This window comes from Oncorhynchus keta, chromosome 3, assembly GCF_023373465.1.
Source record: "Oncorhynchus keta strain PuntledgeMale-10-30-2019 chromosome 3, Oket_V2, whole genome shotgun sequence".
NCBI lineage: Eukaryota > Metazoa > Chordata > Actinopteri > Salmoniformes > Salmonidae > Oncorhynchus > Oncorhynchus keta.
This window is the reverse complement of record NC_068423.1, coordinates 35,035,791-35,172,482: the sequence shown is the minus strand read 5'-3', so window position 1 is coordinate 35,172,482 and position 136,692 is coordinate 35,035,791. Positions and strand designations below refer to the sequence as shown.

General features: G+C 45.6%; 4 protein-coding genes and 1 long non-coding RNA gene across 24 annotated transcripts; 1 reads left to right on the top strand and 4 right to left on the bottom strand.

The window, feature by feature from the left end:
- The first annotated feature begins 25,480 nt into the window (after positions 1 to 25,480).
- LOC118382165 (uncharacterized) lies at positions 25,481 to 56,449 on the top strand. 2 transcript variants are annotated; one of them, XM_052497030.1, is made up of 8 exons: positions 25,481 to 26,222; positions 29,465 to 29,602; positions 30,875 to 30,952; positions 38,053 to 38,139; positions 42,442 to 42,619; positions 43,223 to 43,447; positions 53,851 to 54,054; positions 56,061 to 56,449. In XM_052497030.1, exons 1-8 carry the CDS (start codon positions 25,518 to 25,520, stop codon positions 56,432 to 56,434), a joined length of 1,989 nt encoding a protein of 662 aa, XP_052352990.1. In that variant the 5' UTR covers positions 25,481 to 25,517; the 3' UTR covers positions 56,435 to 56,449. The 2 variants fall into 2 exon arrangements, with proteins under 2 accessions (XP_052352990.1, XP_052352982.1); XM_052497022.1 differs by having other exon boundaries at positions 53,848 to 54,054.
- On the bottom strand, positions 54,078 to 56,046 carry LOC127915966 (uncharacterized). Of its 7 annotated transcripts, XR_008093174.1 has the most exons (5): positions 55,735 to 56,046; positions 55,462 to 55,695; positions 55,175 to 55,399; positions 54,489 to 54,605; positions 54,078 to 54,224 (listed from the first exon to the last, which is right to left on the bottom strand). It is a non-coding gene; the product is annotated as an uncharacterized LOC127915966 (long non-coding RNA). The 7 variants fall into 7 exon arrangements; XR_008093168.1 differs by lacking the exon at positions 54,078 to 54,224 and having other exon boundaries at positions 54,589 to 54,605; positions 55,136 to 55,399; XR_008093161.1 differs by lacking the exons at positions 54,078 to 54,224; positions 54,489 to 54,605 and having other exon boundaries at positions 54,929 to 55,399.
- A 5,747-nt stretch (positions 56,450 to 62,196) lies between the features above and the next one.
- Positions 62,197 to 101,408, bottom strand: ntpcr (nucleoside-triphosphatase, cancer-related). 2 transcript variants are annotated; one of them, XM_052497007.1, is made up of 5 exons: positions 101,243 to 101,408; positions 99,439 to 99,601; positions 98,761 to 98,863; positions 70,552 to 70,761; positions 62,197 to 63,376 (listed from the first exon to the last, which is right to left on the bottom strand). In XM_052497007.1, the coding sequence occupies exons 1-5, from the start codon at positions 101,274 to 101,276 to the stop codon at positions 63,296 to 63,298; spliced, it is 591 nt and encodes a 196-aa protein (XP_052352967.1). In that variant the 5' UTR covers positions 101,277 to 101,408; the 3' UTR covers positions 62,197 to 63,295. The 2 variants fall into 2 exon arrangements, with proteins under 2 accessions (XP_052352967.1, XP_052352957.1); XM_052496997.1 differs by lacking the exon at positions 101,243 to 101,408 and adding an exon at positions 100,955 to 101,201.
- A 4,500-nt stretch (positions 101,409 to 105,908) lies between these two features.
- LOC127915963 (clumping factor A-like) lies at positions 105,909 to 111,163 on the bottom strand. 12 transcript variants are annotated; one of them, XM_052496944.1, is made up of 4 exons: positions 110,435 to 111,163; positions 109,669 to 109,728; positions 108,780 to 108,899; positions 105,909 to 108,614 (listed from the first exon to the last, which is right to left on the bottom strand). In XM_052496944.1, exons 1-4 carry the CDS (start codon positions 110,971 to 110,973, stop codon positions 108,299 to 108,301), a joined length of 1,035 nt encoding a protein of 344 aa, XP_052352904.1. In that variant the 5' UTR covers positions 110,974 to 111,163; the 3' UTR covers positions 105,909 to 108,298. The 12 variants fall into 12 exon arrangements, 7 of the variants coding, with proteins under 7 accessions (XP_052352904.1, XP_052352907.1, XP_052352920.1 ...); XM_052496947.1 differs by having other exon boundaries at positions 108,840 to 108,899; XR_008093157.1 differs by lacking the exons at positions 109,669 to 109,728; positions 110,435 to 111,163 and adding an exon at positions 109,610 to 109,654.
- On the bottom strand, positions 110,973 to 114,280 carry map10 (microtubule associated protein 10). Its single transcript, XM_035768622.2, has 2 exons — positions 112,664 to 114,280; positions 110,973 to 112,520 (listed from the first exon to the last, which is right to left on the bottom strand). The coding sequence occupies exons 1-2, from the start codon at positions 114,056 to 114,058 to the stop codon at positions 110,973 to 110,975; spliced, it is 2,943 nt and encodes a 980-aa protein (XP_035624515.2). The 5' UTR covers positions 114,059 to 114,280.
- Between the last annotated feature and the right edge of the window lie 22,412 nt (positions 114,281 to 136,692).

Below are 136,692 nucleotides of genomic sequence, written 5' to 3'. Positions count from 1 at the left end.
AGGATCAAGACACTTCAACGCTCTAACTACTTCCTGTTGTTCTGTCATTGAAGGAACAAAGTAGAGGCTTTCAGAAAACTCCAGGTCTTGAAACACGCTGTGGAATTGACCCAGTTCCTTTACCGTAACTTGATATTCCATTGGTGTTGGGTAATGGTCATTGTGTAATAGGATACAATGGCTGTTGTGGAACAAGGGAAGCCCTCCCTCCTCTCTCTTCCTCCCTTCATCTTGTTTCACAAGCTGTCTGTTTCCTGTTGTGTCGGAGTTTCTCACTCCACACCGACCCACAGAGACCATTGAGCCAATCAGCAAGCAAGAACCAACCCTGATTTCTGTTCCATTAAGGATGTGAATTACAACATGCCATTATACACAGAGTTTATTGTCCACCAAGGGTGTGTGTTTGTGTGTACGTGTGTGTGTTGGTGTGTGTTGGTGTGAGCGTGTGTGTGTTGGTGTGTGTTGGTGTGTGCGTGTGTGTGTTGGTGTGTCTGTCACAAGAGTAGGAGGTTTATTGGGTGGTGTGTGTGTGTCCAGCCCAGACAGCTGTATGTTTGACATAAGTCATACCGTACCCCCAGACTGAAAACACACACATCACTGTCTGGAATGTGGACCCAGTGAAAACAACATGATCAAATGGGATCTAACATACTGAAATAACTGTGCTGTCATTGATCAGCCATCCACCATGATTAACAGAAAACATTATGAAGTGTCAATCCCAATCGAGACTACACAGCTATTAACTACTGGTTCAGATTGAAACATCAGAACGGCTTGAATATGTCTAATATATGGTTCTTCATTCATACCGTACCCCCAGACTGAAAAGTCTATATAACACCTCTCACACATGGCTATCCATCCGTCCATCCATCTGTCCATCCATCTGTCCATCAGTCCATCCATCCATCTATCATCTTATCCTTCCTTCCTTTCCTTCCTTCCTTCTTCCTTCCTTCCCTTCCTTCCTTCCTTCCTTCCTTCCTTCCTTCCTTCCTTCCTTCCTTCCATCCTTCCTTCCATCCATCCTTCCTTCCTTCCCTTCTTCCTTCCATCCTTCGCTCCATCCATCCATCCATCCTTCCTTCCTTCCTTCCTTCCCTTCCTTCCTTCCTTCCATCCATCCATCCATCCTTCCATCCATCGCCCTTTCCTTCCATCCATCCATCCATCCATCCATCCATCCTTCCTTCCTTCCTTCCTTCCTTTCCTTCCCTTCCCTTCCTTCCTTCCTTCCTTCCTCTTCCCTTCCTTCCTTCCATCCATCCATCCATCCTTCCTTCCTTCCTTCCTTCCTTCCTTCCTTCCATCCATCCATCCTTCCCTTCCTTCCTTCCATCCATCCTCCATCCTCCTTCCTTCCTTCCTTCCATCCATCCATCCTTCCTTCCTTCCTTCCTTCCTTCGTCCATTCCATTCCTTCCATCCGTCCGTCCTTCCATCCTTTCATCCATCCATCCTTCCTTCCATCCATCCATCCATCCTCGTCCTTCCTTCCTTCCTTCTTCCATCCATCCTTCCTTCCTTCCTTCCTTCCTTCCTTCCTTCCTTCCTTCCTTCCATCCATCCATCCATCCATCCTTCCTTCCCTTCCTTCCATCCTTCCTTCCTTCCATCCATCCATCCTTCCTTCCTTCCTTCCTTCCTTCTTCCTTCCTTCCATCCATCCAAACCATCCTTCCTTCCATCCTTTCTTCCATCCATCCTTCCTTCCTTCCATCCATCCATCCTTCCTTCCTCTCCTTCCATCCATATAATAATTCAACTCTGTTGTCATTGTTCCCTGTAGAATTATGCTGTGCTGAAGGAAGAGGTGGAGGATCTCCAGAGACAGACTGGTTATCTGGAGGAGCTTATGCCTAGACAGGAGTGACCTTTCTTGGGGTGGGGCAGGAGCCCTGGGGGTATGGAGGGAATTAAGGAGGAACGAGAGGGGAACAGAGACAGATTATTTACAGTTTGTTCACCTGCAGGACTTCTTCAGGACCTACCTGGCCATGATGTAAGCAGATGATATAAATCCATACTGGCCCTTCTGGCTCGATCAGGGGGCTCTTTCTCCAATTCATCTTTCTTGGACTTCTTGCATCCTCTCTCCTCGCCTCATTTCTCACACCCCATTGGAGAAAAGGGTGTAGAGACTAGGACACACTCCTCCAATAGTTTTGAGAAGGAGGTGAGGAGATAGGAATGGAGAAAAAGTTGAATTTAGATTCTTTGATAATCCCACTGTAGCTGCCGAAAGTCACTGTGACTGGAGCCTGTTAGCTGTTTCAGATCATAACAGGATGTCCTAGTCTGTCAGGGCAGGCTTTGTCAGTAATGTAACACGTGTTGGGAGGTCGTATAGTTATCCTTATATCCATGGCTTCTATAGTTCTGTTAGTTCTGTGGTTCCGGGTTCCGTAGAGTATTTGTGGTCTGGGTTACCATCATCATCATGTCATGTCCTGTTCATGGCTTTCTTTACTCACCGCCTTCCTGTTCCCTCCGCCTTTTGAATGGACAGATCGTGGATGGAGGACACTCCGGGAGTGTATTTTCTCTGAGAGAGTGTTGCATTGTGGGAGGGACGACCAGGAGCCAATGGCTGCGGAGATGGAGATGGACGTCCAGATAGACAGGAAGTTGGGAGGAGTTGGAGGAGCTGGATGCTGCAGGGAGGAACCTGCTGAATGCTGAGCACCACCTGGTCAATATGGTAGGGCTCTACTTGATTGGTTGGTTGGGTTGATTTATTGGTTGATTGGTTGATTGGTTGAATGTTTTTTTGTTGTAGATTGCTGGTTGGTTGATTTATTGGTTGATTGGGTTGATTGGTTGAATGTTTTTTGTTGTAGATTGGTTGATTGGTTGATTGGTTGATTGGTTGAATGTTTTTTGTTGTAGATTGGTTGGTTCAGATGTTAGGGTTAACACTGAGTCGCACAAAACCCCTGGGAAAAATATAATACTATAGGTTTCTGTTTTTTTTTGTAACTATGGCTGCATTTTTATAGGCAGCCCAATTCTGATATTTTTACCGTAATGATCTTTTAGGACCAATAAGATCTGCTCTGAAAAGATCTTAGGTCTCTGTTGTCTCTGCTGTCTTAGGTCTCTATTTGTGTAGTGGTGAGTTAGGAACTCCTCCCACCTGGTTGTCTAGATCTTCATTGATGAGTTTTGAACTCCTCCCACCTGGTTGTCTAGGTCTTAATTGATGAGTTAGGAACTCCTCTCACCTGGTTGTCTAGGTCTTAATTGATGAGTTAGGAACTCTCCCACCTGGTTGTCTAGGTCTTAATTGATGAGTTTGGAACTCCTCCCACCTGGTTGTCTAGATCTTAATTGATGAGTTAGGAACTCCTCCCACCTGGTTGTCTAGGTCTTAATTGATGAGTTAGGAACTCCTCTCACCTGGTTGTCTAGGTCTTAATTGATGAGTTTGGAACTCCTCCCACCTGGTTGTCTAGATCTTAATTGATGAGTTAGGAACTCCTCCCACCTGGTTGTCTAGGTCTTAATTGATGAGTTAGGAACTCCTCTCACCTGGTTGTCTAGGTCTTAATTGATGAGTTAGGAACTCCTCCCACCTGGTTGTCTAGGTCTTAATTGATGAGTTAGGAACTCCTCTCACCTGGTTGTCTAGGTCTTAATTGATGAGTTTGGAACTCCTCCCACCTGGTTGTCTAGATCTTAATTGATGAGTTAGGAACTCCTCCCACCTGGTTGTCTAGGTCTTAATTGATGAGTTAGGAACTCCTCTCACCTGGTTGTCTAGGTCTTAATTGATGAGTTAGGGAACTCCTCCCACCTGGTTGTCTAGGTCTTAATTGATGAGTTGGAACTCCTCCCACCTGGTTGTCTATATCTTCATTGATGAGTTAGGAACTCCTCCCACCTGGTTGTCTAGGTCTTAATTGATGAGTTAGGAACTCCTCTCACCTGGTTGTCTAGGTCTTAATTGATGAGTTAGGAACTCCTCCCACCTGGTTGTCTAGGTCTTAATTGATGAGTTTGGAACTCCTCCCACCTGGTTGTCTAGATCTTAATTGATGAGTTAGGAACTCCTCCCACCTGGTTGTCTAGGTCTTAATTGATGAGTTAGGAACTCCTCCCACCTGGTTGTCTAGGTCTTAATTGATGAGTTTGGAACTCCTCCCACCTGGTTGTCTAGATCTTAATTGATGAGTTAGGAACTCCTCCCACCTGGTTGTCTAGGTCTTAATTGATGAGTTAGGAACTCCTCCCACCTGGTTGTCTAGGTCTTAATTGATGAGTTAGAACTCCTCTCACCTGGTTGTCTAGGTCTTAATTGATGAGTTTGGAACTCCTCCCACCTGGTTGTCTATATCTTCATTGATGAGTTTTGAACTCCTCTCACCTGGTTGTCTAGGTCTTAATTGATGAGTTAGGAACTCCTCCCACCCTGGTTGTCTAGGTCTTAATTGATGAGTTTGGAACTCCTCCCACCTGGTTGTCTAGGTCTTAATTGATGAGTTTGAACTGAGTTTGGAACTCCTCCCACCTGGTTGTCTAGATCTTAATTGATGAGTTTGGAACTCCTCCCACCTGGTTGGAACTCCTCCACCTGGTTGTCTAGATCTTAATTGATGAGTTAGAACTCCTCCCACCTGATCTTAATTGATGAGTTAGGAACTCCTCTCACCTGGTTGTCAGGTCTTAATTGATGAGTTTGGAACTCCTCCCACCTGGTTGTCTAGGTCTTAATTGATGAGTTAGGAACTCCTCCCACCTGGTTGTCTAGGTCTTAATTGATGAGTTTGGAACTCCTCCCACCTGGTTGTCTAGATCTTAATTGATGAGTTTGGAACTCCTCCCACCTGGTTGTCTAGATCTTAATTGATGAGTTTGGAACTCCTCTCACCTGGTTGTCTAGATCTTAATTGATGAGTTAGAACTCCTCTCACCTGGTTGTCTAGGTCTTAATTGATGAGTTAGGAACTCCTCTCACCTGGTTGGCTAGGTCTTAATTGATGAGTTAGGGAACTCCTCTCACCTGGTTGTCTAGATCTTAATTGATGAGTTAGGAACTCCTCTCACCTGGTTGTCTAGATCTTAATTGATGAGTTAGGAACTCCTCTCACCTGGTTGTCTAGGTCTTAATTGATGAGTTAGGAACTCCTCTCACCTGGTTGGCTAGGTCTTAATTGATGAGTTAGGAACTCCTCTCACCTGGTTGGCGAGGTCTTAATTGATGAGTTAGGAACTCCTCTCACCTGGTTGGCTAGGTCTTAATTGATGAGTTAGGAACTCCTCTCACCTGGTAGGCTAGGTCTTAATTGATGAGTTAGGAACTCCTCTCACCTGGTTGGCTAGGTCTTAATTGATGAGTTAGGAACTCCTCTCACCTGGTTGGCTAGGTCTTAATTGATGAGTTAGGAACTCCTCCCACCTGGTTGTCTAGGTCTTAATTGATGAGTTAGGAACTCCTCTCACCTGGTTGTCTTGGTCTTAATTGATGAGTTAGGAACTCCTCTCACCTGGTTGGCTAGGTCTTAATTGATGAGTTAGGAACTCCTCACACCTGGTTGTCTAGGTCTTAATTGATGAGTTAGGAACTCCTCTCACCTGGTTGGCTAGGTCTTAATTGATGAGTTAGGAACTCCTCTCACCTGGTTGTCTAGGTCTTAATTGATGAGTTAGGAACTCCTCTCACCTGGTTGTCTAGGTCTTAATTGATAAGTTAGGAACTCCTCTCACCTGGTTGGCTAGGTCTTAATTGATGAGTTAGGAACTCCTCTCACCTGGTTGGCTAGGTCTTAATTGATGAGTTAGGAACTCCTCTCACCTGGTTGGCTAGGTCTTAATTGATGAGTTAGGAACTCCTCTCACCTGGTTGTCTCGGTCTTAATTGATGAGTTAGAACTCCTCTCACCTGGTTGTCTAGGTCTTAATTGATGAGTTAGGAACTCTCTCACCTGGTTGTCTAGGTCTTAATTGATGAGTTAGGAACTCCTCTCACCTGGTTGTCTAGGTCTTAATTGATGAGTTAGGAACTCCTCTCACCTGGTTGGCTAGGTCTTAATTGGTCACTAATTGAAATAAAATAACTTTTTCAGCCCTGGTCTAAACGTTAGTCAGCCGATTGATTGACTTGTTGACTGGTTGACTGGTTGACTGGTTGACTGACTGATTGGTTGACTGGTTGACTGACTGATTGGTTGACTGGTTGACTGACTGATTGGTTGACTGGTTGACTGACTGATTGGTTGACTGATTCGTTGATTGAATGATTGATTATTCCTCTAGATCCATGAGCGTCTGGAGGAGTTGAGGTCCATGCTGGCATGGATGCTGGTCCACTGGAGAGACCAGAAACACCAGAGGAGTCAACGCAGGAATAACGAGACTGAACCTAATGAAGATCTTATCGACTCTGAGCCCCCAATAGAGCAGACTCCTGGAGATAACATCTACTCAGAGACCACAGTAGATTCCCGAGAGACAACTACTCAGAGACCACAGTAGAGTCCACGAGAGACAACATCTACTCAGAGACCACAGTAGAGTCCACTAGAGACAACATCTACTCAGAGACCACAGTAGAGTCACGAGAGACAACATCTACTCAGAGACCACAGTAAAGTCCACTAGAGACAACATCTACTCAGAGACCACAGTAGAGTCCACTAGAGACAACATCTACTCAGAGACCACAGTAGAGTCCACTAGAGACAACATCTACTCAGAGACCACAGTAGAGTCCACTAGAGACAACATCTACTCAGAGACCACAGTAGAGTCCACTAGAGACAACATCTACTCAGAGACCACAGTAAAGTCCACTAGAGACAACATCTACTCAGAGACCACAGTAGAGTCCACTAGAGACAACATCTACTCAGAGACCACAGTAGAGTCCACGAGAGACAACAGCTACTCAGAGACCACAGTAGAGTCCACTAGAGACAACATCTACTCAGAGACCACAGTAGAGTCCACTAGAGACAACAGCTACTCAGAGACCACAGTAAAGTCCACTAGAGACAACATCTACTCAGAGACCACAGTAAAGTCCACGAGAGACAACATCTACTCAGAGACCACAGGAGCAGATATCAACACCGATGATATAGCCTGCTCCACCCACAGTACCCCTGCTCAGCCAGAGACCCACAGTACACCTGCTCAGCCAGAGACCCACTTTACCCCTGCACTGAGTGTCTTTGAGGACAGACTGAGGAAAATAGACAGTCTGTACTGTCCCATAACAGACCAGCAAAGTTGGAAGGACCAAGAGGATGGCTATCAGGTGATGAACAGCAACACAGGGCCTCTAAGGGGCCTCACCTCTCCCCAGAGACCCACCAATCCTCCTGCCTGGTCTTAAAAGAGCCCAGCAGCCCAGCCCTCTGCCTGGGGGCACCATGAGCCTAGGGGGCACCTCATTCAACAGCAGCCCGAAGGTTGGGCTGGGGGCAGGGGTAAGCTTGTGAGCCAGGGGTTTGCCTGGGGAACCAGGGGGAATGGTCTACCGAGGGGCACCGTCAAGAACAGCCCTACCCTCAGCCTTGGAGGCAGTGTGGACCTGGGGGTACTGTCAACCTCATCCTCAGCTTGGGAACCAAGGAGACAGTCATGTGGAGGTGATGGAGGCTAATCCTAGGGTGGGTGAGGAGGAGAGCACAGAGCCTGTCCACAGGGTGAGAACCACAGACCCCTCTCATATATACCTACCTGACTGGACTGACCACTCTATACCTACCTGACTGTCCTGACCACTCTATACCTACCTGACTGGACTGACCACTCTATACCTACCTGACTGGACTGACCACTCTGTACCTACCTGACTGTCCTGACCACTCTATACCTACCTGACTGGACTGTCCACTCTATACCTACCTGACTGGACTGTCCACTCTATACCTACCTGACTGTCCTGACCACTCTATACCTACCTGACTGTCCTGACCACTCTATACCTACCTGACTGGACTGTCCACTCTATACCTACCTGACTGGACTGTCCACTCTATACCTACCTGACTGTCCTGACCACTCTATACCTACCTGACTGTCCTGACCACTCTGTACCTACCTGACTGTCCTGACCACTCTATACCTACCTGACTGGACTGACCACTCTGTACCTACCTGACTGGACTGTCCACTCTATACCTACCTGACTGTCCTGACCACTCTATACCTACCTGACTGTCCTGACCACTCTATACCTACCTGACTGTCCTGACCACTCTATACCTACCTGACTGGACTGACCACTCTGTACCTACCTGACTGTCCTGACCACTCTATACCTACCTGACTGTCCTGACCACTCTATACCTACCTGACTGTCCTGACCACTCTATACCTACCTGACTGGACTGACCACTCTATACCTACCTGACTGGACTGACCACTCTGTACCTACCTGACTGGACTGTCCACTCTATACCTACCTGACTGGACTGTCCACTCTATACCTACCTGACTGGACTGTTCACTCTATACCTACCTGACTGTCCTGACCACTCTATACCTACCTGACTGGACTGACCACTCTGTACCTACCTGACTGGACTGTCCACTCTATACCTACCTGACTGGACTGTCCACTCTATACCTACCTGACTGGACTGTCCACTCTGTACCTACCTGACTGGACTGACCACTCTATACCTACCTGACTGGACTGACCACTCTATACCTACCTGACTGTCCTGACCACTCTGTACCTACCTGACTGTCCTGACCACTCTGTACCTACCTGACTGGACTGACCACTCTGTACCTACCTGACTGGACTGTCCACTCTATACCTACCTGACTGGACTGTTCACTCTATACCTACCTGACTGGACTGTCCACTCTGTACCTACCTGACTGGACTGACCACTCTATACCTACCTGACTGGACTGACCACTCTGTACCTACCTGACTGGACTGTCCACTCTATACCTACCTGACTGGACTGTCCACTCTATACCTACCTGACTGGACTGACCACTCTGTACCTACCTGACTGGACTGTCCACTCTATACCTACCTGACTGGACTGTCCACTCTATACCTACCTGACTGGACTGTCCACTCTATACCTACCTGACTGGACTGACCACTCTATACCTACCTGACTGGACTGTCCACTCTATACCTACCTGACTGGACTGACCACTCTATACCTACCTGACTGGACTGACCACTCTATACCTACCTGACTGGACTGTCCACTCTATACCTACCTGACTGGACTGACCACTCTATACCTACCTGACTGGACTGTCCACTCTATACCTACCTGACTGGACTGTCCACTCTGTACCTACCTGACTGGACTGACCACTCTATACCTACCTGACTGGACTGACCACTCTGTACCTACCTGACTGGACTGTCCACTCTATACCTACCTGACTGGACTGTCCACTCTATACCTACCTGACTGGACTGACCACTCTGTACCTACCTGACTGGACTGTCCACTCTATACCTACCTGACTGGACTGTCCACTCTATACCTACCTGACTGGACTGTCCACTCTATACCTAACTGACTGGACTGACCACTCTGTACCTACCTGACTGGACTGTCCACTCTATACCTACCTGACTGGACTGTCCACTCTATACCTACCTGACTGGACTGTCCACTCTATACCTACCTGACTGGACTGACCACTCTATACCTACCTGACTGGACTGACCACTCTATACCTACCTGACTGGACTGTCCACTCTATACCTACCTGACTGGACTGTCCACTCTATACCTACCTGACTGGACTGACCACTCTAAACCTACCTGACTGAACTGTCCACTCTATACCTACCTGACTGGACTGTCCACTCTATACCTACCTGACTGGACTGACCACTCTATACCTACCTGACTGGACTGTCCACTCTATACCTACCTGACTGTCCACTCTATACCTACCTGACTGGACTGTCCACTCTATACCTACCTGACTGGACTGTCCACTCTATACCTACCTGACTGTCCACTCTATACCTACCTGACTGGACTGTCCACTCTATACCTACCTGACTGTCCATTGTCCTGAAACACTATTTCAACCCTCTGTATTTGTTTCTCCTATAGAATCATAGCACTGGGTGTCCACTTCCCACACGCCCTTCTCAGCTGTTTCCAGCTATCCTTTCTTGCCTTAATTTCCATACTTTCTCTTTTCTACCTCTCCCTCTCTCTTTCGTTCTCTCTCCCTCTCGCTCTCACTGTCTCTACCTCTGCCTCTCCCTCTCTTTTCTCCCCGTCTATCTCTCTCTCTCTCTATTCCTATTTCTCTACCCCTCTCTCGCTCTCCACCTATACTTTTCCTTTCTCTCTCTCCCCGTCTCTCTCTACCTCTCTCTCTACCTCTCTCTCTCTACCCCTCTATCTCTATCTTTCTCTCAACCTCGCTCTCTCTCTACCCCTCTCTCTCTCTTTCCTACCCCTCTCTCTCTCTCCCCTACCCCCTCTATCTCTCTACTTCTCTCTCACTCTCTACCCCTCTATCTCTATCTTTCTCTCAACCTCGGTCTCTCTCTACCCCTCTCTCTCTCTACCCCTCTCTCTCTCTCTCTCTACCCCTCTCTCTCTCTCTACCCCTCTTTTTCTCTCGCTATCTCTCTCTTTCTACACCTCTAACTATATATCTCTCTCTTTCTCTCTCTCTCTCTCTCTCTCTCTCTCTCTCTCTCTCTCTCTCTCTCTCTCTCTCTCTCTCTCTCTCTCTCTCTCTCTCTCTCTCTCTCCCCCCTCTCTCTCAGCCACCTAAAACCTTTTGGAGGTGCTGCCAGGGTCTGTGGGAAAATACTCTGTGTAGTTTAAAGAGAAAGATTTATCGCCAGAGTGCAGAACAGGTAAATGGGTTAGTGTGAGCTGATGCAGCATGCCAAGTCTCTACTACAGTATGTCTCTACTACAGTGTGTCTCTACTACAGTATGTCTCTACTACAGTGTGTCTCTACTACAGTATGTCTCTACTACAGTGTGTCTCTACTACAGTATGTCTCTACTACAGTGTGTCTCTACTACAGTGTGTCTCTACTACAGTATGTCTCTACTACAGTATGTCTCTACTACAGTATGTCTCTACTACAGTATGTCTCTACTACAGTGTGTCTCTACTACAGTATGTCTCTACTACAGTGTGTCTCTACTACAGTATGTGCGTGTGCAGATAACCGGAAGCATGCTCTAAAGTGTGTCACCGCAAGGCACCTGATTGGTTCTGTCATCTTAACCTTGATGATGTCATCTTTCATCTGTAACACATGCTGCTAAATGACCCAGTCTTTGGCTGTCCCAAACAACATCCTATTTCCTATATCCTGTACACTGACTATACATAACATTATGAACGCCTGATCTTTCCCTGACATAGACTGACCAGGTGACATCTCCCTTTTATATGTCACCTGTTAAAGATGCACTACGCAGAACGTACTCCACTGTTTCCTGGTTGCTACAATTCTAATGGTTTGACTAACTTCAGTTTATGTGACAAAACAAGCATGTAGAGTGTAGAAAATCATTATACCCTCTAAACCGCTGTGAAATGTATTTTCCATAACAGTTATGGTTGTCGTAAGAACAGGACCAAGGTGCAGCGGATGTTGAGTTCCACATATTTATTTCAAAGTGACATTTTTGAAAAAACAATAAATCAAATAAATTAAAAACCTTTTGGAACTCTATGGGCAGTATTTTCATTTTGGAAAAAAACGTTCCCGTTTTAAACGGGATATTTTGTCAGGAAAAGATGCTAGAATATGCATATAATTGACAGCTTTGGATAGAAAACACTCTAACGTTTCCAAAACTGTAAAGATATTGTCTGTGAGTATAACAGAACTGATGTTGCAGGCGAAAGCCTGAGAAAAATCCAATCAAGTGCCCCAGGTTTTGAAAGCACTGCGTTCCAATGACTCCCTTTTCAGCTGTGAATGTATCATCAACGAGCTTACGCTTTCTACGTATTCCCCAAGGTGTCTACAGCATTGTGACGTAGTTTTACGCATTTCTGTTGAAGAATAGCCGCAGGCAGCCACATTGCGTAAGTGGTCACATGGTGGCTCCGAGAGAGATTCTCACGTATAATACAGAGGTAGCCATTACTCCAATCGGTCCTAGTGAAAAACGAATTGTCCCGACGGATATATTATCAAATAGATATTAGAAAAACACCTTGAGGATGGATTCTAAACAACGTTTGCCATGTTTCTGTCGATATTATGGAGCTAATTTGGAATATTTTTCGGAGTTGTGGTGACCGCAATTTCCGGGAGATTTCTCAGCCAAACGTGAAGAACAAACGGAGCTGTTTCGCCTACAAAAATAATATTTTGGGAAAAAATTAACTTTGGCTATCTACCTGGGAGTCTCGTGAGTGAAAACATCCGAAGTTCATCAAAGGTAGACGATTGAATTTGATTGATTTTCTGATTTCCGTGACAAGGTTGCCTGCTGCTAGCAAGGCATAATGCTATGCTAGGCTATCGATAAACTTACACAAATGCTTGTCTAGCGTTGGCTGTAAAGCATATTTTGAAAATCTGAGATGACAGGGTGATTAACAAAAGGCTAAGCTGTGTCTCAATATATTTCATTTGTGATTTTCATGAATAGGAATATTTTCTAGGGATATTTATGTCCGCTGTGTTATGCTAATTAGTTTCAGGCGATGATTACGCTCCCTCATGCGGGTTTGGGAGTCACAAAAGGTCGTGACTAAGTGGAAAAGAGACACGAAACGAAAGAGACACAAAAACTAAACTTAAACACGGGAAGCATAGAAATGTGCCCATAGAACTGATCTACAGCTTCCCGTAGAGCTGATCTACAGCTTCCCGTAGCACTGATCTACAGCTTCCCGTAGAGCTGATCTACAGCTTCCCGTAGAGCTGATCTACAGCTTCCCGTAGAACTGATCTACAGCTTCCCGTAGCACTGATCTACAGCTTCCCGTAGAGCTGATCTACAGCTTCCCGTAGAGCTGATCTACAGCTTCCCGTAGCACTGATCTACAGCTTCCCGTAGAACTGATCTACAGCTTCCCGTAGAACTGATCTACAGCTTCCCGTAGAACTTATCTACAGCTTCCCGTAGAGCTGATCTACAGCTTCCCGTAGAGCTGATCTACAGCTTCCCGTAGAGCTGATCTACAGCTTCCCGTAGAGCTGATCTACAGCTTCCCGTAGAACTGATCTACAGCTTCCCGTAGAACTGATCTACAGCTTCCCGTAGAGCTGATCTACAGCTTCCCGTAGAGCTGATCTACAGCTTCCCGTAGAGCTGATCTACAGCTTCCCGTAGAACTGATCTACAGCTTCCCGTAGAACTGATCTACAGCTTCCCGTAGAACTGATCTACAGCTTCCCGTAGAACTGATCTACAGCTTCCCGTAGAACTGATCTACAGCTTCCCGTAGAACTGATCTACAGCTTCCCGTAGAACTGATCTACAGCTTCCCGTAGAACTGATCTACAGCTTCCGTAGAACTGATCGACAGCTTCTTAGACATGCTTCCAATGAGATTGACATATTTATAACCAATCACTTGGTCGGGTCACACAAAGGTTAATATTTCCGCTTTAAATCCACTTCGATCCATGTAGATGAAGGGGAGGAGACAGGTAATATAGGCCTGGAGACAATTGAGACATGGATTGTGTATGTGTGCCATTCAGAGGGTGAATGGGCAAGACTAAAAATGTAAGTGTCTCTGAACAGGGTTTGGTATGCTCCTGTTTTTTTTTTCACACTCAACAAATTCCCATATCTTTATCCAAGATGGCGTCTTTTGTCCTCGTCTTGTCGTGTCCCAACATTAAAACACTCTCCTGCAGCCCGCCTCACCCAATGTGGTCGTGGATCTTTTTTTTTCTAAAGTATTATTCACCTGAAATTCAGAATCCCCCAACAGAAGCTAGCCGGCTCACTTGCTACTAGTCAGCTAACCACTGCTAGAGGTCATCAGCTAACCTTTAGCTCGGAAAGCTCTCGCCAGTTTGTACAACGAGACTCAAACCAGAGCATACCGGACCTATTTCTCTCCATATCCCCGGATTCCTACCGCAAGCCCTGGACATGTTCTCCAGGATCTTCGCAGCAAGCTAGCTGATATCCGAGTACTGGCTAACGTCGGTCCAGGAGCAAGCACCAATTAGCCGGGAGCTAGCCCATGCTAGGCCCTTTCTCCTGGCTAGCTAAAAGAGGCCCATCAGCTCTCCATCCAACCTACATTTACATTTTACATTTAAGTCATTTAGCAGACGCTCTTATCCAGAGCGACTTACAAATTGGTGCATTCACCTTATGACATCCAGTAGAATAGTCACTTTACAATAGTGCATCTAAATCTTAAAGGGGGGGGTGAGAAGGATTACTTATCCTATCCTAGGTATTCCTTAAAGAGGTGGGGTTTCAGGAGTCTCCGGAAGGTGGTGATTGACTCCGCTGTCCTGGCGTCGTGAGGGAGTTTGTTCCACCATTGGGGGGCCAGAGCAGCGAACAGTTTTGACTGGGCTGAGCGGGAACTGTACTTCCTCAGTGGTAGGGAGGCGAGCAGGCCAGAGGTGGATGAACGCAGTGCCCTTGTTTGGGTGTAGGGCCTGATCAGAGCCTGGAGGTACTGAGGTGCCGTTCCCCTCACAGCTCCGTAGGCAAGCACCATGGTCTTGTAGCGGATGCGAGCTTCAACTGGAAGCCAGTGGAGAGAGCGGAGGAGCGGGGTGACGTGAGAGAACTTGGGAAGGTTGAACACCAGACGGGCTGCGGCGTTCTGGATGAGTTGTAGGGGTTTAATGGCACAGGCAGGGAGCCCAGCCAACAGCGAGTTGCAGTAGTCCAGACGGGAGATGACAAGTGCCTGGATTAGGACCTGCGCCGCTTCCTGTGTGAGGCAGGGTCGTACTCTGCGGATGTTGTAGAGCATGAACCTACAGGAACGGGCCACCGCCTTGATGTTAGTTGAGAACGACAGGGTGTTGTCCAGGATCACACCAAGGTTCTTAGCGCTCTGGGAGGAGGACACAATGGAGTTGTCAACCGTGATGGCGAGATCATGGAACGGGCAGTCCTTCCCGGGAGGAAGAGCAGCTCCGTCTTGCCGAGGTTCAGCTTGAGGTGGTGATCCGTCATCCACACTGATATGTCTGCCAGACATGCAGAGATGCGATCGCCACCTGGTCATCAGAAGGGGGAAAGGAGAAGATTAATTGTGTGTCGTCTGCATAGCAATGATAGGAGAGACCATGTGAGGTTATGACAGAGCCAAGTGACTTGGTGTATAGCGAGAATAGGAGAGGGCCTAGAACAGAGCCCTGGGGGACACCAGTGGTGAGAGCGCGTGGTGAGGAGACAGATTCTCGCCACGCCACCTGGTAGGAGCGACCTGTCAGGTAGGACGCAATCAAGCGTGGGCCGCGCCGAGAGATGCCCAACTCGGAGAGGGTGGAGAGGAGGATCTGATGGTTCACAGTACCGAAGGCAGCCGATAGGTCTAGAAGGATGAGAGCAGAGGAGAGAGTTAGCTTTAGCGGTGCGGAGCGCCTCCGTGATACAGAGAAGAGCAGTCTGAGTTGAATGACTAGTCTTGAAACCTGACTGATTTGGATCAAGAAGGTCATTCTGAGAGAGATAGCGGGAGAGCTGGCCAAGGATGGCACGTTCAAGAGTTTTGGAGAGAAAAGAAAGAAGGGATACTGGTCTGTAGTTGTTGACATCGGAGGGATCGAATGTAGGTTTTTTCAGAAGGGGTGCAACTCTCGCTCTCTTGAAGACGGAAGGGACGTAGCCAGCGGTCAGGGATGAGTTGATGAGCGAGGTGAGGTAAGGGAGAAGGTCTCCGGAAATGGTCTAGAGAAGAGAGGAGGGGATAGGGTCAAGCGGGCAGGTTGTTGGGCGGCCGGCCGTCACAAGACGCGAGATTTCATCTGGAGAGAGAGGGAGAAAGAGGTCAGAGCACAGGGTAGGGCAGTGTGAGCAGAACCAGCGGTGCCGTTTGACTTAGCAAACGAGGATCGGATGTCGTCGACCTTCTTTTCAAAATGGTTGACGAAGTCATCTGCAGAGAGGGAGGAGGGGGATTCAGGAGTGAGGAGAAGGTGCCAAAGAGCTTCCTAGGGTTAGAGGCAGATGCTTGGAATTTAGAGTGGTAGAAAATGGCTTTAGCAGCAGAGACAGAGGAGGAAAATGTAGAGAGGAGGGAGTGAAAGGATGCCAGGTCCGCAGGGAGGCGAGTTTTCCTCCATTTCCGCTCAGCTGCCCGGAGCCCTGTTCTGTGAGCTCGCAATGAGTCGTCGAGCCACGGAGCGGGAGGGAGGACCGAGCCGGCCTGGAGGATAGGGGACATAGAGAGTCAAAGGATGCAGAAAGGGAGGAGAGGAGGGTTGAGGAGGCAGAATCAGGAGATAGGTTGGAGAAGGTATGAGCAGAGGGGAAGAGATGATAGGATGCAAGAGGAGAGAGTAGCGGGGAGAGAGAGCGAAGGTTGGGACGGCGCGATACCATCCGAGTAGGGGCAGTGTGGGAGGTGTTAGATGAGAGCGAGAGGGAAAAGGATACAAGGTAGTGGTCGGAGACTTGGAGGGGAGTTGCAATGAGGTTAGTGGAAGAACAGCATCTAGTAAAGATGAGGTCGGCGTATTGCCTGCCTTGTGAGTAGGGGGAAGGTGAGAGGGTGAGGTCAAAAGAGGAGAGGAGTGGAAAGAAGGAGGCAGAGAGGAATGAGTCAAAGGTAGACGTGGGGAGGTTAAAGTCGCCCAGCACTGTGAGAGGTGAGCCGTCCTCAGGAAAGGAGCTTATCAAGGTATCAAGCTCATTGATGAACTCTCCGAGGGAACCTGGAGGGCGATAAATGATAAGGATGTTAAGCTTGAAAGGGCTGGTAACTGTGACAGCATGGAATTCAAAGGAGGCGATAGACAGATGGGTGAGGGGAGAAAGAGAGAATGACCACTTGGGAGAGATGAGGATCCCGGTGCCACCACCCCGCTGACCAGAAGCTCTCGGGGTGTGCGAGAACACGTGGGCGGACGAAGAGAGAGCTGTAGGAGTAGCAGTGTTGTCTGTGGTGATCCATGTTTCCGTCAGTGCCAAGAAGTCGAGGGACTGGAGGGAGGCATAGGCTGAGATGAACTCTGCCTTGTTGGCCGCAGATCGGCAGTTCCAGAGGCTACCGGAGACCTGGAACTCCACGTGGGTCGTGCGCGCTGGGACCACCAGATTAGGGTGGCGCGACCACGCGGTGTGGAGCATTTGTATGGTCTGTGCAGAGAGGAGAGAACAGGGATAGACAGACACATAGTTGACAGGCTACAGAAGAGGCTACGCTAATGCAAAGGAGATTGGAATGACAAGTGGACTACACGTCTCGAATGTTCAGAAAGTTAAGCTTACGTAGCAAGAATCTTATTGACTAAAATGATTAAAATGATACAGTACTGCTGAAGTAGGCTCGCTGGCAGTAGCTGCGTTGTTGACACTACACTAATCAAGTCGTTCCGTTGAGTGTAATAGTTTCTGCAGTGCTGCTATTCGGGGCTAGCTGGCTAGCTAGCAGTGTTGTTTACGTTACGTTGCGTTAAAGAACGACAATAGCTGGCTAGCTAACCTAGAAAATCGCTCTAGACTACACAATTATCTTTGATACAAAGACGGCTATGTAGCTAGCTATGTAGCTAGCTACGATCAAACAAATCAAACCGTTGTACTGTAATGAAATGAAATGAAAATGTGATACTACCTGTGAGTGCGACCGGGTTGTTGAGTTCAATTCAATAGACGTTGGCTAGCTGTTAGCTGTTAGCTGTTGGCTAGCTAGCAGAGTCTCCTACGTTAAGGACGACAAATAGCTGGCTAGCTAACCTCGGTAAATTAAGATAATCACTCCAAGACTACACACTCTAAACTACACAATTATCTTGGATACAAAGACAGCTATGTAGCTAGCTAACACTAAACTAATCAAGTCGTTCAGTAGAGTGTAATAGTACTACAGTGCTGCTAATCTGTGGGCGTCTGCTAGCGTTTGCTAGCTGGCTAGCTGCTGGGCGAATAGCAGTGAAGGCTACGTTAGGGCGACGAAATACGATAATTATGCAATTATCTCTGGTACAAGGACAGCTATGTAGCTAGCTAAGAAGAAATTGCTAAGATTAGACAAATCAACCGTTGTACTATAATGAAATGTAATGAAATGTAATGAAAAAGTTATACTACCTGCGGAGCGAAGTGCGATGCGACCGCTCGCTCCAATCCGGGAAGTACTTTTTCACTGAGCTCGAGCTGTTTTGCAAGGAGGAATGGGAAAAAAATTTCAGTCTCTCGATGTGCAAAACTGATAGAGACATACCCCAAGCGACTTACAGCTGTAATCACAGCAAAAGGTGGCGCTACAAAGTATTAACTTAAGGGGGCTGAATAATTTTGCACGCCCAATTTTTCAGTTTTTGATTTGTTAAAAAAGTTTGAAATATCCAATAAATGTCGTTCCACTTCATGATTGTGTCCCACTTGTTGTTGATTCTTCACAAAAAATACAGTTTTATATGTTTATGTTTGAAGCCTGAAATGTGGCAAAAGGTCGCAAAGTTCAAGGGGGCCGAATACTTTCGCAAGGCACTGTACTTGCTGTGTCTGAATCCTGGTTTAGGAAGGCCACCAAAAATCCTGAAATTTCCATCCCTAACAACAACATTTTCCGACAAGATAGAATGGCCAAGGGGGCGGTGTTGCAATCTACTGCAGAGATAGTCTGCAGAGTTCTGTCTTACTATCCAGGTCTGTACCCAAACAATTCACTTCTACTTTTAAAAATCCATCTTTCGAGAAACAAGTCTCTCACTGTTGCCGCTTGCTATAGATCACCTTCTGCCCCCAGCTGTGCCCTGGACACCATATGTGAATTGATTGTCCCCTGTCTATTTTCAGAGCTTAGGTGACCTAAACTGGGACATGCTTAACACTCCAGCCATCCTACAAACTAAGCTTGATGCCCTCAATCTCACACAAATTATCAATGAACCCACCAGGTACAACTCCAAATCCGTAAACACGGGCACCCTCATAGATGTCATCCTAACTAACTCACCCTCCAAATACACCTCTGCTGTTTTCAACCAAGATCTCAGCGATTACTGTCTCATTGTCTGCATCCGTAATGGATCTGCGGTCAAACGACCACTCCTCATCACTGTCAAACGCTCCCTAAAACACTTCTGAAAGCAGGCCTTTCTAATCGACCTGGCCGGGGTATCCTGGAAGGATATTGACCTCATCCCATCAGTAGATGATGCTATTCTTTAAAAGTGCCTTCCTCACCATCTTAAATAAGGATGCCCCGTTCAAAAAATGTAGAGCCAGGAACAGATATAGCCCTTGGTTCTCTCCAGACCTGACTGGACCAGCACAAAAACATCCTGTGGCGTCCTGTGTTAGCATCGAATAGCCCCAGTGATATGCAACTTTTCAGGGAAGTTCGGAACAAATATACACAGGCAGTTAGGAAAGCTAAGGCAAGCTTTTTCAGACAGAATTGTGCATCCTGTAGTACAAACTACAAAAAGTTCTGGGACACTGTAAAGTCCATGGAGAATAAGAACACCTCCTCCCAGCTGCCCACTGCACTGAGGCTAGGAAACACTGACACCACCGATAAATTCACTATAATCACTATAATTGAGAATTTCAATAAGCATTTTTCTACGGCTGGCCATGCTTTCCACCTGGCTACCCTGACCCTGCTCAACAGCCCTGGCTCCCAACAGCAACTTGCCCAAACCTCCCCCATTTCTCCTTCACGCAAATCCAGATAGCAGATGTTCCGAAAGCTGAGGTTCTGAAAGAGCTGCAAAACCTGGACCCCTATAAATCAGCCAGCTAGACAATCTGGACCCTCTAAAATTATCTGCCAACATTGTTGCAACCCCTATTACTAGCCTGTTCAACCTCTCTTTCGTGTCGTCTGAGATTCCCAAAGATTGGAAAGCTTCCGCAGTCATGAAAGGGGGAGACACTCTAGACCCAAACTGCTACAGACCTAAATCTATCCTACCCTGCCTTTCTAAGGTCTTCGAAAGCCAAGTTAACATACAGATCACCGACCATTTCGAAAAAAACACCGTACCTTCTCCGAAGGTGTCAAATCGGAGGGCCTGTTGTCCAGACCTCTGGCAGTCTCTATGGGGGTGCCACAGGATTCAATTCTCAGGCCGACTCTTTTCTCTGTATACATCAATGATGTTGCTCTTGCTGCTGGTGATTCCCTGATCCACCTCTACGCAGACGACACCATTCTGTATACTTCTGGCCCTTCTTTGGACACTGTGTTAACTAACCTCCAGACGAGCTTCAATGCCATACAACTCTCTTTCCGTGGCCTCCAACTGCTTTTAAATGCTAGTAAAACTAAGTGCATGCTCTTCAACCGACTGCCCACACCTGCCCGCCCGTCCAGCATCACTACTCTGGACGGCTCTGACTTAAAATATGTGGACAATTCCAAATACCTAGGTGTCTGGCTAGACTGTAAACTCTCCACATTAAGCATCTCCAATCGAAAATGAAATCTAGAATCAGCTTCCTATTTCGCAACAAAGCATCTTTCGCTCAAGCTGCCAAACATACCCTCGTAAAACTGACCATCCTACCGATCCTCGACTTCAGCGATGTCATTTACAAAATAGCCTACAACACTCTACTCAACAAATCCGTTTTGTCACCAAAGCCACATATACTACCCACCACTGTGACCTGTATGCTCTCGTTGGCTGGCCCTCGCTTCATACTCGTCGCCAAACCCACTGGCTTCAGGTCATCTTCAAGTCTCTGCTAGGTAAAGCCCTGCCGTATCTCAGCTCACTGGTCACCATAGCAGCACCCACCCTTGGCACGCGCTCCAGCAGGTATATCTCACTGGTCACCCCATAGCCAATTGTTCCTTTGGCCGCCTTTCCTTCCAGTTCTCTGCTGCCAATGACTATAACAAACTGCAAAAATCACTGAAGCTGGAGACTCATATCTCCCTCACTAGCTTTAAGCACCAGCTGTCAGAGCAGCTCACAGATCACTGCACCTGTACATAGCCCATCTGTAAACAGCCCATCTATCTACCTACCTCATCCCCATACTGTATTTATCTATTTATCTTGCTCCTTTGCACCCCGGTATCTCTACTTGCACATTCATCTTCTGCACATCTATCACTCCAGTGTTTAATTGCTATATTGTAATTACTTCGCCACCACGGCCTGTTTATTGCCTCACCTCTCTTATCTTACCTCATTTGCATATGCTGTAAAAAGACTTGTTTATACTGTATTATTGATTGTATGTTTGTTTACTCCATGTATAACTCTGTGTTGTTGTTTGTGTCGAACTGCTTTGCTTTATCTTGGCCAGGTCACAGTTGTAAATGAGAACTTGTTCTCAACTTGCCTACCTGGTTAAATAAAGGTGATCTGGCCTACCTGGCTAAGTAAAGGTGATCTGGCCTACCGGGCTAAATAAAGGTGATCTGGCCTACCTGGCTAAATAAAGGTGATCTGGCCTACCTGGCTAAGTAAAGGTGATCTGGCCTACCTGGCTAAATAAAGGTGATCTGGCCTACCTGGCTAAGTAAAGGTGATCTGGCCTACCTGGCTAAATAAAGGTGATCTGGCCTACCTGGCTAAATAAAGGTGATCTGGCCTACCTGGCTAAATAAAGGTGAAATAAAAACAAGTAAAAATGTGTATCATCACAATATTAGGAAGGTGTTCCTAATGTTTGGTATACTGACTGTATATTCCCCTACATTGTGCACTACTTTTTAACCAGGGTAGGGATAGGGTGCCATTAGGGACGCATGATCTGTTAGCAGAGGAATGCTGCTTGAGGCTCTCTGCCCTGATAACCATTTGCACTAACAATCTGAAACATAATTGTCCAATACTGTTAACTTTCTAACCCTGTCTCCTCTTCCTCTCTATCCCTGTCTCTTCTCCTCTCCCTCTCTATCCCTGTCTCTTCTCCTGTCCTCTCTAACCCTGTCTCTTCTCTTCTCCTCTTCCTCTAACCCTGTCTCTTCTCCTCTCCTCTCTCTCTCCCTCTCTATCCCTGTCTCCTCTCCTCTCCCTCTCTAACCCTGTCTCCTCTCCTCTTCCTCTATCCCTGTCTCTTCTCCTCTCCCTCTCTAACCCTGTCTCCTCCTCTCCCTCTCCTCTCCTCTCCTCTCCTCTCCTCTCCTCTCCTCTCCTCTCCTCTCCTCTCTCTCTCTCCTCTCCCTCTCTATCCCTGTCCCTTCTCCCTCTCCCTCTAACCCTGTCTCCTCTCCTCTCCTCTCCTCTCTATCCCTGTCCCTTCTCCTCTCCCTCTCTATCCCTGTCTCTTCTCCTCTCCCTCTCTCCTCTCCTCTCTATCCCTGTCCCTTCTCCTCTTCCTCTCTATCCCTGTCTCTTCTCCTCTCCCTCTCTAACCCTGTCTCCTCTCTTCTCCTCCTCTCCCTCTCTATCCCTGTCTCTTCTCCTCTCCCTCTCTAACCCTGTCTCCTCTCCTCTCCTCTCCCTCTCTAGCCCTGTCCCTTCTCCTCTCCCTCTCTAACCCTGTCTCCTCTCCTCTCTATCCCTGTCCCTTCTCCTCTCCCTCTCTATCCCTGTCTCTTCTCCTCTCCCTCTCTAACCCTGTCTCTTCTCCTCTCCTCTTCCTCTATCCCTGTCTCTTCTCCTCTCCCTCTCTAACCCTGTCTCCTCTCCTCTCCTCTCCCTCTCTATCCCTGTCCCCTCTCCTCTCCCTCTCTATCCCTGTCCCTTCTCCTCTCCCTCTCTAACCCTGTCTCCTCTCCTCTCCTCTCCCTCTCTATCCCTGTCCCTTCTCCTCTCCCTCTCTATCCCTGTCTCTTCTCCTCTCCCTCTCTAACCCTGTCTCCTCTCTTCTCCTCTCCCTCTCTAACCCTGTCTCCTCTCCTCTTCCTCTAACCCTGTCTCCTCTCCTCTCCCTCTCTATCCCTGTCTCCTCTCCTCGCCCTCTCTAACCCTGTCTCCTCTCCTCACCCTCTCTAACCCTGTCTCCTCTCCTCACCCTCTCTAACCCTGTCTCCTCTCCTCCCTGTGTCCTCTCTTATCTCCGCCCCTCCTCTCCTCTCCCCTCTATTCCTATCTAATATCCTCCTCTCTACTCCTCTCCTCTCCTCTCTTCCCCCTCTCCCTCTCCATCCCTGTCTTCTCTCTATCCCTGTCTCCTCTCTTATCTCCGCCCCTCCTCTCCTCTCCCTCTCTAACCCTGTCTCTTCTCCTCTCCCTCTCCATCCCTGTCTCTTCTCCTCCCTGTCTCCTCTCTTATCTCCGCCCCTCCTCCTCTCCCTCTCTTTTCCTGTCTAATATCCTCTCTCCAGTCCTCCTCTCTCCATCTCTAACCCCGTCTCTTTTCTTATCTCCTCCTCTCCTGTCTAAACCTGTGTTCTGTCCTCCTCTATTTAAAGGACAACAACATGACATCAGCTCCTACATACGAGAGTATTTTACTGCCCCGCCTCCACACCAAGACCTCCTCCTCTTCATCCCCCTCCTCCCTGCCCAAGAACACCTCCATCTTCTCTAGTCTGAAGATAAGAAGCAAGAAGAGGAGAAGGAAGAGAGACGCTGGCCGCCACACCATTCAGAAAATCATGGTTGTAGAGGGGAGGAGCAGACAGAGGTGGCATGTCCTGCTGAAGCTGCACCCCAGCAAATCACGCTGTACGACACCCAGACCTGGCCAATGAAGGAGGGCCGGAGGAAGAAGAAGAGCCTATTAAAGGCCGAGGGGTGGGGCCAGGGCAGGGGTGGAACTTGTGGACTACATGGATAACCCATTGGCCAGGGATATTGAAGATGAATGTTCTGGGGTCTCCACTGTCAGCCCCTATGCAGTGACAGAGGCAGTCTCTATAGCTCCACCCAGGGGCCAAGTGAGGAGCCACTGCAGGTTCCTGTCTCTGGGGTCTGTTTTGACATTCGACCTCTCCAAAGACATGAGGTTGATCCCCAGTATACAGGATGTCATCACTATAGGACTCCCAGAACACAGGGAACCCCAACCCAAACCTCAATCCCAACCCTCACACAGAGACACATGCAGCCCTCAGCTCTTTCAAACGTACCCGCTCCCCTCCATCAGACACGCACAGAGCACCAGACAATGAGGCCGTCACTACTTACAGACATGAAACAATGACACAGATACAGACACAGCCACTACTGACACTGACACTGACACAGCCACTACTGACACAGACACAGCCACTACTGACACAGACACAACCACTACCGACACAGACACAACCACTACTGACACAGATACAGACACAGCCACTACTGACACTGACACTGACACAGCCACTACTGACACAGACACAACCACTACTGACACAGACACAACCACTACTGACACAGATACAGACACAGACACAACCATTACTGACACAGGCCCAGCCCCAGACACCGACACAAATACTAAAACAGACAAAGCCACTGACACAGGCTGTTCAGCTGGAGCCTCTGTCTAATCTAGATACAGATTTTCCTCCTCCTCCTCCTCCTGCCCTGGATGAGGACTGGGATGAGAACGTATCAAGCAATGACATATCCCTATCACAGATCCAGACCGTGCTCCAGGAGCCTGAGCAGGAGTGGTCGGACCTCATCTTCAGCAAGCAACCACCAATCACAGCTTATTGCCCAAAGAGTCCCACTCCAATGAACCGAGACCATTACAATTACATGGAAACGACCATGGTTAGTAGAAGTCCCATTGTAAAGAGCAAGGACCCTGTCCCTCCTCAGCCTATCAGAACCATGAGAGCAAGGACCCTGTCCCTCCTCAGCCTATCAGAACCATGAGAGCAAGGACCCCTGTCCCTCCTCAGCCTATCAGAACCATGAGAGCAAGGACTCCTGTCCCTCCTCAGCCTATCAGAACCATGAGAGCAAGGACCCTGTCCCTCCTCAGCCTATAAGAACTATGAGAGCAAGGACCCTGTCCTCCTCAGCCTATCAGAACCATGAGCGCAAGGACCCCTGTCCCTCCTCAGCCTATCAGAACCATGAGAGCAAGGACCCTGTCTCTCCTCAGCCTATCAGAACCATGAGAGCAAGGACCCCTGTCCCTCCTCAGCCTATCAGAACCATGAGAGCAAGGACCCCTGTCCCTCCTCAGCCTATCAGAACCATGAGAGCAAGGACCCCTGTCCATCCTCAGCCTATAAGAACTATGAGAGCAAGGACCCCTGTCCCTCCTCAGCCTATCAGAACCATGAGTGCCTCATTCAGGACCTCAATGGACACCAGTACCATCATAGGTTGAAGACCCATAGAGAGAGTGTTGACCTCCAGGAGACCAGCCAAGCTTCTCAGATGGTTGTGAATCTGAAGGTCAGTGGGTTAGGGAGTATGATGCAAGACTCTATGGACTCTGGCATCTCTGGTGTCTCCAACTCTAGGAGCTTGAAGCTCAATGCACCTGATGTTCTCCAAGAGCCTCAGCCCATGAGGACTGTGGTGGGGGAGGCTAGTGTCTCTGGAGGAGGGGCGTATGGAGGCTGTGTCCACACCCAGGGGAAATCCCACAGCAACCCCAGCTCCTGCCCACCCAGAGACAAAAACAACACCCAGAAACAGACACCACCAGACAGAGACAGAACTCGACTCTGATCCGGTCGACCCCGACCTCACCATCCATCCAGACCACCAGCAGTTTGAGGAGGTAGAGGAGGAGCTGGAGGACATCTGGAACCATAGCAATGGCTACAGACAGAGTATCTCCTCTGACATCATGTACCAGCCACACCAAGAGGAGGAGGAGGGGGGAAGTAGCAACACCCCAGGACTGACCACAGACCCCCTCTCACCCCCCAAGGCCCAACCCCAGGCTACCCCCTACAGAAAGCTGATAACAACCTCTGCCCCTAACCTTCTGGTGGCAGAATTCACACTCCCCTCCTCCCTCCAAACCCTACTGGGGTACAACCAGGACCAGAACCAGGACCAGGGCTTTAGCCAAGACCCTAACTCCAGAGAAGAGCTCCCTATGCTGGCTAACAGAGACATGAGGTCCTGGGCAGCTTTCCCTATTCAGGACCAACCCTGGAGGACCACAGCACTGGTCAATGAAACGGCAGCAGAACCCGTCAAGCTACCGGAAATGGAGGACCAGAAGAGATACATCTACCAGTATAGAGAGGAGGAGGAGGAGGAAGAGGATGAGGAGGAGAAGATGGAGGACACAGGTTGTCCAAAGGTGAGGTCTACTTTTGACAGGCTCACTGACTTTGACCTCAGAGATCACTGAGCTACTGTTTTCTCTACTCTGCTGTCTCTACTCTACTGTCTCTACTCTACTGTCTCTACTCTGCTGTCTCTACTCTACTGTCTCTACTCTGCTGTCTCTACTCTACTGTCTCTACTCTACTGTCTCTACTCTGCAGTCTCTACTCTGCAGTCTCTACTCTGCTGTCTCTACTCTGCTGTCTCTACTCTGCTGTCTCTACTCTGCTGTCTCTACTCTGCTGTCTCTACTCTGCTGTCTCTACTCTGCTGTCTCTACTCTACTGTCTCTACTCTACTGTCTCTACTCTGTTGTCTCTACTCTGCTGTCTCTTCTCTACCTTCTCTAGTCTGCTGTCTCTACTCTACTGTCTCTACTTTGCTGTCACTACTCTACTGTCTCTACTCTGCTGTCTCTAGTCTGCTGTCTCTACTCTACTGTCTCTACTCTACTGTCTCTACTCTGCTGTCTCTACTCTACTGTCTCTACTCTACTGTCTCTACTCTGCTGTCTCTACTCTGCAGTCTCTACTCTGCTGTCTCTACTCTACTGTCTCTACTCTGCAGTCTCTACTCTGCAGTCTCTACTCTACTGTCTCTACTCTGCTGTCTCTACTCTGCTGTCTCTACTCTTATGTCTCTACTCTGTCTCTACTGTCTCTACTTTGCTGTCTCTACTCTACTGTCTCTACTCTACTGTCTCTACTCTGCTGTCTCTACTCTGCAGTCTCTACTCTACTGTCTCTACTCTACTGTCTCTACTCTGCTGTCTCTACTCTACTGTCTCTACTCTACTGTCTCTACTCTGCTGTCTCTACTCTGCAGTCTCTACTCTGCAGTCTCTAGTCTACTGTCTCTAGTCTACTGTCTCTACTCTGCTGTCTCTACTCTCCTGTCTCTACTCTGTCTCTGCTGTCTCTACTCTACTGTCTCTACTCTACTGTCTCTACTCTACTGTCTCTACTCTGCTGTCTCTACTCTGCAGTCTCTAGTCTACTGTCTCTACTCTGCTGTCTCTACTCTCCTGTCTCTACTCTCCTGTCTCTACTCTGTCTCTGCTGTCTCTACTCTGCAGTCTCTACTCTGCAGTCTCTACTCTACTGTCTCTACTTTGCTGTCTCTACTCTACTGTCTCTACTCTACTGTCTCTACTCTGCTGTCTCTACTCTGCTGTCTCTACTGTCTCTACTCTGCTGTCTCTACTCTACTGTCTCTACTGTCTCTACTCTGCTGTCTCTACTCTACTGTCCCTACTCTACTGTCTCTACTGTCTCTACTCTGCTGTCTCTACTCTGCTGTCTCTACTCTGCTGTCTCTACTGTCTCTACTCTACTGTCTCTACTCTACTGTCTCTACTCTACTGTCTCTACTCTGCTGTCTCTACTCTACTGTCTCTACTCTGCTGTCTCTACTGTCTCTACTCTACTGTGTCTACTCTACTGTCTCTACTTTGCTGTCTCTACTGTCTCAACTCTGCTGTCTCTACTGTCTTTACTCTACAGTCTCTGCTCTGCTTTCTATACTCTGCTGTCTCTACTGTCTCTACTCTGCTGTCTCTACTGTCTCTACTCTACTGTGTCTACTCTACTGTCTCTACTTTGCTGTCTCTACTGTCTCAACTCTGCTGTCTCTACTGTCTTTACTCTACAGTCTCTGCTCTGCTTTCTATACTCTGCTGTCTCTACTGTCTCTACTCTGCTGTCTCTACTGTCTCTACTCTGTTGTCTCTACTCTACTGTCTCTACTCTACTGTCTCTACTGTCTCTACTCTGCTGTCTCTAGTCTGCTGTCTCTACTCTACTGTCTCTGCTCTGCTGTCTCTACTCTACTGTCTCTACTCTGCTGTCTCTACTCTGCTGTCTCTACTCTACTGTCTCTACTCTACTGTCTCTACTCTACTGTCTCTACTCTACTGTCTCTACTCTGCTGTCTCTACTGTCTCTACTCTACTGTGTCTACTCTACTGTCTCTACTTTGCTGTCTCTATTGTCTCAACTCTGCTGTCTCTACTGTCTTTACTCTACAGTCTCTGCTCTGCTTTCTATACTCTGCTGTCTCTACTGTCTCTACTCTACTGTCTCTACTCTGCTGTCTCTACTGTCTCTACTCTACTGTCTCTACTCTGCTGTCTCTACTCTACTGTCTCTGCTCTGCTGTCTCTACTCTACTGTCTCCACTCTACTGTCTCTACTCTGCTGTCTCTACTGTCTCCACTCTACTGTCTCTAATCTACTGTCTCTACTCTGCTGTCTCTACTCAACTGTCTCTACTCTGCTGTCTCTACTCTACTGTCTCTACTCTACTGTCTCTACTCTGCTGTCTCTACTCTGCTGTCTCTACTCTACTGTCTCTACTCTGCTGTCTCTACTCTGCTGTCTCTTCTCTACCTTCTCTAGTCTGCTGTCTCTACTATGCTGTCTCTACTCTACTGTCTCTACTCTGCTGTCTCTACTCTGCTGTCTCTACTCTGCTTTCTCTAATCTACTGTCTCTACTCTGCTGTCTCTACTCTACTGTCTCTACTCTGCTGTCTCTACTGTCTCTACTCTGCTGTCTCTACTCAACTGTCTCTACTCTACTGTCTCTACTGTCTCTACTCTACTGTCTCTACTCTACTCTACTGTCTCTACTCTACTGTCTCTACTGTCTCTACTCTGCTGTCTCTACTGACTGTCTCTACTCTACTGTCTCTACTGTCTCTACTCTACTATTTCTTCTCTGCAGTCTCCACTCTACTGTCTCTACTCTGATGTCTCTATTCTGCTGTCTCTACTCTGCTGTCTCTACTCTGCTGTATGTACTCTGCAGTCTCTACTCTACTGTCTCTACTCTGCTGTCTCTACTCTACTGTCTCTACTCTACTGTCTCTACTCTGCTGTCTCTACTCTACTGTCTCTACTCTACTGTCTCTACTCTGCTGTCTCTATTCTGCTGTCTCTACTCTACTGTCTCTACTCTACTGTCTCTACTCTGCTGTCTCTACTCTGCTGTCTCTACTCTGCTGTCTCTACTCTGCTGTCTCTACTCTACTGTCTCTACTCTACTGTCTCTACTGCATCTCAGTTGTATCTCTTATCACTGTTTCACTCTTTTATGTACAACTGTTATCAATTTTCTCTTGACAGTAACAGACAAATGACTCCATTCAGCAAATACTTGTAAATAAACTCAGTGAATGTCAATCTTGACCCTGAGAGGATCTCTCCCCCCTCTCCAGGACCCATCAATGAGTCTGCTGTCTGTCCACATGGGTCTGCACGGAAACAATCAGCGAGCTACAAGTTGTGGCACTCTGGAAGGTGTAATGGAAAAGCATGGAGAGAGTCTGGCCACAGGGGGGCGATGTGGCACTATGGTGAGAGGCCTTGAGGAGCAGGGACAGAGACTGGCCACAGGGGGACAATGTGGCACTATGGAGGGTGACCTGGAGGAAAAGACAACACAGTCATACAGCTAGTTAGTCATCTAGTTAGTCATCTGGTTAGTCATCTAGTTAGTCTAGTTAGTCCTCTAGTTAGTCAAATAGTTAGTCTGCTAGTTAGTCATCTAGTTAGTCATCTAGTTAGCCATCTGGTTAGTCATCTAGTTAGTCTAGTTAGTCCTCTAGTTAGTCAACTAGTTAGTCATCTAGTTAGTCATCTAGTTAGTATAGTTAGTGTTCTAGTTAGTGAACTAGTTAGTCAGCTAGTTATTCATTGAGTTAGTAATATGGTAGGTAATCTAGTTAGTCATCTGGTTAGTCATCTAGTTAGTCATCTAGTTAGTATAGTTAGTGTTCTAGTTAGTGAACTAGTTAGTCAGCTAGTTATTCATTGAGTTAGTAATATGGTAGGTAATCGAGTTAGTCATCTGGTTAGTCAGCTAGTTAGCCATCTGGTTAGCCATCTGGTTAGTCATCTAGTTGGTCATCTGGTTAGTCATCTAGTTAGTCTAGTTAGTCATCTGGTTAGTCAACTAGTTAGTCAACTAGTTAGTCAGCTAGTTAGCCATCTGGTTAGTCATCTGGTTAGTCATCTAGTTAGTCTAGTTAGTCATCTGGTTAGTCAACTAGTTAGTCAACTAGTTAGTCAGCTAGTTTTTCATATGGTTAGTCATCTGGTTAGTCATATAGTTAGTCTAGTTAGTCATATGGTTAGTCAACTAGTTAGTCAGCAAGTTAGTATAGTTAGTCCTCTAGTTTGGCAACTAGTTAGTCAGCTAGTTAGTCATCTAGTTAGTCATATGGTTAGTCCTCTGGATAGTCAAGTAGTTAGTCAGCTAGTTAGTCATCTGGTTAGTCATCTAGTTAGTCAGTTAGTTAGTCAGCTAGTTAGGCATATATTTAGTCAGCTAGTTTATAAGCTAGTTAGGCACATGTTTAGTCAGCTAGTTAGGCATCTATTTAGTCAGATAGTTAGTCATCTGGTTAGTCCTCTAGTTATTATAGTTAGTCAGCTAGTTAGGCATCTTGTGCCTTTTCTATTGAGTGAATAAAAGTCACATTTTTGTGTCTGGTTGGGATGTGTTGATCTCTAGCTGATATTAGGATGTGTTGATCTCTGTCTGGTATTGGGATGTATTGATCTCTAGCTGATATTGGGATGTGTTGATCTCTTTGGTCATGTATTTCTTTCAAACCTGTCATCAGAATGGGAGTGGGTCTGAGCTGCAGACGATGGAGGGAACTCTGGAGAGGAAACACAAGCTGCAGCTGGGAGGGAAGAAGGTGAGAGGGGAACAATACAACAGATATTGCATTTATACTACATTTACAAGCGATACTACTACATTTATGCTTTATACTACATTTACACTCTATATTACATTTACACTCAATACTACATTTACACTCAATACTAGGTTTACACTCAATACTACATTTAAACTCAATACTACATTTACACTCTATATTACATTTACACTCAATACTAGGTTTACACTCAATACTACATTTACACTCAATACTACATTTACACTCAATACTAGGTTTACACTCAATACTACATTTACACTCAATACTACATTTACACTCAATACTAGGTTTACACTCAATACTAGATTTACACTCAATGCTATGTTTACACTCTATATTACATTTACACTCTATACTACATTTACACTCAATACTACATTTACACTATGTACAACATTTACAATCTATATTACATTTACACACTATACAAAATGTACACTCTGTGCTACATTTACACTCGTTACAGCATTTACACTCAATGCTACATTTACACTCTATACTCCAAAAGTTACACTCTGCACTCCAGCATTTAAACTCGATACTACATTTACACTACATACTACATTTACATTATATACTAAAACATTTAAACTATACACTGCAAGATTTACACTCTACAACACAAGTGCACTGTATAGTACAATGTTTACACTCTGTGCTAGACAGTACAACATGTATAGTCTGTACTACACAATACTACAGACACTACAACATTTATAGTCTGTATTACACAATACTACAGACACTACAACATGTATAGTCTGTACTACACAATACTGCAGACACTACAACATGTATAGTCTGTACTACACAATACTACAGACACTACAACATGTATAGTCTGTACTACACAATACTACAGACACTACAACATTTATAGTCTGTACTACACAATACTACAGACACTACAACATGTATAGTCTGTACTACACAATACTACAGACACTACAATATTTATAGTCTGTACTACACAATACTACAGACACTACAACATGTATAGTCTGTACTACACAATACTACAGACACTACAACATGTATAGTCTGTACTACACAATACTACAGACACTACAACATTTATAGTCTGTACTACACAATACTACAGACACTACAACATGTATAGTCTGTACTACACAATACTACAGACACTACAACATGTATAGTCTGTACTACACAATACTACAGACACTACAACATTTATAGTCTGTACTACACAATACTACAGACACTACAACATGTATAGTCTGTACTACACAATACTACAGACACTACAACATGTATAGTCTGTACTACACAATACTACAGACACTACAACATGTATAGTCTGTACTACACAATACTACAGACACTACAACATGTATAGTCTGTACTACACAATACTACAACATTTATAGTCTGTACTACACAATACTACAGACACTACAACATGTATAGTCTGTACTACACAATACTACAGACACTACAACATGTATAGTCTGTACTACACAATACTACAGACACTACAACATGTATAGTCTGTACTACACAATACTACAGACACTACAACATTTATAGTCTGTACTACACAATACTACAGACACTACAACATTTATAGTCTGTACTACACAATACTACAGACACTACAACATGTATAGTCTGTACTACACAATACTACAGGCACTACAACATGTATAGTCTGTACTACACAATACTACAGACACTACAACATGTATAGTCTGTACTACACAATACTACAGACACTACAACATGTATAGTCTGTACTACACAATACTACAGACACTACAACATGTATAGTCTGTACTACACAATACTACAGACACTACAACATGTATAGTCTGTACTACACAATACTACAGACACTACAACATTTACCCGCTGCACTATATTTATGCTCTATTCTATAGTTACACTCTATACTATAGTTACACTCTATACTGTAGTTACACTCTATACTATAGTTACACTCTATACTGTAGTTACACTCTATACTATAGTTACACTCTATACTGTAGTTACACTCTATACTGTAGTTACACTCTATACTATAGTTACTCTATTCTATAGTTACACTCTATACTGTAGTTACACTCTATACTGTAGTTACACTCTATTCTATAGTTACACTCTATTCTATAGTTACACTCTATTCTGTAGTTACACTCTATTCTATAGTTACACTCTATTCTATAGTTACACTCTATACTATAGTTACACTCTATACTATAGTTACGCTCTATACTATAGTTACACTCTATACTATAGTTACACTCTATACTATAGTTACTCTATTCTATAGTTACACTCTATACCGTAGTTACACTCTATACCGTAGTTACACTCTATACCGTAGTTACACTCTATACCGTAGTTACACTCTATACTATAGTTACTCTATTCTATAGTTACACTCTATACTATAGTTACGCTCTATACTGTAGTTACACTCTATACTATAGTTACACTCTATACTGTAGTTACACTCTATTCTATAGTTACACTCTATACTATAGTTACACTCTATACTATAGTTACGCTCTGTACTCTAGTTACACTCTATACTATAGTTACACTCTATACTATAGTTACACTCTATACTCTAGTTACGCTCTATACTCTAGTTACACTCTATACTACATGTACACTAAATACTACATTTACACTCTCTTCTATAGTTACACTCTATACTATAGTTACTCTATTCTATAGTTACACACTATTCTATAGTTACACTCTATACTATAGTTACTCTATTCTATAGTTAGAGCCACATTTACACTCTATACTACAGACACTACACCATTTAAACTCTATTCTACAGACACTACACCATTTACACTCTATACCATATTTACACTCTATACTACATTTACACTCGATACTACAGACACTACACCATTTACACTCTATACCACATTTACACTCTATACTACATTTACACTCGATACTACAGACACTACACCATTTACACTCTATACCACATTTACACTCTATACTACATTTACACTCTATACTACAGACACTACACCATTTACACTCTATACCACATTTAAACTCTATACTACAGACACCACACCATTTACACTCTATACTACAGACACTACACCATTTACACTCTATACCACATTTAAACTCTATACTACATTTACACTCTATACTACATTTACACTCTATACCACAGACACTACACCATTTACACTCTATACTACAGACACTACACCATTTACACTCTATACTACATTTACACTCTATACTACAGACACTACACCATTTACACTCTATACCACATTTACACTCTATACTACATTTACACTCTATACTACAGACACTACACCATTTACACTCTATACCACATTTACACTCTATACTACATTTACACTCTATACTACAGACACTACACCATTTACACTCTATACCACATTTACACTCTATACTACATTTACACTCTATACCACAGACACTACACCATTTACACTCTATACTACAGACACTACACCATTTACACTCTATACTACATTTACACTCCATACTACAGACACTACACCATTTACACTCTATACTACAGACACTACACCATTTACACTCTATACTACATTTACACTCTATACTACAGACACTACACCATTTACACTCTATACCACATTTACACTCTATACTACAGACACTACACCATTTACACTCTATACCACATTTACACTCTATACTACATTTACACTCTATACCACAGACACTACACCATTTACACTCTATACTACAGACACTACACCATTTACACTCTATACCACATTTACACTCTATACTACAGACACTACACCATTTACACTCTATACTACATTTACACTCCATACTACAGACACTACACCATTTACACTCTATACTACAGACACTACACCATTTACACTCTATACCACATTTACACTCTATACTACAGACACTACACCATTTACACTCTATACTACAGACACTACACAATTTACACTCTATACTACAGACACTACACCATTTACACTCTATACCACATTTACACTCTATACTACAGACACTACACCATTTACACTCTATACCACATTTACACTCTATACTACAGACACTACACCATTTACACTCTATACTACAGACACTACACCATTTACACTCTATACCACATTTAAACTCTATACCACATTTACACTCTATACTACATTTATACTCTATACTACAGACACTACACCATTTACACTCTATACCACATTTAAACTCTATACCACATTTACACTCTATACTACATTTACACTCTATACCACAGACACTTCACCATTTACACTCTATACTACAGACACTACACCATTTACACTCTATACCACATTTACACTCTATACTACAGACACTACTACATTTACACTCTATACCACAGACACTACACCATTTACACTCTATACTACAGACACTACACCATTTACACTCTATTCTACATTTCCACTCTATACTACAGACACTACTACATTTACACTCTATACTACAGACACTACTACATTTACACTCTATACTACAGACACTACACCATTTACACTCTATACCACAGACACTACACCATTTACACTCTATACTACAGACACTACACCATTTACACTCTATTCTACATTTACACTCTATACTACAGACACTACACCATTTACACTCTATACTACATTTACACTCTATACTACAGACACTACTACATTTACACTCTATACCACAGACACTTCACCATTTACACTCTATACTACAGACACTACACCATTTACACTCTATACCACATTTACACTCTATACTACAGACACTACTACATTTACACTCTATACCACAGACACTACACCATTTACACTCTATACTACAGACACTACACCATTTACACTCTATTCTACATTTCCACTCTATACTACAGACACTACACCATTTACACTCTATACTACAGACACTACACCATTTACACTCTATACTACATTTACACTCTATACTACAGACACTACACCATTTACACTCTATACCACAGACACTACACCATTTACACTCTATACTACAGACACTACACCATTTACACTCTATACTACATTTACACTCTATACTACAGACACTACACCATTTACACTCTATACTACAGACACTACACCATTTACACTCTATACCACAGACACTACATCATTTACACTCTATACTACAGACACTACTACATTTACACTCTATACCACAGACACTACACCATTTACACTCTATACCACAGACACTACACCATTTACACTCTATACCACAGACACTACACCATTTACACTCTATACCACATTTACACTCTATACTACAGACACTACACCATTTACACTCTATACTACAGACACTACTACATTTACACTCTATACCACAGACACTACACCATTTACACTCTATACTACAGACACTACACCATTTACACTCTATTCTACATTTCCACTCTATACTACAGACACTACACCATTTACACTCTATACCACAGACACTACACCATTTACACTCTATACTACATTTACACTCTATACTACAGACACTACACCATTTACACTCTATACTACAGACACTACACCATTTACACTCTATTCTACATTTCCACTCTATACTACAGACACTACACCATTTACACTCTATACTACAGACACTACACCATTTACACTCTATACCACAGACACTACACCATTTACACTCTATACTACAGACACTACACCATTTACACTCTATTCTACATTTACACTCTATACTACAGACACTACACCATTTACACTCTATACTACATTTACACTCTATACTACAGACACTACTACATTTACACTCTATACTACAGACACTACACCATTTACACTCTATACTACAGACACTACACCATTTACACTCTATACCACATTTACACTCTATACTACAGACACTACTACATTTACACTCTATACCACAGACACTACACCATTTACACTCTATACTACAGACACTACACCATTTACACTCTATTCTACATTTCCACTCTATACTACAGACACTACGCCATTTACACTCTATACTACATTTACACTCTATACTACATTTACACTCTATACTACAGACACTACACCATTTACACTCTATACTACAGACACTACAACATTTACACTCTATACCACAGACACTACACCATTTACACTCTATACCACAGACACTACACCATTTACACTCTATACTACAGACACTACACCATTTACACTCTATTCTACATTTACACTCTATACTACAGACACTACTACATTTACACTCTATACTACAGACACTACACCATTTACACTCTATACCACAGACACTACATCATTTACACTCTATACTACAGACACTACACCATTTACACTCTATTCTACATTTACACTCTATACTACAGACACTACTACATTTACACTCTATACTACAGACACTACACCATTTACACTCTATTCTACATTTACACTCTATACTACAGACACTACTACATTTACACTCTATACTACAGACACTACACCATTTACACTCTATACTACAGACACTACACCATTTACACTCTATACTACAGACACTACACCATTTACACTCTATACTACAGACACTACACCATTTACACTCTATACTACATTTACACTCTATACTACAGACACTACACCATTTACACTCTATACTACAGACACTACACCATTTACACTCTATACTACAGACACTACACCATTTACACTCTATACCACAGACACTACACCATTTACACTCTATACTACAGACACTACACCATTTACACTCTATTCTACATTTCCACTCTATACTACAGACACTACACCATTTACACTCTATACTACAGACACTACACCATTTACACTCTATACTACAGACACTACACCATTTACACTCTATACCACATTTACACTCTATACTACAGACAGTACACCATTTAAACTCTCTCATGTACACACTATTCTATATTGACACTGTATACTACAGCCATAAAATCTACTCTCTGCACTACAACATCTACAACATTTACAGAGAGTTAATGTGTCTGTCTTTTCTAGGCCATGTTTCCAGATAGATAATATGTCTGTCTATTCTAGGCCAGGTCTCGAGCATGGAGCTCCCATCATGCAGTGCTTTACAAACAGACACTCTGCTTCTACCAAGACAGAAGGGATACACTGAGGGTGAGACAAGGCAGGACGCTAGTTCAGACATAAAAGGTCAAATAGGGGTTGCTGGTACTTGTCGTCTTTCATACATGTTTCAGTGTGTTTCCTGTGGGTTATAACATACATGTTTCAGTGTGTTTCCTGTGGGTGATAACATACATGTGTCAATGTGTTTCCTGTGGGTGATAACATACATGTCAATGTGTTTCCTGTGGGTGATAACATACATGTCAATGTGTTTCCTGTGGGTTATAACATACATGTCAATGTGTTTCCTGTGGGTTATAACATACATGTCAATGTGTTTCCTGTGGGTGATAACATACATGTCAATGTGTTTCCTGTGGGTGATAACATACATGTCAATGTGTTTCCTGTGGGTGATAACATACATGGCAATGTGTTTCCTGTGGGTTATAACATACATGTCAATGTGTTTCCTGTGGGTGATAACATACATGTCTATGTGTTTCCTGTGGGTGATAACATACATGTCTATGTGTTTCCTGTGGGTTATAACATACATGTCAATGTGTTTCCTGTGGGTGATAACATACATGTCAATGTGTTTCCTGTGGGTGATAACATACATGTCAATGTGTTTCCTGTGGGTTATAACATACATGTCAATGTGTTTCCTGTGGGTTATAACATACATGTCAATGTGTTTCCTGTGGGTGATAACATACATGTCAATGTGTTTCCTGTGGGTGATAACATACATGTCAATGTGTTTCCTGTGGGTGATAACATACATGTCAGTGTGTTTCCTGTGGGTGATAACATACATGTCAATGTGTTTCCTGTGGGTGATAACATACATGTCAGTGTGTTTCCTGTGGGTGATAACATACATGTCAATGTGTTTCCTGTGGGTTATAACATACATGTGTCAATGTGTTTCCTGTGGGTTATAACATACATGTCAATGTGTTTCCTGTGGGTGATAACATACATGTCAATGTGTTTCCTGTGGGTTATAACATACATGTCAATGTGTTTCCTGTGGGTGATAACATACATGTCAATGTGTTTCCTGTGGGTGATAACATACATGTCAATGTGTTTCCTGTGGGTTATAACATACATGTCAATGTGTTTCCTGTGGGTTATAACATACATGTCAATGTGTTTCCTGTGGGTGATAACATACATGTCAATGTGTTTCCTGTGGGTGATAACATACATGTCAATGTGTTTCCTGTGGGTGATAACATACATGTCAATGTGTTTCCTGTGGGTTATAACATACATGTGTCAATGTGTTTCCTGTGGGTTATAACATACATGTGTCAATGTGTTTCCTGTGGGTGATAACATACATGTCAATGTGTTTCCTGTGGGTTATAACATACATGTGTCAATGTGTTTCCTGTGGGTTATAACATACATGTCAATGTGTTTCCTGTGGGTTATAACATACATGTGTCAATGTGTTTCCTGTGGGTTATAACATACATGTCAATGTGTTTCCTGTGGGTTATAACATACATGTGTCAATGTGTTTCCTGTGGGTGATAACATACATGTGTCAATGTGTTTCCTGTGGGTGATAACATACATGTCAATGTGTTTCCTGTGGGTTATAACATACATGTCAATGTGTTTCCTGTGGGTGATAACATACATGTCAATGTGTTTCCTGTGGGTGATAACATACATGTCAATGTGTTTCCTGTGGGTGATAACATACATGTCAATGTGTTTCCTGTGGGTGATAACATACATGTGTCAATGTGTTTCCTGTGGGTGATAACATACATGTCAATGTGTTTCCTGTGGGTTATAACATACATGTCAATGTGTTTCCTGTGGGTGATAACATACATGTGTCAATGTGTTTCCTGTGGGTGATAACATACATGTCAATGTGTTTCCTGTGGGTTATAACATACATGTCAATGTGTTTCCTGTGGGTTATAACATACATGTCAATGTGTTTCCTGTGGGTGATAACATACATGTCAATGTGTTTCCTGTGGGTGATAACATACATGTCAATGTGTTTCCTGTGGGTTATAACATACATGTCAATGTGTTTCCTGTGGGTGATAACATACATGTCAATGTGTTTCCTGTGGGTGATAACATACATGTCAATGTGTTTCCTGTGGGTGATAACATACATGTGTCAATGTGTTTCCTGTGGGTTATAACATACATGTCAATGTGTTTCCTGTGGGTTATAACATACATGTCAATGTGTTTCCTGTGGGTTATAACATACATGTCAATGTGTTTCCTGTGGGTTATAACATACATGTCAATGTGTTTCCTGTGGGTTATAACATACATGTCAATGTGTTTCCTGTGGGTTATAACATACATGTCAATGTGTTTCCTGTGGGTTATAACATACATGTCAATGTGTTTCCTGTGGGTGATAACATACATGTGTCAATGTGTTTCCTGTGGGTTATAACATACATGTCAATGTGTTTCCTGTGGGTGATAACATACATGTGTCAATGTGTTTCCTGTGGGTGATAACATACATGTCAATGTGTTTCCTGTGGGTTATAACATACATGTCAATGTGTTTCCTGTGGGTGATAACATACATGTGTCAATGTGTTTCCTGTGGGTGATAACATACATGTGTCAATGTGTTTCCTGTGGGTGATAACATACATGTCAATGTGTTTCCTGTGGGTTATAACATACATGTCAATGTGTTTCCTGTGGGTGATAACATACATGTCAATGTGTTTCCTGTGGGTTATAACATACATGTCAATGTGTTTCCTGTGGGTGATAACATACATGTCAATGTGTTTCCTGTGGGTGATAACATACATGTCAATGTGTTTCCTGTGGGTGATAACATACATGTCAATGTGTTTCCTGTGGGTTATAACATACATGTCAATGTGTTTCCTGTGGGTTATAACATACATGTGTCAATGTGTTTCCTGTGGGTTATAACATACATGTCAATGTGTTTCCTGTGGGTGATAACATACATGTCAATGTGTTTCCTGTGGGTTATAACATACATGTCAATGTGTTTCCTGTGGGTGATAACATACATGTCAATGTGTTTCCTGTGGGTGATAACATACATGTCAATGTGTTTCCTGTGGGTGATAACATACATGTCAATGTGTTTCCTGTGGGTGATAACATACATGTCAATGTGTTTCCTGTGGGTGATAACATACATGTCAATGTGTTTCCTGTGGGTTATAACATACATGTCAATGTGTTTCCTGTGGGTTATAACATACATGTGTCAATGTGTTTCCTGTGGGTGATAACATACATGTCAATGTGTTTCCTGTGGGTTATAACATACATGTCAATGTGTTTCCTGTGGGTTATAACATACATGTCAATGTGTTTCCTGTGGGTGATAACATACATGTCAATGTGTTTCCTGTGGGTTATAACATACATGTCAATGTTTCCTGTGGGTGATAACATACATGTCAATGTGTTTCCTGTGGGTGATAACATACATGTCAATGTGTTTCCTGTGGGTGATAACATACATGTCTATGTGTTTCCTGTGGGTGATAACATACATGTGTCAATGTGTTTCCTGTGGGTTATAACATACATGTCAATGTGTTTCCTGTGGTTATAACATACATGTGTCAATGTGTTTCCTGTGGGTTATAACATACATGTCTATGTGTTTCCTGTGGGTGATAACATACATGTGTCAATGTGTTTCCTGTGGGTTATAACATACATGTCAATGTGTTTCCTGTGGGTTATAACATACATGTCAATGTGTTTCCTGTGGGTTATAACATACATGTCAATGTGTTTCCTGTGGGTGATAACATACATGTGTCAATGTGTTTCCTGTGGGTTATAACATACATGTCAATGTGTTTCCTGTGGGTGATAACATACATGTTTCAATGTGTTTCCTGTGGGTTATAACATACATGTCAATGTGTTTCCTGTGGGTGATAACATACATGTCAATGTGTTTCCTGTGGGTGATAACATACATGTCAATGTGTTTCCTGTGGGTTATAACATACATGTCAGTGTGTTTCCTGTGGGTGATAACGTACTTGTTATCAACCCGGTTATGAGTCAACCTTGCTCATCACTAACACAGTCGCTTGTCTGATGGATAAGACATGTGTTTATGTCTGTCTTGTTCTCTCTTCATGGTTACATCCATATAAACCATGTGTTTATAAATGATTCCAGTAAGGTCCTTGTCCTTGTGTTGTGAGTTGGGACGCCAGTTGACAGTGATAAGAAATGTCATTTATTCTAGAATGTTTCAGAAGACACTTGTATTCTCAGTAGTCCCAAATGGACACAATTGTCCAGTAATGTCCCTGTGTCCTCCAGAATTGTGTGTGTGGCCTGTCTCTAACCCTGACGGGAGCAGAATGTGTCTCAGCCCCAGAGAACACTAAGAAACCACAGTGTTTCAGTCTGCGCTTAAGAGATGGCTCAGAGTACCTCCTCAACACAGCAAACCGATTCATGATGAAGAAATGGATGCTGAAAATACAAGCCAACAGTGGTAAACACAAAATATACAGCATCTCATTTCTATGGGTAAACACAAAATATACAGCATCTCATTTCTATGGGTAAACACAAAATATACAGCATCTCATTTCTATGGGTAAACACAAAATATACAGCATCTCATTTCTATGGGTAAACACAAAATATACAGCATCTCATTTCTATGGGTAAACACAAAATATACAGCATCTCATTTCTATGGGTAAACACAAAATATACAGCATCTCATTTCTATGGGTAAACACAAAATATACAGCATCTCATTTCTATGGGTAAACACAAAATATACAGCATCTCATTTCTATGGGTAAACACAAAATATACAGCATCTCATTTCTATGGGTAAACACAAAATATACAGCATCTCATTTCTATGGGTAAACACAAAATATACAGCATCTCATTTCTATGGGTAAACACAAAATATACAGCATCTCATTTCTATGGGTAAACACAAAATATACAGCATCTCATTTCTATGGGTAAACACAAAATATACAGCATCTCATTTCTATGGGTAAACACAACTATTGAGTTAAAGGTCTGCAATTTAAAAATGCATTGACTATAGCTCTTGTCTGTGTGTTTCCTATAGTGCCCAGTGAGCATGTCTCCTCCATGATGTCACCCAGCAACCTCTTGGTTCAGGACACCTCCGCCCCCTTCACCACCTCTTGCCTCTCACAAAGTACCAGCACAGGGACGGACAGAGCCAAGGAGATAGTTGTCCTGACCAGAGAGACCAGAGAGACTCAGATCCCTCAGTTGCACCCAGAGAAACAGCAGGAGCCAACATCCTCATCACATACAGGCCGTCGTGGTAAGAGTCTGGCTCTGGGAAATACAGAATCAACCCAAAGTAGGATGGATCCAAAGTACTATTTATTACTTGTAGATTATTTAAGGACACAACGGGTACTCTAATATACTATACTACTGGTATACTGGTACTCTAATACACTATACTACTGGTATTCTGGTACTCTAATACACTATACTACTGGTATATGGGTACTCTAATACACTATCACTATACTACTGGTATTCTGGTACTCCTATATACTATCACTATACTACTGGTATACTGGTACTCTAAAACACTATACTACTGGTATTCGGGTACTCTAATACACTATACCATTGGTATGTGGGTACTTTAATACACTATACTACTGGTATATGGGTACTCTAATACACTATACTATTGGTATATGGGTACTCTAATACACTATACTACTGGTATTCTGGTACTCTAATACACTATACCATTGGTATTCTGGTACTTTAATACACTATACCACTGGTATTCTGGTACTCTAATACACTATATCACTGGTATATGGGTACTCTAATACACTATACTACTGGTATATGGGTACTCTAATACACTATCACTATACTACTGGTATACTGGTACTCTAAAACACTATACTACTGGTATTCTGGTACTATAATACACTATACGATTGGTATGTGGGTACTCTAATACACTATACTACTGGTATACTGGTACTCTAATACACTATACTGCTGGTATACTGGTACTCTCATACACTATACTACTGGTATTCTGGTACTTATATACACTATACTACTGGTATTCTGGTACTCTAATACACTATACTACTGGTATATGGGTACTCTAATACACTATAAGACTGGTATTCTGGTACTCTAATACACTATACCACTGGTATTCTGGTACTCTAATACACTATACCACTGGTATATGGGTACTCTAATACACTATACTACTGGTATATGGGTACTCTAATACACTATACTACTGGTATTCTGGTACTCTAATACACTATACCACTGGTATATGGGTACTCTAATACACTATACTACTGGTATATGGGTACTCTAATACACTATACTACTGGTATTCTGGTACTCTAATACACTATACTACTGGTATTCTGGTACTCAAATACACTATACTATTGGTATTGTGGTACTCCTATATACTATCCCTATACTACTGGTATTCTGGGACTCTAAAACACCATACTGCTGATATTCTGGTACTCTAATACACTATCACTATACCACTGGTATTCTGGTACTCTAATACACTATACTACTGGTGTTCTGGTACTCTAATACACTATACTACTGGTATTCTAATACACTATACTACTGGTATTCTGGTACTCTAATACACTATATTACTGGTATTCTGGTACTCCTATATACTATCACTATACTACTGGTATTCTGGCACTCTAATACACTATACTACTGGTATTCTGGTACTCGAATACACTATATTACTGGTATTCTGGTACTCCTATATACTATCACTATACTACTGGTATTCTGGTACTCTAATACACTATATTACTGGTATTCTTGTACTCCTATATACTATCACTATACTACTGGTATTCTGGTACTCCAATACACTATATTACTGGTATTCTGGTACTCCTATATACTATCACTATACTACTGGTATTCTGGTACTCTAATACACTATACAACTGGTATTCTGGTACTCTAATACACTATACCACTGGTATTCTGGTACTCTAATACACTATACCACTGGTATTCTGGTACTCTAATACACTATACAACTGGTATTCTGGTACTCTAATACACTATACCACTGGTATTCTGGTACTCTAATACACTATACCACTGGTATTCTGGTACTCTAATACACTATACCACTGGTATTCTGGTACTCTAATACACTATACCACTGGTATTCTGGTACTCTAATACACTATACTACTGGTATTCTGGTACTCTAATACACTATACTACTGGTATTCTGGTACTCTAATACACTATACTACTGGTATTCTGGTACTTTAATACACTATACTACTGGTATTCTGGTACTCTAATACACTATACCACTGGTATTCTGGTACTGTAATACACTATGCCACTGGTATTCTGGTACTCTAATACACTATACTACTGGTATTCTGGTACTCTAATACACTATACTACTGGTATTCTGGTACTCTAATACACTATACTACTGGTATTCTGGTACTCTAATACACTATACTACTGGTATTCTGGTACTCTAATACACTATACTACTGGTATTCTGGTACTCTAATACACTATACTACTGGTATTCTGGTACTCTAATACACTATACTACATTCCTTTGGTGAATGTTGGAGAGGGCAGGCCTGGATCTTGTCCCCTGATTTACAACAGGACGTGAGTTGTTAATCCCCTCTCGTTCTTTCTTCCCCTCTACGGGTGAGAGGAGGTCTGATTGAAGTTATTCATTGCAAACCTGATCTGAACTATTTGGATTCTACTGGTGTCCTTTAGTAGTGGTTTCTCTTCTCATTGGTGTCCTTTAGTAGTGGTTTCTCTTCTCATTGGTGTCCTTTAGTAGTGGTTTCTCTTCTTATTGGTGTCCTTTAGTAGTGGTTTCTCTTCTCATTGGTGTCCTTTAGTGGTTTCTCTTCTCAGTGGTTTTCTTTTCTCTTCTCATTGGTGTCCTTTAGTAGTGGTTTCTCTTCTCATTGGTGTCCTTTAGTAGTGGTTTCTCTTCTTATTGGTGTCCTTTAGTAGTGGTTTCTCTTCTCATTGGTGTCCTTTAGTAGTGGTTTCTCTTCTCATTGGTGTCCTTTAGTAGTGGTTTCTCTTCTCATTGGTGTCCTTTAGTAGTGGTTTCTCTTCTCATTGGTGTCCTTTAGTAGTGGTTTCTCTTCTCATTGGTGTCCTTTAGTAGTGGTTTCTCTTCTCATTGGTGTCCTTTAGTAGTGGTTTCTCTTCTCATTGGTGTCCTTTAGTAGTGGTTTCTCTTCTCATTGGTGTCCTTTAGTAGTGGTTTCTCTTCTCATTGGTGTCCTTTAGTAGTGGTTTCTCTTCTCATTGGTGTCCTTTAGTAGTGGTTTCTCTTCTCATTGGTGTCCTTTAGTAGTGGTTTCTCTTCTTATTGGTGTCCTTTAGTAGTGGTTTCTCTTCTTATTGGTGTCCTTTAGTAGTGGTTTCTCTTCTTATTGGTGTCCTTTAGTAGTGGTTTCTCTTCTTATTGGTGTCCTTTAGTAGTGGTTTCTCTTCTCATTGGTGTCCTTTAGTAGTGGTTTCTCTTCTCATTGGTGTCCTTTAGTAGTGGTTTCTCTTCTCATTGGTGTGGTGTGGTTTCTCTTTAGTAGTGGTTTCTCTTCTCATTGGTGTCCTTTAGTAGTGGTTTCTCTTCTTATTGGTGTCCTTTAGTAGTGGTTTCTCTTCTCATTGGTGTCCTTTAGTAGTGGTTTCTCTTCTCATTGGTGTCCTTTAGTAGTGGTTTCTCTTCTCATTGGTGTCCTTTAGTAGTGGTTTCTCTTCTCATTGGTGTGCTTTAGTAGTGGTTTCTCTTCTCATTGGTGTCCTTTAGTAGTGGTTTCTCTTCTCATTGGTGTCCTTTAGTAGTGGTTTCTCTTCTCATTGGTGTGCTTTAGTAGTGGTTTCTCTTCTCATTGGTGTGCTTTAGTAGTGGTTTCTCTTCTCATTGTAGTGGTTTCTCTTTCAGTAGTGGTTTCTCTTCTCATTGGTGTCCTTTAGTAGTGGTTTCTCTTCTCATTGGTGTCCTTTAGTAGTGGTTTCTCTTCTCATTGGTGTCCTTTAGTAGTGGTTTCTCTTCTCATTGGTGTCCTTTAGTAGTGGTTTCTCTTCTCATTGGTGTCCTTTAGTAGTGGTTTCTCTTCTCATTGGTGTCCTTTAGTAGTGGTTTCTTGGTGTCCTTTAGTAGTGGTTTCCTTCTCATTGGTGTCCTTTAGTAGTGGTTTCTCTTCTCATTGGTGTCCTTTAGTAGTGGTTTCTCTTCTCATTGGTGTCCTTTAGTAGTGGTTTCTCTTCTCATTGGTGTCCTTTAGTAGTGGTTTCTCTTCTCATTGGTGTCCTTTAGTAGTGGTTTCTCTTCTCATTGGTGTCCTTTAGTAGTGGTTTCTCTTCTCATTGGTGTCCTTTAGTAGGTTTCTGGTGTCCTCTTAGTAGTGGTTTCTCTTCTTATTGGTGTCCTTTAGTAGTGGTTTCTCTTCTCATTGGTGTCCTTTAGTAGGTTTCTCTTCTCATTGGTGTCCTTTAGTAGTGGTTTCTCTTCTCATTGGTGTCCTTTAGTAGTGGTTTCTCTTCTCATTGGTGTCCTTTAGTAGTGGTTTCTCTTCTCATTGGTGTCCTTTAGTAGTGGTTTCTCTTCTCATTGGTGTCCTTTAGTAGTGGTTTCTCTTCTCATTGGTGTCCTTTAGTAGTGGTTTCTCTTCTCATTGGTGTCCTTTAGTAGTGGTTTCTCTTCTCATTGGTGTCCTTTAGTAGTGGTTTCTCTTCTCATTGGTGTCCTTTAGTAGTGGTTTCTCTTCTCATTGGTGTCCTTTAGTAGTGGTTTCTCTTCTCATTGGTGTCCTTTAGTAGTGGTTTCTCTTCTCATTGGTGTCCTTTAGTAGTGGTTTCTCTTCTCATTGGTGTCCTTTAGTAGTGGTTTCTCTTCTCATTGGTGTCCTTTAGTAGTGGTTTCTCTTCTCATTGGTGTCCTTTAGTAGTGGTTTCTCTTCTCATTGGTGTCCTTTAGTAGTGGTTTCTCTTCTCATTGGTGTCCTTTAGTAGTGGTTTCTCTTCTCATTGGTGTCCTTTAGTAGTGGTTTCTCTTCTCATTGGTGTCCTTTAGTAGTGGTTTCTCTTCTCATTGGTGTCCTTTAGTAGTGGTTTCTCTTCTCATTGGTGTCCTTTAGTAGTGGTTTCTTCTCATTGGTGTCCTTTAGTAGTGGTTTCTCTTCTCATTGGTGTCCTTTAGTAGTGGTTTCTCTTCTCATTGGTGTCCTTTAGTAGTGGTTTCTCTTCTCATTGGTGTCCTTTAGTAGTGGTTTCTCTTCTCATTGGTGTCCTTTAGTAGTGGTTTCTCTTCTCATTGGTGTCCTTTAGTAGTGGTTTCTCTTCTCATTGGTGTCCTTTAGTAGTGGTTTCTCTTCTCATTGGTGTCCTTTAGTAGTGGTTTCTCTTCTCATTGGTGTCCTTTAGTAGTGGTTTCTCTTCTCATTGGTGTCCTTTAGTAGTGGTTTCTCTTCTCATTGGTGTCCTTTAGTAGTGGTTTCTCTTCTCATTGGTGTCCTTTAGTAGTGGTTTCTCTTCTCATTGGTGTCCTTTAGTAGTGGTTTCTCTTCTCATTGGTGTCCTTTAGTAGTGGTTTCTCTTCTCATTGGTGTCCTTTAGTAGTGGTTTCTCTTCTCATTGGTGTCCTTTAGTAGTGGTTTCTCTTCTCATTGGTGTCCTTTAGTAGTGGTTTCTCTTCTCATTGGTGTCCTTTAGTGGTTTCTCTTCTCATGGTTTCTCTTCTCATTGGTGTCCTTTAGTAGTGGTTTCTCTTCTCATTGGTGTCCTTCAGCAGTGGTTTCTTTGCAGCAATTCAACCATGAAGGCCTGATTCACACAGTCTCCTCTGAACAGTTGATGTTGAGATGTGTCTGTTACTTGAACTCTGTGAAGCATTTATTTGGGCTGCAATTTCTGAGGATGGAACTCTAATGAACTCTAATGAACTCTAATGAACGTATTCTCTGCAGCAGAGGCAACTCTGGGTCCTTTCTGGTGGCGGTCCTCATAAGAGCCAGTTTCATCATAGCGCTTGATGGTTTTTTGCGACTGCACTTGAGTTCTTGAAATTTTGCAGATTGACTGACCTTCATGTTTTAAAGTAATGATGGACTGTCGTTCTTGCCATAATATGGACTTTTACCAAATAGGACTATCTTCTGTATAAGAAGGAAAGAAATTCCACAAATTAACTTTTAACAAGGCACACCTGTTAAATGAAATGCATTCCAGGTGATTACCTCATGAAGTTGGTTGAGTTACTTGGGTTACTACATGAGTCCATATGTGCTATTTCATAGTTTTGATGTCTTCACTATTATTCTACAAATAAAGTAAAACCCTGGAATGAGTAGGTGTGTCCAAACTTTTGACTGGTAGTGTTTACTGACCAAAAATATAAACGGAACATGTAAAGTGTTGGTCCCATGTTTCATGAGCTGAAATAAAAGATCCCAGAAATGTTCCACACAAAAAAGCTTATTTCTCTCTAATTTTGTGCACAAATTTGTTTACATCCCTTTTAGTGAGCATTTCTCCTTTGATAATCCATCCTCCTGACAGGTGTGAAGAATCTGATTAAGCAGCATGATCATTACACAGGTGCACCTTATGTTGGGGACAATAAAAGGCCACTCTAAAATGTGTAGTTTTGTCACACAAACACAATGCCACAGATGTCTCAAGTTTTGAGGTAGCATGCAATTGGCATGCTGACTGCACGTATATCCACCAGAGAATTGAATGTTAATTTCTCTACCATGAGCCGCCTCCAATGTCATTTTAGAGAATTTGGCAGCACGTAGAACCAACCTCACAAACGCAGACCACCTGTGACCACACAGAAACGTCATAAAAACAGCTCCAGGAATCTGAGGGCCCGGAAATAGGCTTGTTGATACAACGTTGGAAGTTCGCTAGCAACAGCTTCTGGGCAGATCCAGTCGATGATTTGATACAATGTTCCACTTCACTAGCAAGTGGTCAAGACCGTTAGAAAGGGAGACAGACAGGTGGAGAAGATAGATGAATATCTAACCCTAACCCAGAATTTTTATCAGGATATTTTTTACTGTTTTTGTATGTCGGCTTCAGGCCGATGTATTTTAGTTAACGATGGAAGTTAGACCTACTGCTACATTGGTCTATAGGTTATCTCTGAGTTCTAGACCTACTACTACATTGGTCTAGAGGTTATCTCTCATGTCTGTAGGCTCCAATGAATCATGGTGTATCAATGTGTCCATATGAGGCTGGGGCTCTCAGCTGAATTTTAACATTTAGTTTTAAAATGTGTAGCAGTGACCACAAAGATGCTCCTCTTTGGTTAGCCATGTCTTTCTGTGTCTCCCTTTTTCGCCAATTGGTGGTCGCTGAGCTTGGTCAGGATCTGTCTCTGTTTGATAGCTGACATGCAGGACTCTTTTCAGGGTTCAGCTCTTGGGTTTCCACTGCTTTGAATTGCAGGGATGTTTTGTGGCTTCATTACAAATGGTGACAACATTTGAATTTTCTCTCCTCCCCTTTCTCTCTCTCACCATCCATCGCTCCCCCTCCCTCTCCTCCCTCTGTCCCCTCCCACTTCTCTCCCCTCTTTGTCTCTCTCCTCTCTGTCTCGCTCCCTCCCCAAATCTCTTTCACCTGTTCCCCTCCCCTCCCCCTCTGTCTCGCACCCTCCCCTCCCTCTCCTGTCTCTCTCGCCTGTTCCCCCTCCCCCTCCTCCCTCTGTCTCGCACCCCCTCCCTCTCCTCTCCTGTCTCTCTCGCCTGTTCCCCCATCCCCTCTCTCCTCCTCTGTCTCGCACCCCCTCCTCTCTCCCTCTCCTGTCTCTCTCGCCTGTTCCCCCATCCCCTCCTCTCCTCCCTCTGTCTCGCACCCCTCCTCTCTCCCTCTCCTGTCTCTCTCTCGCCTGTTCCCCATCCCCTCTCCTCCCTCTGTCTCGCACCCCCTCCTCTCTCTCCTCTCCCGTCTCTATCCGATCACTCTCCTTTTCTCTCCCCTGTCTCTCTCTCTATCCCCCCCTGTCTCTCTCTCTCTCTATCCCCCTGTCTCTCTCTCTCTATCCCCCTGTCTCTCTCTCTCTCTATCCCCCTGTCTCTCTCTCTCTCTATCCCCCTGTCTCTCTCTCTCTCTATCCCCCTGTCTCTCTCTCTCTATCCCCCTGTCTCTCTCTCTCTATCCCCCGTCTCTCTCTCTCTATCCCCCCCTCTCTCTCTCTCTCCCCCTGTCTCTCTCTCTCTCTCTACCCCCCTCTCTCTCTCTCTCTCTATCCCCCCTGTCTCTCTCTCTCTCTATCCCCCCCTGTCTCTCTCTCTCTCTATCCCGCCCTGTCTCTCTCTCTCTCTATCCCCCCTGTCTCTCTCTATCCCCCCTGTCTCTCTCTCTCTATCCCCCTGTCTCTCTCTCTCTATCCCCCTGTCTCTCTCTCTCTATCCCCCTGTCTCTCTCTCTCTATCCCCCTGCCTCTCTCTCTCTCTATCCCCCTGTCTCTCTCTCTCTATCCCCCTGTCTCTCTCTCTCTATCCCCCTGTCTCTCTCTCTCTATCCCCCTGTCTCTCTCTCTCTATCCCCCCTGTCTCTCTCTCTCTCTATCCCCCTGTCTCTCTCTATCCCCCCTGTCTCTCTCTCTCTATCCCCCTGTCTCTCTCTCTCTATCCCCCTGTCTCTCTCTCTCTATCCCCCTGTCTCTCTCTCTCTCTATCCCCCTGTCTCTCTCTCTATCCCCCTGTCTCTCTCTCTATCCCCCTGTCTCTCTCTCTCTATCCCCCTGTCTCTCTCTCTCTATCCCCCTGTTCTCTCTCTCTCTCTCTCCCCCTGTCTCTCTCTCTCTATCCCCCTGTCTCTCTCTCTCTCTATCCCCCTGTCTCTCTCTCTCTCTATCCCCCTGTCTCTCTCTCTCTATCCCCCCTGTCTCTCTCTCTCTATCCCCCTGTCTCTCTCTCTATCCCCCCTGTCTCTCTCTCTCTATCCCCCTGTCTCTCTCTCTCTCTCTATCCCCCTGTCTCACTCTCTCTATCCCCCTGTCTCTCTCTCTCTCTATCCCCCTGTCTCTCTCTCTCTATCCCCCTGTCTCTCTCTCTCTCTATCCCCCTGTCTCTCTCTCTCTCTCTCTCTATCCCCCCCTGTCTCTCTCTCTCTATCCCCTCCTGTCTCTCTCTCCCCCCCCTCTGTCTCTCTATCCCCCTGTCTCTCTCTCTCTCTATCCCCCTGTCTCACTCTCTCTATCCCCCTGTCTCTCTCTCTCTATCCCCCCTGTCTCTCTCTCTCTATCCCCCTGTCTCTCTCTCTCTCTATCCCCCTGTCTCTCTCTCTCCCCCTGTCTCTCTCTCCCTATCCCCCTGTCACTCTCTCTCTATCCCCCTGTCTCTCTCTCCCCATCCCGCTGTCTCTCTCTCTCCCCCTGTCTCTCTCTCTCTCTCTCTATCCCCCCTCTCTCTCTCTCTCTATCCCCCTCTGTCTCTCTCTCTATCCCCCTCTGTCTCTCTCTCTATCCCCCCTGTCTCTCTCTCTCTCTCTCTATCCCCCTGTCTCTCTCTATCCCCCTGTCTCTCTCTCTCTCTCTATCCCCCTGTCTCTCTCGCTCTATCCCCCTGCCTCTCCCTCCCCCATCCCGCTGTCTCTCTCTCGCTGTTCCACTCTCTCTATCCCCCCTGTCTCTCTCTCTCTCTCTATCCCCCTCTGTCTCTCTCTCTCTCTCTCTATCTATCCCCCTGTCTCTCTCTCTCTCTCCCCTGTCTCTCTCTCTCTCTCTATCCCCCTGTCTCTCTCTCTCTCTCTATCCCCTCTCTCTCTCTATCCCCCTCTGTCTCTCTCTCTCTATCCCCCCGTCTCTCTCTCTCTCTCCCCCTGTCTCTCTCTATCCCCCTGTCTCTCTCTCTCTATCCCCCTGTCTCTCTCTCTCTCTATCCCCCTGTCTCTCTCTCTCTATCCCCCTGTCTCTCTCTCTCTATCCCCCCTGTCGCTCTCTCTCTATCCCCCTGTCTCTCTCTCTCTATCCCCCTGTCTCTCTCTCTCTATCCCCCCCTGCCTCTCTCTCTCTATCCCCCCTGTCTCTCTCTCTCTATCCCCCTGTCTCTCTCTCTCTATCCCCCTGTCTCACTCTCTATCCCCCTGTCTCACTCTCTATCCCCCTGTCTCACTCTCTCTATCCCCCTGTCTCACTCTCTATCCCCCTGTCTCTCTCTCTCTCTCTCTATCCCCCTCTCTCTCTCTATCCCCCTGTCTCTCTCTCTCTCTATCCCCCTGTCTCTCTCTCTCCCCCTCTGTGTCTCTATCCCCCTGTCTCTCTCTCTCTATCCCCCTGTCTCTCTCTCTCTATCCCCCTGTCTCTCTCTCTCTATCCCCCTGTCTCTCTCTCTCCCCCCTCTGTCTCTCTCTCTCTATCCCCCCTCTCTCTCTCTCCCCCTGTCTCTCTCTCCATATCCCCCTGTCTCTCTCTCTCTATCCCCCTGTCTCTCTCTCCCCCTCTGTCTCTCTCTCTATCCCCCTGTCTCTCTCTCTCTATCCCCCTGTCTCTCTCTCTCTCCCCCTCTGTCTCTCTCTCTCTCTCCCCCTCTGTCTCTCTCTCTCTCCTCTGTCTCTGTCTCTCTCTCTCTCTCTCCCCTCTGTCTCTCTCCCCCCTCTGTCTCTCTCTCTCTCCCCCCTCTGTCTCTCTCTATCTCCCACTCTCTCTAGAAGATAACTATGACTCCCTGAGACAGAAACTGTGTGGTAGATACAGGGAGAACAGTCCTTCCTCCATCTCTCCTTTCTGCCTCCACAACTCCTCCTCCATCCCTCCATTCTCCCTCCACTCCTCTGTCTCTCCTCCTTTCTCCTCTGTCTATAGAGGTGGTCAGGACTGGCTCAGTCAAGTGAACAAGAGTCACTCATTTACCTCAGGTAAGTAACACATCACAGACACTAATGCAAGTTCCCCTCACCTCACTAATACCTGCCACCTAATACCTGACCACCCCACTATCACTACCCACCTAGTTTAACACACTGACCACCCCACTATCACTACCCACCTAGTTTAACACACTGACCACCCCACTATCACTACCCACCTAGTTTAACACACTGACCACCCCACTATCACTACACTGACCACCCCACTATCACTACACTGACCTTCCCACTATCACTACCCACCTAGTTTAACACACTGACCACCCCACTATCACTACCCACCTAGTTTAACACACTGACCACCCCACTATCACTACCCTGACCACTCCACTATCACTACCCACCTAGTTTAACACACTGACCACCCCACTATCACAACCCACCTAGTTTAACACACTGACCACCCAACTATCACTACCCACCTAGTTTAACACACTGACCACCCCACTATCACTACCCACCTAGTTTAACACACTGACCACCCCACTATCACTACCCACCTAGTTTAACACACTGACCACCCCACTATCACTACCCGCCTAGTTTAACACACTGACCACCCCACTATCACTACCCGCCTAGTTTAACACACTGACCACCCCACTATCACTACCCACCTAGTTTAACACACTGACCACCCCACTATCACTACTCACCTAGTTTAACACACTGACCACCCCACTATCACTACCCACCTAGTTTAACACACTGACCACCCCACTATCACTACCCACCTAGTTTAACACACTGACCACCCCACTATCACTACCCACCTAGTTTAACACACTGACCACCCCACTATCACTACCCACCTAGTTTAACACACTAACCACCCCACTATCACTACACTGACCAATCCACTATCACTACCCACCTAGTTTAACACACTGACCACCCCACTATCACTACCCACCTAGTTTAACACACTGACCACCCCACTATCACTACCCACCTAGTTTAACACACTGACCACCCCACTATCACTACCCACCTAGTTTAACACACTGACCACCCCACTATCACTACCCACCTAGTTTAACACACTGACCACCCCACTATCACTACCCACCTAGTTTAACACACTGACCACCCCACTATCACTACCCACCTAGTTTAACACACTGACCACCCCACTATCACTACACTGACCACCCCACTATCACTACCCACCTAGTTTAACACACTGACCACCCCACTATCACTACACTGACCACCCCACTATCACTACCCACCTAGTTTAACACACTGACCACCCCACTATCACTACACTGACCACCCCACTATCACTACCCACCTAGTTTAACACACTGACCACCCCACTATCACTACCCACCTAGTTTAACACACTGACCACCCCACTATCACTACACTGACCACTCCACTATCACTACCCACCTAGTTTAACACACTGACCACCCCACTATCACTACCCACCTAGTTTAACACACTGACCACCCCACTATCACTACCCACCTAGTTTAACACACTGACCACCCCACTATCACTACCCACCTAGTTTAACACACTGACCACCCCACTATCACTACCCACCTAGTTTAACACACTGACCACCCCACTATCACTACCCACCTAGTTTAACACACTGACCACCCCACTATCACTACCCACCTAGTTTAACACACTGACCACCCCACTATCACTACTCACCTAGTTTAACACACTGACCACCCCACTATCACTACCCACCTAGTTTAACACACTGACCACCCCACTATCACTACCCACCTAGTTTAACACACTGACCACCCCACTATCACTACCCACCTAGTTTAACACACTGACCACCCCACTATCACTACCCACCTAGTTTAACACACTGACCACCCCACTATCACTACCCACCCAGTTCCCCTCAGCCTCACTCACTGCTCAGCCCAATAGCTCTCTCAGACCTGAGCACCTTTAACTATGCTAGGCCTTGAATGGAAAAAAATAATCTGTCTGGTATTCATGCACATGTTCTTCTCTCTCAGCAAGGTACCAGAATATTAAACCAGCGTTGCTCCCCCCTGGGGGCAGAGGCCGGGACTACGGATCAGTGGGTCTGGACTGTGGGTCAAACTACTCCGTGACTATGATTATAGGAGACAAGCAGTCTGCCGCTTCTCCCACTCTCAGTTGTGATGGTAGTGGTCCATCTATCACCAGTCACACTGACCCACAGCGCCCCCTCCTGGATGGATGGCAGCACCACTCATATCACCAGGACTCTACTACAAGAAGGCAGCTTCACCAGCACCAAGCAATGTACCACCACGACCAGGAACCATCTCTGAGGTCCTGCGCCAGTCTGCCTCCGCCACGCAAGAAGTCTGTCTTCAACAAGTTCTTTGGGAAGAAAGACTGAAGCTGTTATCAATCAATCACATATTTCTTACCTTTCTTTGGTATTTTCTTAAAACTGCATCATCGTTGGTTAAGGGCTTGTAAGAAAGCATTTCACTGTTGTATTCGCGCATGTGACAAATAAAATTTGATTTGATATTTTATGAAGTCCTTTTTTACTTTTACAGTCCTTTCTTGCCCGACAGCTGAGTTATAACGGACTGAAGTTAACATCATAGCAGCACATCTGAACTCTGACCTCTTGAGTTTGCTATGTGAGGGCTGCTGTACTCTGTATTTGTACTCAATAAGGATTGGAAACCAAGCAGGCTTTGTGTATTAATGTGTGGTGCTCATTAAATGACACCTGCTACATACATTTACATTTACATTTAAGTCATTTAGCAGACGCTCTTATCCAGAGCGACTTACAAATTGGTGCATTCACCTTATGACATCCAGTGGAACAGCCACTTTACAATAGTGCATCTAAATCTTTTTAGGGGGGGGTGAGAAGGATTACTTACCCTATCCTAGGTATTCCTTAAAGAGGTGGGGTTTCAGGTGTCTCCGGAAGGTGGTGATTGACTCCGCTGTCCTGGCGTCGTGAGGGAGTTTGTTCCACCATTGGGGGGCCAGAGCAGCGAACAGTTTTGACTGGGCTGAGCGGGAACTGTACTTCCTCAGTGGTAGGGAGGCGAGCAGGCCAGAGGTGGATGAACGCAGTGCCCTTGTTTGGGTGTAGGGCCTGATCAGAGCCTGGAGGTACTGAGGTGCCGTTCCCCTCACAGCTCCGTAGGCAAGCACCATGGTCTTGTAGCGGATGCGAGCTTCAACTGGAAGCCAGTGGAGAGAGCGGAGGAGCGGGGTGACGTGAGAGAACTTGGGAAGGTTGAACACCAGACGGGCTGCGGCGCTCTGGATGAGTTGTAGGGGTTTAATGGCACAGGCAGGGAGCCCAGCCAACAGCGAGTTGCAGTAATCCAGACGGGAGATGACAAGGGCCTGGATTAGGACCTGCGCCGCTTCCTGTGTGAGGCAGGGTCGTACTCTGCGGATGTTGTAGAGCATGAACCTACAGGAACGGGCCACCGCCTTGAAGTTAGTTGAGAACGACAGGGTGTTGTCCAGGATCACGCCAAGGTTCTTAGCGCTCTGGGAGGAGGACACAATGGAGTTGTCAACCGTGATGGCGAGATCATGGAACGGGCAGTCCTTCCCCGGGAGGAAGAGCAGCTCCGTCTTGCCGAGGTTCAGTTTGAGGTGGTGATCCGTCATCCACACAGATATGTCTGCCAGACATGCAGAGATGCGATTCGCCACCTGGTCATCAGAAGGGGGAAAGGAGAAGATTAATTGTGTGTCGTCTGCATAGCAATGATAGGAGAGACCATGTGAGGTTATGACAGAGCCAAGTGACTTGGTGTATAGCGAGAATAGGAGAGGGCCTAGAACAGAGCCCTGGGGACACCAGTGGTGAGAGCGCGTGGTGAGGAGACAGATTCTCGCCACGCCACCTGGTAGGAGCGACCTGTCAGGTAGGACGCAACTAAGCGTGGGCCGCGCCGGAGATGCCCAACTCGGAGAGGGTGGAGAGGAGGATCTGATGGTTCACAGTATCGAAGGCAGCCGATAGTAGCTAATCTATTTGTTTGAACCATGCGTGTGTGCTGGTAGTTTAGGATGTCTGTGTGAGACTTCTGCACTGCATGGTGATAGATTTGATATCTTATTAAGACAATCATCCTTCTGTTGGTTGACCTGTGTTTTGTATCATGTGGACTGCTGTGTTTTTACTGCCTTGTATATTATCTTGCAGTTTTAAAGTTGATTTCCTGCGATTCACCATTGCTTATATCCTGTTCATATTATTATTTATTTTTGGGTTGGGGCCCCTGGAGGTTAGGGCCCCCTGGAGGTTGGTGGCTCCCTGGAGGTTGGGGCTCCCTGGAGATTGGTGGCTCCCTGGAGGTTAGGGCCCCCTGGAGGTTGGTGGCTCCCTGGAGGTTGGGGCCCCCTGGATGTTGGGGCCCTCTGGAGGTTGGTGGCCCCCTGGATGTTGGGGGCCCCCTGGAGGTTGGTGGCCCCCTGGAGGTTGGTGGCCCCCTGGAGGTTGGTGGCCCCCTGGAGGTTGGTGGCCCCCTGGAGGTTGGTGGCCCCCTGGAGTTTGGTGGCCCCCTGGAGGTTGGGCCCTCTGGAGGTTGGTGGCCCCCTGGATGTTGGGGGCCCCCTGGAGGTTGGGGGCCCCCTGGAGGTTGGTTGCCCCCTGGAGGTTTACCTGTAAAAATACAGGTAAAACAAGCTGTATGTCCTGGATAATAGTGGGCCCTGACATGATTGACACCTTGATAAATGACTGACACATTGATAAATGATTGACACCTTGATAAATGATTGACACCTTGATAAATGATTGACACATTGATAAATGATTGACACATTGATAAATGATTGACACATTGATACATGATTGACACATTGATACATGATTGACACCTTGATAAATGATTGACACCTTGATACATGATTGACACATTGATAAATGATTGACACATTGATAAATTATTGACACCTTGATCCATGATTGACACATTGATAAATGATTGACATCCTTGATAAATGACACCTTTGATAAACTGCTCAGATAAAGAGATTTAGTTTAAAAACCTCTTAAGGACCTCTACAGAAGGGGCAGCTCCTTAAAGTCGTCAAAAAGGTCCACATGATTCAAACCTGTTCTCAGTACATTTCAATTCAATTCAAATTACTTTATTGGCATGACTTAACAATGTACATATTGCCAAAACGTACATATTGCCTTTCAATACCACACCTTGTGAGGATTACGGCAATGAGCCTTTTTCTAAAATCGTAGACCATTGCCCTCTTCTATTCAAACCACCAGTTTCCAATGGGTTTTCAGTCCGGAGACTGAGATGGCCATTGCCCTCTTCTATTCAAACCACCAGTTTCCAATGGGTTTTCAGTCCGGAGACTGAGATGACCATTGCCCTCTTCTATTCAAACCACCAGTTTCCAATGGGTTTTCAGTCCGGAGACTGAGATGGCCATTGCAAAATGTTGATTTTGTGGCCAAATAACCATTCATTTGTGGATTTTGATGTGTGCAGAGGCAACAATTTGTTTGGCTAAAATGTCCTGGTACTGGATAAAAGTTCATGATGCCGTTGACCAAGAGCCCCGGACCAGTGGAGCAAAGGAGCCCACAGCTACTGTAGAACATGCTGGTGGATCTGTAATGTTATGGGGCTATTGACCTTCCACTGGTCCGGGGCCCTTGGAGCAAAAGGAGCCCACAGCTACTGTAGAACATGCTGGTGGATCTGTAATGTTATGGGGCTATTGACCTTCCACTGGTCCGGGGCCCTTGGAGCAAAAGGAGCCCACAGCTACTGTAGAACATGCTGGTGGATCTGTAATGTTATGGGGCTATTGACCTTCCACTGGTCCGGGGCCCTTGGAGCAAAAGGAGCCCACAGCTACTGTAGAACATGCTGGTGGATCTGTAATGTTATGGGGCTATTGACCTTCCACTGGTCCGGGGCCCTTGGTAAGGTCAAGGTCATGAACTTTACCCAGTACCAGGACATTTTAGCCAAATACACATGATTCAATATGTGTTATATCATAGTTTTGATGTCTTCACTATTATTCTACAATGCAGAAAATAGTAAAAATAAAGAAAAACCCTGGAATGAGTAGGTGTGTCCAAACTGTTGACTGGTCCAGTAGAGTAGCCACTAATATATACACACACACACACACACACACACACACACACACACACACACACACACACACACACACACACACACACACACACACACACATACATACAGTGGGGAAAACAAGTATTTGATACACTGACGATTTTGCAGGTGTTCCTACTTACAAAGCATGTAGAGGTCTGTAATTTTTATCAAAGGTACACTTCAACTGTGAGAGAAAATCCAGAAAATCACTTTGTATGATTTTATAGACCTTGTAGACCTTCTCCAGATCCTTCAGGGTTCGGGCTGTCGCTGGCGGTGTGTCTACAGATACACTGTATTAGGCCCGATAAGAATCAATATGGACCATCTGTAGGCCTGATAACAATATGGACCATCAGTAGGTCTGATAACAATATGGACCATCAGTAGGTCTGATAAACATCAATATGGACCATCAGTAGGTCTGATAACAATATGGACCATCTGTAGGCCTGATAACAATATGGACCATCTGTAGGTCTGATAACAATATGGACCATCAGTAGGTCTGATAACAATATGGACCATCAGTAGGTCTGATAACAATATGGACCATCAGTAGGTCTGATAACAATATGGACCATCTGTAGGTCTGATAACAATATGGACCATCAGTAGGTCTGATAACAATATGGACCATCTGTAGGTCTGATAACAATATGGACCATCAGTAGGTCTGAACAACAATATGGACCATCAGTAGGTCTGATAACAATATGGACCATCAGTAGGCCTGATAACAATATGGACCATCAGTAGGTCTGATAACAATATGGACCATCAGTAGGTCTGATAACAATATGGACCATCAGTAGGTCTGATAACAATCAATATGGACCATCAGTAGGTCTGATAACAATATGGACCATCAGTAGGTCTGATATCAATATGGACCATCAGTAGGTCTGATAACAATATGGACCATCTGTAGGCCTGATAACAATATGGACCATCTGTAGGCCTGATAACAATCAATATGGACCATCAGTAGGTCTGATAACAATATGGACCATCTGTAGGCCTGATAACAATATGGACCATCTGTAGGTCTGATAACAATATGGACCATCAGTAGGTCTGATAACAATATGGACCATCTGTAGGCCTGATAACAATATGGACCATCTGTAGGCCTGATAAGAATCAATATGGACCATCTGTAGGTCTGATAACAATATGGGCCATCAGTAGGTCTGATAAGAATCAATATGGACCATCAGTAGGTCTGATAACAATATGGACCATCAGTAGGTCTGATAACAATATGGACCATCAGTAGGCCTGATAACAATATGGACCATCAGTAGGTCTGATAACAATCAATATGGACCATCAGTAGGTCTGATAACAATATGGACCATCAGTAGGTCTGATAACAATCAATATTGACCATCAGTAGGTCTGATAACAATATGGACCATCTGTAGGCCTGATAACAATATGGACCATCAGTAGGTCTAATAACAATATGGACCATCAGTAGGTCTGATAACAATATGGACCATCAGTAGGTCTGATAACAATATGGACCATCAGTAGGTCTGATAACAATATGGACCATCAGTAGGTCTAATAACAATCAATATGGACCATCAGTAGGTCTGATAACAATCAATATGGACCATCAGTAGGTCTGATAACAACACAACTGCCCATTTACTGTTAGTTCCCTTCAGTTGGTATAGTCCACATTATCATTCCAGTCATTTCACTGTTTGGTTTACCTTCATTTGCTTTCTTTGTAAACGCTGTCACGGCCGTGTGGTTGTCTTCTAATGAAGATCATTAGTAAAGTTGACACTATTAAGTAAGACATGCTAATAGCCATGGAGAGGAGAGCAGACCAAGCCCTAACACATGGCGATGTAATCACACAGTTCCACGGTTGGTGCAGGCAATTGACCAGGATATAGTCTATTATTGTACACTATTCTCCATATTATAATTATATTTATCACTAATCTTCCAACATTATCATTGGTTGAAGCACTGAATGTGGCAGTTTTCAGAATTAATTAAATCATTGTTTTATTACATTTTTATTGATTTCTTTGTTATTTTACCAGGTAAGTTGACCGAGAAAACATTCTCATTTACAGCAATGACCTGGGGAATAGTTACAGGGGAGAGGAGGGGGATGAATGAGCCAATTGGAAGCTGGGGATGGTTAGGTGGCCATGGTCTATTACAGAGTATTGGCCAACATCCATCCATCAGGGTCAGTCTAGTTCATCAGGGTCGGTCTCGTTCTTCAGGGTCGGTCTCGTTCTTCAGGGTCGGTCTCGTTCTTCAGGGTCGGTCTCGTTCAGCAGGGTCGGTCTCGTTCAGCAGGGTCGGTCTAGTCCATCAGGATCGGTCTAGTCCATCAGGGTCGGTCTTGTTCATCAGGGTCGGTCTTGTTCATCAGGGTCGGTCTTGTCCATCAGGGTCGGTCTAGTCCATCAGGGTCGGTCTAGTCTATCAGGGTCGGTCTAGTCTATCAGGGTCGGTCTTGTTCATCAGGGTCGGTCTTGTTCATCAGGGTCGGTCTAGTCCATCAGGGTCGGTCTTGTTCATCAGGGTCGGTCTTGTTCATCAGGGTCGGTCTAGTACAGAGTGCTGGCCAACATCCATCCATCAGGGACGGTCTAGTCCATCAGGGTCGGTCTAGTCCATCAGGGTCGGTCTAGTCCATCAGGGTCGGTCTTGTTCATCAGGGTCGGTCTTGTTCATCAGGGTCGGTCTTGTTCATCAGGGTCGGTCTAGTCCATCAGGGTCGGTCTAGTCCATCAGGGTCGGTCTAGTTCATCAGGGTCGGTCTAGTCCATCAGGGTCGGTCTAGTCCATCAGGGTCGGTCTAGTCCATCAGGGTCGGTCTAGTCCATCAGGGTCGGTCTAACCTATCAGGGTCGGTCTTGTTCATCAGGGTCGGTCTTGTTCATCAGGGTCGGTCTAGTCCATCAGGGTCGGTCTTGTTCATCAGGGTCGGTCTTGTTCATCAGGGTCGGTCTTGTCCATCAGGGTCGGTCTTGTTCATCAGGGTCGGTCTTGTCCATCAGGGTCTAGTTCAAAGTGCTGCTGTTCTTCTGAATGCCCTCCATGATGTTCCACTGACCTTGGATAACTTCCACCTACTCAGCACTTTGTTTGAGGCAGTCCTTTAGAGCTGACACAACCTCTGGTAATATAACATCTCTGTTCTCCTTGGAGACCTGAGAGAGAGGAGGGAAGGCCGGGGGGGTGAGAAACACACAACCAAAGATGTTTAAGAGATACCATAGCAGCAAGAGCGTAGTGTTCCTGATGGATGGAACCAGATCTAACAGTTAATATCACTAATATTGATCCTGATGGATGGAACCAGATCTAACAGTTAATATCACTAATATTGATCCTGATGGATGGATCCAGATAACACTGTTAATATCACTAATTTTGATCCTGATGGATGGATCTGGTGGATGGATGATTTCATGTTTAATCCCCACCATGCTATACTGTAAGGATAATGGTATCCACCATGCTATACTGTAAATGATAATGGTATCCACCATGCTATACTGTAAAGGATCATGGTATCCACCATGCTATACTGTAAAGGATAATGGTATCCACCATGCTATACTGTAAGGATAATGGTATCCACCATGCTATACTGTAAGTGATAATGGTATCCACCATGCTATACTGTAAGGATAATGGTATCCACCATGATATACTGTAAGGATAATGGTATCCACCATGCTATACTGTAAGGATAATGGTATCCACCATGCTATACTGTAAAGGATAATGGTATCCACCATGCTATACTGTAAAGGATAATGGTACCCACCATGCTATACTGTAAGGATAATGGTATCCACCATGCTATACTGTAAAGGATAATGGTATCCACCATGCTATACTGTAAAGGATAATAGTATCCACCATGCTATACTGTAAGGATAATGGTATCCACCATGCTATACTGTAAATGATAATGGTACCCACCATGCTATACTGTAAAGGATAATGGTATCCACCATGCTTTCCTGTAAAGGATAATGGTATCCACCATGCTATACTGTAAGGATAATGGTATCCACCATGCTATACTGTATAATGGTATCCACCATGCTATACTGTAAATGATAATGGTACCCACCATGCTATACTGTAAAGGATAATGGTATCCACCATGCTTTCCTGTAAAGGATAATGGTATCCACCATGCTATACTGTAAAGGATAATGGTATCCACCATGCTATACTGTAAAGGATAATGGTATCCACCATGATATACTGTAAAGGATAATGGTATCCACCATGCTATACTGTAAAGGATAATGGTATCCACCATGCTATACTGTAAAGGATAATGGTATCCACCATGCTATACTGTAAAGGATGATGGTATCCACCATGGTCTACTGTAAAGGATAATGGTATCCACCATGCTATACTGTAACGGATAATGGTATCCACCATGCTATACTGTAAAGGATAATGGTATCCACCATGCTATACTGTAAAGGATAATGGTATCCACCATGCTATAATGTAAAGGATAATGGTATCCACCATGCTATACTGTAAAGGATAATGGTATCCACCATGCTATACTGTAAGGGATAATGGCATCCACCATGCTATACTGTAAAGGATAATGGCATCCACCATGCTATACTGTAAAGGATAATGGTATCCACCATGCTATACTGTAAAGGATAATGGTATCCACCATGCTATACTGTAAAGGATAATAGTATCCACCATGCTATACTGTAAAGGATAATGGTATCCACCATGCTATACTGTAAAGGATAATGGTACCCACCATGTTATACTGTAAAGGATAATGGTATCCACCATGCTATACTGTGAAAGGATAATGGTATCCACCATGCTATACTGTAAAGGATAATGGTATCCACCATGCTATACTTTAAAGGATAATGATATCCACCATGCTATACTGTAAGTAATGGTATCCACCATGCTATACTGTGAAAGGATAATGGTACCCACCATGCTATACTGTAAAGGATAATGGTATCCACCATGCTATACTGTGAAAGGATAATGGTATCCACCATGCTATACTGTAAAGGATAATGGTATCCACCATGCTATACTTTAAAGGATAATGGTATCCACCATGCTATACTGTAAAGGATAATGGTATCCACCATGCTATACTGTAAAGGATAATGGTATCCACCATGCTATACTTTAAAGGATAATGATATCCACCATGCTATACTGTAAAGGATAATGGTATCCACCATGCTTTCCTGTAAAGGATAATGGTATCCACCATGCTATACTGTAAAGGATAATAGTATCCACCATGCTATACTGTAAAGGATAATGGTATCCACCCTGCATACTGTAAAGGATAATGGTATCCACCATGCTATACTGTAAAGGATAATGGTATCCACCATGCTATACTGTAAAGGATAATGGTATCCACCATGCTATACTGTAAAGGATAATGGTATCCACCATGCTATACTGTAAAGGATAATAGTATCCACCATGCTATACTGTAAAGGATAATGGTATCCACCGTCTGTAAAGGATAATGGTATCCACCGTGCTATACTGTAAAGGATAATGGTATCCACCGTGTACTGTAAAGGATAATGGTATCCACCATGCTATACTGTAAGGATAATGGTACCCACCATGCTATACTGTAAAGGATAATGGTACCCACCATGCTATACTGTAAAGGATAATGGTATCCACCATGTGATACTGTAAAGGATAATGGTATCCACCATGCTATACTGTAAGGATAATGGTATCCACCATGATATACTGTAAAGGATAATAGTATCCACCATGCTATACTGTAAAGGATAATGGTATCCACCATGTGATACTGTAAAGGATAATGGTATCCTCCATGCTATACTGTAAAGGATAATGGTATCCTCCATGCTATACTGTAAAGGATAATGGTATCCACCATGCTATACTGTAAGGATAATGGTATCCACCGTGCTATACTGTAAAGGATAATGGTATCCACCGTGCTATACTGTAAAGGATAATGGTACCCACCGTGCTATACTGTAAAGGATAATGGTACCCACCATGCTATACTGTAAAGGATAATGGTATCCACCATGCTATACTGTAAAGGATAATGGTATCCACCATGCTATACTGTAAGGATAATGGTATCCACCGTGCTATACTGTAAAGGATAATGGTATCCACCATGCTATACTGTAAGGATAATGGTATCCACCATGCTATACTGTAAAGGATAATGGTACCCACCATGCTATACTGTAAAGGATAATGGTATACACCATGTGATACTGTAAAGGATAATGGTATCCACCATGCTATACTGTAAGGATAATGGTATCCACCATGATATACTGTAAAGGATAATAGTATCCACCATGCTATACTGTAGGATAATGGTATCCACCATGTGATACTGTAAAGGATAATGGTATCCACCATGCTATACTGTAATGATAATGGTATCAACCATGCTATACTGTAAAGGATAATGGTACCCACCATGCTATACTGTAAAGGATAATAGTATCCACCATGCTATACTGTAACAGGATAATGGTATCCACCGTGCTATACTGTAAAGGATAATGGTATCCACCGTGATACTGTAAAGGATAATGGTACCCACCATGCTATACTGTAAAGGACAATGGTACCCACCATGCTATACTGTAAAGGATAATAGTATCCACCATGCTATACTGTAAAGGATAATGGTATCCACCATGCTATACTGTAAAGGATAATGGTATCCACCATGCTATACTGTAAGGATAATGGTATCCACCATGCTATACTGTAAAGGATAATGGTATCCACCATGCTATACTGTAAAGGATAATGGTATCCACCATGCTATACTGTTAATAATCCACCATGTTATACTGTAAAGGATAATGGTATCCACCATGCTATACTGTAAATGATAATGGTATCCACCATGCTATACTGTAAAGGATAATGGTATCCAACATTCTTTCCTGTAAAGGATAATGGTATCCACCATGCTATACTGTAAGGATAATGGTATCCACCATGCTATACTGTAAATGATAATGGTATCCACCATGCTATACTGTAAAGGATAATGGTATCCACCATGCTATACTGTAAAGGATAATGGTATCCACCATGCTATACTGTAAAGGATAATGGTATCCACCATGCTATACTGTAAAGGATAATGGTATACATACATACATACATACATACATACATACATACATACAGTGGCTTGCAAAAGTATTCACCCCCCTGGGCATTTTTCCTATTTTGTTGCCTTACAACCTGGAATTAATAGATTTTTGGGGGGTTTGCATCATTTGATTTACACAACATGCCTACCACTTTGAAGATGCAAAATATGTTTTATTGTGAAACAAGCACAAAATATTCACCCCCCCAAAGTCAATACTTGGTAGAGGCACCTTTTGCAGCAATTACAGCTGCAAGTCTCTTGGGGTATGTCTCTATAAGCTTGGCACATCTGGCCCCTGGGATTTTTGCCCAGTCTTCAAGGCAAAACTGCTCCAGCTCCTTCAAGTTGGATGGGTTCCGCTGGTGTATAGCAATCTATAAGTCATGCCACAGATTCTCAATTGGATTGAGGTCTTGGTTTTGACTAGGCCATTCTAAGACATTTAAATGTTTCCCCTTAAACCACACGAGTGTTGCTTTAGCAGTATGCTTCGAGTCATTGTCCTACTGGAAGGTGAACCTCCTTCCCAGTCTCAAATCTCTGGAAGACTGAAACAGGTTTCCCTCAAGAATTTCCTTGTATTTAGCTCCGTTCATCATTCCTTCAATTCTGACCAATTTCCCAGTCCCTGCCGATGAAAAACATCCCCACAGCATGATGCTGTCACCACGCGTCACTGTGGGGATGGTGTTCTTGGGGTGAGGTGTTGGGTTTGCAGCAGACACCAAACGTTTGGCGAACACCAAACGTGTTGGCTTATTTTTTTCTTTAAGCAATGGATTTTCTCTGGCCACTCTTGGCTCCATCCATCTTCCCATCAATTTTAACCATCTTCGCCGTCCCTGCTGAAGAAAAGCAGGCCCAAACCATGATGCTGCCACCACCATGTTTGACAGTGGGGATGGTGTGTTCAGGGTGATGAGCTGTGTTGCTTTTACGCCAAACATAACGTTTTGCATTGTTGCCAAAAAGTTCAATTTTGGTTTCATCTGACCAGAGCACCTTCTTCCACATGTTTGGTGTGTCTCCCAGGTGGCTTGTGGCAAACTTTAAACTACACTTTTTATGGATATCTTTAAGAAATGGCTTTCTTCTTGCCACTCTTCCATAAAGGCCAGATTTGTGACTGATTGTTGTCCTATGGACAGAGTCTCCCACCTCAGCTGTAGATCTCTGCAGTTCATCCAGAGTGATCATGGGCCTCTTGGCTGCATCTCTGATCAGTCTTCTCCTTGTATGAGCTGAAAGTTTAGAGGGACGGCCAGGTGTTGGTAGATTTGCAGTGGTCTGATACTCCTTCCATTTCAATATTATCGCTTGCAAAGTGCTCCTTGGGATGTTTAAAGCTTGGGAAATCTTTTTGTATCCAAATCCGGCTTTAAACTTCTTCACAACAGTATCTCGGACCTGCCTGGTGTGTTCCTTGTTCTTCATGATGCTCTCTGCGCTTTTAACGGACCTCTGAGACTATCACAGTGCAGGTGCATTTATACGGAGACTTGATTACACACAGGTGGATTGTATTTATCATCATTAGTCATTTAGGTCAACATTGGATCATTCAGAGATCCTCACTGAACTTCTGGAGAGAGTTTGCTGCACTGAAAGTAAAGGGGCTGAATAATTTTGCACGCCCAATTTTCAGTTAAAAAGTTTGAAATATCCAATAAATGTCGTTCCACTTCATGATTGTGTCCCACTTGTTGTTGATTCTTCACAAAAAAATACAGTTTTATATCTTTATGTTTGAAGCCTGAAATGTGGCAAAAGGTCGCAAAGTTCAAGGGGGCCGAATACTTTCGCAAGGCACTGTAAGTGGCTCTGGATATGAGCGTCAAATAAATGGCTATAATGTCAAATTATATAAAGGTTAGATGGAAACCTGGTTACTGACATCTAATTATTACTACTGCTGAAAAGCTCCTAAGAACAATTTAACCAGACTCCATAGGGTCATAGACCAATTTAACCAGACTCCATAGGGTCATAGACCAATTTAACCAGACTCCATAGGGTCATAGACCAATTTAACCAGACTCCATAGGGCCATAGACCAATTTAACCAGACTCCACAGGGTCATAGACCAATTTAACCAGACTCCATAGGGCCCGAGAACAATTTAACCAGACTCCATAGGGTCATAGACCAATTTAACCAGACTCCATAGGGTCATAGACCAATTTAACCAGACTCCATAGGGTCATAGACCAATTTAACCAGACTCCATAGGGTCATAGACCAATTTAACCAGACTCCATAGGGTCATAGACCAATTTAACCAGACTCCATAGGGTCATAGACCAATTTAACCAGACTCCATAGGGTCATAGACCAATTTAACCAGACTCCCTCCATAGGGTCATAGACCAATTTAACCAGACTCCATAGGGTCATAGACCAATTTAACCAGACTCCATAGGGTCATAGACCAATTTAACCAGACTCCATAGGGCCATAGACCAATTTAACCAGACTCCACAGGGTCATAGACCAATTTAACCAGACTCCACAGGGTCATAGACCAATTTAACCAGACTCCATAGGGTCATAGACCAATTTAACCAGACTCCATAGGGTCATAGACCAATTTAACCAGACTCCACAGGGTCATAGACCAATTTAACCAGACTCCATAGGGTCATAGACCAATTTAACCAGACTCCATAGGGTCATAGACCAATTTAACCAGACTCCATAGGGTCATAGACCAATTTAACCAGACTCCATAGGGTCATAGACCAATTTAACCAGACTCCCTCCATAGGGTCATAGACCAATTTAACCAGACTCCATAGGGTCATCGACCAATTTAACCAGACTCCATAGGGCCATAGACCAATTTAACCAGACTCCATAGGGTCATAGACCAATTTAACCAGACTCCATAGGGTCATAGACCAATTTAACCAGACTCCATAGGGTCTGAGAACAATTTAACCAGACAGACTCCATAGGGTCTGACACCATACAGTCTGTGCAGTAGGCTGAACATTTGACGTCCCTACAAGGAGGCAGGTAAGATTAGATAAATACAGAGAGTGGGATTATTTGTATATTTGTATGTGTGTGTGTGTGTGTGTGTGTGTGTGTGTGTGTGTGCGTGCGTGACGTGCGTGCGTGCGTGCGTGCGTGCGTGCGTGCGTGCGTGAGAATGTACTCACAGTGAAGACAGTGACGTCCGTCCTGGTCCGTATCTCCTCCACGAAACCCAGTGGTTTTCCTGAAGGGAGGGGTATAGTCCCCAGGACAGAGAAGACTGGAGAGTCCAGGGTCTGTCTGACTGACCTGATGAACGCCTGGCTGAACAGCTCCATTTTACCAACCTCATCAATGATGAACACCTGATGGTTGCTACTGCATGAAGAGTCAAGCTAAAACACAGAGAAAGAGAGTGAGGTTAGAGACAACATCACTCACCACAAAAAACAACAACTATATGGTTGATATACTAGAGCTGCTGTGGGCCTACTCTACTCTACTCTCAGAGCTGCTGTGGGCCTACTCTACTCTACTCTCAGAGCTGCTGTGGGCCTACTCTACTCTCAGAGCTGCTGTGGGCCTACTCTACTCTACTCTCAGAGCTGCTGTGGGCCTACTCTACTCTACTCTCAGAGCTGCTGTGGGCCTACTCTACTCTCAGAGCTGCTGTGGGCCTACTCTACTCTACTCTCAGAGCTGCTGTGGGCCTACTCTACTCTACTCTCAGAGCTGCTGTGGGCCTACTCTACTCTACTCTCAGAGCTGCTGTGGGCCTACTCTACTCTACTCTCAGAGCTGCTGTGGGCCTACTCTACTCTACTCTCAGAGCTGCTGTGGGCCTACTCTACTCCACTACAAGAGCTGCTGTGGGCCTACTCTACTCTACTACCAGAGCTGCTGTGGGCCTACTCTACTCTACTACCAGAGCTGCTGTGGGCCTACTCTACTCTACGAGCTGCTGTGGGCCTACTCTACTCTACTCTAAGAGCTGCTGTGGGCCTACTCTACTCTACTCTCAGAGCTGCTGTGGGCCTACTCTACTCTACTCTCAGAGCTGCTGTGGGCCTACTCTACTCTACTCTACTCTCAGAGCTGCTGTGGGCCTACTCTACTCTACTCTCAGAGCTGCTGTGGGCCTACTCTACTCTACTCTCAGAGCTGCTGTGGGCCGACTCTACTCTCAGAGCTGCTGTGGGCCTACTCTACTGTACTCTCAGAGCTGCTGTGGGCCTACTCTACTCTACTCTCAGAGCTGCTGTGGGCCTACTCTACTCTACTCTCAGAGATGCTGTGGGCCTACTCTACTCTACTCTCAGAGCTGCTGTGGGCCTACTCTACTCTAAGAGCTGCTGTGGGCCTACTCTACTCTACTCTCAGAGCTGCTGTGGGCCTACTCTACTCTACTCTCAGAGCTGCTGTGGGCCTACTCTACTCTACTCTCAGAGCTGCTGTGGGCCTACTCTACTCTACTCTAAGAGCTGCTGTGGGCCTACTCTACTCTCAGAGCTGATGTGGGCCTACTCTACTCTACTCCCAGAGCTGATGTGGGCCTACTCTACTCTACTCTACTCTACTCTCAGAGCTGCTGTGGGCCTACTCTACTCTCAGAGCTGATGTGGGCCTACTCTACTCTACTCTAAGAGCTGCTGTGGGCCTACTCTACTCTACTCTCAGAGCTGCTGTGGGCCTACTCTACTCTACTCTCAGAGCTGCTGTGGGCCTACTCTACTCTACTCTAAGGGCTGCTGTGGGCCTACTCTACTCTACTCTCAGAGCTGATGTGGGCCTACTCTACTCTACTCTACTCTCAGGGCTGCTGTGGGCTGACTCTACTCTACTCTCAGAGCTGCTGTGGGCCTACTCTACTCTCAGAGCTGATGTGGGCCTACTCTACTCTACTCTACTCTACTCTCAGAGCTGTTGTGGGCCTACTCTACTCTAAGAGCTGCTGTGGGCCTACTCTACTCTACTCTCAGAGCTGCTGTGGGCCTACTCTACTCTAATCTCAGAGCTGCTGTGGGCCTACTCTACTCCACTACAAGAGCTGCTATGGGCCTACTCTACTCTACTCTCAGAGCTGCTGTGGGCCTACTCTACTCTACTCTACTCTCAGAGCTGCTGTGGGCCTACTCTACTCTACTCTCAGAGCTGCTGTGGGCCTACTCTACTCTCAGAGCTGCTGTGGGCCGACTCTACTCTCAGAGCTGATGTGGGCCTACTCTACTCTACTCTCAGAGCTGCTGTGGGCCTACTCTACTCTACTCTCAGAGCTGCTGTGGGCCGACTCTACTCTCAGAGCTGCTGTGGGCCTACTCTACTCTACTCTACTCTCAGAGCTGCTGTGGGCCTACTCTACTCTCAGAGCTGATGTGGGCCTACTCTACTCTACTCTACTCTCAGAGCTGATGTGGGCCTACTCTACAACTAGAGCTGCTGTGGGCCTACTCTACTCTACTCTCAGAGCTGCTGTGGAGCTGATGTGGGCCTACAGAGCTGATGTGGGCCTACTCTACTCTACTCTACTCTCAGAGCTGATGTGGGCCTAAAACTAGAGCTGCTGTGGGCCTACTCTACTCTACTCTCAGAGCTGCTGTGAGCTGATGTGGGCCTACTCTAAACTAGAGCTGCTGTGGGCCTACTCTACTCTACTCTCAGAGCTGCTGTGGGCCTACTCTACTCTCAGAGCTGCTGTGGGCCGACTCTACTCTCAGAGCTGCTGTGGGCCTACTCTACAACTAGAGCTGCTGTGGGCCTACTCTACTCTACTCTCAGAGCTGCTGTGGGCCTACTCTACTCTCAGAGCTGCTGTGGGCCGACTCTACTCTAAGAGCTGCTGTGGGCCTCCTCTACTCTACTCTCAGAGCTGCTGTGGGCCTACTCTACTCTACTCTCAGAGCTGCTGTGGGCCTACTCTACTCTACTCTACTCTCAGAGCTGCTGTGGGCCTACTCTACTCTCAGAGCTGATGTGGGCCTACTCTACTCTACTCTACTCTACTCTACTCTACTCTCAGAGCTGATGTGGGCCTACTCTACTCTACTCTACTCTACTCTCAGAGCTGATGTGGGCCTACTCTACTCTACTCTACTCTCAGAGCTGCTGTGGGCCTGCTCCACTCTACTCTCAGAGCTGCTGTGGGCCTACTCTACTCTACTCTACTCTCAGAGCTGCTGTGGGCCTACTCTACTCTACTCTACTCTCAGAGCTGCTGTGGGCCTGCTCTACTCTACTCTCAGAGCTGCTGTGGGCCTACTCTACTCTACTCTCAGAGCTGCTGTGGGCCTACTCTACTCTACTCTCAGAGCTGCTGTGGGCCTACTCTACTCTACTCTCAGAGCTGCTGTGGGCCTACTCTACTCTACTACCAGAGCTGCTGTGGGCCTACTCTACTCTACGAGCTGCTGTGGGCCTACTCTACTCTACTCTCAGAGCTGCTGTGGGCCTACTCTACTCTACTCTCAGAGCTGCTGTGGGCCTACTCTACTCTACTCTCAGAGCTGCTGTGGGCCTACTCTACTCTACTCTAAGAGCTGCTGTGGGCCTACTCTACTCTCAGAGCTGCTGTGGGCCGACTCTACTCTCAGAGCTGCTGTGGGCCTACTCTACTTTACTCTCAGAGCTGCTGTGGGCCTACTCTACTCTACTCTCAGAGCTGCTGTGGGCCTACTCTACTCTACTCTCAGAGCTGCTGTGGGCCTATCACTCTACTCTACTCTCAGAGCTGCTGTGGGCCTACTCTACTCTAAGAGCTGCTGTGGGCCTACTCTACTCTACTCTCAGAGCTGCTGTGGGCCTACTCTAACTCTCAGAGCTGCTGTGGGCCTACTCTACTCTACTCTCAGAGCTGCTGTGGGCCTACTCTACTCTACTCTATCAGAGCTGCTGTGGGCCTACTCTACTCTCAGAGCTGATGTGGGCCTACTCTACTCTACTCTCAGAGCTGATGTGGGCCTACTCTACAACTAGAGCTGCTGTGGGCCTACTCTACTCTACTCTCAGAGCTGCTGTGGGCCTACTCTACTCTAAGAGCTGCTGTGGGCCTACTCTACTCTACTCTCAGAGCTGCTGTGGGGCTACTCTACTCTACTCTCAGAGCTGCTGTGGGACTACTCTACTCTACTCTCAGAGCTGCTGTGGGCCTACTCTACTCTACTCTCAGAGCTGCTGTGGGCCTACTCTACTCTACTCTCAGAGCTGCTGTGGGCCTACTCTACTCTCAGAGCTGCTGTGGGCCGACTCTACTCTCAGAGCTGCTGTGGGCCTACTCTACTCTACTCTCAGAGCTGCTGTGGGCCTACTCTACTCTACTCTACTCTCAGAGCTGCTGTGGGCCTACCCTACTCTACTCTCAGAGCTGCTGTGGGCCTACTCTACTCTACTCTCAGAGCTGCTGTGGGCCTACTCTACTCTAAGAGCTGCTGTGGGCCTACTCTCTACTCTCAGAGCTGCTGTGGGCCTACACTCTACTCTCAGAGCTGCTGTGGGCCTAAATCTACTCTACTCTCAGAGCTGCTGTGGGCCTAAAATCACTCTACTCTACCAGAGCTGCTGTGGGCCTACATCTCAGAGCTGAGGGGCCTAAATCAGAGCTGATGTGGGCCTACTCTACAACCCTGACTCTATACTCCCAGAGCTGATGTGGGCCTAATCACTCTACGAGCCCTGTGGGCCTGCTCTATCTACCTCAGAGCTGATGTGGGCCTACTCACTCTAAGAGCTACTCTACTACCAGGGCTGCTGTGGGCCTACACTCTAGAGCTGATGTGGGCCTACTCTAACTCTACTCCCAGGGCTGCTGTGGGCTGACTCTACTCTCAGAGCTGCTGTGGGCCTAGGAGCTGAAACTCTACTCTCAGAGCTGATGTGGGCCTACTCTACAACCTGAGCTGCTGTGGGCCTCACTGCTTACTCTACTCCCAGAGCTGATGTGGGCCTAAATCTACTCTCAGAGCTGCTGTGGGCCTACTCTACTCTACTCTCAGAGCTGATCCTGCTCTCTACTCTGACTACCAGGGCTGCTGTCACTGCTCTACTCTACCTCAGAGCTGATGTGGAAAATCACTGCTCTCTACCCTGACATCAGAGCTGTTGTGGGCCTACTCACTCTACTCTCAGAGCTGCTGTGGGCCTACTCTACTCTACTCTCAGAGCTGCTGTGGGCCTACTCTACTCTACTCTCAGAGCTGCTGTGGGCCTACTCTACTCTACTCAGAGCTGCTGGGGCCTATCACTGCTCTCAGAGCTGCTGTGGGCCTACTGACATGAGCTGCTGTGGGCCTCACTGCTCTCTCAGAGCTGCTGTGGGCCTGACACTCTCAGAGCTGCTGGAAAACTCTACTCTCAGAGCTGCTGTGGGCCTACTCTGCTCTACTCTCAGACTGCTGTGGAAAATCTCAGAGCTGCTGTGGGCCTACTCTACCCTGACTGCTGTGGGCCTAAATCTACTCTCAGAGCTGCTGTGGGCCTAATCTACTCTACTCTCAGACCTGCTGTGGGCCTACATCCACTACAAGAGCTGCTAAAACTCAAGAGCTGCTGTGGGCCTACTCTACCTACTACAGAACTGCTCTGGGCCTATCACTCTACTCACGACCCTGTGGGCCTACTCTACTCTACTACCAGAGCTGAAAATACAGAGCTGCTGTGGGCCTACTCTACTCTACTACCAGAACTGCTGTGGGCCTACATCTCAGAGCTGCTGTGGGCCTAAACTACCAGAGCTGCTGTGGGCCTGCTCTACTCTACTACCAGAGCTGCTGTGGGCCTACTCTGCTCTACTACCAGAGCTGCTGTGGGCCTACTCTACTCTACTACCAGAGCTGCTGTGGGCCTACTCACTCTACTCTACCTCAGAGCTGCTGTGGGCCTAAATCACTGCTGTGGGCCTACTCTACTTTACCTGAGCTGCTGAGGGCCTAAACTCTACTACCAGAGCTGCTGTGGGCCTACTCTACTCTACTACCAGAGCTGCTGGGGCCTATCACTCTACTCTACTCTCAGAGCTGCTGTGGGCCTACTCTACTACCAGAGCTGCTGTGGGCCTACTCTACTCTACTCTCAGAGCTGAGGAAAATCTACTGCTCAGACCTGATGTGGGCCTATCACTGACTCTACTCTCAGAGCTGATGTGGGCCTAAATCTCAGAGCTGCTGTGGGCCTACTCTACTCTACTCTCAGAGCTGATGTGGGCACTCTACTCTACTCTCAGAGCTGCTGTGGGCCTCACTCTACAACTGACTGCTGTGGGCCTAAACTACTAGGGCTGCTGTGGGCCTACTCTACTCTACTACTAGGGCTGCTGTGGGCCTAATCTACTACTAGGGCTGCTGTGGGCCTACTCTACTCTACTACTAGGGCTGCTGTGGGCCTAAACTCAGGGCTGCCGTGGGCCTACTCTACCTACTCTCAGAGCTGATGTGGGCCTAAACTCTATCAGAGCTGCTGTGGGCCTACTCTACCTGACTAGGGCTGCTGTGGGCCTAACTCTACTACTAGGGCTGCTGTGGGCCTACTCTACTCTACCCAGGGCTGCTGTGGGCCTACTCTACTCTACTACCAGGGCTGCTGTGGGCCTACTCTACTCTACTACTAGGGCTGCTGTGGGCCTATCACTCTACTACCAGGGCTGCTGTGGGCCTACTCTACTACCAGAGAATGAGAGTGCAAAGCTGTCATCAAGGCAAATGGTGGCTACTTTGAAGAATGTCAAATATATATTGATTCCTTAACACTGTTGGTTACTAAACTCCATATGTGTTATGTCATCGTTTTGATGTCTTCACTGTTATTCTACAATGTTGAAAATAGTAAAAAATAAAGAAAAACCCTGGAATGAGTAGGTGTCCAAACTTTCGACTGGTGCTGAATGAGGAAGATCACTGCTCACGACCCTGACATGAGGAAAATCACTGCTCACGACCCTGACATGAGGAAAATCACTGCTCACGACCCTGACATGAGGAAAATCACTGCTCACGACCCTGACATGAGGAAGATCACTGCTCACGACCCTGACATGAGGAAAATCACTGCTCACGACCCTGACATAGGAGGAAAATCACTGCTCACGACCCTGACATAGGAGGAAAATCACTGTTCACGACCCTGACATGAGGAAAATCACTGCTCACGACCCTGACATGAGGAAAATCACTGCTCACGACCCTGACATGAGGAAAATCACTGCTCACGACCCTGACATGAGGAAAATCACTGCTCACGACCCGGACAAGGAGGAAAATCACTGCCCACGACCCTGACATAGGAAATCACTGCTCACGACCCTGACATAGGAGGAAAATCACTGCTCACGACCCTGACATAGGAAATCACTGCTCACGACCCTGACATAGGAGGAAAATCACTGCTCACGACCCTGACATAGGAGGAAAATCACTGCTCACGACCCTGACATGAGGAAAATCACTGCTCACAACCCTGACATGAGGAAAAATCACTGCTCACGACCCTGACATAGGAGGAAAATCACTGCTCACGACCCTGACATGAGGAAAATCACTGCTCACGACCCTGACATAGGAGGAAAATCACTGCTCACGACCCTGACATAGGAGGAAAAATCACTGCTCACGACCCTGACATAGGAGGAAAATCACTGCTCACGACCCTGACATAGGAGGAAAATCACTGTTCACGACCCTGACATGAGGAAAATCACTGCTCACGACCCTGACATAGGAGGAAAATCACTGCTCACGACCCTGACATAGGAGGAAAATCACTGCTCACGACCCTGACATAGGAAATCACTGCTCACGACCCTGACATAGGAGGAAAATCACTGCTCACGACCCTGACATAGGAGGAAAATCACTGCTCACGACCCTGACATGAGGGGTCCTAAGGGGTCACTGCTCAGTTGGTAGAGCATGGCGCTTGTAACGCCAGGGTAGTGGGTTCAATTCATGGGACCAATCACTGAATGTATGCACACATGACTGAAGTCGCTTTGGATAAAAGCGTCCGCTAAATGGCATATATATTAGGAAAATCACTGCTCACGACCCTGACATGAGGAAAATCACTGCTCACGACCCTGAGATAGGAGGAAAATCACTGCTCACGACCCTGACATAGGAGGAAAATCACTGCTCACGACCCTGACATGGAGGAAAATCACTGCTCACGACCCTGACATGAGGAAAATCACTGCTCACGACCCTGACATGAGGAAAATCACTGCTCACGACCCTGACATAGGAGGAAAATCACTGCTCACGACCCTGACATGAGGAAAATCACTGCTCACGACCCTGACATGAGGAAAATCACTGCTCACGACCCTGACATAGGAGGAAAATCACTGCTCACGACCCTGACATGAGGAAAATCACTGCTCACGACCCTGACATGAGGAAAATCACTGCTCACGACCCTGACATAGGAGGAAAATCACTGCTCACGACCCTGACATGAGGAAAATCACTGCTCACGACCTGACATGAGAAAATCACTGCTCACGACCCTGACAAAGGAGGAAAATCACTGCTCACGACCCTGACATGAGGAAAATCACTGCTCACGACCCTGACATGAGGAAAATCACTGCTCACGACCCTGACATAGGAGGAAAATCACTGCTCACGACCCTGACATAGGAGGAAAATCACTGCTCACGACCCTGACATAGGAGGAAAATCACTGCTCACGACCCTGACATAGGAGGAAAATCACTGCTCACGACCCTGACATGAGGAAAATCACTGCTCACGACCCTGACATAGGAGGAAAATCACTGCTCACGACCCTGACATGAGGAAAATCACTGCTCACGACCCTGACATGAGGAAAATCACTGCTCACGACCCTGACATAGGAGGAAAATCACTGCTCACGACCCTGACATGAGGAAAATCACTGCTCACGACACTGACATAGGAGGAAAATCACTGCTCACGACCCTGACATGAGGAAAATCACTGCTCACGACCCTGACATGAGGAAAATCACTGCTCACGACCCTGACATGAGGAAAATCACTGCTCACGACCCTGACATGAGGAAAATCACTGCTCACGACCCTGACATGAGGAAAATCACTGCTCACGACCCTGACATAGGAGGAAAATCACTGCTCACGACCCTGACATGAGGAAAATCACTGCTCACGACCCTGACATGAGGAAAATCACTGCTCACGACCCTGACATGAGGAAAATCACTGCTCACGACCCTGACATAGGAGGAAAATCACTGCTCATGACCCTGACATGAGGAAAATCACTGCTCACGACCCTGACATGAGGAAAATCACTGCTCACGACCTGACATGAGGAAAATCACTGCTCACGACCCTGACATGAGGAAAATCACTGCTCACGACCCTGACATGAGGAAAATCACTGCTCATGACCCTGACATGAGGAAAATCACTGCTCACGACCCTGACATGAGGAAAATCACTGCTCACGACCCTGACATAGGAGGAAAATCACTGCTCATGACCCTGACATGAGGAAAATCACTGCTCACGACCCTGACATAGGAGGAAAATCACTGCTCATGACCCTGACATGAGGAAAATCACTGCTGACGACCCTGACATGGAGAAAAATCACTGCTCACGACCCTGACATAGGAGGAAGATCACTGCTCACGACCCTGACATAGGAAATCACTGCTCACGACCCTGACATAGGAAATCACTGCTCACGACCCTGACATAGGAGGAAAATCACTGCTCACGACCCTGACATAGGAGGAAAATCACTGCTCACGACCCTGACATGAGGAAAATCACTGCTCACGACCCTGACATAGGAAATCACTGCTCACGACCCTGACATAGGAGGAAAATCACTGCTCACGACCCTGACATAGGAGGAAAATCACTGCTCACGACCCTGACATGAGGAAAATCACTGCTTACGACCCTGACATGAGGAAAATCACTGCTCACGACCCTGACATGAGGAAAATCACTGCTCACGACCCTGACATAGGAGGAAAATCACTGCTCACGACCCTGACATGAGGAAAATCACTGCTCACGACCCTGACATGAGGAAAATCACTGCTCACGACCCTGACATAGGAGGAAAATCACTGCTCACGACCCTGACATAGGAGGAAAATCACTGCTCACGACCCTGACATGAGGAAAATCACTGCTTACGACCCTGACATGAGGAAAATCACTGCTCACGACCCTGACATAGGAAAAATCACTGCACACGACCCTGACATAGGAGGAAAATCACTGCTCACGACCCTGACATGAGGAAAATCACTGCTCAAGACCCTGACATGAGGAAAATCACTGCTCACGACCCTGACATGAGGAAAATCACTGCTCACGACCCTGACATGAGGAAAATCACTGCTCACGACCCGGACATAGGAGGAAGATCACTGCTCACGACCCTGACATGAGGAAGATCACTGCTCACGACCCTGACATGAGGAAAATCACTGCTCACGACCCTGACATGAGGAAAATCACTGCTCACGACCCTGACATAGGAGGAAAATCACTGCTCACGACCCTGACATGAGGAAGATCACTGCTCACGACCCTGACATAGGAGGAAAATCACTGCTCACGACCCTGACATGAGGAAAATCACTGCTCACGACCCTGACATAGGAGGAAAATCACTGCTCACGACCCTGACATGAGGAAAATCACTGCTCACGACCCTGACATGAGGAAAATCACTGCTCAAGACCCTGACATGAGGAAAATCACTGCTCACGACCCTGACATGAGGAAAATCACTGCTCACGACCCTGACATGAGGAAAATCACTGCTCACGACCCTGACATGAGGAAAATCACTGCTCACGACCCTGACATGAGGAAAATCACTGCTCACGACCCTGACATGAGGAAGATCACTGCTCACGACCCTGACATGAGGAAAATCACTGCTCACGACCCTGACATGAGGAAAATCACTGCTCACGACCCTGACATAGGAGGAAAATCACTGCTCATGACCCTGACATAGGAAATCACTGCTCACGACCCTGACATGAGGAAAATCACTGCTCACGACCCTGACATGAGGAAAATCACTGCTCACGACCCTGACATAGGAGGAAAATCACTGCTCACGACCCTGACATGAGGAAGAAAATCACTGCTCACGACCCTGACATGAGGAAAATCACTGCTCACGACCCTGACATGAGGAAAATCACTGCTCACGACCCTGACATGAGGAAAATCACTGCTCAAGACCCTGACATGAGGAAAATCACTGCTCACGACCCTGACATGAGGAAAATCACTGCTCACGACCCTGACATAGGAGGAAAATCACTGCTCACGACCCTGACATGAGGAAAATCACTGCTCACGACCCTGACATGAGGAAAATCACTGCTCACGACCCTGACATGAGGAAGATCACTGCTCACGACCCTGACATGAGGAAAATCACTGCTCACGACCCTGACATGAGGAAGATCACTGCTCACGACCCTGACATGAGGAAAATCACTGCTCACGACCCTGACATAGGAGGAAAATCACTGCTCACGACCCTGACATAGGAGGAAAATCACTGCTCACGACCCTGACATAGGAAATCACTGCTCACGACCCTGACATAGGAGGAAAATCACTGCTCACGACCCTGACATAGGAGGAAAATCACTGCTCACGACCCTGACATGAGGAAAATCACTGCTCACGACCCTGACATAGGAGGAAAATCACTGCTCACGACCCTGACATAGGAGGAAAATCACTGCTCACGACCCTGACATAGGAGGAAAATCACTGCTCACGACCCTGACATAGGAGGAAAATCACTGCTCACGACCCTGACATAGGAGGAAAATCACTGCTCACGACCCTGACATGAGGAAAAAATCACTGCTCACGACCCTGACATGAGGAAAATCACTGCTCACGACCCTGACATGAGGAAAATCACTGCTCACGACCCTGACATGAGGAAAATCACTGCTCACGACCCTGACATGAGGAAGATCACTGCTCACGACCCTGACATGAGGAAAATCACTGCTCACGACCCTGACATAGGAGGAAAATCACTGCTCACGACCCTGACATGAGGAAAATCACTGCTCACGACCCTGACATGAGGAAAATCACTGCTCACGACCCTGACATGAGGAAAATCACTGCTCACGACCCTGACATAGGAGGAAAATCACTGCTCACGACCCTGACATAGGAGGAAAATCACTGCTCACGACCCTGACATAGGAGGAAAATCACTGCTCACGACCCTGACATGAGGAAAATCACTGCTCACGACCCTGACATAGGAGGAAAATCACTGCTCACGACCCTGACATAGGAGGAAAATCACTGCTCACGACCCTGACATAGGAGGAAAATCACTGCTCACGACCCTGACATGAGGAAAATCACTGCTCACGACCCTGACATGAGGAAAATCACTGCTCACGACCCTGACATGAGGAAAATCACTGCTCACGACCCTGACATAGGAGGAAAATCACTGCTCACGACCCTGACATGAGGAAAATCACTGCTCACGACCCTGACATGAGGAAAATCACTGCTCACGACCCTGACATAGGAGGAAGATCACTGCTCACGACCCTGACATGAGGAAAATCACTGCTCACGACCCTGACATAGGAGGAAAATCACTGCTCACGACCCTGACATGAGGAAAATCACTGCTCACGACCCTGACATGAGGAAAATCACTGCTCACGACCCTGACATGAGGAAAATCACTGCTCACGACCCTGACATATGAGGAAAATCACTGCTCACGACCCTGACATAGGAGGAAAATCACTGCTCACGACCTGACATGAGGAAAATCACTGCTCACGACCCTGACATGAGGAAAATCACTGCTCACGACCCTGACATAGGAGGAAAATCACTGCTCACGACCCTGACATGGAGGAAAATCACTGCTCACGACCCTGACATAGGAGGAAAATCACTGCTCACGACCCTGACATAGGAGGAAAATCACTGCTCACGACCCTGACATAGGAGGAAAATCACTGCTCACGACCCTGACATGAGGAAAATCACTGCTCACGACCCTGACATGAGGAAAATCACTGCTCACACCCTGACATAGGAGGAAAATCACTGCTCACGACCCTGACATGAGGAAAATCACTGCTCACGACCCTGACATGAGGAAAATCACTGCTCACGACCCTGACATAGGAGGAAAATCACTGCTCACGACCCTGACATGAGGAAAATCACTGCTCACGACCCTGACATGGAGGAAAATCACTGCTCACGACCCTGACATGAGGAAAATCACTGCTCACGACCCTGACATGAGGAAAATCACTGCTCACGACCCTGACATGAGGAAAATCACTGCTCACGACCCTGACATAGGAGGAAAATCACTGCTCACGACCCTGACATGAGGAAAATCACTGCTCACGACCCTGACATGAGGAAAATCACTGCTCACGACCCTGACATGAGGAAGATCACTGCTCACGACCCTGACATAGGAGGAAAATCACTGCTCACGACCCTGACATAGGAGGAAAATCACTGCTCACGACCCTGACATAGGAGGAAAATCACTGCTCACGACCCTGACATGAGGAAAATCACTGCTCACGACCCTGACATAGGAGGAAAATCACTGCTCACGACCCTGACATGAGGAAAATCACTGCTCACGACCCTGACATGAGGAAGATCACTGCTCACGACCCTGACATGAGGAAAATCACTGCTCACGACCCTGACATGAGGAAAATCACTGCTCACGACCCTGACATGAGGAAAATCACTGCTCACGACCCTGACATGAGGAAAATCACTGCTCACGACCCTGACATGAGGAAGATCACTGCTCACGACCCTGACATGAGGAAAATCACTGCTCACGACCCTGACATAGGAGGAAAATCACTGCTCACGACCCTGACATGAGGAAAATCACTGCTCACGACCCTGACATGAGGAAAATCACTGCTCACGACCCTGACATGAGGAAGATCACTGCTCACGACCCTGACATGAGGAAAATCACTGCTCACGACCCTGACATGAGGAAGATCACTGCTCACGACCCTGACATGAGGAAGATCACTGCTCACGACCCTGAGATAGGAGGAAAATCACTGCTCACGACCCTGACATGAGGAAAATCACTGCTCACGACCCTGACATGAGGAAAATCACTGCTCACGACCCTGACATGAGGAAGATCACTGCTCACGACCCTGACATAGGAGGAAAATCACTGCTCACGACCCTGACATAGGAGGAAAATCACTGCTCACGACCCTGACATAGGAGGAAAATCACCGCTCACGACCCTGACATGAGGAAAATCACTGCTTACGACCCTGACATGAGGAAAATCACTGCTTACGACCCTGACATGAGGAAAATCACTGCTTACGACCCTGACATAGGAGGAAGATCACTGCTCACGACCCTGACATGAGGAAAATAACTGCTCACGACCCTTACATAGGAGGAAAATCACTGCTCACGACCCTGACATAGGAAATCACTGCTCACGACCCTGACATAGGAGGAAAATCACTGCCCACGACCCTGACATAGGAGGAAAATCACTGCTCACGACCCTGACATGAGGAAAATCACTGCTCACGACCCTGACATGAGGAAAATCACTGCTCACGACCCTGACATGAGGAAAATCACTGCTCACGACCCTGACATAGAGGAAAATCACTGCTCACGACCCTGACATAGGAGGAAAATCACTGCTCACGACCCTGACATGGAGGAAAATCACTGCTCACGACCCTGACATGAGGAAAATCACTGCTCACGACCCTGACATAGGAGGAAAATCACTGCTCACGACCCTGACATAGGAGGAAAATCACTGCTCACGACCCTGACATAGGAGGAAAATCACTGCTCACGACCCTGACATAGGAGGAAAATCACTGCTCACGACCCTGACATAGGAGGAAAATCACTGCTCACGACCCTGACATGAGGAAAATCACTGCTCACGACCCTGACATGAGGAAAATCACTGCTCACGACCCTGACATAGGAGGAAAATCACTGCTCACGACCCTGACATGAGGAAAATCACTGCTCACGACCCTGACATGAGGAAAATCACTGCTCACGACCCTGACATAGGAGGAAAATCACTGCTCACGACCCTGACATGAGGAAAATCACTGCTCACGACCCTGACATAGGAGGAAAATCACTGCTCACGACCTGACATGAGGAAAATCACTGCTCACGACCCTGACATGAGGAAAATCACTGCTCACGACCCTGACATAGGAAAATCACTGCTCACGACCCTGACATGAGGAAAATCACTGCTCACGACCCTGACATAGGAGGAAAATCACTGCTCACGACCCTGACATGAGGAAAATCACTGCTCACGACCCTGACATGAGGAAAATCACTGCTCACGACCCTGACATGAGGAAAATCACTGCTCACGACCCTGACATGAGGAAAATCACTGCTCACGACCCTGACATAGGAGGAAAATCACTGCTCACGACCCTGACATGAGGAAAATCACTGCTCACGACCCTGACATGAGGAAAATCACTGCTCACGACCCTGACATAGGAGGAAAATCACTGCTCACGACCCTGACATAGGAGGAAAATCACTGCTCACGACCCTGACATAGGAGGAAAATCACTGCTCACGACCCTGACATAGGAGGAAAATCACTGCTCACGACCCTGACATGAGGAAAATCACTGCTCACGACCCTGACATGAGGAAAATCACTGCTCACGACCCTGACATGAGGAAAATCACTGCTCACGACCCTGACATAGGAGGAAAATCACTGCTCACGACCCTGACATGAGGAAAATCACTGCTCACGACCCTGACATGAGGAAAATCACTGCTCACGACCCTGACATAGGAGGAAAATCACTGCTCACGACCCTGACATGAGGAAAATCACTGCTCACGACCCTGACATAGGAGGAAAATCACTGCTCACGACCCTGACATGAGGAAAATCACTGCTCACGACCCTGACATGAGGAAAATCACTGCTCACGACCCTGACATGAGGAAAATCACTGCTCACGACCCTGACATGAGGAAAATCACTGCTCACGACCCTGACATGAGGAAAATCACTGCTCACGACCCTGACATGAGGAAAATCACTGCTCACGACCCTGACATAGGAGGAAATCACTGCTCACGACCCTGACATAGGAGGAAAATCACTGCTCACGACCCTGACATAGGAGGAAAATCACTGCTCACGACCCTGACATGAGGAAAATCACTGCTCACGACCCTGACATGAGGAAAATCACTGCTCACGACCCTGACATAGGAGGAAAATCACTGCTCACGACCCTGACATGAGGAAAATCACTGCTCACGACCCTGACATGAGGAAAATCACTGCTCACGACCCTGACATGAGGAAAATCACTGCTCAAGACCCTGACATGAGGAAAATCACTGCTCACGACCCTGACATGAGGAAAATCACTGCTCACGACCCTGACATGAGGAAAATCACTGCTCACGACCCTGACATAGGAGGAAAATCACTGCTCACGACCCTGACATGAGGAAAATCACTGCTCACGACCCTGACATGAGGAAAATCACTGCTCACGACCCTGACATGAGGAAAATCACTGCTCACGACCCTGACATGAGGAAAATCACTGCTCACGACCCTGACATGAGGAAGATCACTGCTCACGACCCTGACATGAGGAAAATCACTGCTCACGACCCTGACATGAGGAAAATCACTGCTCACGACCCTGACATGAGGAAAATCACTGCTCACGACCCTGACATGAGGAAAATCACTGCTCACGACCCTGACATGAGGAAAATCACTGCTCACGACCCTGACATAGGAGGAAAATCACTGCTCACGACCCTGACATAGGAGGAAAATCACTGCTCACGACCTGACATGAGGAAAATCACTGCTCACGACCCTGACATGAGGAAAATCACTGCTCACGACCCTGACATAGGAGGAAAATCACTGCTCACGACCCTGACATGAGGAAAATCACTGCTCACGACCCTGACATAGGAGGAAAATCACTGCTCACGACCCTGACATGAGGAAAATCACTGCTCACGACCCTGACATAGGAGGAAAATCACTGCTCACGACCCTGACATAGGAGGAAAATCACTGCTCACGACCCTGACATGAGGAAAATCACTGCTCACGACCCTGACATGAGGAAAATCACTGCTCACGACCCTGACATGAGGAAAATCACTGCTCACGACCCTGACATGAGGAAAATCACTGCTCACGACCCTGACATGAGGAAAATCACTGCTCACGACCCTGACATGAGGAAAATCACTGCTCACGACCCTGACATGAGGAAAATCACTGCTCACGACCCTGACATGAGGAAAATCACTGCTCACGACCCTGACATGAGGAAAATCACTGCTCACGACCCTGACATGAGGAAAATCACTGCTCACGACCCTGACATAGGAGGAAGATCACTGCTCACGACCCTGACATGAGGAAAATCACTGCTCACGACCCTGACATGAGGAAAATCACTGCTCACGACCCTGACATGAGGAAAATCACTGCTCACGACCCTGACATGAGGAAAATCACTGCTCACGACCCTGACATGAGGAAAATCACTGCTCACGACCCTGACATGAGGAAAATCACTGCTCACGACCCTGACATAGGAGGAAAATCACTGCTCACGACCCTGACATGAGGAAAATCACTGCTCACGACCCTGACATGAGGAAAATCACTGCTCACGACCCTGACATAGGAGGAAAATCACTGCTCACGACCCTGACATAGGAGGAAAATCACTGCTCACGACCCTGACATAGGAGGAAAATCACTGCTCACGACCCTGACATGAGGAAAATCACTGCTCACGACCCTGACATGAGGAAAATCACTGCTCACGACCCTGACATAGGAGGAAAATCACTGCTCACGACCCTGACATGAGGAAAATCACTGCTCACGACCCTGACATGAGGAAAATCACTGCTCACGACCCTGACATGGAGGAAAATCACTGCTCACGACCCTGACATAGGAGGAAAATCACTGCTCACACCCTGACATGAGGAAGATCACTGCTCACGACCCTGACATGAGGAAAATCACTGCTCACGACCCTGACATGAGGAAAATCACTGCTCACGACCCTGACATGAGGAAAATCACTGCTCACGACCCGGACATAGGAGGAAAATCACTGCTCACGACCCTGACATGAGGAAAATCACTGCTCACGACCCTGACATGAGGAAAATCACTGCTCACGACCCTGACATAGGAGGAAAATCACTGCTCACGACCCTGACATGAGGAAAATCACTGCTCACGACCCTGACATAGGAGGAAAATCACTGCTCACGACCCTGACATGAGGAAAATCACTGCTCACGACCCTGACATGAGGAAAATCACTGCTCACGACCCTGACATAGGAGGAAAATCACTGCTCACGACCCTGACATAGGAGGAAAATCACTGCTCACGACCCTGACATAGGAGGAAAATCACTGCTCACGACCCTGACATAGGAGGAAAATCACTGCTCACGACCCTGACATGAGGAAAATCACTGCTCACGACCCTGACATGAGGAAAATCACTGCTCACGACCCTGACATAGGAGGAAAATCACTGCTCACGACCCTGACATGAGGAAAATCACTGCTCACGACCCTGACATGAGGAAAATCACTGCTCACGACCCTGACATGAGGAAAATCACTGCTCACGACCCTGACATGAGGAAAATCACTGCTCACGACCCTGACATAGGAGGAAAATCACTGCTCACGACCCTGACATGAGGAAAATCACTGCTCACGACCCTGACATGAGGAAAATCACTGCTCACGACCCTGACATGAGGAAGATCACTGCTCACGACCCTGACATGAGGAAAATCACTGCTCACGACCCTGACATAGGAGGAAAATCACTGCTCACGACCCTGACATGAGGAAAATCACTGCTCACGACCCTGACATGAGGAAAATCACTGCTCACGACCCTGACATGAGGAAGATCACTGCTCACGACCCTGACATGAGGAAAATCACTGCTCACGACCCTGACATGAGGAAAATCACTGCTCACGACCCTGACATGAGGAAAATCACTGCTCACGACCCTGACATAGGAGGAAAATCACTGCTCACGACCCTGACATGGAGGAAAATCACTGCTCACGACCCTGACATGAGGAAAATCACTGCTCACGACCCTGACATGAGGAAAATCACTGCTCACGACCCTGACATGAGGAAAATCACTGCTCACGACCCTGACATAGGAGGAAAATCACTGCTCACGACCCTGACATAGGAGGAAAATCACTGCTCACGACCCTGACATAGGAGGAAAATCACTGCTCACGACCCTGACATAGGAGGAAAATCACTGCTCACGACCCTGACATGAGGAAAATCACTGCTCACGACCCTGACATGAGGAAAATCACTGCTCACGACCCTGACATGAGGAAAATCACTGCTCACGACCCTGACATGAGGAAAATCACTGCTCACGACCCTGACATGAGGAAAATCACTGCTCACGACCCTGACATGAGGAAAATCACTGCTCACGACCCTGACATGAGGAAAATCACTGCTCACGACACTGACATGAGGAAGATCACTGCTCACGACCCTGACATGAGGAAAATCACTGCTCACGACCCTGACATGAGGAAAATCACTGCTCACGACCCTGACATGGAGGAAAATCACTGCTCACGACCCTGACATGAGGAAAATCACTGCTCACGACCCTGACATGAGGAAAATCACTGCTCACGACCCTGACATGAGGAAAATCACTGCTCACGACCCTGACATGAGGAAAATCACTGCTTACGACCCTGACATGAGGAAGATCACTGCTCACGACCCTGACATGAGGAAAATCACTGCTCACGACCCTGACATAGGAGGAAAATCACTGCTCACGACCCTGACATGAGGAAAATCACTGCTTACGACCCTGACATGAGGAAGATCACTGCTCACGACCCTGACATAGGAGGAAAATCACTGCTCACGACCCTGACATAGGAGGAAAATCACTGCTCACGACCCTGACATAGGAGGAAAATCACTGCTCACGACCCTGACATGAGGAAAATCACTGCTCACGACCCTGACATGAGGAAAATCACTGCTCACGACCCTGACATAGGAGGAAAATCACTGCTCACGACCCTGACATGAGGAAAATCACTGCTCACGACCCTGACATGAGGAAAATCACTGCTCACGACCCTGACATAGGAGGAAAATCACTGCTCACGACCCTGACATGAGGAAAATCACTGCTCACGACCCTGACATGAGGAAAATCACTGCTCACGACCCTGACATAGGAGGAAAATCACTGCTCACGACCCTGACATAGGAGGAAAATCACTGCTCACGACCCTGACATGAGGAAAATCACTGCTCACGACCCTGACATGAGGAAATCACTGCTCACGACCCTGACATGAGGAAAATCACTGCTTACGACCCTGACATGAGGAAGATCACTGCTCACGACCCTGACATGAGGAAAATCACTGCTCACGACCCTGACATAGGAGGAAAATCACTGCTCACGACCCTGACATGGAGGAAAATCACTGCTCACGACCCTGACATGGAGGAAAATCACTGCTCACGACCCTGACATGAGGAAAATCACTGCTCACGACCCTGACATGAGGAAGATCACTGCTCACGACCCTGACATAGGAGGAAAATCACTGCTCACGACCCTGACATAGGAGGAAAATCACTGCTCACGACCCTGACATAGGAGGAAGATCACTGCTCACGACCCTGACATAGGAGGAAAATCACCGCTCACGACCCTGACATGAGGAAAATCACTGCTCACGACCCTGACATGAGGAAAATCACTGCTCACGACCCTGACATAGGAGGAAAATCACTGCTCACGACCCTGACATGAGGAAAATCACTGCTCACGACCCTGACATGAGGAAGATCACTGCTCACGACCCTGACATGAGGAAAATCACTGCTCACGACCCTGACATGAGGAAAATCACTGCTCACGACCCTGACATGAGGAAAATCACTGCTCACGACCCTGACATGAGGAAGATCACTGCTCACGACCCTGACATGAGGAAAATCACTGCTCACGACCCTGACATAGGAGGAAGATCACTGCTCACGACCCTGACATGAGGAAAATCACTGCTCACGACCCTGACATGAGGAAAATCACTGCTCACGACCCTGACATGAGGAAAATCACTGCTCACGACCCTGACATGAGGAAAATCACTGCTCACGACCCTGACATGAGGAAAATCACTGCTCACGACCCTGACATGAGGAAAATCACTGCTCACGACCCTGACATGAGGAAAATCACTGCTCACGACCCTGACATGAGGAAAATCACTGCTCACGACCCTGACATGAGGAAAATCACTGCTCACGACCCTGACATAGGAGGAAAATCACTGCTCACGACCCCGACATAGGAGGAAAATCACTGCTCACGACCTGACATGAGGAAAATCACTGCTCACGACCCTGACATGAGGAAAATCACTGCTCACGACCCTGACATAGGAGGAAAATCACTGCTCACGACCCTGACATGAGGAAAATCACTGCTCACGACCCTGACATGAGGAAAATCACTGCTCACGACCCTGACATAGGAGGAAAATCACTGCTCACGACCCTGACATAGGAGGAAAATCACTGCTCACGACCCTGACATAGGAGGAAAATCACTGCTCACGACCCTGACATAGGAGGAAAATCACTGCTCACGACCCTGACATGAGGAAAATCACTGCTCACGACCCTGACATGAGGAAAATCACTGCTCACGACCCTGACATGAGGAAAATCACTGCTCACGACCCTGACATGAGGAAAATCACTGCTCACGACCCTGACATGAGGAAAATCACTGCTCACGACCCTGACATGAGGAAAATCACTGCTCACGACCCTGACATGAGGAAAATCACTGCTCACGACCCTGACATGAGGAAGATCACTGCTCACGACCCTGACATGAGGAAAATCACTGCTCACGACCCTGACATGAGGAAAATCACTGCTCACGACCCTGACATAGGAGGAAAATCACTGCTCACGACCCTGACATGAGGAAAATCACTGCTCACGACCCTGACATGAGGAAAATCACTGCTCACGACCCTGACATGAGGAAAATCACTGCTCACGACCCTGACATGAGGAAAATCACTGCTCACGACCCTGACATGAGGAAGATCACTGCTCACGACCCTGACATGAGGAAAATCACTGCTCACGACCCTGACATAGGAGGAAAATCACTGCTCACGACCCTGACATGAGGAAAATCACTGCTTACGACCCTGACATGAGGAAAATCACTGCTCACGACCCTGACATAGGAGGAAAATCACTGCTCACGACCCTGACATAGGAGGAAAATCACTGCTCACGACCCTGACATAGGAGGAAAATCACTGCTCACGACCCTGACATGAGGAAAATCACTGCTCACGACCCTGACATGAGGAAAATCACTGCTCACGACCCTGACATAGGAGGAAAATCACTGCTCACGACCCTGACATGAGGAAAATCACTGCTCACGACCCTGACATGAGGAAAATCACTGCTCACGACCCTGACATAGGAGGAAAATCACTGCTCACGACCCTGACATAGGAGGAAAATCACTGCTCACGACCCTGACATGAGGAAAATCACTGCTCACGACCCTGACATGAGGAAGATCACTGCTCACGACCCTGACATGAGGAAAATCACTGCTCACGACCCTGACATGAGGAAAATCACTGCTCACGACCCTGACATGAGGAAAATCACTGCTCACGACCCTGACATAGGAGGAAAATCACTGCTCACGACCCTGACATAGGAGGAAAATCACTGCTCACGACCCTGACATAGGAGGAAAATCACTGCTCACGACCCTGACATGAGGAAAATCACTGCTCACGACCCTGACATAGGAGGAAAATCACTGCTCACGACCCTGACATAGGAGGAAAATCACTGCTCACGACCCTGACATGAGGAAAATCACTGCTCACGACCCTGACATGAGGAAAATCACTGCTCACGACCCTGACATAGGAGGAAAATCACTGCTCACGACCCTGACATGAGGAAAATCACTGCTCACGACCCTGACATGAGGAAAATCACTGCTCACGACCCTGACATAGGAGGAAAATCACTGCTCACGACCCTGACATAGGAGGAAAATCACTGCTCACGACCCTGACATGAGGAAAATCACTGCTCACGACCCTGACATGAGGAAAATCACTGCTCACGACCCTGACATGAGGAAAATCACTGCTCACGACCCTGACATGAGGAAGATCACTGCTCACGACCCTGACATGAGGAAAATCACTGCTCACGACCCTGACATAGGAGGAAAATCACTGCTCACGACCCTGACATAGGAGGAAAATCACTGCTCACGACCCTGACATAGGAGGAAAATCACTGCTCACGACCCTGACATGAGGAAAATCACTGCTCACGACCCTGACATAGGAGGAAAATCACTGCTCACGACCCTGACATAGGAGGAAAATCACTGCTCACCACCCTGACATAGGAGGAAAATCACTGCTCACGACCCTGACATGAGGAAAATCACTGCTCACGACCCTGACATGAGGAAAATCACTGCTCACGACCCTGACATGAGGAAAATCACTGCTCACGACCCTGACATAGGAGGAAAATCACTGCTCACGACCCTGACATAGGAGGAAAATCACTGCTCACGACCCTGACATAGGAAAATCACTGCTCACGACCCTGACATGAGGAAAATCACTGCTCACGACCCTGACATGAGGAAAATCACTGCTCACGACCCTGACATAGGAGGAAAATCACTGCTCACGACCCTGACATAGGAGGAAAATCACTGCTCACGACCCTGACATAGGAGGAAAATCACTGCTCACGACCCTGACATAGGAGGAAAATCACTGCTCACGACCCTGACATAGGAGGAAAATCACTGCTCACGACCCTGACATGAGGAAAATCACTGCTCACGACCCTGACATAGGAGGAAAATCACTGCTCACGACCCTGACATAGGAGGAAAATCACTGCTCACGACCCTGACATAGGAGGAAAATCACTGCTCACGACCCTGACATAGGAGGAAAATCACTGCTCACGACCCTGACATGAGGAAAATCACTGCTCACGACCCTGACATAGGAGGAAAATCACTGCTCACGACCCTGACATAGGAGGAAAATCACTGCTCACGACCCTGACATAGGAAAATCACTGCTCACGACCCTGACATAGGAGGAAAATCACTGCTCACGACCCTGACATAGGAGGAAAATCACTGCTCACGACCCTGACATGAGGAAAATCACTGCTCACGACCCTGACATGAGGAAAATCACTGCTCACGACCCTGACATAGGAGGAAAATCACTGCTCACGACCCTGACATAGGAGGAAAATCACTGCTCACGACCCTGACATGAGGAAAATCACTGCTCACGACCCTGACATAGGAGGAAAATCACTGCTCACGACCCTGACATGAGGAAAATCACTGCTCACGACCCTGACATGAGGAAAATCACTGCTCACGACCCTGACATAGGAGGAAAATCACTGCTCACGACCCTGACATAGGAGGAAAATCACTGCTCACGACCCTGACATGAGGAAAATCACTGCTCACGACCCTGACATAGGAGGAAAATCACTGCTCACGACCCTGACATAGGAGGAAAATCACTGCTCACGACCCTGACATAGGAGGAAAATCACTGCTCACGACCCTGACATAGGAGGAAAATCACTGCTCACGACCCTGACATAGGAGGAAAATCACTGCTCACGACCCTGACATGAGGAAATCACTGCTCACGACCCTGACATAGGAGGAAAATCACTGCTCACGACCCTGACATGAGGAAAATCACTGCTCACGACCCTGACATGAGGAAAATCACTGCTCACGACCCTGACATGAGGAAAATCACTGCTCACGACCCTGACATGAGGAAAATCACTGCTCACGACCCTGACATGGAGGAAAATCACTGCTCACGACCCTGACATAGGAGGAAAATCACTGCTCACGACCCTGACATAGGAGGAAAATCACTGCTCACGACCCTGACATGAGGAAAATCACTGCTCACGACCCTGACATGAGGAAAATCACTGCTCACGACCCTGACATAGGAGGAAAATCACTGCTCACGACCCTGACATGAGGAAAATCACTGCTCACGACCCTGACATGAGGAAAATCACTGCTCACGACCCTGACATAGGAGGAAAATCACTGCTCACGACCCTGACATAGGAGGAAAATCACTGCTCACGACCCTGACATAGGAGGAAAATCACTGCTCACGACCCTGACATAGGAGGAAAATCACTGCTCACGACCCTGACATAGGAGGAAAATCACTGCTCACGACCCTGACATGAGGAAAATCACTGCTCACGACCCTGACATGAGGAAAATCACTGCTCACGACCCTGACATAGGAGGAAAATCACTGCTCACGACCCTGACATGAGGAAAATCACTGCTCACGACCCTGACATGAGGAAAATCACTGCTCACGACCCTGACATGAGGAAAATCACTGCTCACGACCCTGACATAGGAGGAAAATCACTGCTCACGACCCTGACATGAGGAAAATCACTGCTCACGACCCTGACATGAGGAAAATCACTGCTCACGACCCTGACATGAGGAAAATCACTGCTCACGACCCTGACATGAGGAAAATCACTGCTCACGACCCTGACATAGGAGGAAAATCACTGCTCACGACCCTGACATAGGAGGAAAATCACTGCTCACGACCCTGACATAGGAGGAAAATCACTGCTCACGACCCTGACATAGGAGGAAAATCACTGCTCACGACCCTGACATAGGAGGAAAATCACTGCTCACGACCCTGACATGAGGAAAATCACTGCTCACGACCCTGACATAGGAGGAAAATCACTGCTCACGACCCTGACATAGGAGGAAAATCACTGCTCACGACCCTGACATGAGGAAAATCACTGCTCACGACCCTGACATGAGGAAAATCACTGCTCACGACCCTGACATAGGAGGAAAATCACTGCTCACGACCCTGACATAGGAGGAAAATCACTGCTCACGACCCTGACATGAGGAAAATCACTGCTCACGACCCTGACATGAGGAAAATCACTGCTCACGACCCTGACATAGGAGGAAAATCACTGCTCACGACCCTGACATAGGAGGAAAATCACTGCTCACGACCCTGACATAGGAGGAAAATCACTGCTCACGACCCTGACATAGGAAATCACTGCTCACGACCCTGACATAGGAGGAAAATCACTGCTCACGACCCTGACATAGGAGGAAAATCACTGCTCACGACCCTGACATGAGGAAAATCACTGCTCACGACCCTGACATAGGAGGAAAATCACTGCTCACGACCCTGACATGAGGAAAATCACTGCTCACGACCCTGACATGAGGAAAATCACTGCTCACGACCCTGACATGAGGAAAATCACTGCTCACGACCCTGACATGAGGAAGATCACTGCTCACGACCCTGACATGAGGAAATCACTGCTCACGACCCTGATATGAGGAAAATCACTGCTTACGACCCTGACATGAGGAAAATCACTGCTCACGACCCTGACATAGGAAAAATCACTGCTCACGACCCTGACATACGAGGAAAATCACTGCTCACGACCCTGACATGAGGAAAATCACTGCTCACGACCCTGACATGAGGAAAATCACTGCTCACGACCCTGACATAGGAGGAAAATCACTGCTCACGACCCTGACATAGCAGGAAAATCACTGCTCACGACCCTGACATGAGGAAAATCACTGCTCACGACCCTGACATAGGAGGAAAATCACTGCTCACGACCCTGACATGAGGAAAATCACTGCTCACGACCCTGACAGAGGAGGAAAATCACTGCTCACGACCCTGACATAGGAGGAAAATCACTGCTCACGACCCTGACATAGAGGAAGATCACTGCTCACGACCCTGACATAGGAGGAAAATCACTGCTCACGACCCTGACATGAGGAAGATCACTGCTCACGACCCTGACATGAGGAAAATCACTGCTCACGACCCTGACATAGGAGGAAAATCACTGCTCACGACCCTGACATAGGAGGAAAATCACTGCTCACGACCCTGACATAGGAGGAAAATCACTGCTCACGACCCTGACATGAGGAAAATCACTGCTCACGACCCTGACATAGGAGGAAAATCACTGCTCACGACCCTGACATAGGAGGAAAATCACTGCTCACGACCCTGACATGAGGAAAATCACTGCTCACGACCCTGACATGAGGAAAATCACTGCTCACGACCCTGACATAGGAGGAAAATCACTGCTCACGACCCTGACATAGGAGGAAAATCACTGCTCACGACCCTGACATGAGGAAAATCACTGCTCACGACCCTGACATAGGAGGAAAATCACTGCTCACGACCCTGACATGAGGAAAATCACTGCTCACGACCCTGACATGAGGAAAATCACTGCTCACGACCCTGACATGAGGAAAATCACTGCTCACGACCCTGACATAGGAGGAAAATCACTGCTCACGACCCTGACATAGGGGAAAATCACTGCTCACGACCCTGACATGGAGGAAAATCACTGCTCCAGAAAACCCTGACTCTGAGGAAAATCACTGCTCACTGACATGAGGAAAATCACTGCTCACGACCCTGACATAGGAGGAAAATCACTGCTCACGACCCTGACATGAGGAGGAAAATCACTGCTCACGACCCTGACATAGGAGGAAAATCACTGCTCACGACCCTGACATAGGAGGAAAATCACTGCTCACGACCCCCTGACATAGGAGGAAAATCACTTGCTCTGTACCGACCCCCCCTGACATAGGAGGAAAATCACTGCTCACGACCCTGACATAGGAGGAAAATCACTGCTCACCCCTGACATATAGCACTGCTCACACCCTGACATAGGAAATCACTGCTCACGACCCTGACATAGGAGGAAAATCACTGCTCACGACCCTGACATAGGAGGAAAATCACTGCCCGACCCTGACATAGGAGGAAAATCACTGCTCACGACCCTGACATAGGAGGAAAATCACTGCTCACGACCCGGACAAAGGAGGAAAAACACTGCTCTGTACGACCCTGACATGGGAGGAAAATCACTGCTCACGACCCTGACATAGGAGGAAAATCACTGCTCACGACCCTGACATGAGGAAGATCACTGCTCACGACCCTGACATGAGGAAGATCACTGCTCACGACCCTGACATGAGGAAGATCAGTTAAAAAGTGCAATAATAACATACGTTTCTGAAGAGAGGTAGAGCCAGGTTCTCAAACGAAGGTACATCCACTACATACTGTCCGACAGTGTACTCCCTCCCTCCATGTGAAGCAACAGACTTCTCTCTGAACAGAACAAAGACAGTAGAGAAAACACATTAACACATAGAGGACTGTTTCCCAGTCACAGATTAAGCCAAACCCTGGACTGAAAATCACCACCAGAAAATGGACCCTCCCCCTCTTGAACACTGCTGCTACTGTTAGTTTGTTACCTATGTACTGGTAACCCCCTGTATATAGCCTCCACATTGACTCTGTACCGGTACCCCCTGTATATAGCCTCCACATTGACTCGGTACCGGTGCCCCCTGTATATAGCCTCCACATTGACTCGGTACCGGTGCCCCCTGTATATAACCTCGTTATTCTTATTGTGTTACTTTTTATCTTAGCCTACTTGGTAAATATTTTCTTCTTGAACTGCACTGTTGGTTAAGGGCTTGTCAGTCAGCATTTCACAGTAAAGTCTGCACTTGTTGTATTCGGCGAACGTGGCCAATAAACCTTGATTTGATAAGTAACAATAGAGAATGTTCAATGAAGATGTTTTTTAAGTCCTGAACTTGGCTCAATCTGTGTCTGGGCAACCGGTCCTTACAGACCATGTTGGTTGATTATGTAACGTGACTGAAACCTACCTGACTCTGGACAAGTTTCCTCTCTGTCCGGTCACGGTAACAATGTCGAAACCGACCCTGCGCCTCCCCTCCCTGACCTCCTGGGTGTAGAAGCCCTCCACAGACACACCTGAAGACACTATTACGTCACAGGCCTTCTGGACCAGGGTGGTCTTACCCACACCTTCACAATAGAAGAGGGTCGTGTCAAATCCAAAATGAAGTAGTTTTGTCTTGTTGGGGCCTTCAAACCATGACTATCAACAGAAATGCAATATTTGATCATATGACTCATGAATGGAGTTGTTTTATGTTAGTATTTGGCGAAGGTCACACCATTCACTTTACGTCCTTCTGTAGCTCAGTTGGTAGAGCATGGCGCTTGTAACGCCAGGGTAGTGGGTTCGATTCCCGGGACCACCCATACGTAGAATGTATGCACACATGACTGTAAGTCGCTTTGGATAAAAGCGTCTGCTAAATGGCATATATTATATTATACGGAGGAAATCAGAACACTCAGGATCTGCCTGGGATACACGTTGTCTCTAGTTAACACAGTCATAAATGTGGCTAAAACCCTCCCATTTCTGAAAAAGTATATTCTTAAAATGTGATTTTAAACCCAACCACACTGCTAACCTTATGCCTAACCCTATTATTAAATTAAGATGAGAGTGCAAACTTTTGTAGCTAATTTGGACTTTGTGGCTTTGGAATCTAACCCTAACCAGTGGAAACTGGGATTAAACCAGAGAGGAAGAGGCGAAGCGAGAGGGTTTACTCACACCAAAATATGTCCATTTAAAGCAGATCATTAATTATTAAGCAAGTGAGGGGGGTTTGTATGGGGGGCAATGAGTGTCAAATTTTGTCAAATTTTGTCAAATTAATAGCTATTTCAATACTTGAGGCTCATTTGATCTAATATAAGTTGGTAATGCTCAGTTTCTTTCGAGTGTAGGACACGGATATAAATTGATGCACGTGACATCCCGGCAACTTTGAGAAAAAACACTTTATATCAGTTGTCCCTGTTGAAATCCGAGACGTCTATGAATATTCATTAGGCTAGCATGTCACTTGTCATTGAGTACAATTGTAAATATCAACGAATATTCAAAGAATGAGATGTATCCACCGATCCAAAGAGAAATGGGCGTGAGCTTGACAGCCCAGTGTTCAGCTGGTAGTTAAAATGTAAACAACAAAATGACTAGAGCCAGTGTGTACTAATTAACGTATACTCGAGCTTGCGTGGTACTTAATAAAATAACGCCCAGGACCAGCGCTTTTGCACCGACTGGTATGTGTGGAGCACACTACACCCTGGAACACTACTGCAGACTGCACTACTGACTGCAGACCAACACACGTCTCCAGGTTAAGCGCGCGCACACACACCATTTGAGATGTGCCCGCGTACCATTTTGCCCAAAATACCCTGTAGGTGTGATCAAGGCCTGACAGTAATTATTTGTGCAAAATGGTACGCAGCATCATCTGGATATGTGTGCAACAAAAGTAGACCATTCACCTTCTGCTCCCATTTCTGTCAAGCCGTCTGTGCATACAGTTTGAAAGGTCCAACCTATCACCGGCCTCTCAGAAACAATGCTGCGGGTCATACGCAGCGTTACATTGGAAATCAAGACACTCAAGCGTCAGTTTATAAATAGTTTTAGGTATTAGCTGAACTACTGCTGTTACATTGTATTGGGTGGCATCATGTCTATAGCTAACGTTAGTTCGCAGCAGTCACAACTTCACAGCGTTTCTGAACAACTTCCCGTGCCATGCAGTCTGCGTTGTGTTTTATACTTACCCGGAGGTCCGGTTAGGAAAACGTGTTTGATCATTTCCGATGAAATGTTCTGTATTCACTGTTCACTACTTTGCTTCTCCTCACATCCGTAAACATGGGAGCCGCACATGTGCAGATTGAATTGGTAGGACTCAGTTAGGGGATTATATTAATGAACCCGGTTAGCATGATTTCTTTCGATTTGGAACCGGGTGTGAGCCAGGTACTACGTTCTGTTCGACGGTCCAGTATGATTAGTATTCTGTGTTTTCACATGCAAAAGTAATTGCTTTTGATAAAAACGCTTTATCTGCCTTCCCAATGAAAACTACTTTGAAAACTCGAACATATATTTTATGGAAAAGAGATGTAGGTTTCTGAAAGATGCCCCCATGCTGCATTGTTGACAGATTACCGTTCGATTTGAACCCTCACTGATTTCGCCCGGTGATGGGCCATAACACGGTTCAACACAGTTCAACCCGGGGCAGTTTAATCGAATCCCCTTATTGACATTCATCGGGCAGGTAATAGTAGAAGGGGGAAGATATAATAATCAATCAATACTAATTGGAAGGGGTCTGTGTGAATTTGAATCCAGGTAAAGTCGTGTGAATACTTTCTGAAGGCACCGTATATCAATATGTGCGGATAAAGATGTTTCCACCGCTATTTCTTGCATAATGAATTTTATACACTCAAAATGATCCCATCATGTCTAGCGGATTTAGTTTGATCAACATCTGCAAAGTTTACCGTTAGATTTGCTGTTTCCATCAGGCCTGTCTTGACATTATTTTATCCGACATGTACTTTACTCACATAAAAAGGTTATTGGAACCAATTACACTCACTGGAGTATCAAACGTCTTTGAAAAAGCACCCGGGAATTGAGCCACACAGTGGAAAGTGTCATAATACCCATACAACCTAGCAGTCAAACAAGGAAATGGTTCCAATACTTTTTTCACCATACATTTTATCCATTGTGGATTTCAGAAACACTTCAAATCAAATCACAATTTATTTGTCACATGTGCCGATACCACAGTGAAATGCTTACTTACCAACAATGCAGTTTTAAGAAAAAAAGTATTGAAGTATTTACTGAAGTAAAACATAAATAAATGAAAGAAAAATAAGAAAAATAACATATAATTAAGGAGCAACAATAAAATAACAGTAACACGGCTATATTTAAATGTTTACCTTTATTTAACTAGGCAAGTCAGTTAAGAACATATTCTTATTTTCAATGAAGGCCTGGGAACAGTGGCTACGCTGTGGTTAGAGCAGGGTACCGGTACAGAGTCAATGTGGAGGATGTATACAGGGGGTACCGGTACAGAGTCAATGTGGAGGGTATATACAGGGGGTTATGGTACAGAGTCAATGTGGAGGGTATATACAGGGGGTACCGGTACAGAGTCAATGTAGAGGGTATATACAGGGGGTACCGGTACAGAGTCAATGAGGAGGCTATATACAGGGGGTACCGGTACAGAGTCAATGTGGAGGCTATATACAGGGGGCAGTAGTAGCAGCAGCAGTAGTAGTAGTAGTAGTAGTAGAGGCAGTAGTAGCAGTAGTAGTAGTAGTAGCAGTAGTAGTAGTAGTAGTAGTAGTAGTAGCAGCAGTAGTAGTAGTAGTAGTAGAGGCAGCAGTAGTAGTAGCAGTAGTAGTAGTAGCAGCAGTAGTAGTAGTAGTAGCAGTAGTAGTAGCAGCAGTAGTAGTAGTAACAGTAGTAGTAGTAGTAACAGTAGTAGTAGTAGTAGCAGCAGTAGAGGCAGCAGTAGTAGTAGTAGCAGTAGTAGTAGTAGTAGTAGTAGTAGAGGCAGTAGTAGTAGTAGTAGTAGTAGCAGCAGTAGAGGCAGTAGTAGCAGCAGTAGAGGCAGCAGTAGTAGTAGTAGTAGCAGTAGTAGTAGTAGCAGTAGTAGTAGTAGTAGTAGTAGTAGAGGCAGTAGTAGTAGTAGTAGTAGCAGCAGTAGTAGTAGTAGTAGCAGCAGTAGAGGCAGCAGTAGTAGTAGTAGTAGTAGCAGCTGCAGTAGTAGTAGTAGCAGTAGTAGTAGCAGCAGTGGTAGTAGTAGTAACAGTAGTAGTAGCTGCAGTAGTAGTAGTAACAGTAGTAGTAGTAGTAACAGTAGTAGTAGTAACAGTAGTAGTAGTAGCAGCAGCAGCAGTAGTAGAGGCAGCAGTAGTAGCTGTATTAGTAGCAGTAGTAATAGTAGCAGCAGTAGTAGTAGTAGTAGTAGCAGCAGCAGTAGTAGTAGAGGCAGCAGTAGTAGCTGTATTAGTAGCAGTAGTAGTAGTAGCAGCAGTAGTAGTAGTAGCAGTAATAGCAGTAGCAGCAATAATTGATTCAGTGTCTCGTTCCTTGCTGACTGTTGACAGCTGTATAGAATACATTGTATTACTAAGATGCTCAAACTTAACCTAAATCGATACACTCAGACACAAGCTTTATCCCTCATGCTGGCCCTGACCAAACCGCTAAGTTGTCCTCACTATAGCTGCACTTCTCCACATGGCCAGACTTCTAGTGGTCTTCTCCACCTGGCCAGACTTCTAGTGGTCTTCTCCACATGGCCAGACTTCTCACAGTCTTCTCCACGTGGCCAGACTTCTCACGGTCTTCTCCACATGGCCAGACTTCTAGAGGTCTTCTCCACATGACCAGACTTCTAGTGGTCTTCTCCACATGGCTCGACTTCTCGTGGTCTTCTCCACATGGCCAGACTTTTCATGGTCTTTTCCACATGGCCAGACTTCTTGCGGTCTTCTCCACATTGCCAGACTTCTCGTGGTCTTCTCCACATGGCCAGACTTCTCATGGTCTTCTCCACATGGCCAGACTTCTAGTGGTCTTCTCCACATGGCCAACTTCTCGTGGTCTTCTCCACATGGCTAGACTTCTAGAGGTCTTCTCCACATGGCCAGACTTCTCGTGGTCTTCTCTAAATGGCCATACTTCTCACAGTCTTCTCCACGTGGCCAGACTTCTCACGGTCTTCTCCACATGGCCAGACTTCTAGAGTTCTTCTCCACATGACCAGACTTTTAGTGGTCTTCTCCACATGGCCAGACTTCTCGTGGTCTTCTCCACATGGCCAGACTTTTCATGGTCTTTTCCACATGGCCAGACTTCTCGCAGTCTTCTCCACATGGCCAGACTTCTCGTGGTCTTCTCCACATGGCCAGACTTTTCATGGTCTTTTCCACATGGCCAGACTTCTTGCGGTCTTCTCCACATTGCCAGACTTCTCGTGGTCTTCTCCACATGGCCAGACTTCTCATGGTCTTCTCCACATGGCCAGACTTCTAGTGGTCTTCTCCACATGGCCAACTTCTCGTGGTCTTCTCCACATGGCTAGACTTCTAGAGGTCTTCTCCACATGGCCAGACTTCTCGTGGTCTTCTCTAAATGGCCAGACTTCTCACAGTCTTCTCCACGTGGCCAGACTTCTCACGGTCTTCTCCACATGGCCAGACTTCTAGAGGTCTTCTCCACATGACCAGACTTTTAGTGGTCTTCTCCACATGGCCAGACTTCTCGTGGTCTTCTCCACATGGCCAGACTTCTCATGGTCTTCTCCACATGGCAAGACTTCTCGTGGTCTTCTCCACATGGCCAGACTTCTCGTGGTCTTCTCCACATGGCCAGACTTCTCATGGTCTTCTCCACATGGCCAGACTTCTCATGGTCTTCTCCACATGGCCAGACTTCTCGTGGTCTTCTCCACATGGCCAGACTTCCCATGGTCTTCTCCACATGGCCAGACTTCTCACGTTCTTCTCCCCATCCTTGAAAAATGCCTTAAGTTCTGAAATAGACACCAAAGTCAACATACTGTACAAACAATTATCTAGGCTAAGTAATACTGTACAACATAATTAGCTAGCTAGCTAAACAACTAGCTAGCTAAATTGTAGTCAGTAGCTAGCTAAACAACTAGCTAGCTAAAGTGTAGTCAGTGGCTAGCTAAACAACTAGCTAGCTAAAGTGTAGTCAGTGGCTAGCTAAACAACTAGCTAGCTAAAGTGTAGTCATTGGCTAGCTAAACAACTAGCTCGCTAAATTGTAGTCAGTGGCTAGCTAAACAACTAGCTAGCTAAAGTGTAGTCAGTGGCTAGCTAAACAACTAGCTAGTTAAAGTGTAGTCAGTGGCTAGCTAAACAACTAGCTAGCTAAAGTGTAGTCAGTGGCTAGCTAAACAACTAGCTAGCTAAATTGTAGTCAGTGGCTAGCTAAACAACTAGCTAGCTAAAGTGTAGTCAGTGGCTAGCTAAACAACTAGCTAGCTAAATTGTAGTCAGTGGCTAGCTAAACAACTAGCTAGCTAAAGTGTAGTCAGTGGCTAGCTAAACAACTAGCTAGCTAAATTGTAGTCAGTGGCTAGCTAAACAACTAGCTAGCTAAAGTGTAGTCAGTGGCTAGCTAAACAACTAGCTAGCTAAATTGTAGTCAGTGGCTAGCTAAACAACTAGCTAGCTAAAGTGTAGTCAGTGGCTAGCTAAACAACTAGCTAGCTAAAGTGTAGTCAGTGGCTAGCTAAACAACTAGCTAGCTAAATTGTAGTCAGTGGCTAGCTAAACAACTAGCTAGCTAAAGTGTAGTCAGTGGCTAGCTAAACAACTAGCTAGCTAAATTGTAGTCAGTGGCTCGCTAAGACATGGAAAGGGCATGGAAGAAGTTCAACACTTTATTCAATGTACTCATCATGGATTGGGTAAAGGCTCTGGTCACGCTGGTGAACATGTACAGGAGCTTTCTGCGGGAATTTGTAGTCTTCTCGAGGTCTTCTCTGTTTCTAATCAGCATTTCAACATTTTGACAATGAATTGAGGAGAATATATTGATAAAAGTCACCTTGTCCGAGAATGACACGTTACTCAAAATGTCACGCCAAGATAAACCTTCACTTAATCTGAAGTGTTTGTCAAATTCACCCAGTGAAAAATGTTTGGTGGAAAGACAATTGGAACCATTTCTGTGTTTGACCAGTAGGTTTTATGGGTATTAGAACACTGTGGGACTCTATAGGCTACCAGTACAGTAAGTGCCACTGACTGCTGGTCAGCTTTCTTGACTTGGACATTAATTTTTGCCAACACATGGCTAACCTTTGTTTAACCAGCTGCTCTTAGGCTTGGAGTTACCTTTCTATATTTAGATATAAAAAAAAAATTTAAGCTTTATTTAACCAGGCAAGTCAGTTAAGAACATATTCTTATTTTCAATGACGGCCTGTTCAGGGGCAGAATGACAGATTTGTACCTTGTCAGCTCGGGGGTTTGAACTCGCAACCTTCCGGTTACTAGTCCAACGCTCTAACCACTAGGCTACCTACCGTCCCTACACTCTAACCACTAGGCTACGCTGCCCCCTCTACACTCTAACCACTAGGCTACCGCCCCCATATAATACGCTATGTTAGAGTTTACCCTTCCTCTTCCAATTATAACGTGTGGAGGTCAAAATAATGAACAATTATCTACCAAATCTATTCATTTTAAAATGTTGATTACTTCTGCTTTCTATAATCATTCACTTGATAATAAGACAATTTGTTTTTGTTAATATATAATGGTCCCTGGGTTGCCGGTTTGCCTAGGAGGGGGTAAGAAAAGCCCCCTGCTCTAAGTCAATTCAAACATATCCCCACAGTATTCAGGAAATCCATGACTGAGGGTAGGCATCAAAATATCTCTCTACCTGCTCCCTTTGGCATTGTGTAGTAAGTAGCCTTGTGGACTTGCATATATTGAATGGTATTTTCATGCACAACTTAAGTAGTATGTAACTCATCAACACACATTTAAATTATTTTCACAATTGAATGTATAGATAAAACAGAAGCCTTTTAATAACTTGGGAAAGACATTTTAAACTAAAACAGTCTTGCTTTTTGATAACGTATTCATATTAGGGAATTCCCAAACCCGCTCACACAGTTAATAGTCTAACATGGAAGTAGATGATTCAATTAGCCCTTTGAATTTATGAATGATTGATACAACATTACATTCAGTTTAGTCTAGTGCCGTACAGAATGAGATATTAAAATGGAAGCATCCCGCCCGTCCAAATTCAGAATGACTAACAATATCCGTCTCCACAGCATTGCTCTATCAGTAAACCAGACTATTTCAGGGCCCATATGTATGAAGCATCATGGTCTGTGTTTACACAGGCAGCCCAATTCTGATATCTTTTCCACTAACATGTCTTTTGACCAATCACTTAGGATCTTTTCATATCAGATCATTTTCAGAACTGATCTGATTGGTGAAAATACCAATTAGTGTGTAAACACAGCATTAGAGTAGGAGAACTGGTTTTGCCTTTAATATCAAAATTAGGATCATATGGACAGGGAATATCTGACCCTAGATCAGCAGCACTACCTTGAGATGCTTGATACATTTGTCCCTAGGAAGCACATTCTTCATGTGGGTCTTCTAGAAGGTGTATCCAGGGAGCTTGTTAACTACCAGCTCAGAGACATGTTGCTACTCATTACTGAACCCCAGAGAACCCAGTTCATCTATAGCTTCTTTAGCTAGCTCTCCTGCCTCCTCAGTTAGCTAGCTCTCCTGCCTCCTCAGTTAGCTAGCTCTCCTGCCTCCTCAGTTAGCTAGCTCTCCTGCCTCCTCAGTTAGCTAGCTCTCCTGCCTCCTCAGTTAGCTAGCTCTCCTGCCTCCTCAGTTAGCTAGCTCTCCTGCCTCCTCAGTTAGCTAGCTCTCCTGCCTCCTCAGTTAGCTAGCTCTCCTGCCTCCTCAGTTAGCTAGCTCTCCTGCCTCCTCAGTTAGCTAGCTCTCCTGCCTCCTCAGTTCGCTAGCTCTCCTGCCTCCTCAGTTAGCTAGCTCTCCTGCCTCCTCAGTTAGCTAGCTCTCCTGCCTCCTCAGTTAGCTAGCTCTCCTGCCTCCTCAGTTAACTAGCTCTCCTGCCTCCTCAGTTAGCTAGCTCTCCTGCCTCCTCAGTTAGCTAGCTCTCCTGCCTCCTCAGTTAGCTAGCTCTCCTGCCTCCTCAGTTAGCTAGCTCTCCTGCCTTCTCAGTTAGCTAGCTCTCCTGCCTCCTCAGTTAGCTAGCTCTCCTCTCTCCTCAGTTAGCTCCTCTCCTCTCTGCTCAGTTAGCTCCTCTCCTCTCTCCTCAGTTAGCTCCTCTCCTGCCTCCTCAGATAGCTCCTCTCCTGCCTCCTCAGATAGCTCCTCTTCTATATCTTCAGCCTTGTGGGACTCATGTGAGGAGTTGTAGTCAGTAGAGATGCAGGTGTCTACAGAGTACCCCCTGTCCTTAGTGTGGATGGAGTCAGTGTGGGTGTCTACAGAGTACCCCCTGTCCTTAGTGTGGATAGAGTCAGTGTGGGTGTCTACAGAGTACCCCCTGTCTGACCTACTCTTCTTAGTGTGGATGGAGTCAGTGTGGGTGTCTACAGAGTACCCCCTGTCCTTAGTGTGGATAGAGTCAGTGTGGGTGTCTACAGAGTACCCCCTGTCTGACCTACTGTTCTTAGTGTGGATGGAGTCAGTGTGGGTGTCTGAGTATCCCCTGTCTGACCTACTGTTCTTAGTGTGGATAGAGTCAGTGTGGGTGTCTACAGAGTACCCCCTGTCTGACCTACTGTTCTTAGTGTGGATGGAGTCAGTGTGGGTGTCTACAGAGTACCCCCTGTCTGACCTACTCTTCTTAGTGCGGATGGAGTCAGTGTGGGTGTCTACAGAGTACCCCCTGTCCTTAGTGTGGATAGAGTCAGTGTGGGTGTCTACAGAGTACCCCTGTCTGACCTACTGTTCTTAGTGTGGATGGAGTCAGTGTGGGTGTCTAGGAATACCCCTGTCCTTAGTGTGGATAGAGTCAGTGTGGGTGTCTACAGAGTACCCCCTGTCTTAGCTAGCTCTCCTGCCTCCTCAGTTAGCTAGCTCTCCTCTCTCCTCAGTTAGCTCCTCTCCTCTCTGCTCAGTTAGCTCCTCTCCTCTCTCCTCAGTTAGCTCCTCTCCTGCCTCCTCAGATAGCTCCTCTCCTGCCTCCTCAGATAGCTCCTCTTCTATATCTTCAGCCTTGTGGGACTCATGTGAGGAGTTGTAGTCAGTAGAGATGCAGGTGTCTCAGAGTACCCCTGTCCTTAGTGTGGATGGAGTCAGTGTGGGTGTCTACAGAGTACCCCTGTCTTTAGTGTGGATAGAGTCAGTGTGGGTGTCTACAGAGTACCCCCAGTCTGACCTACTCTTCTTAGTGCGGATGGAGTCAGTGTGGGTGTCTACAGAGTACCCCCTGTCCTTAGTGTGGATAGAGTCAGTGTGGGTGTCTACAGAGTACCCCCTGTCTGACCTACTGTTCTTAGTGTGGATGGAGTCAGTGTGGGTGTCTACAGAGTATCCCTGTCTGACCTACTGTTCTTAGTGTGGATAGAGTCAGTGTGGGTGTCTACAGAGTACCCCTGTCTGACCTACTGTTCTTAGTGTGGATGGAGTCAGTGTGGGTGTCTACAGAGTACCCCCTGTCTGACCTACTCTTCTTAGTGTGGATGGAGTCAGTGTGGGTGTCTACAGAGTACCCCCTGTCCTTAGTGTGGATAGAGTCAGTGTGGGTGTCTACAGAGTACCCCCTGTCTGACCTACTGTTCTTAGTGTGGATAGAGTCAGTGTGGGTGTCTACAGAATACCCCCTGTCCTTAGTGTGGATAGAGTCAGTGTGGGTGTCTACAGAGTACCCCCTGTCTGACCTACTGTCCTTAGTGTGGATAGAGTCAGTGTGGGTGTCTACAGAGTACCCCCTGTCCTTAGTGTGGATAGAGTCAGTGTGGGTGTCTACAGAGTACCCCCTGTTCTTAGTGTGGATAGAGTCAGTGTGGGTGTCTACAGAATACCCCCTGTTCTTAGTGTGGATAGAGTCAGTGTGGGTGTCTACAGAGTACCCACTGTCCTTAGTGTGGATAGAGTCAGTGTGGGTGTCTACAGAGTACCCCCTGTCCTTAGTGTGGATAGAGTCAGTGTGGGTGTCTACAGAATACCCCCTGTTCTTAGTGTGGATAGAGTCAGTGTGGGTGTCTACAGAGTACCCCTGTCCTTAGTGTGGATAGAGTCAGTGTGGGTGTCTACAGAGTACCCCCTGTCCTTAGTGTGGATAGAGTCAGTGTGGGTGTCTACAGAGTACCCCCTGTCCTTAGTGTGGATAGAGTCAGTGTGGGTGTCTACAGAGTACCCCTGTCTGACCTACTGTTCTTAGTGTGGATAGAGTCAGTGTGGGTGTCTACAGAGTACCCCCTGTCCTTAGTGTGGATAGAGTCAGTGTGGGTGTCTACAGAATACCCCCTGTTCTTAGTGTGGATAGAGTCAGTGTGGGTGTCTACAGAGTATCCTCTGTCCTTAGTGTGGATAGAGTCAGTGTGGGTGTCTACAGAATACCCCCTGTCCTTAGTGTGGATAGAGTCAGTGTGGGTGTCTACAGAGTATCCTCTGTCTGGTGCTCTGTCCTTGGGTTCTTTGGGGATGTCGCCAGTATGGATGTCACGGAGTTGGCTTGATGCTCTAAGACTCTTGGCTCCCTGAGACCAAGTGCCACCAGGCCGGTCGGTTGAGGTTCTTCTAGCCCCAGAACCAGACCTCATGGCTCCTCCACTACAAGGTCTCGCTGCCAGCTGAGTTCTAGAGCGGACTGAGTGTATGGATGCAGGCGTGTCTCCAACACTGTTGTCAGAGGAGACGCTAAGGACTGAGGCCTGGGTACGAGGTCTGATGACGTGAGTGTTCATCAGGGAGCGCTGGGGAGACGTCTCAGCTTTAACAGGAACAGGAAGAGGCGGAGCCACTCTTCTTCTCTGGCTTCTCTCTGAGACACTGGAGCCGTCAGAGTTATGGTCACCTGACACTCGGCTCCTCCTCTTGTCCCTGGTCCCACCCCCAACAGGCTCAGGGCTCCTCCCCTAGTCTTCCCACCCCCAACAGGCTCAGGGCTCCTCCCCCTAGTCTTCTCACCCCCAACAGGCTCAGGGCTCCTCCCCCTAGTCTTCTCACCCCCAACAGGCTCAGGGCTCCTCCCCCTAATCCTCCCACCCCCAACAGGCTCAGGGCTCCTCCCCCTAGTCCTACCTGAAACAGGTTCAGGGCTCCTCCCCCTAGTCTTCCCACCCCCAACAGGTTCAGGGCTCCTCCCCCTAATCTTCCCACCCCCAACAGGCTCAGGGCTACTCCCCCTACTCTTCCGACCTCCAACAGGCTCAGGGCTCCTCCACCTAGTCCTACCTGAAACAGGCTCAGGGCTACTCCCCCTACTCTTCCCACCTCCAACAGGCTCGGGGCTCCTCCCCCTAGTCCTACCTGAAACAGGTTCAGGGCTACTGAGAAGGTCAGTTGAAGGTGAGAACCCGTCACCATCAGTAGGGTCTAGACTGCTGAAGTCATCCAGGTATTCTACTGCCCCCACACTGTCCAACCTATCACTGCTGGAGGCTGAGTGGGGGTGTTTGAGTCTGGGGCTTCTTCTGGTGTCTGACATGTGGGGCTTGTGGCCAGAGTCTAAAAGGTGTGGTCTGGGTTTGGAGCCTCTTGGAGTCTCATCCCCGTCTCCTCCGCTGTCAGAGTCAGCATGGTCGTACTCTCCACTCCGTAACACCTCCTCTGTGTGATCAACACTGGGAATATGCACCCACAGTTTACTGTGACTGTCCTGCTTGGAATGGGACGATGGTTTCTGTTTTGGTAATCTTTGGGAGGAGTCATCTCTCTTACAGTAAAAATCCTCTGCATTGACACTAGTTGTGAATGTGTTTGTTAGTTCCTGCTGGGTTCCTGTTGAGATGTTTCCCTGCCGTCCACGGTCTCTGTCTAGGCTACTTATCGAAGTCGCAATGTCCTCATTTAGAATATCATTCCTATTGAGTAGCTTCCTCCCATCTATAGGTTTATCCGTTTGTCTGTTAGTGTTATTGGACTTCCTGCTATGACCCTTGGTCTTGAGTGTCTGTTTGTCTGTCTGTTGCTTTCTGCACTCATGGAGGTGGCATTTCATCCCACAAGGTTGAACCGGCTTCATTCTTAGGCGGAACGTTTTTGTCATTCCAAAACCTAACTTCTTCTTGGGAGAGGACTTGGACACTGTATTGCCACTCATTGTATTCTCCCCGTTTGTTTTTCTGATAGAAGTGTGTGTGGTAGTGCTGCATTGTTCCTGAAGAGGCCTGTTCTTCACTCTGGGGCTAGGTCCGACCCATAGTTCAGGAACCACTGGGCAAGGAGACTGCCTGCCTCTCTGTGGTGATGTTGTGGTGTCTCGTGGGCCCTGGGACTGAGGCCAGTCCGCCTGTCAGAATCACAATCACCTTTATTCATCAAACACATTCACATATACACAGAATTTGACTTGGCTAAATGCCAGCAATAGACACAAATATACAGGCAGAATAAAGACAGAAGAAATGACACAATGTACATACAGTATCATACCTGTCCATTAGAAGGCTCTGTCAGTGGCCTGTAGATCCATGCTAGGTTGGGGTGGACTGAAAAGATCTGCTGTAGCTGGGTCTGACTCTGTCCACTCAGCTGGGCGAGCTCAACTAGCAAGGTGTTCAATAGAGGGAACGGTCTCAGAGCCTCCCCTAAGATAGATGCCGTCTGCTGGGGTTGGTGCTGTCCCCTCTCTTCCCTGCCTCTAGACTCCATAACCACATCCTGTCTCTGTCTACACCTGTGGTCTGTAGCAGGAACCTGTGTCTCATCAGGTGTCTCCTCATTCCCCAAGTCCAGATCCTCTACCCTGAGAGACTCCATGTCTAACACCCTGTAGTGGCCTGGTTCATTTTCCTGTTGTTGTTCTACAGAACTGCTGTAGTAAAGAGGTGGGGGCTGAACACAGAGGCTTCCCTCATCATGCTCCTCATCGATAGCAGCCACTCTGAGTGTTCGGTGATGCTGCTTGCTTCTAGAATGTTCTGTTTGAGTGCCAGTTGAAACTGGAACAGTCTGCCGTGCTTCCGACACCACTATCTCACTGGGCTTGTCATTTATATGAATATTCTGATAAAGGACCTTGGAAGGCCTGTTGTCATGTTGCATCGTTCCTTTCCCACGATCGACCTGTAAATGTTCTATTGGTTTCATAGATTCCGTCCCGTGTGTAATACCAACTGGCAATACCCTGTTATCAGGTATATGTGGTAATGAACTACTTCCCAGACTGAACAGATTATACCCCAAAGAAAGAACACCTATTTTCTCTCCCATGAGATTAAATAAATCAACAAGTCCTTTCTCTCCTTGGGAAGAGGGAGAGGAGATACCATGCACCTCCACATCGCACCTGATACAGTCTATCAACCTGACCAGAGACACCAGCGAGCTGCCTATCAACGTGGGAACCTCTCCCCTCATATCCAGGACCACGGCATGCAGAGGAGTGTTAGATAGGTGGGTGTGGAGGGAGTCCAGGTGGGTTTTGAACAAACACGACTTGCCTTTGTTGAAAGGGTATTTAAACGTGTCGTGGGCTTGATAGAGCTGGTTTTCCTTCTCGATGTCCTCGTCCTCATGGTGCCGTTGATCTCGCAGTGGAGTAGACGTTTCTGGTTGATAGATGAGCAGAGTTGGGAAGTCCAGTAGTCTCACACCGAGGGCTAATTCATCTGAATAATTTAGACATTTTCTGGTTTTGTCTATTCTGATATATTCCACCAATAGTTCGAAAGAAAAGAGAGTTTCGTTGTTATTTAATTGCTCTGTCATTGTGCCATTGCGACAGGTGTCCGAGCAACAAGAATTTGACAGATTCACTCTCAGCCCAGAGTTGCCAGTGATACCATTCTGAATGGAGATCCCTCGTTGAATGAATTGGTTAAACATCAATCAGACCCCTTAGAAAGAAAACAACGTTTGGTTTTTGTATAATTTACGAGAGAATCACAGCTGAAATGGAGGAGAAAATCCGTAAATTAGCCTGTCAGCACCGATAACACACAAGCTTCTTCATCTCCGTGGAAACAAACTGGTCTCCGTCACGCATCTTTTATGTCACGTGATGCCAGAGGATTCTGGGAATAGTAGTTTTCAGTCCTGACCACGTTAAAAAATGGTGAGTAATGTTACATTTGCAGATTTATTAGGAGTCATATTGAGCTACAAATGCACATTAATAACACATTTAAAAAATATATAACTAACTATCTATACTAATAACCTAGGAAATGTATCCTTAAAGCAAATAATATAACACAATAGAATAGAATATAACTCAATATCCTTTATGGACAAATAGCATAGAGAAAAATGATAGCATATTAGAGACTTAATTTGACCGTATAGTATTGTTTTTATTTCCTTAATAAAACAAGTTGGAGCCATTTTCCTGCAGCTCGCCAGTTGGTGCCACTGTGGGGCTTTATTCAGACATAGGCTATGATATGCCGATTGCTTTAAATAAATATATATATACAAATGTAATGTCTATTATCCAGAATATAGGGCTATTCCATTTGGGCCTGCTATTTTGTGCCTTATTCTCACAACCAGAGATACATCTCCGTCAGTGTCACACCTCGCCGTTATTCTCTCTTTTCACAGTACAGACTTCAGTGATTGAATTACAATTATTAACAAATACACTTCCTCTGTTCTCTTCTCCGCTTGTGTGTTTGACTGGATCTCTCTATTCCCACAAATCATCACATGAAGGAAGGCGGAGGGAGGAGCTATCCGTCAGCGGTGGCACCCTGCTCTGCTCCGCTGTCATCGCGGACGAAAGCGGTCTCTAGATGGATATCACACCGAACAGCAGCCGGAGAGAGGAGAGAGAGGGTCTATGGAACTTCACACGTTGGAGCGTTTCTGTGGATGAACACGGTTTAATCTGTAGACAAGGATAATAACCATCTCGTCTATTTTCCCGAATATTAGCCTTTTCTTCTGCTGCTCAAGTGAAAGGTAATGGCACAGATGTTCTTCCTACTGTTCTCCCAATAACGGAATAACGGAATAGTGTGTCGGGGTATGTTCTTCCGACTGTTCTCCCCAATAACGGAATAGTGTGTCGAAGTATGTTCTTCCTACTGTTCTCCCCAATAACGGAATAGAGTGTCGGGGTATGTTCTTCCTACTGTTCTCCCCAATAACGGAATAGAGTGTCGGGGTATGTTCTGGCGTCCAGGTACAGCTCCTCTATTATAGCCCTCATAATTCTATTGTCCGTTTGTAGAAGAAAAATGTTTGACAGTGTCAGTGGGGTAGTGAGACAACTTGTCCGAGACATATTGTTGTTTGGTGTAATTATGTGTAGACTATGATAATCCCAGTCGAAAAAGCCATTGACAGAAACACGGAGTATAATCGTGGTAACTTTTTACACACCACAGTTAAAGTTTCCAGTGCACAAACTGGTGTGATCTACTGCTGCCACTATGAGCAGACAGGCTTGTTATTACAACTATTTGACAGATGATTTGATGCATCTCTACTACACACAGAGTTTATATGCGTTGCTTCCCAGTAGTATAATGAGTTTCCAGATGTACAGTACAGAGAGCCATTGTCCTAGTGATCCTTTGTTGAGGTTGATGATAAAACCACGTGTCATGTCCATAATGGCTATAGCCTATTATCAATTAATAATATATTGGTTGGAGATTCTCACTTGGAAATATATTATTCTAAAGTATTGTGAATAGTATACGATACCTGGTGTAATGTTTGTCTCTCAGCTGGTGGTATCTTTTATTCTATGGTGGTAATACTTCCCTGAGACGGACAGGGGGCGATGAAGACCTCAATCAATGTCTGACATCATAGCCTACCTACCTGCAGTCCCTCACACTACAACTCTACTCACAGGTTGAGACCCAAATGGCACCCTATTCCCTTTTTAGTGCGCTAACCTGGACCCACAGAGAACTCTGGTCTAAATAGTGCACTCTAGGGAGTATGGAACCATTGGGATGCAACCATAGTCTCCGAACAAAGACCAGGTGTTTATCAGTAGACAGGAATGTACCAACCTAGTTCTATATCAGTAGACAGGAATGTACCAACCTAGTTCTATATCAGTAGACAGGAATGTACCAACCTAGTTCTATATCAGTAGACAGGAATGTACCAACCTAGTTCTATATCAGTAGACAGGAATGTACCAACCTAGTTCTATATCAGTAGACAGGAATGTACCAACCTAGTTCTATATCAGTAGACAGGAATGTACCAACCTAGTTCTATATCAGTAGACAGGAATGTACCAACCTAGTTCTATATCAGTAGACAGGAATGTACCAACCTAGTTCTATATCAGTAGACAGGAATGTACCAACCTAGTTCTATATCAGTAGACAGGAATGTACCAACCTAGTTCTATATCAGTAGACAATGTACCAACCTAGTTCTAATGTAGACCAACCTAGTTCTATATCAGTAGTTCTACAGTAGAATGTACCAACCTAGTTCTATATCAGTAGACAGGAATGTACCAACCTAGTTCTATATCAGTAGACAGGAATGTACCAACCTAGTTCTATATCAGTAGACAGGAATGTACCAACCTAGTTCTATATCAGTAGACAGGAATGTACCAACCTAGTTCTATATCACAGTAGACAGGAATGTACCAACCTAGTTCTATATCAGTAGACAGGAATGTACCAACCTAGTTCTATATCAGTAGACAGGAATGTACCAACCTAGTTCTATATCAGTAGACAGGAATGTACCAACCTAGTTCTATATCAGTAGACAGGAATGTACCAACCTAGTTCTATATCAGTAGACAGGAATGTACCAACCTAGTTCTATATCAGTAGACAGGAATGTACCAACCTAGTTCTATATCAGTAGACAGGAATGTACCAACCTAGTTCTATATCAGTAGACAGGAATGTACCAACCTAGTTCTATATCAGTAGACAGGAATGTACCAACCTAGTTCTATATCAGTAGACAGGAATGTACCAACCTAGTTCTATATCAGTAGACAGGAATGTACCAACCTAGTTCTATATCAGTAGACAGGAATGTACCAACCTAGTTCTATATCAGTAGACAGGAATGTACCAACCTAGTTCTATATCAGTAGACAGGAATGTACCAACCTAGTTCTTCACTGTTGGTGTTTATCAGTAAACAGGAATGTACCAACCTAGTTCTTTACTGTTGGTGTTTATCAGTAGACAGGAATGTACCAACCTAGTTCTATATCAGTAGACAGGAATGTACCAACCTAGTTCTATATCAGTAGACAGGAATGTACCAACCTAGTTCTTCACTGTTGGTGTTTCTATCAGTAGACAGGAATGTACCAACCTAGTTCTATATCAGTAGACAGGAATGTACCAACCTAGTTCTTTACTGTTGGTGTTTATCAGTTCACAGGAATTATTTTGCAGCTATGGCCTTTTTATTGCCTTACCTCCCTAATCTTACTCCATTTGCACACACTATACATAGATTTCTCTATTGTGTTATTGACTGTACATTTGTTGATCTCATGTGTAACTCTGTGTTGTTGTATGTGTCAAACTTCTTTGCTTTATCTTGGCCAGGTCGCAGTTGTAAATGGGAACTTGTTTTCAACTAGCCTACCTGGTTAAATAAAGGTGATCTGGCCTACCTGGTTAAATAAAGGTGATCTGGTCTACCTGGTTAAATAAAGGTGATCTGGCCTACCTGGTTAAATAAAGGTGATCTGGCCTACCTGGTTAAATAAAGGTGATCTGGCCTACCTGGTTAAATAAAGGTGATCTGGCCTACCTGGTGAAATAAAGGTGATCTGGCCTACCTGGTTAAATAAAGGTGATCTGGCCTACCTGGTTAAAAGTAGTGCACTTTAAAAGGAATAGGGTGCCATTTTGGAGCATAGAAAAAGACTCCTGTAGGATCAACCAGACTGCCCTCAAACTGTCTACAGTGCATTCGGAAAGTATTCAGACCCCTTGACTTTTTCCACATTTTGTTACGTTACAGCCTTATTTTAAAATGGATTCAATTGTGTGTGTGTGTCCCCCCCAGTCAATATATACACAATACCCCATCATGACATCACGATACCCCCATAATGATACCACATAATGACATCACAATACCCCATCATGACAAAGCAAAAACAGGTTAAGACATTTTTGCTAATTTATTACAAATAAAAACGGAAATATCACATTTACATAAGTATTCAGACCCTTTACGCAATACTTTGTTGAAGCACCTTGGCAGCGATTACAGCCTTGAGTCTTCTTGGGTATGATGCTACAAGCTTGACACACCAATATTTGGAGAGTTTCCCACATTCTCCTCTGCAGATTCTCTCAAGCTCTGTCAGGTTGTATGGGAGCGTCGCTGCACAGGTATTTCCAGGTCTCTCCAGAGATGTTCGATCGGGTTTCAAGTCCAGGCTCTGGCTGGGCCACTCAAAGACATTCAGAGACTTGTCCCGAAGCCACTCCTGCGTTATCTTGGATGTGTGCTGAGGGTCGTTTTCCTGTTGGAAGGTGAACCTTTGCCCCAGTCTTAGGTCTTGAGCACTCTGGAGCAGGTTTTCATCAAGGATCTCTCTGTATTTTGCTCCATTCATCTTTCCCTCGATACGGACTAGTCTCCCAATCCCTGCCACTGAAAAACAACCCCACAGCATGATGCTGTCAACACCACGCATCACCGTAGGGAAGGTGCCAGGTTTCCTCCAGATGTGATACTTGGCATTCAGGCCAAAGAGTTCAATATTGTTTTCTTCAGATCAGAGAATCTTGTTTTGTCATGGTCTGAGAGTCCTTTAGGTGCATTTCGGCAAACTCCAAGCAGGCTGTCATGTTCATTTTACTGAGGAGTGGCTTCCATCTGGCCACTCACCCATAAAGGCCTGAATGGTGGAGTTCTTCAGAGATGCTTGTCCTTCTGGAAGGTTCTCCCATCTCCAGATCACCTTTATTTAACCAGGTAGGCCAGATCACCTTTATTTAACCAGGTAGGCCAGATCACCTTTATTTAACCAGGTAGACCAGATCACCTTTATTTAACCAGGTAGACCAGATCACCTTTATTTAACCAGGTAGGCCAGATCACCTTTATTTAACCAGGTAGGCCAGATCACCTTTATTTAACCAGGTAGGCCAGATCACCTTTATTTAACCAGGTAGGCCAGATCACCTTCATTTAACCAGGTAGGCCAGATCACCTTTATTTAACCAGGTAGGCCAGATCACCTTTATTTAACCAGGTAGGCCAGATCACCTTTATTTAACCAGGTAGGCCAGATCACCTTTATTTAACCAGGTAGGCCAGATCACCTTTATTTAACCAGGTAGGCCAGATCACCTTTATTTAACCAGGTAGGCCAGATCACCTTTATTTAACCAGGTAGACCAGATCACCTTTATTTAACCAGGGAGGCCAGATCACCTTTATTTAACCAGGTAGGCCAGATCACCTTTATTTAACCAGGTAGGCCAGATCACCTTTATTTAACCAGGTAGGCCAGATCACCTTTATTTAACCAGATCCCTCTGGGCCCTGATCTCAAGTAGGGCACTATATAATGAATAGGTTGCCATTGGGGACACAGCCCTGTCCCTTGGCTGAGAAGGTAAAGAAATGTAATGGTGCTATAATGTTGTTTATCCTTCAGTTCCGTATCCCTCTCTTTTCTTCCTGTGGGAAGTTTATTCTACATAACCATTACATTCCTAATAAAGAAAATAAATAGGCCTCTCTTCTCAATGGGCCTGTAGTAGTAAGGGCTGTAGACAAAACAACAAGTAGTGGAAATTACAGAAATCCATAACAAGCAAGTGTTATGCTACATAAAGACCTTGTTCGGAAATCTCTCAGAAGCCTGTCAACTGACTCCTGCTCTATGTGCCATTTTAACTGAATGGATGGATGAATGAGTGGATGGATGTAGGAAGGCTGATTAGATGGATGGATAGATGAATGAGTGGATGGCTGTAGGAAGAATGAATGGATGGATAGATGAATGAGTGGATGGCTGTAGGAAGAATGAATGGATGTAGGATGGATAGATAGATGGATGTAAGAAGAATGGATGGCTGTAGGAAGGATGGATAGATGGATGGATGAATGGATGTAGGATGGATAGATAGATGGATGGATGGAGTGGATTGATGCTTACTGGAGCTGAGTGGATGGATGGTTAGAGTGGATGGAAGGATGAATGGATGTGGGAAGGGCAGATGGTTGAATGGATGTAGGAATGATGGATGATGTAGGAAGGATGAATGTAGGAGGATGGATGGATGTAGGAAGGATGGATGTAGGAGGATGAATGGATGGATGTAGAATGGATGGATGTAGGATGGATGGATGTAGGGAGGATGTATGTAGGAAGAATGGATGGATGTAGAATGAATGGATGGATGAAGGAAGGATGGATGTAGCAGGATGAATGGCTGGATGGATGTAGGAGGATGGATGGATGGATGGATGGATGGATGGATGGATGGAGGATGGATGGATGGATGGATGGATGTAGGGAGGATGGATGGATGGAGGATGGATGGATGGATGTAGGGAGGATGGATGGATGGATGGATGGATGGAGGATGGATGGATGGATGGATGGAGGATGGATGGATGGATGTAGGGAGAATGGATGGATGGAGGATGGATGGATGGATGTAGGGAGGATGGATGGATGGATGGATGTAGGGAGGATGGATGGATGATGGATGTAGGGAGGATGGATGGATGGAGGATGGATGGATGGATGTAAGGAGGATGGATGGATGGAGGATGGATGTAAGGAGGATGGATGGATGGAGATGGATGGATGGATGTAGGGAGGATGGATGGATGGATGGAGGATGGATGGATGGAGGATGGATGGATGGATGTGGGGAGGATGGATGGATGGGGAGGATGGATGGATGGATGGATGGAGGATGGATGGATGGATGTGGGGGAGGATGGAAGGATGTGGGGAGGATGGATGGAGGATGGATGGATGGATGTGGGGAGGATGGATGGATGGAGGATGGATGGATGGATGTGGGGAGGATGGATGTGGGGAGGATGGATGGATGGATGGATGGAGGATGGATGGATGGATGTGGGGAGGATGGATGGATGTGGGGAGGATGGATGGAGGATGGATGGATGGATCTGGGGAGGATGGATGGATGGATGGAGGATGGATGGATGGATGTGGGGAGGATGGATGGATGTGGGGAGGATGGATGGATGGATGGGTGGATGGATGGATGGATGTGGGGAGGATGGATGGATGGATGGATGTAGGGAAGATGGATTGATGGATGTAGGGAGGATGGATGGATGGATGGATGTAGGGAGGATGGATGGATGGATGGAGGATGGATGGATGGATGGATGGATGGATGGATGGAGGATGGATGGATGTAGGGAGGATGGATGGATGGATGGATGGATGGATGGATGGATGGATGGAGGATGGATGGATGGATGGATGGATGGAGGATGGATGGATGGATGGATGGATGTAGGGAGGATGGATGGGTGGATGGATGTAGGGAGGATGGATTGATGGATGTAGGGAGGATGTATGCGGGAGGATGAATGGATGGATGGATGTAGGAAGGATGGATGTAGGGAGGATGGATGGATGTAGGGAGGATGTATGGGGAGGATGAATGGATGGATGGATGGATGTAGGGAGGATGGATTGATGGATGTAGGGAGGATGGATGGATGGATGGATGTGGGAGGATGGATTGATAAATAGGTTATGGTTAGGAGGGTTAGGAGGGTTAGGAGGGTTAGGCGGGTTAGGAGGGTTAGGAGGGTTAGGCGGGTTAGGAGGGTTAGGAGGGTTAGGAGGGTTAGGCGGGTTAGGAGGGTTAGGAGGGTTAGGCGGGTTAGGAGGGTTAGGAGGGTTAGGAGGGTTAGGCGGGTTAGGAGGGTTAGGAGGGTTAGGAGGGTTAGGCGGGTTATGAGGGTTAGGAGGGTTAGGAGGGTTAGGAGGGTTAGGCGGGTTAGGAGGGTTAGGAGGGTTAGGCGGGTTAGGAGGGTTAGGAGGGTTCGGCGGGTTAGGAGGGTTAGGCGGGTTAGGAGGGTTCGGCGGGTTAGGAGGGTTAGGAGGGTTAGGAGGGGAGGGGTTAGGCGGGGGTTAGGAGGGTTAGGAGGGTTAGGCGGGTTGGGGGGCATAGTAACTTAAAGACTGGGGGCATAGTAACTAAAGGCTGGGGGCATAGTAACTAAAGGTTGGGGGCATAGTAACTAAAGGCTGGGGGCATAGTAACTAAAGGCTGGGGGCATAGTAACTAAAGGCTGGGGACATAGTAACTAAAGGCTGGGGGCATAGTAACTAAAGGTTAGGGGGCATAGTAACTAAAGGCTGGGGGCATAACTAACTAAAGGCTGGGGGCATAGTAACTAGGGCTGGAGGCATAGTAACTAAAGGCTGGAGGCATAGTAACTAAAGGTTGGGGGCATAGTAACTAAAGGCTGGGGGCATAGTAACTAAAGTTTGGGGGCATAGTAACTAAAGGCTGGGGGCATAGTAACTAAAGGCTGGGGCATAGTAACTAAAGGCTGGAGGCATAGTAACTAAAGGCTGGGGGCATAGTAACTAAAGGCTGGTAACTAAAGGCATAGTAACTAAAGGCTGGGGGCATAGTAACTAAAGGCTGGGGGCATAGTAACTAAAGGCTGGGAGCATAGTAACTAAAGGCTGGGGGCATAGTAACTAAAGGCTGGGGGGCATAGCATGGAGGCATAGTAACTAAGGCTGGGGGCATAGTAACTAAAGGCTGGGGGCATAGTAACTAAAGGCTGGGGGCATAGTAACTAAAGGCTGGGGGCATAGTAACTAAAGGCTGGGGGCATAGTAACTAAAGGCTGGGGGTAACATAGTAACTAGAGGCATAGTAACTAAAGGCTGGGGGTAACATAGTAACTAAAGGCTGGGGGCATAGTAACTAAAGGGCTGGGGGCATAGTAACTAAAGGCTGGGGGCATGGTAACTAAAGGCTGGGGGCATAGTAACTAAAGGCTGGGGGCATAGTAACTAAAGGCTGGGGGCATAGTAACTAAAGGCTGGGGGCATAGTAACTAAAGGCTGGGGGCATAGTAACTAAAGGCTGGGGGCATAGTAACTAAAGGCTGGGGGCATAGTAACTAAAGGCTGGGGGCATAGTAACTAAAGGCTGGGGGCATAGTAACTAAAGGCTGGGGGCATAGTAACTAAAGGCTGGGGGCATAGTAACTAAAGGCTGGGGCATAGTAACTAAAGGCTGGGGGCATAGTAACTAAAGGCTGGGGACATAGTAACTAAAGGCTGGGGGCATAGTAACTAAAGGCTGGGGGCATAGTAACTAAAGGCTGGGGGCATAGTAACTAAAGGCTGGGGACATAGTAACTACATGGGGGCATAGTAACTAAAGGCTGGGGGCATAGTAACTAAAGGCTGGGGGCATAGTAACTAAAGGCTGGGGGCATAGTAACTAAAGGCTGGGGGCATAGTAACTAAAGGCTGGGGGCATAGTAACTAAAGGCTGGGGGCATAGTAACTAAAGGCTGGGGGCATAGTAACTAAAGGCTGGGGGCATAGTAACTAAAGGGCTGGGGGCATAGTAACTAAAGGCTGGGGGCATAGTAACTAAAGGCTGGGGCATAGGCTAAAGGCTGGGGCATAGTAACTAAAGGCTGATAGTAACTAAAGGCTATAGTAACTAAAGGCTGGGGGCATAGTAACTAAAGGCTGGGGGCATAGTAACTAAAGGCTGGGGGCAGGCTGGGGGCATAGTAACTAAAGGCTGGGGGCATAGTAACTAGAGGCTGGGGGCATAGTAACTAAAGGCTGGGGGCATAGTAACTAAATAGTAACTAAAGGCTGGGCTGGCTGGGGCATAGTAACTAAAGGCTGGGGGCATAGTAACTAAAGGCTGGGGGTAACTAAAGGGGGCATAGTAACTAAAGGCTGGGGCATAGTAACTAGAGGCTGGGGGCATAGTAACTAAAGGCTGGGGGCATAGTAACTAAAGGCTGGGGGCATAGTAACTAAAGGCTGGGGCATAGTAACTAAAGGCTGTAACTAAAGGGGCATAGTAACTAAAGGCTGGGGGCATAGTAACTAGAGTCTGGGGGCATAGTAACTAAAGGCTGGGGGCATAGTAACTAAAGGCTGGGGGCATAGTAACTAGAGGCTGGGGGCATAGTAACTAAAGGCTGGGGGCATAGTAACTAAAGGCTGGGGACATAGTAACTAAAGGCTTGGGGGCATAGTAACTAAAGGCTGGGGGCATAGTAACTAAAGGCTAGTAACTAAAGGGCATAGTAACTAAAGGCTGGGGGCATAGTAACTAGAGGCTGGGGACATAGTAACTAGAGGCTGGGGGCATAGTAACTAAAGGCTGGGGACATAGTAACTAAAGGCTGGGGGCATAGTAACTAAAGGCTGGGGGCATAGTAACTAAAGGCTGGGGGCATAGTAACTAAAGGCTGGGGGCATAGTAACTAAAGGCTGGGGGCATAGTAACTAAAGGCTGGGGGCATAGTAACTAAAGGCTGGGGGCATAGTAACTAAAGGCTGGGGGCATAGTAACTAAAGGCTGGGGGCATAGTAACTAGAGGCTGGGGGCATAGTAACTAAAGGCTGGGGACATAGTAACTAAAGGCTGGGGGCATAGTAACTAAAGGCTGGGGGCATAGTAACTAAAGGCTGGGGGCATAGTAACTAAAGGCTGGGGACATAGTAACTAGAGGCTGGGGGCATAGTAACTAGAGGCTGGGGGCATAGTAACTAAAGGCTGGGGGCATAGAAACTAAAGGCTGGGGGCATAGTAACTAAAGGCAGGTAACTAAAGGGGCATAGTAACTAGAGGCTGGGGGCATAGTAACAAAGGCTAGTAACTAAAGGCTGGGGGCATAGTAACTAAAGGCTGGGGGCATAGTAACTAAAGGCTGGGGGCATAGTAACTAAAGGCTGGGGGCATAGTAACTAAAGAGGCATAGTAACTAAAGGGGGGCATAGTAACTAGAGGCCGGGGGCATAGTAACTAAAGGCTGGGGGCATAGTAACTAAAGGCTGGGGGCATAGTAACTAAAGGCTGGGGCTAGTAACTAAAGGCTGGGGGCATAGTAACTAAAGGCTGGGGGCATAGTAACTAAAGGCTGGGGGCATAGTAACTAGAGGCTGGGGGCATAGTAACTAGAGGCTGGGGGCATAGTAACTAAAGGTCTGGGGGCATAGTAACTAAAGGCTGGGGGCATAGTAACTAAAGGCTGGGGGCATAGTAACTAAAGCATAGTAACTAAATAGGCTGGGGGCATAGTAACTAAAGGTTGGGGGCATAGTAACTAAAGGCTGGGGACATAGTAACTAAAGGCTGGGGCATAGTAACTAGAGGCTGGGGGCATAGTAACTAAAGGCTGGGGGCATAGTAACTAGAGGCTGGGGGCATAGTAACTAACTAAAGGCTGGGGGCATAGTAACTAAAGGCTGGGGACATAGTAACTAAGGCTGGGGGCATAGTAACTAGAGGCTGGGGGCATAGTAACTAAAGGCTGGGGGCATAGTAACTAAAGGCTGGGGTAATAGTAACTAAAGACTGGGGGGGGCATAGTAACTAGAGGCTGGGGGCATAGTAACTAAAGGCTGGGGCATAGTTACTAAAGGCTGGGCATGCTCTAAAGGCATAGTAACTGTCTCTCAGATGGCTGTCTCTCCATGCCTCATGGTCCTAGGTTTTGGGGTAGTTTAAAGGCTGTCTCTCTCCATGGACCTCCATGCTCTTGGTCCTAGGTTTTGGGATAGTTAAAAGGCATAACCTATAAAACATAAAGCATGTCTGATATGTATTGAGCTGCACAATGGTGGATTGATTTAAAAACCAATAGTGGAATCCTAAAATGAATTCTAACACTCCCAGGCAGCCATTACACCGGTGTAATGTGTCCTCTCCATCTGGTCTTGGTCAGTACCCGTGCTGCAGCTTTCTGTAGACCAGACAGGAGAGCATTACAGTAGTCAAGATTGCTTGTAATAAAAGCATGGATGAGTCTCTCTGTATCAGCCTGAGAGAGAAACGGCCACACCGTGGCAATGTTCCTCAGGTGGGAAAAAGCTAATTTGGTCACATTCCTAATGTGCTTTGGTGGCCTATACAAGGTTATGGGCAGCTCTGGTGGTTGACATTTAAACAGTATAACATGATGCTCTGGTCTGGTGGCTGACATTTAAACAGTATAACATGATGCTCTGGTGGTTGACATTTAAACAGTATAACATGATGCTCTGGTCTGGTGGCTGACATTTAAACAGTATAACATGATGCTCTGGTGGCTGACATTTAAACAGTATAACATGATGCTCTGGTCTGGTGGCTGACATTTAAACTGACATTTAAACAGTATAACATGATGCTCTGGTCTGGTGGCTGACATTTAAACAGTATAACATGATGCTCTGGTGGCTGACATTTAAACAGTATAACATGATGCTCTGGTGGCTGACATTTAAACAGTATAACATGATGCTCTGGTCTGGTGGCTGACATTTAAACAGTATAACATGATGGTCTGGTGGCTGACATTTAAACAGTATAACATGATGCTCTGGTGGCTGACATTTAAACAGTATAACATGATGCTCTGGTCTGGTGGCTGACATTTAAACAGTATAACATGATGCTCTGGTGGCTGACATTTAAACAGTATAACATGATGCTCTGGTGGCTGACATTGAAACAGTATAACATGATGCTCTGGTCTGGTGGCTGACATTTAAACAGTATAACATGATGCTCTGGTCTGGTGGCTGACATTTAAACAGTATAACATGATGCTCTGGTGGCTGACATTTAAACAGTATAACATGATGCTCTGGTCTGGTAGCTGATATTTAAACAGTATAACATGATGCTCTGGTCTGGTAGCTGATATTTAAACAGTATAACATGATGCTCTGGTCTGGTAGCTGACATTTAAACAGTATAACATGATGCTCTGGTCTGGTGGCTGACATTTAAACAGTATAACATGATGCTCTGGTCTGGTGGCTGACATTTAAACAGTGTAACATGATGCTCTGGTCTGGTGGCTGACATTTAAACAGTATAACATGATGCTCTGGTCTGGTGGCTGACATTTAAACAGTATAACATGATGCTCTGGTGGCTGACATTTAAACAGTATAACATGATGCTCTGGTGGCTGACATTTAAACAGTATAACATGATGCTCTGGTGGCTGACATTTAAACAGTATAACATGATGCTCTGGTCTGGTGGCTGACATTTAAACAGTATAACATGATGCTCTGGTCTGGTGGCTGACATTTAAACAGTATAACATGATGCTCTGGTGGCTGACATTTAAACAGTATAACATGATGCTCTGGTGGCTGACATTTAAACAGTATAACATGATGCTCTGGTCTGGTGGCTGACATTTAAACAGTATAACATGATGCTCTGGTGGCTGACATTTAAACAGTATAACATGATGCTCTGGTCTGGTGGCTGACATTTAAACAGTATAACATGATGCTCTGGTCTGGTGGCTGACATTTAAACAGTATAACATGATGCTCTGGTCTGGTGGCTGACATTTAAACAGTATAACATGATGCTCTGGTGGCTGACATTTAAACAGTATAACATGATGCTCTGGTGGCTGACATTTAAACAGTATAACATGATGCTCTGGTCTGGTGGCTGACATTTAAACAGTATAACATGATGCTCTGGTGGCTGACATTTAAACAGTATAACATGATGCTCTGGTCTGGTGGCTGACATTTAAACAGTATAACATGATGCTCTGGTCTGGTGGCTGACATTTAAACAGTATAACATGATGCTCTGGTGGCTGACATTTAAACAGTATAACATGATGCTCTGGTGGCTGACATTTAAACAGTATAACATGATGCTCTGGTGGCTGACATTTAAACAGTATAACATGATGCTCTGGTGGTTGACATTTAAACAGTATAACATGATGCTCTGGTCTGGTGGCTGACATTTAAACAGTATAACATGATGCTCTGGTGGCTGACATTTAAACAGTATAACATGATGCTCTGGTGGCTGACATTTAAACAGTATAACATGATGCTCTGGTGGCTGACATTTAAACAGTATAACATGATGCTCTGGTCTGGTATAACATGCTGACATTTAAACAGTATAACATGATGCTCTGGTCTGGTGGCTGACATTTAAACAGTATAACATGATGCTCTGGTGGCTGACATTTAAACAGTATAACATGATGCTCTGGTGGCTGACATTTAAACAGTATAACATGATGCTCTGGTCTGGTGGCTGACATTTAAACAGTATAACATGATGCTCTGGTGGCTGACATTTAAACAGTATAACATGATGCTCTGGTCTGGTGGCTGACATTTAAACAGTATAACATGATGCTCTGGTGGCTGACATTTAAACAGTATAACATGATGCTCTGGTCTGGTGGCTGACATTTAAACAGTATAACATGATGCTCTGGTGGCTGACATTTAAACAGTATAACATGATGCTCTGGTGGCTGACATTTAAACAGTATAACATGATGCTCTGGTCTGGTGGCTGACATTTAAACAGTATAACATGATGCTCTGGTCTGGTGGCTGACATTTAAACAGTATAACATGATGCTCTGGTGGCTGACATTTAAACAGTATAACATGATGCTCTGGTGGCTGACATTTAAACAGTATAACATGATGCTCTGGTCTGGTTGCTGACATTTAAACAGTATAACATGATGCTCTGGTGGCTGATATTTAAACAGTATAACATGATGCTCTGGTCTGGTGGCTGACATTTAAACAGTATAACATGATGCTCTGGTGGCTGACATTTAAACAGTATAACATGATGCTCTGGTGGCTGACATTTAAACAGTATAACATGATGCTCTGGTGGCTGACATTTAAACAGTATAACATGATGCTCTGGTCTGGTGGCTGACATTTAAACAGTATAACATGATGCTCTGGTGGCTGACATTTAAACAGTATAACATGATGCTCTGGTCTGGTGGCTGACATTTAAACAGTATAACATGATGCTCTGGTGGCTGACATTTAAACAGTATAACATGATGCTCTGGTGGCTGACATTTAAACAGTATAACATGATGCTCTGGTGGCTGACATTTAAACAGTATAAACATGATGATGCTCTGGTCTGGTGGCTGACATGATGCTCTGGTCTGATGCTCTGACATTTAAACAGTATAACATGATGCTCTGGTGGCTGACATTTAAACAGTATAACATGATGCTCTGGTCTGGTGGCTGACATTTAAACAGTATAACATGATGCTCTGGTCTGGTGGCTGACATTTAAACAGTATAACATGATGCTATGGTGTCTGACATTTAAACAGTATAACATGATGCTCTGGTCTGGTGGCTGACATTTAAACAGTATAACATGATGCTCTGGTCTGGTGGCTGACATTTAAACAGTATAACATGATGCTCTGGTGGCTGACATTTAAACAGTATAACATGATGCTCTGGTGGCTGACATTTAAACAGTATAACATGATGCTCTGGTCTGGTGGCTGACATTTAAACAGTATAACATGATGCTCTGGTCTGGTGGCTGACATTTAAACAGTATAACATGATGCTCTGGTGTCTGACATTTAAACAGTATAACATGATGCTCTGGTCTGGTGGCTGACATTTAAACAGTATAACATGATGCTCTGGTGGCTGACATTTAAACAGTATAACATGATGCTCTGTTCTGGTGGCTGACATTTAAACAGTATAACATGATGCTCTGGTGGCTGACATTTAAACAGTATAACATGATGCTCTGGTCTGGTGGCTGACATTTAAACAGTATAACATGATGCTCTGGTCTGATGGCTGACATTTAAACAGTATAACATGATGCTCTGGTGGCTGACATTTAAACAGTATAACATGATGCTCTGGTGGCTGACATTTAAACAGTATAACATGATGCTCTGGTGGCTGACATTTAAACAGTATAACATGATGCTCTGGTCTGGTGGCTGACATTTAAACAGTATAACATGATGCTCTGGTCTGACATTTAAACAGTGGCTGACATTTAAACAGTATAACATGATGCTCTGGTCTGGTGGCTGACATTTAAACAGTATAACATGATGCTCTGGTGGCTGACATTTAAACAGTATAACATGATGCTCTGGTGGCTGACATTTAAACAGTATAACATGATGCTCTGGTCTGGTGGCTGACATTTAAACAGTATAACATGATGCTCTGGTCTGGTGGCTGACATTTAAACAGTATAACATGATGCTCTGGTCTGGTGGCTGACATTTAAACAGTATAACATGATGCTCTGGTGGCTGACATTTAAACAGTATAACATGATGCTCTGGTCTGGTGGCTGACATTTAAACAGTATAACATGATGCTCTGGTGGCTGACATTTAAACAGTATAACATGATGCTCTGGTCTGGTGGCTGACATTTAAACAGTATAACATGATGCTCTGGTCTGGTGGCTGACATTTAAACAGTATAACATGATGCTCTGGTGGCTGACATTTAAACAGTATAACATGATGCTCTGGTTTGGTGGCTGACATTTAAACAGTATAACATGATGCTCTGGTCTGGTGGCTGACATTTAAACAGTATAACATGATGCTCTGGTCTGGTGGCTGACATTTAAACAGTATAACATGATGCTCTGGTGGCTGACATTTAAACAGTATAACATGATGCTCTGGTCTTGTGGCTGACATTTAAACAGTATAACATGATGCTCTGGTCTGGTGGCTGACATTTAAACAGTATAACATGATGCTCTGGTCTGGTGGCTGACATTTAAACAGTATAACATGATGCTCTGGTCTGGTGGCTGACATTTAAACAGTATAACATGATGCTCTGGTGGCTGACATTTAAACAGTATAACATGATGCTCTGGTGGCTGACATTTAAACAGTATAACATGATGCTCTGGTGGCTGACATTTAAACAGTATAACATGATGCTCTGGTGGCTGACATTTAAACAGTATAACATGATGCTCTGGTCTGGTGGTTGACATTTAAACAGTATAACATGATGCTCTGGTCTGGTGGTTGACATTTAAACAGTATAACATGATGCTCTGGTCTGGTGGCTGACATTTAAACAGTATAACATGATGCTCTGGTGGCTGACATTTAAACAGTATAACATGATGCTCTGGTCTGGTGGCTGACATTTAAACAGTATAACATGATGCTCTGGTGGCTGACATTTAAACAGTATAACATGATGCTCTGGTCTGGTGGCTGACATTTAAACAGTATAACATGATGCTCTGGTCTGGTGGCTGACATTTAAACAGTATAACATGATGCTCTGGTGGCTGACATTTAAACAGTATAACATGATGCTCTGGTGGCTGACATTTAAACAGTATAACATGATGCTCTGGTCTGGTGGCTGACATTTAAACAGTATAACATGATGCTCTGTTCTGGTGGTTGACATTTAAACAGTATAACATGATGCTCTGGTCTGGTGGTTGACATTTAAACAGTATAACATGATGCTCTGGTCTGGTGGCTGACATTTAAACAGTATAACATGATGCTCTGGTCTGGTGGCTGACATTTAAACAGTATAACATGATGCTCTGGTGGCTGACATTTAAACAGTATAACATGATGCTCTGGTGGCTGACATTTAAACAGTATAACATGATGCTCTGGTGGCTGACATTTAAACAGTATAACATGATGCTCTGGTGGCTGACATTTAAACAGTATAACATGATGCTCTGGTCTGGTGGCTGACATTTAAACAGTATAACATGATGCTCTGGTCTGGTGATGCTCTGACATTTAAAAACAGTATAACATGATGCTCTGGTCTGGTGGCTGACATTTAAACAGTATAACATGATGCTCTGGTGGCTGACATTTAAACAGTATAACATGATGCTCTGGTCTGGTGGCTGACATTTAAACAGTATAACATGATGCTCTGGTGGCTGACATTTAAACAGTATAACATGATGCTCTGGTCTGGTGGCTGACATTTAAACAGTATAACATGATGCTCTGGTCTGGTGGCTGACATTTAAACAGTATAACATGATGCTCTGGTGGCTGACATTTAAACAGTATAACATGATGCTCTGGTGGCTGACATTTAAACAGTATAACATGATGCTCTGGTCTGGTGGCTGACATTTAAACAGTATAACATGATGCTCTGGTGGCTGACATTTAAACAGTATAACATGATGCTCTGGTGGCTGACATTTAAACAGTATAACATGATGCTCTGGTGGCTGACATTTAAACAGTATAACATGATGCTCTGGTGGCTGACATTTAAACAGTATATCATGATGCTCTGGTCTGGTGGTTGACATTTAAACAGTATAACATGATGCTCTGGTCTGGTGGTATGACATTTAAACAGTATAACATGATGCTCTGGTCTGGTGGCTGACATTTAAACAGTATAACATGATGCTCTGGTGGCTGACATTTAAACAGTATAACATGATGCTCTGGTCTGGTGGCTGACATTTAAACAGTATAACATGATGCTCTGGTGGCTGACATTTAAACAGTATAACATGATGCTCTGGTCTGGTGGCTGACATTTAAACAGTATAACATGATGCTCTGGTCTGGTGGCTGACATTTAAACAGTATAACATGATGCTCTGGTGGCTGACATTTAAACAGTATAACATGATGCTCTGGTGGCTGACATTTAAACAGTATAACATGATGCTCTGGTCTGGTGGCTGACATTTAAACAGTATAACATGATGCTCTGTTCTGGTGGTTGACATTTAAACAGTATAACATGATGCTCTGGTCTGGTGGCTGACATTTAAACAGTATAACATGATGCTCTGGTCTGGTGGCTGACATTTAAACAGTGTAACATGATGCTCTGGTCTGGTGGCTGACATTTAAACAGTATAACATGATGCTCTGGTGGCTGACATTTAAACAGTATAACATGATGCTCTGGTGGCTGACATTTAAACAGTATAACATGATGCTCTGGTGGCTGACATTTAAACAGTATAACATGATGCTCTGGTGGCTGACATTTAAACAGTATAACATGATGCTCTGGTCTGGTGGTTGACATTTAAACAGTATAACATGATGCTCTGGTCTGGTGGTTGACATTTAAACAGTATAACATGATGCTCTGGTCTGGTGGCTGACATTTAAACAGTATAACATGATGCTCTGGTGGCTGACATTTAAACAGTATAACATGATGCTCTGGTCTGGTGGCTGACATTTAAACAGTATAACATGATGCTCTGGTGGCTGACATTTAAACAGTATAAAATGATGCTCTGGTCTGGTGGCTGACATTTAAACAGTATAACATGATGCTCTGGTCTGGTGGCTGACATTTAAACAGTATAACATGATGCTCTGGTGGCTGACATTTAAACAGTATAACATGATGCTCTGGTGGCTGACATTTAAACAGTATAACATGATGCTCTGGTCTGGTGGCTGACATTTAAACAGTATAACATGATGCTCTGTTCTGGTGGTTGACATTTAAACAGTATAACATGATGCTCTGGTCTGGTGGTTGACATTTAAACAGTATAACATGATGCTCTGGTCTGGTGGTTGACATTTAAACAGTATAACATGATGCTCTGGTCTGGTGGTTGACATTTAAACAGTATAACATGATGCTCTGGTCTGGTGGCTGACATTTAAACAGTATAACATGATGCTCTGGTGGCTGACATTTAAACAGTATAACATGATGCTCTGGTCTGGTGGCTGACATTTAAACAGTATAACATGATGCTCTGTTCTGGTGGTTGACATTTAAACAGTATAACATGATGCTCTGGTCTGGTGGCTGACATTTAAACAGTATAACATGATGCTCTGGTGGCTGACATTTAAACAGTATAACATGATGCTCTGTTCTGGTGGCTGACATTTAAACAGTATAACATGATGCTCTGGTGGCTGACATTTAAACAGTATAACATGATGCTCTGGTCTGATGGCTGACATTTAAACAGTATAACATGATGCTCTGGTGGCTGACATTTAAACAGTATAACATGATGCTCTGGTGGCTGACATTTAAACAGTATAACATGATGCTCTGGTGGCTGACATTTAAACAGTATAACATGATGCTCTGGTCTGGTGGCTGACATTTAAACAGTATAACATGATGCTCTGGTCTGGTGGCTGACATTTAAACAGTATAACATGATGCTCTGGTCTGGTGGCTGACATTTAAACAGTATAACATGATGCTCTGGTGGCTGACATTTAAACAGTATAACATGATGCTCTGGTGGCTGACATTTAAACAGTATAACATGATGCTCTGGTGGCTGACATTTAAACAGTATAACATGATGCTCTGGTGGCTGACATTTAAACAGTATAACATGATGCTCTGGTCTGGTGGCTGACATTTAAACAGTATAACATGATGCTCTGTTCTGGTGGCTGACATTTAAACAGTATAACATGATGCTCTGGTCTGGTGGCTGACATTTAAACAGTATAACATGATGCTCTGGTCTGGTGGCTGACATTTAAACAGTATAACATGATGCTCTGGTCTGGTGGCTGACATTTAAACAGTATAACATGATGCTCTGATGGCTGACATTTAAACAGTATAACATGATGCTCTGGTCTGGTGGCTGACATTTAAACAGTATAACATGATGCTCTGGTCTGGTGGCTGACATTTAAACAGTATAACATGATGCTCTGGTGGCTGACATTTAAACAGTATAACATGATGCTCTGGTGGCTGACATTTAAACAGTATAACATGATGCTCTGGTCTGGTGGCTGACATTTAAACAGTATAACATGATGCTCTGGTCTGGTTGCTGACATTTAAACAGTATAACATGATGCTCTGGTCTGGTGGCTGACATTTAAACAGTATAACATGATGCTCTGGTGGCTGACATTTAAACAGTATAACATGATGCTCTGGTCTGGTGGCTGACATTTAAACAGTATAACATGATGCTCTGGTCTGGTGGCTGACATTTAAACAGTATAACATGATGCTCTGGTGGCTGACATTTAAACAGTATAACATGATGCTCTGGTCTGGTGGCTGACATTTAAACAGTATAACATGATGCTCTGGTGGCTGACATTTAAACAGTATAACATGATGCTCTGGTCTGGTGGCTGACATTTAAACAGTATAACATGATGCTCTGGTCTGGTGGCTGACATTTAAACAGTATAACATGATGCTCTGGTGGCTGACATTTAAACAGTATAACATGATGCTCTGGTGGCTGACATTTAAACAGTATAACATGATGCTCTGGTCTGGTTGCTGACATTTAAACAGTATAACATGATGCTCTGGTCTGGTGGCTGACATTTAAACAGTATAACATGATGCTCTGGTGGCTGACATTTAAACAGTATAACATGATGCTCTGGTCTGGTGGCTGACATTTAAACAGTATAACATGATGCTCTGGTCTGGTGGCTGACATTTAAACAGTATAACATGATGCTCTGGTCTGGTGCCTGACATTTAAACAGTATAACATGATGCTCTGGTGGCTGACATTTAAACAGTATAACATGATGCTCTGGTGGCTGACATTTAAACAGTATAACATGATGCTCTGGTCTGGTGGCTGACATTTAAACAGTATAACATGATGCATCATCAGCATCACCATCATCTGTGTGTGGAGAATAGACAGCCCATTAACAACAGCACCATCATCTGTGTGTGGAGAATAGACAGCCCATTAACAACAGCACCATCATCTGTGTGTGGAGAATAGACAGCCCATTAACAACAGCACCATCATCTGTGTGTGGAGAATAGACAGCCCATTAACAACAGCACCATCATCTGTGTGTGGAGAATAGACAGCCCATTAACAACAGCACCATCATCTGTGTGTGGAGAATAGACAGCCCATTAACAACAGCACCATCACCAGGAGATTAGAGAGAGAGAGAGTCCTGTTAATGTTATGGTGATACTATTTATCAACCTTTCTACCTGTTGTTATGGTGATACTATTTATCAACCTTTCTACCTGTTGTTATGGTGATACTATTTATCAACCTTTCTACCTGTTGTTATGGTGATACTATTTATAAACCTTTCTACCTGTTGTTATGGTGATACTATTTATCAACCTTTCTACCTGTTGTTATGGTGATACTATTTATCAACCTTTCTACCTGTTGTTATGGTGATACTATTTATCAACCTTTCTACCTGTTGTTATGGTGATACTATTTATCAACCTTTCTACCTGTTGTTATGGTGATACTATTTATCAACCTTTCTACCTGTTGTTATGGTGATACTATTTATCAACCTTTCTACCTGTTGTTGTTATGGTGATATTATTTATCAAAGTGCAGCTGCTTCTCCTCTTAAACCCCTGGATGGTGTTTTTCATAATGCCCTTCGTTTTATGACAGGAGACAGTTCTTTGAAGCAAATTTTGTCCCTGACCTAAAACTTGTCTGAGAGGAAGTAGGTTCTGTGGTGCTAAGTGTCAACGTTCCCATCTGGCAGGTCC

What these genes read in the sequence shown, in the direction of transcription:
- LOC118382165 (XM_052497022.1), top strand. Translation starts at nt 25,518, where the DNA reads ATGGAGGCTGTGTCCACACCCAGGGGAAATCCCACAGCAACCCCAGCT. An exon ending in TGCAGCTGGGAGGGAAGAAG is followed by an intron (nt 30,953 to 38,052) that starts GTGAGAGGGGAA and finishes TGTCTATTCTAG; the next exon opens with GCCAGGTCTCGAGCATGGAG. An exon ending in ACAGAAGGGATACACTGAGG is followed by an intron (nt 38,140 to 42,441) that starts GTGAGACAAGGC and finishes TGTGTCCTCCAG; the next exon opens with AATTGTGTGTGTGGCCTGTC.
- ntpcr (XM_052496997.1), bottom strand. Translation starts at nt 101,045, where the DNA reads ATGACCCGCAGCATTGTTTCTGAGAGGCCGGTGATAGGTTGGACCTTT. An exon ending in GACAGAAATGGGAGCAGAAG is followed by an intron (nt 99,602 to 100,954) that starts GTGAATGGTCTA and finishes TCTATTGTGAAG; the next exon opens with GTGTGGGTAAGACCACCCTG. An exon ending in GGAAACTTGTCCAGAGTCAG is followed by an intron (nt 98,864 to 99,438) that starts GTAGGTTTCAGT and finishes TGTTCTGTTCAG; the next exon opens with AGAGAAGTCTGTTGCTTCAC.
- LOC127915963 (XM_052496944.1), bottom strand. Translation starts at nt 110,973, where the DNA reads ATGAACACTCACGTCATCAGACCTCGTACCCAGGCCTCAGTCCTTAGC. An exon ending in ATCCACACTAAGAACAGTAG is followed by an intron (nt 109,729 to 110,434) that starts GTCAGACAGGGG and finishes TAAGAAGAGTAG; the next exon opens with GTCAGACAGGGGGTACTCTG. An exon ending in ATCCACACTAAGAACAGTAG is followed by an intron (nt 108,615 to 108,779) that starts GTCAGACAGGGG and finishes TAAGAAGAGTAG; the next exon opens with GTCAGACAGGGGGTACTCTG.
- map10 (XM_035768622.2), bottom strand. Translation starts at nt 114,058, where the DNA reads ATGTTTAACCAATTCATTCAACGAGGGATCTCCATTCAGAATGGTATC. An exon ending in CAGAGCCTTCTAATGGACAG is followed by an intron (nt 112,521 to 112,663) that starts GTATGATACTGT and finishes TGATTCTGACAG; the next exon opens with GCGGACTGGCCTCAGTCCCA.